The sequence below is a fragment of the Eleutherodactylus coqui genome, chromosome 1 (genome assembly GCF_035609145.1).
Source record: "Eleutherodactylus coqui strain aEleCoq1 chromosome 1, aEleCoq1.hap1, whole genome shotgun sequence".
In the NCBI taxonomy this organism is placed as follows: Eukaryota; Metazoa; Chordata; class Amphibia; order Anura; family Eleutherodactylidae; genus Eleutherodactylus; species Eleutherodactylus coqui.
This window is the reverse complement of record NC_089837.1, coordinates 319,661,411-319,805,589: the sequence shown is the minus strand read 5'-3', so window position 1 is coordinate 319,805,589 and position 144,179 is coordinate 319,661,411. Positions and strand designations below refer to the sequence as shown.

General features: G+C 41.8%; 2 protein-coding genes and 1 long non-coding RNA gene across 3 annotated transcripts in view; 2 read left to right on the top strand and 1 right to left on the bottom strand.

Annotated features, from left to right (window-relative positions):
- The window catches only part of SMAP2 (small ArfGAP2), a 22,051-nt gene extending 12,786 nt beyond the window's left edge, over window positions 1–9,265 (top strand). The window contains exons 8-10 of the mRNA XM_066575052.1: window positions 1–15; window positions 1,318–1,634; window positions 1,786–9,265. The exon at window positions 1–15 is cut by the window's left edge and continues 148 nt beyond it. Of these exons, the coding sequence (XP_066431149.1) occupies window positions 1–15; window positions 1,318–1,634; window positions 1,786–1,902 (449 nt within the window). The 3' untranslated portion in view covers window positions 1,903–9,265. The remainder of the gene's footprint in view (window positions 16–1,317; window positions 1,635–1,785) is intronic.
- Window positions 9,266–28,086: 18,821 nt separating this feature from the next.
- RIMS3 (regulating synaptic membrane exocytosis 3) lies at window positions 28,087–85,858 on the bottom strand. Its single transcript, XM_066592248.1, has 6 exons — window positions 85,645–85,858; window positions 61,152–61,293; window positions 59,297–59,409; window positions 32,346–32,447; window positions 31,234–31,373; window positions 28,087–28,462 (listed from the first exon to the last, which is right to left on the bottom strand). Exons 1-6 carry the CDS (start codon window positions 85,856–85,858, stop codon window positions 28,250–28,252), a joined length of 924 nt encoding a protein of 307 aa, XP_066448345.1. The 3' UTR covers window positions 28,087–28,249.
- LOC136612131 (uncharacterized) lies at window positions 50,322–76,272 on the top strand. Its single transcript, XR_010790359.1, has 3 exons — window positions 50,322–50,397; window positions 61,858–61,910; window positions 76,192–76,272. It is a non-coding gene; the product is annotated as an uncharacterized lncRNA (long non-coding RNA).
- Window positions 85,859–144,179: the final 58,321 nt, after the last annotated feature.

The following is a 144,179-nucleotide window of genomic DNA, read 5'->3' as shown; positions in this document are numbered from 1 at the left end:
AGATTCCAGCTCAAGGTCTGAGTTTGACAATTGATCCATTCATAATAATGTATTTCTAATCGCTGAGAATGCTCTCCAAGCTTGTACCAGAGTTTGAGATCGCTTATTGTCAAGAGAATTGGCACCCCACCTTCTGGATTGGGTTTGTGGGCCCATCAGTTGGACCTCGACCAATCAAACACACACACGGTGTTAGCAGTTCCATCTACCTTAACCCCTTACTGATGGCCGGTATGCCTTTTTACTGACCTCTCTAACGGGCTTTTAACCTGCACATATATCTTTTTAAGGCAGTGGCTTAGCTGACTGACAGCCAAGATCCTTCTCTAACTGCCAGTAGCAGAGAACCCGCAGATCCTGGCAGTTGAACCCCTAACATGCCACAATCAATAGCGACTACAGCATTTAGGCAGATGACGGGGCTCCCTTCTGTCTCCCATCGGCATCCCACCATGTGATTGCAAAGTAACAATAGGTTCCCACGGCAGCTGGAAGCCTGGCAAAGGCCTCCATGTCTGCCATGTAACTCTGCATATTAGGCCATGTCTCCATCAGTCTTGTAGGCTGCTGTCATAGGCTTGGTAGAATGCACTCATAGCAAACTATTGCAACTTCAAATTTCCCTTAGGGACAAAATAGCATAAAAAAACAAAACTTCAATTAAGTTTGATTTAAGATATTTAAAAACAAATCTAGTTTTTAAAAGTGTATTTCCCCCTGTCCGCCTCAAACTATTTTAATGGATAACATTTTTTTTTTAAAGCAGCAAATAATGGGTATTACCACATTCATAATGACCCAGACAGCTATAATATTTTAATTATCACAAATGCCTAACGCCGTAAAAGTAATTTTCAAAACTAATGCTAGAATTGCTATTTTTTTGTTTGTTTGCCTCCCAAATGACAGTCACATGTATCTCACAATGGTGCCAATAAAAATGAGCTTTCACAAAGCTCGATCACCAGAAAATGAACAATGTTATTAATCTTAGAATGCAACGATGCAGAATCAATTGTTTTTCCTTAAATACGTGTTTTTGTTTTGTGCAAAAGTAGTGTAAAAAAAAAAATCTACGTTATGGCTCTTGCAATGCAATGATCGCAATCAATTGGGCCTTAAAGCAAAAGATAGGCTTGTCACTAAGCGGTTAATATCTCAGATAGAAGAACCGCTATAATATTGAAGGATTTAGTTACTTAAAACTTGATCATATTTTTTAGATCACGTAGAAGATTTTAAATCCAGCATCGTACATACTCTGCAACATTCTTGTTCCCCTTCACTTACCTAGCCTTTTCTGTATTCCTTTTGCAGGGGCTCTTTTCATGGCACCAGCACAAATGCCATACCCAAGTGCTTACACTGGCTTTCCAGCAGTTCCTTCTCCTAGTGGTGTTATGGGTGGTATGATGGCATCACCATTGGGAATCATGACTCAACCAGCACACCCAGGTGTAGTTGCCCCTATGGGTGTTCCTGCTGGATATGTGGGTGGAATGCAGGCAGCTGTCATGGGTGTCCCAAATGGAATGATGGCGCAGCATGCAGGCTATTTAACAGGCATGGGTGCTGTGGCACAGCCGATGTATGGCATGCAACCAGGACAACAATTACAGTGGAATGTCGCTCAGGTAAAATATACTTAAGACGTATTCCATATAGACCTGTGTGATAAAATCTGTTGTGTGCCATCTTAGAAATAGTTTGTTTGCTCTTCCAGGTCCATACATCTAGATCATTAAAATCAATGTGCTTTTTTTTATTTTTTTTCTTCTTTTATAGGTGTCCCAACAAATGGCAGGGATGACCTTTTTTGGTGTAGGAGGCATGGCAGGATATGGACAGCCTACAGCTAACCAGGGACCTAACCAGACCCTCAGCTCACCAATGTGGAAATAAAAATCAGCAAACTCCCATCCTTTTGAACTCTTGCTCCCCCTCACTTCTCCAGCCAAGCTGGTCCTTCTCTGGTGGTAAATGACCATCTACATTCACCTACGTCTTTCTAAACTTCACTCTACTTATATTCCTGTCAGCCTTTCCCATAACTTTACCGGGGCACACAGGCCCTTTAAAACTACCGCTGCCAGTATATTTTAGTGTAGAATGATGAGCATTTCTAAGAAGTGTCTACAGACACACTCCTAAAAGAGCTTACACACGTAATGTGAAGATCCACACAAGGATATGGTGCGTTCAGATGGCAAGAAACGGGTGCATTCACCAGTTAGGTTCCAGTTATGTGTGCTGCTACCAGCTGAATACAAATGGGCATGTAGCTGGAGACCTGGGTCACAATTCTACACCAGCAAGCCCTTTCAGGTCTGCAGATTAGTCTGTATCTCAACTCTCCCTAATCAGCAACTGGAATTGGATGGCATCTATATCGTGTGTGTGTGTTTTGTTTTTTTCTTATGCAGTGAATTATAGGAAGGTGCTGGGAGAGCTTCTTTGTGTGGAGACGCATGTATTTGTAAACTAGTAGGAAAAAAGTTTATTCCTTTCTTTAGATATAACTTTTCATATTTTGCTATGAGAGGGTTTCTATGAAAGTGGACTAATAGAAGCAGATGAATACAAATGAATATAAAATTAAAGCGACTCTCTGGTATGTTTAGAAATTTCATTACATATGCAAATTGTTTATTTAATATATTTTGGTTCTCACCTGTTCAATATTACTGCCATAGTATATCCCCTCCATGTACGTAGCATGGCCGCCAGACTCCTAAGTGTACATCGGTAGTCTGAGTCGCTCCCACTGCTCTCCGATAAACCAGCACTGGTGACGTCAGGGTGTCTCCTACTACTGATGCACATTGAGATTATTGGGGTCGTGTTGCATACATAAAGGGGGGACTTGGAATAGGGACAGTCCATGGCAGCAACACTGAAGAGGACCAGGTATGTTCTGTATGTATAGTGAAATTTTTACTATGAGCTGAAGGGTAGCTTCAACTTCATTAAAAACCTAATTCTAGCATTCTCTAAAATATTCATACTCATATGCAATGGAAAATCCTTATTAAAACCCAACACTGAAGTGACACGTAAGGCCAATTTACACAGGTGTATCTCCCATCTGTCTGCCGTTTACTTCATCGACCAATCAGGCTCTTCACACGGTGGTGGTTTGTTTTCTTCCCACATGGACCAATGGTCTATATTAAAAAATACAAAGCACCATGTCCTTTCTGGGTGCATATCATGGACCAGAATTACACACGCAGTGTTCACTGGGTGCTGGTATCAGACAGCACATGGATGGGGTGTCCGTGTTCTGTCCAATGCGAGTCCTTCGTTCTTCTGGCTAGATGGAATCCACCGCCTCCATTCTCCAGATTGTTAATCAAACTCCGTTGTTTCCATTGGCAACTTTATTCTCTACTCCTTAGTCGTCTTACAAAGACCAGGTTAGATGGGCACGACGCCTGTAGTGATGTACTGACAATTAGTAGTCACACACAAAGGGTTTTATTCATGTATTCACAAAAGTAAGACCTATAAATGCAGTCACAATGGCCAAAACTCTGGTGTTGGCATCACCACACCTGACACAAGTTTCACTTATAACTTCTTCTCAATTTCCTTTTAGCATCCTTTTAAACACAAGGAACACCACCTCCTCTTATAATCGCTCAGCTTTATAATTAAGCCTAGTTATACAGAATAAAAAGCTAATCACTTAAGCTCCTTTGCTTTTTTTTTTTTTTTTAAATAAAGATATGTAAAAAGTTATTTTACTTGTACAGATGGCTGCATATTGAGACTCCTATTCATAAACACCACTAGGTCTCCTAACTATTTACTCCTGGTAACACAACCACTCATTCATAAAACCTTTTTTCCATTGCATAAATTCAAATGACAATCCGCGCCACCATATAGTAATCAATGAGATTGACTCACCTGGTGCATAGCGGGGTTCCTATGCAGCGCTAGGAACAACCCGCTTGCACCTGTAGTCCAAGTATACCCGTAGTAAATGAAGAAACTTCAGAAATCCTTCAATGAAGGAGAGCCGCTGGAATGAAGGATCCCAGAGAGAGGCACTTCTCTCAATGGGTTAAATACATAGATTTTCAAAATAACAAAAAGTTTCTTTCCGCGCTCGTCCTGTGGATCTTCTTGTGTGGAATAAAAAAATCAAATAAACTGTCACGGAGGACAGTTTTTTATAATAGTATATTAATTCCCAAAATACAAAATAAAAAAAGTTGCATGCAAGAAACAACTTGCTGTAGTAGATGGACAACGCGTTTCGGCGTTCTCAGACGCCTTTCTCAAGTGTACCAATACATTAAAAATACATCTTTTAAATAGTCGGTCTTACCTTTTGAAGGTGGGAGTTACAGGTGCTCGGCATGCGCTCTCGTGGCGTGTCGCTCCGGCGCAATGTATGAGCGTCATGGCTCTGTAGTGAAAAGGTGTATTAGCGCAAGTGTGCGCTACTATTGAACGTAAAATCCGTAATGTGGAACGGTAAATGCGTATCTGTGCAAACCTGCACTAGTCAATTACATAGCATGGGAAACTGCAGGGCTCCCAATATACTATTATAAAAAACTGTCCTCCGTGACCGTTTATTTGATTTTTTTTTTTTTTTTTTTTTTTTTTTTTTTTTATTCCACAGGACGAGCGCGGAAAGAAACTTTTTTCCATTGCATGTGAGAAACGTGAGACATTGTTACCGACTTAGAATATAGGAGTTGAGCTGCTTCTGACTGCCGCTGCAGCTTCCACAAATACACTTCTTAGTAAAATATTGTTACGTCTCACCTCAGAGAGATCCATTAACTAGATGTTATGACGTTGGTTAAAACTGGATTGGTTTCATTTCACTTATTTTGTGTGTCAAATCTAGTTTCTAAAGTTTGCTTCTGTTACATTACATATCCAGCCTGGAATACTTGTTTTACCTGCTTCTGATCTTCCTTAGGGTACCTTCACACAGAGCATCAGGACTTCAGACTATAAGAATCGCCTGGGAACCATTTGGCTCCTAGGCTGAAAAATTAAGGAGCCAAACAAAATGTTTAGTCTCCAGATTTTAAGAATGTATAAACTTGAGGAGTTACAAGAGTGCCGTTAACCCCTGTGGTAATAGGACTAATTGCTAGGCTATACCTGCAAAGTGCAGCCCAACAATTATTGGGAAAATGCATGTGCTAGCGGCAGCCATTAGAGCACAAGTAAGAGCACCATTACTGCTCGATGTGCCCCACATCCTCCCGCAGTATCACTGCATCCAGCCTCCCTCCTTATAATAACATTGAAATGTTCCATAGTAATGACAGACGAACTAGAGGCCACATCACTCCTCTTCCTCCCTTCCTGCTCCCTGTTTATAGACAAGTGGCTTGCCTCCAGCCCTGAACCATTAGCATGTGTCTGATTTCCCCCTGCTCACCCCAACCCCCCCAGTAAGTACCTTTTGAAAGGTGATGCTGGCAGCATAGCTCAGATGTTAGTTCATCACTCACAGCGGCGCTGAGGAGAAAACCAGAAGCCTGGAAGTACTGCAGATATTTCAATTTCTGGTAGGAAGCGTCAGTGGGTGGGCCATAGTTTAACATCTATCACATTACAGCTGTGTACTAGGAGCTGCAGCAGGGCTAGTTGCACATGGTGACAAGATTTGCAGACTTTTAGGCGCATTAGTAACCATTTTAATCACCATCCAGAGCTCCTCGGTGTATCTGCTCTGGGCTCTCTGCAGTGGAAGACCCGCTGCAAGTACCCTGCAAATCCGCAATGCAGATGGTGCAGATTTTTGTTGCATTTCAAGGGTAGACATCCGCAGCAGAAATAGGCATGCTATGCATTTAGAATTCAGGATGTGCTGTGGAAACTTTTTGCTCCAGGTGATGGAAATCTCCACGGCATTTATGGTCTGTGTGAAGGCAGCCTTGGGTTGTAATATTATAAGGACATACACAAGCTTACGCCACTTTTATAGCTACCCCAATTGTGTAATATTTCCTAAAATGATTTTAACTATTCTGCTGCTGAGTGTAACTGTAGTATGTATGTTCAGTCTGGGGACTTTTAACCATTTTCTCTGTCATGTTGGTGTGCAATGTACAAGAATGAATTATATTATGGCAGGGAAAGGTTAAAACGGGAGTTTATAAATCTCATAGTAGAGATAATTGGCATATACATGCCTCGTACCTCTAGGCATTTATAGTGTATCCATTAGTGCATGGGCCGTATTTTATTAGATTATCTAAACACTTGATCCATGACATCTATAGCTCATGCATTATTGGTATACTTATATTAATGTTTTATAATGTTTTCTCAGTAATGTTCTAAAGGAATTTGGTGGTGGTCATATCCATTCCTTTGGGAAGCTTCCAGTAGCTAACCTTATTTGTATTTGCATATTACTCGCCATACTTTTTATTGATGTGTTGACATGGTCATAGTTACGGAGAGAAAGGTCTGCCTTAAGAGTATTCGCACATGATGGATTGGCCTGCTTAGGAAGACTGTACGTCAGCGTGCGAGAAAGCCACTTCTCATTTGGTTGGGAGGGTCATCTTTAAATATGTATACATACTTATCGTGAGAGACTACCTTTTTTGATCACACTGATTCAGTCTTCTCCATATTCAGAACCGTTTATGGCCATATGCACTGAGTTCTTGTTTTTTGGGGTTTTTTTCAACTTTTACATAATTTTTATATACTTTAGTGTTATGTAATTCATTCAAATCTTCCGAGAATACGTTCTGCCATGCACTAGCATAGACTTCATTTTATTCCTTCTTATGATGGAATTAGAGGCAGGTTTTTCCTGTTCTCTGCAAATCAATGCACTTTAGTAGTGCTGATACACTTTTCAGCACCCCGTTTAACTAAAAGGGGGTGAGCATGGGCGGGCTTTATATTTTGCTTTAGAGATCTTCATAGTAGATATGCACAACGTCAGTGAACTTGACTAGTGTGCATACATGCATGCGTTTGCTGACTGGTACACAAGTCTGAACTTTTTCTGTATCTAATGCTCAATGAAGAGTAGTAGTACAAAGTTCAAAAGTTGGCAATAGTGGACAGTCTATCATATGTCACCATACTATATTATCCCATTGAGGGCAAGTCCACTCACCTATTAGCGAAACCGGCAATATTGTGCAATTTGGCTAATATGAGTGCTCAAAAAATATACCAGACACAGTTTGCTTCGAATGTATTCGTGACAGCAGGCATATGCCCATGCTATGCTGCCCTTACATAGGGCAACATGGTATGGTGACAAATTTGCTTTAAGAAATGTGAAAACTGCTATTAATGACTTCTACGTTTGAGTCACTGCTTAGTGCATTAGGCAAGTGGGGAAAATAATTATTACACGACCTTCACATGTGCACTTTTTCAGGTTTTCCTTTTTTTTTTTTTTTTGCCTAAAACATGTGGATATGAAAATTGGACCAAAAATGTGTGAATCCTGACTCAAAGTGAATGTGTTGTCAGAGGATGACCAATTGTATTTTTCAATTTTCCACATTGCTATGTAGTTTTAAAAAGAGAAAAAATTCTTAAGTCCTGCAGTTTTCATACTGACCACTAAGACTGGTCTGAAGCTTCTGTTCTGTAGAGAGAACTTCATATCCATCGCATCACCAGATTACAGTGAAAGGTAATGGTTTTCTATAGATAACACAAGATCCGCTAGGTCAGAGAACATGCCTGGAGCAGAATAAATGTAGCAAGAATGGATGCACCCCTCTAAATCTTTTATTACCCAATCTTACTGCCATACAACTCATTGACTTCTATTGCTAGGAAGTAATAGAAAGTAGGAGGCCGCTTCTGGTGGTGTCAAATCCCAGTCTTTTTATTCCATAAGAGCAGATGTGACGTTTAGGCTCAGGTTTGAGAGAGGCTATGTTCCGATGAAAAACTGCATCTCCATTTATGGGATGAAAACCCTGGGATCTGATGCCACATCTGGGAAGTTGCCTTTTACTTTCTGTGGTGTTTTTTGCATTAGAAGTCAATAAGTCGCTTCTGGTCAGTAACCCATTAAGGTGCTGAACAGCAAGTGTCAGTCTACTAGTGGGCTTAGAGGCCAGACTGAAAACTCTATGATATTGGGATATCTTTTACATTGTGACATTTGAAAATTAAAAAATAAATCCAAAAGTCTTATTTTTTTTTTCTTTTAATATAAAAAGCTGATGTAAGCAATAGGTCATACTCTGATGACACCTTCCCATCGTGAATGACTCCCAAATTATTAAATCAGGGGGGAATTTCCAGTATTTTGCAAATTTCCTTTTTAATAGATGTGCAGCACAAAGAAGCCACTCCTATTCCTACACCTCTACTCAATTTTGAAAAGTAAGTCTATGGCCGCCTGATAAATTTGCCCCATAATGAACATTTAGCATCCTTGATTGTCTATGTGGGTTATTGAATATACAGCTGTTTCTAGTTTTTACTGAACCCTTATGTGCAGAGCTGGTCTGCTTGTACTAAACTAGCAGTGAATGTAACTGTGGCTAGATATCTCACAGGTTGGTATAAGCCATTACATGGCCCAAGTGTCCCTGGAACACAACTGCCTCTGTCCTTGTTCTGTATTTTGTTCTTAGACCATATAGTGCATACATGTAACTTTCCTTTTTTTCCCAAGCAGACTACAAAACTCCTGTGATATTAGGATAGACCGATACTGTTTGCATGATGGTTTCCCAGGAAAAGCAGGGTTTTTAGCATGTCAGGCCTCTAGATGATTACAGTTTTTGTAGTATATTGTTTGCTAATAAGCTGAACCAAATTCCTTCAAACATAAGGACTTCATTTACCATATGTGCTGGGAAATAAATACATATTATGAATGTGAAATATTTGCACTTTCTGTAGCTTTAACATATGTTTATATTATTTTGCTAACCTGTGTTTGTGTTTTTGTTTTTTTTTTTGTCTAAGTTGTCAGTTCTCTTCTGGCAATGAAAAAGTTAAAGGACAGTTTAATTTAACCTATTTTACAAGAAGCATTTAAGTTATAAACACATCTAATGCAGATAATCTTACAGGTATATAGACTATTTTTGTTCTGTCAGTGTCTGAATTTACACTTTACAAATGTTTCTATAATATTTTTTTTGTAACAATGATTGTAAAGAAATAATGGGTTTTGTGTATTTTGATTCTTGTTCATTTGAAGGTGGATATCATATACAGAGGCAGCTACACATCTGTGTATATGTACATTCCGGATTAAAGATATTCATTAAACATTGAAAAGGCAGTTGGCCGTGATTGTTTTTTTTTTTCCAAAGTTCGTTCATTCATTATTAAGGGGCATTCCCATTTTGGTAAACCATGGTTGAGATGGAATTACCTGTCTATGCTGTGGCTGGGATTATAGAAATAACCAAGCTGGCTGTTCTATACGGTTTCCTTAACTCCCACAGAAGTGAATGTGGGTCGCTGAAACAGTCCACCTCTGGCTGCAACATACAGATGTGTATTCCCATATCAGACCGGACTGCCTGAGATGAGAATACCCCTTTAAGTGTCTTGGTAAAAGACTTGTGTTTTATATAAGCAGAGAGCGAATGTAGCTAGCCATACATGGGACTACCAAGTCTCAGTCTGAAAGGCATTTCAGTGTGCTGTGCAATTTCATCATGGCAGTGTTAACCCTTTCCAATACAATTTGTATCCTGGTTTTCCTAGGGGGGGCTTACTCTTTTTCTGCTGTTATACAACGGCGCTATATGCTGGCTAAAGCCAGTACTGCATGAGGTGACACGTGGGATGTGCTCCGACAGCAGAGAGGCTGGCAATATACAGTAAGAGAACCCCCGACGGACGTCTTCCAACATCGAAGCCTTAAATCGTAATGTCTTCAGAGGTCAGACCAGTGGATTGGAAAGGGTTATGTGTAGAGCGAGAGGTCTTCCATGGAACACTTTTTCTGATGCGTAAGTGTTGGTATTATAAGAGGTATCCAACCTATGTATTACTTCTAGATCTATTCTGCTCAGGCAAGCATTGTGCTAAAAACTATAATTTTCACCTCCAACACTTATATAACTTTTTTTTTTTTTTTGCTTTTTGTTTTTTTCCTTGGCCTAAGCTGCGTAGGCCATGATGGGTCAAAACACGCAAAAACATTTCATTTTTATTCAAAAGGAAAAATATCAGCAGAACCTGCTCATCAATAACGAACTGGTAGGAGTCTACTGCTCAGGACCTGTGCTGATTAGCTGTTTGAAGAATCCACACGTTCCCATTCATATAAATGGGAATTATGCCTGCAGTACCTTTTTCTGGGCAGCCGCAGAGTATACAAAGCTGTTTGACACACATCAGCTCCTTCCAGCAGTGCGACGGACCCTCATGTAACTACTGATGACTTATCCTGTAACTAGGCCTTGACTAATTTAAAGCTGGAAAAGCCTTTTTATTCTGACAGGACTTTAAGGTGAGGTAGTGACAATCCTGCTTGCTCTGTCCCCACAGGCTGATTGACAGGTTTCCCTGCACATTTATGTGCACAGAGGTTGTCAGTCACTGAATCGCTGTGGGCAGTGTACTTGGGACTCCCACTGCCTCATCTCAGTCGGGATTTACTTTGCTTTTTACTCATTCTACTCAAAATCGTATAAACCTACAGTATAAGAGAGCTCTGCTTCTCTCTCACCATCCTATGTGGCTCTGAGACAGGAAAGCATAAATTATCTGACTGGTCTACACCTACTTGTGTATAGGGAGATATTTGTCAATCAGGCATGGAGAAGCCAGAGGGAAGCTGCCTCGTCGACACTTCTCATGTCTAGTTTCTGTTTTAAAACTACAGTAGGCCTGCTTTGGGGTTTTATTTTTTTTCTTTAAATGCTATGTGTCTCAGAGTAAAACTTAGTTCCTTTTAATGAGAGGGGAGCCTGTTAGTATTTCATGCTACCTTCATCCCCACAGAGATTTAAGCTTCAGAGCATGGGAGGTCTGTAGAAACTGTTTGGATAAGAATACAAGGAGAGAACAACAGAAAGGACACAATTGTAGACATTTACTGGACAAGCAGAAAATATGGATGAACTCTTTCTACATCAGATAGCCAAGCTCTCCAAAAAGCATGACATAGTGATTGTGGGAGATGTTATCTATCCAGACGTTTGTTGGGAATTTCTCTCAGGTAAAAGTAATGGATCCAACAAATTCTTATCCGCTCTTGCTGACAACTTTATCTTCCAAAAGGTAGAAGAGAAAACAGGGGGATCTGCTATCTTGGACCTAAATTCTTATCAACAGGGAGGAAATGGTTGAGGAAGTAAGGGTGCCTGGGACCTTAGGAGGCAGTGATCATGCTATCCTTGAATTTTGGATCAAAAGGGGAGGAAGATCTGAGAAAACGCAGACCTCAAGGTTGAATTTCAGAAAGGCAGATTTTCATAAACTCAGAAAGAGGGTAGGAAGAATCCAATGGCTGGATGTTCTTACGGACAGAAATGTCCAAGAAGGTTGGGAAATATTGTGAAATGAGATTTTCAAAGCCCAATCGTTTACAATCCCTAAAAGAAGGTTAGAAGGGGAAGCATTTAAAGAAACCAGGATGGATGAATGCAGAACCTACACACGTTAAATAGGAAGAAAAATGTTAAATGGAAAGAGGGGGAATATCTAAAGAAGAATATAATGCTGTCTGCAGAAACTGTAGGACAAGTGTCAGAAAAACTAAAGCTAATAATGAATTGAGGCTTGCAACAGAGGCCAAAAGCAATAAAAAACGATTTTGGGGGTATGTCAAAAATGCTATTGGATGCTTACAAGATGAAAATGGTGAATTGGTTAAGAATGATGTTGAGAAGGCCGAACTTTTAAATTCTTATTTTGTATATGTTTTCTCTCAGAAAGTAGATGTAACATCAATTGATCTTCCCTGTGCTATTGAGGGAATAAAAGAATGCAGGCTATCTGTAAGCAGAGAGATGGTGAGGGAACACTTCGCTAACTTAAATGAATTCAAGTCTCAAGGTCCAGATGAATTACATCCTAGGATGCTAAAAGAAACAGCGGAGGTAATTGCTGAACCACTCGCCATAATTTTTGAAAATTCCTGGAGAACAGGAGAAGTCCCAGAGATTGGAAAAGGACAAATGTCCCTATCTTCAAAAAAGGGAAGAAGGTGGATCCAGGAAACTAGAGGCCTGTGAGCCTGACTTCTATACCGCGAAAGATCTTTGAACAAATTATTAAACAGCATGTATGCAACTACTTGGATGAAAAGGGAGTAATTAACCAGAGGCAACATGGGTTTGTAACAAGTCATGCCACACTAATCTAATTTCCTTCTATGATCGTATCACTGACTGGGTTGATCAGGGAAATGCGGTGGATGTAGTTTATCTTGACTTTAGTTAAGCATTTGACAAACTATCTCATACTATACTTATTGAAAAAATGACCACATATGGGATTGACAAGGCAACTGTTAAGTGGATTCATAACTGGCTGAGTGATCGTACTCAGAGTGGTCATAAATGGCTGCACATCCAAGTGGAATAATGTGTCAAGTGGGGTACCACAGGGCTCTGTTCTAGGCCCAGTGTTGTTCAACATTTTTATAAATGATCTGGAGAAGGGAAACTGATCAAATTTGATGATGACACAAAGCTAGGAGGGATAGCTAACACTAGGGAAGAGAGAGAGTATTCAAAAAGATCTAGAAAAGCTTGCACAGTGGGCAGAGACTAACAGAATGGTATTTAACGAGGAGAAATACAAAGTCCTACATCTGGGCAAGAAAAATGAAAAAGCACATACAGAAAGGAAGGAATTGAGCTAAGCAGCACATGTTAAAAAGACTTGGGTATACTAATAGATCATAGACTGAACATGAGTCAACAATGTGATGCAGCAGCCAAAAAGGCAAACACAATTCTGGGATGTATTAAGCATAGAGTCTAGATCACGTGAGGTGATTATCCCCCTCTACTCTTCCTTAGTCAGATCTCATCTGAAATACTGTGTCCAGTTCTGGGCACCCCACTTTAAAAAAACATAGACAAACTGGAGCAAGTTCGGAGAAGTTACCAAGATGGTGAGTGGTCTGCAAATCATGTCTTATGCAGAACGGTTAAAGGATCTGGAAATGTTTAGCTTGCAAAAAAAGAAGGCTGAGAGGAGACTCAATAGCAGTCTACAAATATCTGAAGGGCTATCACAGTGCAGAGGGATCAGCCCTATTCTCATTTGCACAAGGAAAGACTAGAAGCAATGTGAGGAAACAAAGGGCGGAGATAAAGATTAGATAATAGAAAAAACTTTCTGACAGGGTGATCAATGAGTGGAACAGGTTACCACGGGAGGTGGTGAGTTCTCCTTCAATGGCAGTGTTCAAACAAAGGCTGGACAAATAACTGTCTGGGATGATTTAGTGATCCTGCACTGAGCAGGGGGTTGGACCCGATGACCCTGGAGGTCCCTTCCAACTCTACCATTTTATGATTCTATGGTAAGAACTGAAAGATGGATGCAGCACTGTGGCCTCCTTAACCTGTTAAGTACCACCCACAGTAAATATATGGCAGGCGGTATATGAGCGAGCTTGAGGGCTTGTTCACAGCATAGTTTGCACTAGTCCTGAGAAAAAGTTAAAAACAAAATGGACCAATCACAATCATTATAACCATGAATTATGCAAGCAGAAACGGTGATTGCACAGATTCAAAACACTGCAAATTCAATAAATATAAATGAGATCATTTTTATAATTCAGTCCAAAGAATTTTTTTTTACTTTGGGAATTTTTAAGCTATCAGAAGAATTTATTTTTTGGCATTTAATATCTTCCTGAATTATCATAGGAAAATATTTTACATAAGCTCATAGAGGAAGGAGTCAAATGTGTTGCCAAGAGGGGTAAAACCCTCTTTGTAGATCGCTTTCACTATGTGCCGACACTGCACTGAGCATGTGGGGAATATAAGTTGGGCAGAAGATATTTTTCAGCACTTCAGTGTTAAGTGGATTTTGTTTGAAATTAGGCACTCGGCCATTATAGAAAACTGCTGGAACAGAGATCTATTGGTTTCTGTTTCAACAGTTCTCTATTATGCCTGAGATTTGTTCCTTTCAGTCTCCCTCTAGAGGTTCAGTTTTATGGATTTTAACCATACACCCTGCCGCAACCCCTGTACAGAGCCAATAATAAGATTTGAACAGGCCCTCTGATCATCCAAGAAAGAAATTGCTACAGCTATCAATCAGCAATGGGCAGCAACTGATTAAACAGAGGGGGACAACTTCAGGAGAAACTGCCCCCCAGAGCCCTTATAGCAACTCTTCATACCTACTTTCCAACCTCTCTAAAGCATTGGCAAAACCTGCCATATGTCCTTTCAGGACAACCCAAAATAGGGACCCCTTTGATCAACCTCACTATGTCTTTGCCCACCATGAAAGTTATCAGTGCAACGCTTATCTAATAGTTATCTTACTGATTGGCTAAAAAATTACTTTTAATATTTTCTAAAATGAATAGTGAGTTGAAATAACAGTACACACACACTATGCTGATGAGCAGACTCAGTAACCTTAAGGATGCCTGTCCACGGGCGTAGCAGTATCCCACCCGGGAGCAGGAGCCAGCAGACAGATTTCTGCTGGGCAGCCTATCTGACAGATAGACTGACCGCAGAGAATTGTGGCAAATCGCAGCATGCTGCAATTTGACGGACGCGAGTGGAGAATCGCAATGATTCTCCGCTCGTGGACAGGGCGGCTGCGCTCTCCATAGCAACACTATGAAGAGCTTTTACTGCGTTCCCCATGACCCCCATGGTTCCATACCTTCGTGTAGTGCATCCATGCCTTCCTATTCAAGTACGCTATTGTTATTTCAATATAGGACAGCAATACTGAGATATAGTACTTGATCGGTCTTTTTGACAATGCCCTGTATATCTTTGAATATAATGTTAATGTATCAGATAAATCGAATTGTGTACAGGAAACAAATGATGCCATCCTGTGATGTACTTGGCACAGAGGATGGAAGATCTACTTCTATGGAGTCACACATCTGTAGTGGCCCAGAATGTGTATTCCTGGCCCCTCCATCAATGTCATACATGTCATAACTTTTGTAGATGCGCTATGCAAAGTTGTCTAGTTATCTTGTTATGTATATTGCACAGCTGCAGCAAGTGAGAGGTTAATGTTTGCATGAGACTGGGAGATGCCTGCAAATGTATTAATCTATGTCCTGTCATGTGGTATGTGAGAGATTAAAAGTATGAGTGTCTGAGAGCAGGAGGAGAGTTCTTCTTCTGGTCTTCTATTCTTCTGGGTTCCTGAGTGAGAATGCCAGCCATATGGGGGTGCCTTCAACCCTCATGGGTTGAAGAATAGAAGAAAAAGAGAGGTTTCCTGAGTACCCCAATGCAAGGAAACAAAAGTGAGTGAGGACAAGTAAGAGAGAGATTAAAAGTGAGCAAGAAGAGATGGCCAAAACCACCGTGCAGAGATACTGTTCTGTGAGAATGTCTGTGGAGTGACCCTACCCCTATTCTCCTCTGGAGAGTTCCCCTTCCAGGAGCCGTTTATAGCAGATAACTGCGACTGCAGGATTGGTTTCATCCAGAGTTTTCTCCCTGACTTCTAATCTTCTGTTTACCTGTACCAGTGTATCCTGGATTGTATCCTGAAGTTCCCAAGTAAAGTTTTGCCAGGCTCTGACCGTTCCCAGGGAACTGAGGTACGTTACACAATCTGCGGTTCCTTTCTTTACCGCCAAGGGTGATTCCGGTGGGTAACGGAAAAGTGGCATCACCCGTGACAACCTTACCTCCTGTTCTTATGTTTATTGGCCATCCCTCTCCTAGGAGGCCCAGTGCTGCTCTGGCCGAGGCTACGTGTGTCCCTCTGGGAGGGAGCCTGATAAGTGCCACCGTGACAAGTGACCACTCTACCCTCCCAACTCCTCAACGTATGCCCTGTGTCCGCAGTCACCCTACAGGACGCTGCACATCTCTCCAACTTCAATTTTTAGTGCCAGAAAAAACTCTTGAGTGTAGAATATCTTACCACATGGGTGCTTTTGACATCAGTAAAGTTGAGTCTCTCGCTGATAACTTCCATGATGGAAATGGGGTATTAGAACTATCGGTGTTGGATGACGGCTGGGGAATTAAGAGGTTAGGTGGTATGATTGATCAAAAGGGGCGCACACTTCTAACCTACTAATGTAAACACAGGGAAAACAATTCATAATAAAAGCTCCTGCATATACCTCCACTTTAGCGCATGAAAGAATAGACAACTGGAAGAAACAAAGATGTGCTGATAAGACCACAGAAGGAGTGTGTTGCCTACTCAAGAATCAACATAGAGTTACCTGTTTCCAAGACATCATTATAGAATACCATCCCCATACATTAGTTGCTGCAAAGGCCCCCCATTATTACTATTAGATGCACAGCCAGCAGTACATAGATCAGGCTCATAAATTCACAAGTTAGTACTACAGGAACATGGGGAGTATAATTGCTCCTTGCAGAAACCACCAGAGCTAGAAATTTGGGTTTTATACAGTAGGTCTGACAGTGTTCCCTGGAAGAAAGGTTATACAAATTAGTTCTCTTTCAGAAGAAAGCCGTCTAGTGCTTTCAGTCCTTAAGATTCCCTATGTCAAAGGCCTCTCACCTAACCGACCAGGCAACCTGCTCTGTAGTGATGCGGAGACGAAGAACCCTGAATCAGCTGGGTCTCCTTTCATTGTAGAGTAGACATTTGGTTTGGCGTAATATACTCTGGGTCTGTTAAAAGGTCATATATTGAATTAAGGAGTAGCTGCCCCAAGAAAGTAGCACTAAAGAAACAGCTTTCTTTTTTTATGCAAGAAGGCCAGTCTACATATGCTACAGGAACTGCCATGGATAGATATACCTACAATCCAGTGTCAATAGGCAAGTGGTGTAGGGCACAGGCCCCAGGCGCTGAGTGCAGTTGTATATGGGATTCACTTTTAGAAAAGAATGTAGGATTTCCCAGCATTACTTACATTACATCCTGAGCAGTCCTCTTCTTGATGAGCATCTTGGAACATGAGATGTAGCAGTGGATCTGCTTATCTCCTCTTCTCTGCATTGCAATCAGCAAAAACCAATAACGGAGTTTCCTGCAGGTACCATATTAAGTCACAGAGAAGTGGAGAGGGAGGGAGGAGGCTGACAGTACTTCAGGTCAAGGAAAGAAAGCTCTTTACAGTCTTTCCTGCACTGTGTCCTACTCCTCTATTGATTTCTGCAGTTGGTGGTCAGCTGCACTGTTATCTGTGCTCCTTACCCCCTCCATGACTGTCCTGGGATGGGGGAGTGTAAATAAGATCCGCCAAGTAAGTTGACTGCCTGCATGGGAGATCTAACATTGAAGGTTAGTGTCCCCATACACATTAAACTTTATTCATTTGCACCAGCCAATAACGGCAGAGCTTGGCAACTCCTGATGTGTAAAGAGGCGGCTCAGTTTTCCCCCCTCAAATGATGCTGAGAGAAAGAAGTATTGAGGATTTTGTTCCCCAGGAGATAAGCCACCACCTGGCTCCGACTTACCTCCCTAAATATATGAAAGTTCAGCTGAGCTGAGTGTTCATGTGCATGGGCAGCTGGAGAAACAGCTATTGGTCGAATGATTGTTCGTATGAAAGTTATCGAATGTGTATGGGCAGCTTGTATATTTGTTTTATGCGTACGTATGATACTGTAATTGTAATGATTTTGGAAAAATTACATTGCAGTTACCATTTTTATGTACTTTATAGAGTAGCATTATGCCTTGTTCACATCATCTTAATGGTCTCTGCTTAGCAGATGCACACTAAGTGTGTCCATTAGCCCAATAGAGGCTAAACGAGTATATACAACAGTATGCTAAAAAAAAGGTTTGTAGAATAGCATAGTAGAGTACGCTATTCCATACAATGCTATCCAGTTTGCAGTATACTTTTTGGGACACTATGGGCGATGTATACCACTGCAAAACATTTGGAGTGAAAAATTCATAGTGAATCTGACACCTTAATCACCATGTGAACATGCTTTTAGGTATATTCTCAAGAAATTGATTAAATGCTTCTAAGTTTAGAATTAAACAGGTTATCTGGCTTTTAAAAAATTGATTGCCTATTCCAATGACGGACTATCAATTTTTTATTGGTGGGAGTTTGCTGCCCTTGACTCCTGCTGATGAACAACCTATTGAAGTAAATGAGACAGTTCTGTACTCAGAGTGGCCAATACAAATTACCCCACTCTGAGTACGGACCCTTTTACACAAAATGTACATAGTTTAAAAAGTTGTTGGATTGCGCAAATGTGAATAATCGTTCACTGTAAACACGGCCAATGATTAAACAATGAACAATACTACGTTTGCCCAAGGTTGTTCATTTTATATAGGCATAAAAATCATCGTTTGTTAACAAGTCGTTAGGTGTAAACCGCGATAATTCAGTAGTTCACATTAATTAGTAGGCCAGTCTCACATGGGACGGGTCGGATTCCACATGCAGGAGCCCACAGCAGAGCCGGCGCTGACCGCTACTGACGTCCACATGTAGATGTCTCTTCTGTTCTTCTTCAGTACTGCAGATAGCTGCAGCAATCCGTCGTCAGACATGCGCAGTACAGATTTAAAAAAAAAAAAAAAAATGTTTATTTTTCCCTTCACTGTGACTAGGCAATGACAGGGATACCTGTGACCAATCTGCGGGTCGAACCTCTTCCATTGATGTCAATGGAAGCTGTCTCTGCAGAAACCGCAAGAAAATAGTACATGCTGCAATCTAATTTCCGCGCACGGAAATCGCAAACGCTGTCCACTCATGTGAGCGGTCATAGCAAACATTCTATTTTAGGAATGTATGCGGAATACCGTGGATCATCCGTGCAGGTGACAATCGTGGATTTTGCAATGCAAATCCAGTTGTGCGAGACCGGCCGTACAGCGCCCTGAATGATTGAGCAAACGGAAAATTTTATTGATTTATTTGTATAAACTGGCTGTACGAGCGAACAAGCGAACTCTGTAAATGTTTGCTCATGCAAACAATTTCTTGCTCCATGTAACAACGTAGGATGGGATTGTACTCACATGTAAATGTTAGAGAGGCTGCCGCTAGAGATGAGCGAGCATACTCACTAAGGGTAATTGCTTGAGCTTGCATTGCCCTTAGTGAGTACCTGCCCGCTCGAGAGAAAAGGTTCGGGTGCCGGCGCGGGTGACAGGTGAGTTGCGGCAGTGAGCAGGGGGAGTGGGGGGGGGGGGGAGAGGGAGAGAGAGATCTCCCCTCCGTTCCTCCCCGCTCTCTGCCGCCGCCGGCAGCCGAACATTTTCTCTCGAGCGGGCAGGTACTCGCTAAGGGCAATGCAAGCTCGAGCAATTGCCCTTAGCGAGTATGCTCGCTCATCACTAGCTGCCGCCCCTTCACTCAGCTTATCTGTGGGGTTCCGGACGGTGAACCCCTACCAATCAGATATTGATGGTCTATCCTGAACATAGGCCATTTTTAAAAGCTGGATAATCCCTTTAATACATATATTAATATGCTGTTTTTGACCAAGAAGACACAATCTTACAAAAGAAACAAGCTAGACTATTAGTTTTAATTGGATTTATTAATCTCTGGTTGCCAGAATACATGCGTTACAAGCCGACCATCCAAATGTGCTCACATTTTTATCTCCTTTTTCAAAAAGTGCCAAGAATATTTTACAAAAAGAAGATTCGTGCATTTTTTTTAATAGTCATCAGTCCTGCTGCATGAAAACCACAAAAATACTAAGATTTGACAGTAAAGACCACGTCTATAAAACATTACAGAGCACAGGTAGAAAATGCAGGTTCCCTTTTTATCATAAACATCTGATTTCTCTTTTGCTGTATTATAAACGTTACCCATCACATACTTGGCCTTTAGTGTGAATATATATATACTTATATAATATTTGACTTTTTTTTCTATATTTTTTTATTTTGCCATACACAAAGCTTTACAAATAAAAGCAGGTATCAAACCAAGTGACACCACATTCAGAGCATTAAAGCGTTACAAACATTCAACAGTGAGCCAGAAAGGAGGGCACTTCTGTACGAAGAAGAGGCAGTCTGTTTTAGCCAAAGCTATGCGAACAGTTCTCTATTCTGTATTTGATACCGGGATTGTCACGTGGCCTCGCTGACGGAATGAATCAGCTGGCCAGACTCTTGCTGCTTTGTGGCTATTCCTGCTGTTAAGGCGCTGGTCTATGGAGTGGGTGAGACCATTTTTGGAATTTTTGGCAGCTACGACTGCTTGTGCTCTCTAAAGATATGCTATTGTTCAACATGCTTCTACTGTATACTGCTCTGCTGGTGCATTGTTTGAAAATAGACTGTACCATAGTCTTACCCCAAAGTGTGTTTAATTGTTTCTTATTTAAAGCTGTGTTTCCTATACATTAAATGGTTTCAACATTTTAAATTCCATAAGGCAGCAGGGTGTCGCTGGCAATGTCTGCACTCTCAATGCTAATAGTAAAAGTTTTTGCCCAGTTGTATAAAGAGTAGAATTGCCTGCAGCAAGGACGGTTTCTGAATTGTGTGACTTTTATATTCAGTTCTTCCTAAGTTACAAGGGTAATAGATGCTAGGTGACCACTAATTGCAGCCATAACTGTAACCCTTGGTGGTTGCCATGTAGCTTACCAAATACTCTAAATGGCCTTTAAATTTGCACTCTTATGGAATATATGTAGCGCTGAGAGTGTATTTGCCATTTAGGGTATTAGTACAGCCAATGACATGCTCTACGGCACAGGAATAACTCCCGTTGCTTTTCATCTATTACTTATGTCGGAGACCAAGAAAGAGCTGAATGTAAAATTAAAGAGGTGGTCTAATATCGTAGGTATATGGATATCATATAGGAGGGTCCCCCACTCATGTCCAGTTTTATAACCAAAGATAGAAAGCCACAGCCAAGAACACTCACTCTGGCAGGACCCAGTATATTCATGTATGGCCAGTTAGAGCCTCCAGGGTTTCCTAAGGCTGGACACACCGCCACCAACCGTTGACTGGGTTGGGTTTAACATAAACAGTGCTTGTTAAGATCACTTGTTAACTCGGGGTCTTTTTTTTTCCTGGTGTTTGTTTTTAGGGGAAAAAAACCCTCATATACTAGATGACAGGAATAAATGTAAAAATCTGTGTGTATGTAAATTCTTAACTTTTTAAATATTTCATTTTGTGTTCTGATAAGACTAATTTTGTCTATTTTAGGACAGAAAATTGACTAAAACAAACTTTGAACAGCACTTCTATTAGTTGTTGAGGTTGCTACGCGATAAAGAACAGTAAATTATGCCTGATCTTAGAAAGCTCACATTCCTCTGTCGCACCCACCCTCGCCAAGTTTTCATGCCGTTTCTCTATCTTTTGCTGACAAGGTGAAAAAACATACTGTTTAACTAGCCTTTTTTGCTGAATAATTGAGATTTTACTAGGCACCTGTGAAAAGTGATGGTCTTTGTTACTTTTTCTATTCCCCGGATTCAATTTAATTGCAAAGCATTAGTTATCAAGCCTGTACGGCGGCCCTAATGAGGATCTAAAACAATATGTGCTTGTAAATTCAACTGCGCTCCTGCTGTTATAGTGGCTGACCTTCACAGATGCACCTGTAATGCCTTAATCTTACTTTACTTGGTCCCGCTACAATAGGCAACAAATAACATTAAGAACAGTCGGGCTCGACCCTTTAAAAAAATGTCACATAAGGCCACATGTTGCCGCAACACAAATATGGTCAAAACCTAATCTGTCCACAATCCGTTTAGACTTGAATAAGCAAAGGCGCTATGGGGAAGAATGACTAATGTGGCTAAATTATTAATACAACTTTTCTTTTGCTACTTCCAACAAAAAACATTAGGGATTGATGTTCTGAGGCACAAAATACCTCATGCTCAAATAAGGTGACTAAGGTGCAAGTGAATTAATTAGTGAGTTGCTTTGGTTTTACCTGTAGAGTCACAAAGAATGTAGTTTTATAAGTTTTCTTTCTAAGGAGTCTCTTTATTGAGAAAAATGTGGGGTTTAAATGAATGGGCAACCCTATATACATGGTGGCGCCGAGTCCTCTACCTGAAGAAATAGAGGAAGGTGCAAGCACTGGAAGCCCTCAATGACATCCATATGCTGTAATAGGGCTTATGGACAGAGGGTGATCTAATCTAATTGCAGGTTTTCTAATTCACCATTCAGTTTGTACTTTGGATGCAAATTGTCATTGCAGAATCTTCCATGTGCGAGCATGGCACAACACAGAAGGACAGCACAATTACAGGCCGACATCAGCTTGTCCTAGAATGTCAACAGAAGAGAGCTATAAGCAAGTATTACTATATTATCTGTGTGCTCTGGTTGACATTTATGTCTATCATGCAAACAGTATGAACCATTAATTCTATTTATTAAAGGTCCATATAAACTGTTTGTATTCTCACAGCTGCAGATTGAGAAAGTCTTTATAGTCTCTGCACAAACTCAGAGGGGGTCCTTATATGAGCCTTAGATATATAACACAGTACTGCTGGCACCAGTAATGCTAAATTAAAAGGGTTGCAAAATATTGATCGAATACTTGTGTGTGAATGAAGCCTTACTTATACCTGGCATGTAAGCACAAGCTTTATAGAAATATGATAAACAGAAGAAAGGTGGCTTTTTTTTAAATGGTTAGGTCAATATGAACTAAAGAAATAAATTAAAGAGGTTTTCTGAGATTTTTTTTCTCTGCCATAAAACAACAAAAAGGCATGTACTTACCTCCCCCTACAGTGTTTCACTTTGCCTCTTGTCCTTGCTCCGGTAGGTAATTTACAGGCTGCAGATCTGCCTATTTATGGAATATCACAGGCTGTTGCAGCCAGCTCAGCACTGATCGCTGAGCTCTGTCATTGGCTGCAACAGCCTGTAAATGTGATATTATGGCGGAGACCCACAGCGGTGGCATGGGACACAGAGAGGAGAGGTGAGTATATGCCTATTTGTTGTTTTATGGCAGGGGGAGCTGTGATTATATGGAAAAAGAAAAAATCTCGAACAACTCCTTTAATGAAGACCAAATTATTGGTTAGAGATATAGAAAATATGAATATTTTGCTTCCAATTAGATTGTATATCTGCTATTCTTCTATGTAGTATCTGTAGCTTAAAGGCTATGGACACATCTGGCATGTAAAAATAATTTTTTTCATGTTAGTGGTTACCTTGAGTTAAAAAAAACTGTACTAAATTTCAGGCCACTGTTGTCATTGTTTTATTTTATTTGCAACTCACTCCTAGTTTTCGGCTCATACATGTGAAATGCCCTCCCTAAAGATTGGGATGCTCTCTCTCCACACTCTGATCCTCACCCCTCACTACTGCTATGGTTTACAGTTCACGCACACGGGTGTTATGTCGCCTGCATATTACACACTGCTAAAAGCCCATTGATTTCGGTTGGGCCACTCACACCTGCGTTTTTTTCACACAAGTATTACGTGCATGAAAACAAATGCAACCTGTCCTATTACGCGTCAATATAGCTATGGGGATTTAACATACACAGCAAATACACTTGTATATGTGTATTTATTGTGTTCTGCTTATTTTACTTGCAATATAGGCAGGACACATTCGCCTGTGTGAGTGAGACCTAACACTGAGAGGGAGAGCAGAGAGAACTACACAGTCCTTAGCAGTGCACTGTTGGATCTTTTTCAGAAGTAGCAGAACAGCCAGCTATGGGAAGGAGATACACAGACTCTACCACAGCAAAATGGTACAAAGTGTTTAATAAAGACCCAATAATCCCTACTCTTGGACCCCTAGGTTGTAAATCTATTGTACCATGACCATTCTCATAGTGCACAAAAATAGAGGTCAATTACTGTACTTTTTAGACAAAGCATAAAGCAGCAAACGTCAGGTCTGCTCCTTTTATGGAAACTGAAAGACAGTTCTATATGTTGGTGCCTTGTAGTATTTAAAAATAACTTAAAAGAACTAAATGATTAATCTACTACTCTGATCCTAACTACCCAAGGAAATATGCCAGACTACAAAGTTTCCCATGCCTTGTACATTATATGATACTGGGGTCCCTATATAATGTTAGATCTGGTACAAAGAATAAAGTGTAAGTGCATCAAGGATGAAGTTGCAGTATTTATAACTACAAGTATGTGCTAATGTTGCAAATGCTATTTTTGCTATATAAGTAATAGTGGCTTATTTTAGCTTATTACTATTTTCCATCTACATTGAGAAAAGCAGGGTCATAACATAAAGAGATTTATTTACTATCAAAGTGCTGTTGCAACTTTCTCTACCCATCCAACAATTATCCTTGATCTAATAGATTTTAGTACAGTGCACATGAAATAATGCTCCTGCCAATTCATAATGACTTCACCTGTGGATGAAGACCACAACATATACTGGAGTCTATTAATATGAAGGTCATGTCCTCTTACCTCACCACAACTGCATTATAAGTCCCGTCTCCATTTGTCTTATCAAAGCTTTCCTTTGTGTGCTGATAAAGTACATTTTTTCATGTTCCTCTCCCTCTTCCCCTTGTTCTTATTAAGCTTCCTGTCATCTAGTGGAATGGTTCTACTAAAACAGCGCTGAGTAGCAGAGTTGGGAGTCTTTGGTGTAACAGATAGAGCTTTCTGTGAGCATTTAAATGGTCTTCCCCAAATGGACTGGATAGGTGACAAATGTCTAATTGCTGGGGATTCTATCATTGCGTTTGAGCATGCACGGTTCTGCTCCATTCAAAGTCGATGGGGCCCATATAGACAACCTAGTACAGCTTTCGACTTTTTCCATCAACCCCATACTGGTAGATAGTGAATAGAGCTAAAGGACACATTCACAACCACAACTCCATTCAAACTCTTCTTCACTTTGGTAATAAAGAGGAACTGAGGGGTCTGGACCCCCATTGTAGTGACTAGTAGGGTCCACAGTGATTATGAAATTTATCACCTATTCTGTCCATTGTGCGAAAAGCCCTTTGAGTATTAAAGGAGTTGTCCCATTTGCTTTACTGCAGGAAGCAGGCAGTACCATACATTGTGCAGTGGCCCAGGTTGGTACTGCAGTCTGAGTTCTATTCAAGTTCATAGGACTCAGCCTGCAGTATCAACCAGGCCCCCTGTGTAATGTATGGGGCAGACTGCAGCCAAACCGCTGGAAATGGGCCCACTTCTTAAGGTGCATGTATTAACATGGTAGTCAGCTTTACAGGAAGTCTTGTAGTTGAATACAAAAAGGGTGATCAAAAAAGAGAATTAAACTTAGATTTTGTAATTAAACTAGGTGTATGCAGATAATGTAGTGGCATTGGGCTTTATTATGATCTGCAATTCCTTAAACAGTGTACATACATACATGTGTGTGTACATACCATTGGACATATAAACTGAAGTACTAATACTTAATATTTTTACTGTTAATTAGTAAAACTCACAGACGAAACTGAACACTGATCAATGCTGACGATACCAGCACAAGGACATATCTTCACAGGTTCTTTTCATGCAACAGATTGGCTGCACTAAAGTATGACAGAGTATCTCTAGACAATAGGAAGGACATAGCCATAAAACTGTTGGCCCGATCTACAAATGCTTCAATATATATTCATTATCAGAATAGGTCACAATTAAGCAGCATACACATATAGATATTTTGTTGAAACTTGGCAAATTTCTTACTGAGGAGATTCAATTCTAGTCCAAATGTTGTTAAAAAGAACCTGTCACCTTCCATTTTTGAATTATATATGTACAGTGGCCGATATTAATTTTTTGACATGCTTTTTATTTCCAGCATCAACTGCAAATATGCAATAGCAGCTAGCGTTTTGAGTACATTGACACTGGGAAAGCTCTATAGAAGCACTACGTGTATACATATACTGCCCAGCGTCTTCTCTAGTGCTTTTCTGGTCAGGAAATAATACAAAATAGTCCAAATCTGGATTCAAAAACTTATAAAAATGTTTAAGGGAGGTAAAAAAAACTTGCTGCCCAGATCTCTTAATTTTTAGAAACACCTTTTGGGTTTATTCTTGGTTATTTTATTAATTGTAAATGACAAAGATTCTTAAACACAGTTCTTCCCATGTATATCAAAAGCAGAAAGGTGACAGGTGCTCTGTAAACTCTTAAGCTAGTCAGGACAAGTGGAAGTTTTCAGACCATGTTGATTAATGTCTAAGAGTGTCTATGCCCAGTTTCATTGTAGTCTTTGGCATTGAAAAAAAACAAAACAACTTTTTATTCTTTTTGAAATCTGAAAATAGATATTTCTGCATAATTTTTTGGCATAAATAAAACTGCTATCCAGGAGTCAGTGGTCATTTTTAGAGATCATGGCTGTGGTCTTCTCTAAAGTTAGGTATTGATGATATCCCTAAAATTCTGTCAAAGTGGTTCAAATTGTGAACAGTTGTTTTCCTTGCTAATCATACCTGTCCACTGCATGTCAAGAGATACTTACTGTGTTATGATGCGTATATCGCAACACAAAGAAGAATCTTGTCTTTCCTTGCACTACAGTGTGGCTACCTTGACGACTCCATCCAGCACGTCTGTATTTCCCTTACCCGTCCATGTATTGCTTTTGGAAGGAATACGTGGGACCTTTATCCGTTATCCTGCTGAAAAGAGCATGCTGCAGACTTTGTGTTGCAATGGTAATAATTGGATGAAGTCTAGTTCCGAGAAAGCTCACAGTTCCATAGAAGACTCATGTCTTTGTCAGCCCTGAGTTGTTACAGTAGACATCCTTTAAGAAAGTAGTCGTCCTTATATCGGTTGCTACATGAGATCACATGCTACATATTTGCTTTTCATTCCGGTATCCATGATGCTTGCATCCCCGTTTCTTTCTTTGATTCGTATTTGGTGGAAACTGTCCAATGCTTATCATGGATGAAAGCGAACGTTTAGTAGAAGAGTATGCGATACTGTAATTCTGCACATAAAAGATAAATGCAAACAGCGCTCATGTCTTTTGGAAACAGATAATGCCATAAAGATGACCTTTTTGTATCAGCAGGCTAGCACTATTTATCTAGCAGTTTCCTACCAAACGTATTGGCACATCAATGTGTACTTCTAGACCATCCGATGTTGTTTGCAAGGAGCATCCTCGTTATGGTAAAGAAGCACATAACAGTTCTTCCTGGCACTAAAGTGTTTTAAGAGTTCAGTGCAGCGCAAAAGAATTAAAGCACTTCAAAGAAAACGATTAAGTTAGAGAAATTGTGCAATTACACAAAAAGCTACATGCAGTAATATGTATACATATGTATAAAAAAAATTGCTTATCTGTGCCACAAAAAGAATATGCCAGCAAGAAGTAGCAAGTCTCCTTTCGCAATTCTTTTTGTAAAACCTCAGAACTAAAATTGCACGTTTTAATGCTACATTCCGTTTTGAACGCAAAAATGTAAGAAAAAATATTTTACCTGAAAAAATATCATTTGCAGTATAGATAGATGTAAATGCATTCATACTTATGAGTGTATAGAGCTTTGTATGAAATATACATGATATCACAGTTGCCAACTTTAGAACATCCAGCTCTCTTGCCGCCTGAGGAGGGTAGGTAGTAGGAAATGACAGCTTGGTATGGTTGGGGCATTGCCTTCAAGAACAAAGAGCAGTAAAACATCTGCAATGCCAAGGACTCATATAATTTGGGGTATTTACTATAACTTGAGATCTATGTGCTGTCTACTGTGAATGTGCTTTTTTTGTATAACATACCATAGCGCTGGAGAAATACATTGCCATTTATTCCAGCAGAGTAAATATTGCCAAGGCAGCTAATCAGTCCCCCTTAGGTGACAAGGGTGACATAGGGCTGTTTTACTGATTTTATTCTGCATGTAGTGTCCTTGTTTGGTTCCCCTGTAATATGCTATGTATTAAATATAACAGTCTCTTAAGTGTTTCTTTATAATATAGATATATATCTTTATAATTTTTTGCAGTAGCATTTAATTGGCAGCTTTATCTTGTTTTGTTGCACTGGGTCCTCAGCCACAGTTGCGTCCCTCCTTTTCCAGAGCCCGAATTAACCAGTCTATGGTGTAGGTCTGGTGCTATAAAGAGGAAGGTGGTTAGGCTTCAGGAAAAGGAGGGGAAATTGGAACAAACGCTTCTTCTTCGGCAGGTTAGGTGCAGGATGGACTGGTGGAGCTTTCCAGTGAAGACTGTGATAGCCGTCGGGTGAGAGGAGCAATGCTGGAGTCTGCCAGTGACGAAGTGGGAAATAGTTTGTACCAGCCTGTGATACAGGAACTTAGATCAAGCTCTTCAAGTAGAATCTGGGCCATCCCCATAAAGCATTTGTGGTCCATCCGGCCATAGTCTCCCCATACAATTACCTACAGAAGGTACACAAAGGGGCTTCTTTTAGAAATATTCACAAAAGAAGTCTTGGTCATTTGTAAAGAGCGGTGAAATTGCATAAAATATACGGCATTTACCTTGCTAATACGATTTGAAGTATGAATTCTAAAGTAAGAATAGTTACAAATTTATTCATGCCCAAGGAGATATTGCAATTTGATACTTGACATCAGCAAGATTGAGCTGACTAGTGAATTCAACATTTCATCTTAGGCAGCTGAAAATATTGCCTTACAGCAGATGATAAAATGGTGGAGGGCGCACGTACATCTTGCTCATTGGAATAAGTACTTACACTGGTAGAAGGGTTTACTGAAAGGGCAACAACAATTGGGACTTTCTAACATATAATGAAATTTGTTGCAAAAATTTTATATTATCTTTCATATTTAGAAATGTTTTGTAAAGTTTCAAAAAGTATAAAATTGACCCTTAATTACGTTTTTCACTTAAAACACGATGCCCACAATAGTAAATGTGATGTTTAAGTGATTGGTAAAGTTTGATAAATTATGCTTCTTTTACTTACAGAGTAGAGCTGAGCGAGTGTACTCGCTAAAGGCAATTACTCGAGCGAGTATTGCCTTTTGCGAGTACCTGCCCGCTCGTCTCATGCCGGCGGGGGGCGGGGGAGAGCGGGGAGGAACAGGTGGGGGAGATCACTCTTTCTCTCTCTCTCCCCCGCTCCCCCCTGCTCACTCCCGCAACTCACCGCTCACCCCCCACCGGCACCCGAATCTTTTGAGACGAGCGGGCAGGTACTCGCAAAAGGCAATACTCTCTCGAGTATTTGCCCTTAGCGAGTACGCTCGCTCATCTCTATTACAGAAATATCGACATTTTTCTTTTCCGTTTACCAGCCTGATGACAGAAAGAGCAGCCATATTGCTTGTAAATGGATGGCAGTAAATGAGACTTGAATAACAGGTAAAATCCAGCACCAGCAATATTAAACATAACCTTTTATTCATTCCATTTAAAAACTGATGGCATCAAAAACACCCTATGCGTCTTGAGTATTTGTACTCTTACTCATGGCATTTAAGCTGTCAAGGTGCGCTGCCGCCACCCCTCCCCTGCTGCCTGGTCCGCAGTCGGGCAACGTCATCTTGCACTTGCTGCACACTATGTCTGCTCCATTGCTGGCACTTTGATGTATACACATAGGGTGTGTGCATGTTCCTGACTCTTCACTTAAAGGGCCAGTGCGTTTCCTCCTAACAGGTCCCCCACCAACTACCATCCACATCCTGCTATGTTAGGCATCCTCCCTTCATGAAGCAGTTAGTCCCATCAGCCATTGTGACAAAGCAGCCATTCGTTTGTATATTCCAGGTTCCAGACAATTCTGATTTCTGTGCTCCCTGATCTCGGCTCTGTATTCTGAATTTCATGATCTTTTTATTCAAATATCGTCACCATATGAATTAACTCTTGTTCACTTTCTCTACAGATTTCTTCAGGTTGCTGTTGCATTCCCTATGTTTCACAAATAATATTAGAGGAACAGTTCATTGCATGGGAAATATTATATTCTGAATGGTTTTGCAAGGTCCTTGCTATACGTACAAAGTAAATGTAATTTCTTGAGGTTCTAGTTTTTGTTAGAAGGTGATTGTTTCTCAGATTTTCATTGGCCATCCTGTGCTTTAAACATTACGGCATTCGTTTGTATATACATGCTATGAGTAAGAGTAGTAATTCTCAAAACACATAGGATGTTTTTGATGTTGGCAGTTTTCAAATGGAATAAATAATACATATTTTTCAAGGATGTGTTACGCTTGGAGGTCCATAAGCATCTACGTACACCGCTACATTTTCTGCATGGAACTCGATATACCAAAGGTGAAACCTCTGATCCAGTGAGTTACATTTTCTTTTTTATATATTGACTTGATGGTAAATGAGAGTCTACCACTCAGATAAGTGGAGCACTTCTTGTTATCACGTTTTACATACAACAGATGAAAATATCTCAATATCTCTTTAAATGAATACAACACAATTACCTAACCTTAAATATCTCTCTAATTTCTGATTGACTAATATTTGGCGATTTTTTTTTTACACTTTGGGAAAATATCCTTTTTAATGTTTAACTCTTTCCATGATGTATCCACATTTCTTTACGACTTAGATAGAGAAGTTGATACTTTATGTATTTACAGTTCAGATTCATGGCTTGCTGCAACACTGTATGTAATGCCATAAGTATCAACATAAAGTTTACTACATCTGTACATAGTCATGAAATAGCTGAGATGATGCTGTGTTGGTGAACACAAATTTACCTTCTCGCTTATGTATGGATCTAATAGTAGCGACCACATGGTTAACTGGAATTTCTGTAAATCTCTAATCAGTGAGCTATATAGGAGTAAATTACATCAGGTCTGCATAAACCTATGATATGCATATATTTCATTCAGAAAATATATTACCCTAAAGCCACAAAACAATTATTCCCCCCCCCCCCCACACTAGCTCTATGTGTAGATTACTGCATTTTTGATGAAATATTGGCACATTTATGATTAAAATAAGTTTTATTTCTTACCAGACCTTGGACAAAATTCACGTTAGCTAAATCACTAGAAAATCCAAGGTTTAAATAGTTGGAAAATTAAGCATTGTTTTTTTCGGTAAAATCCTAACTAAACCTCATCTCTTGTTTAGCAAAAATACATTTGTATAGCCATTCACTAATAAACCGGCATAATGTTTCAGGTGAGCAATACCTTACCTGTAGTACCTTCCCCTGAGGTCCTTCATCAAACTGGAGAACTTGCTGATATACTGGGTCCCAGGTTTTCTTGGTGGTTCTAGTCTTTTTTTTAGACAAGCATGCTCCATTCTCTATCAGGTAGACCTTGATATACGGGGCTGTACGCATGAGATAGAGAAAATTGTGAGAAACGACCACAAAATCTGAGTATGAGTCAGTGCGGGACAGTGATATAACATGGGAACAAAAATTGGACACAAACAGCTACAGAATGCCATATTCCAGGCACAAAAAAATGTTCACAGATCAATATATACATTCAAAGTATTGCTGTATTTCATTGAACTCTTCTGTGAAATACTCATCTCAGTCACCCCTGTCTGGATGTCCTGTAGTAGCTAATTTCCCTTGGTGTATCATTCCCAGGGTGCCTGAAGTTAGAAGAATTCTCCCCACTCCCCTCTGGGGTGTTACATAAAATTTGGCTGAATGCTCCTTCGCTTTGGGTCATGTCCACAGTCGCATGACCAGAGGTCCCGAGTGGGTGAATGCAAATGTGACTCCAGATGTGACCCCACAAGGTGTGTTCAGTTACATATGGCATAATGTCCCAGAAGGTTGAAGAGCAAACTCATTTTACTGCATGGAATAATAGCATTAGTCACTCCTCCAGCGACGTACAAGAGGATACAGACGCCTCTTGTACATGGGGGAGGAGTGAGTAATGCTATAGTGTCGGACAACCAATAAGAATCAGTTCACTGGAAGCAGCTTCCTTTTACCAGCAATGAACACATTAGGTGGACATATTGAGGCAGAATCAAAAGAACACCGAGTGGCACCAAATATGTAAGCAATATCTAGTGAAATATCTAGACAGTAACTTTTTTAAATGATTCCAGTTGAAGAATTGTTATGTTTTGTGTGATTTAAAAGAGTAAAGCAAAACTAAATTACTGGTATGTGACAATCACTTTAAAGCTTTTAACTGTTACCAAAGCCCTTTAAATCAGCTGATCAGTATGTTGAAACCCTGAAAGGCTGATTGGAGGGAAAATGAAAGCCATATATGCAACGTAAAGATGGATATTCACTGGTGATCATTTAGTTTAAGGGGAAATCCTCTTTACCTGGTATTGTCTTAGAACCTGGTTTGGGCGTTAGACCTCTGGCCTGGATTACTTCCACCTCAAGCTGGCCATTCCGATCTACCATTGCAATGTTTACATCTCCTTTAAAAAGAAAAAAAAGAAAAGGATTTTGTTGTTTCACAGCACAATTATAAGAGTTTGAGGTTTACAAGACGTTGGCAGTGGTTCATTTCTCATGGTAACAAAGGATTGGACATTTTGAAATTGACATCAGGATGGGCTCTATGCACATTAGATCATCAGATAACCCTGCCAAAATCTGGGGTTTCCAATGAGTTCTTTCTAGGGGTAATTTAAGTTGCAGAGTTACTTTTACTTAGAAGCCTACGACCTAAAGGTTGCAAGTTCAATCCCCGCATGGTTCAGATAGCCGGCTAAAGGTCAACTCAGCCTTCCATCCTTCCGAGGTCGGTAAAATGAGTACCCAGCTTGGTGGGGGCTAATAAATAAAAATTACCTGAAAGCGCTGTGGAATAAGTTGGCGCTATACAAATAACAAGATTTTAACAAGACGTTTTCAGCCCCATTAAGCATGAAGTAGTATGTTTCTTGAAGCCTTTTAGTTTTCATAGACTCATATTGTGACCAATTTTCTGCTCTTTGGAAAGATCATTTTGTTACAAAGATGGACAGAACAAAATGGTTGTTTCTAACAAAAAAGTAGAACACTGGTCCGTTATATCTTTTTATCAGACATTTTGGCAAAACTTTATGATTAAAATCCTGAACAGGTAATGCTTAAGCAAAACATATCTGCATGCATATTACTCTGGCGATCATACCAGTAATGTCAAGCATAGGATCATTATAGGAACAGTGACTGCAAGATTGAATTCTTCTAAAAATTATTTTTTAACAAATGGAAAACGTAGTTATTTATTACGGGTCTGTTCACATTGCATTAAAGGGGTTGTCCAACATAAATATTTACTGGTAAATCAGATTCCTCATGCTGGATAATGACAAACGAATAATGCTCATCTCTCCTGCTCCCAATTGTCCCCAACAAACCAACTCCTGGTTTCTGCTATGAAGTATTGTTTACAGGCTGCAGCAGCCTGCGTATGCGATGCCACCAGCTGCTGCAGCCAATCAAAGAGTTCAGCAATCAAGCGCTGGCCACTGTGATTGGCTGCAGCAGCTGAAATATCCCATACACAGACTGCTGCAGTCTGTAAACACCACATCACAGTAGACACCCTCAGCTGTCATCTGGGAACAAGCGAGGAACAGGGAGAGTATAGTATTATATTGTTTGTTATTTTTCAGCATGCTGAACCTGTTTTTATAATAAAAATCTATGGCAGGCAATCCTTCCTTTAAGGAGCTACATTGAGAACATACGTCGAAAAAAATCTGGCATCTAAGCTTCATGATCCATATGCCCCATGCAGGTACAAGTCTGTTTTCTCTCACTATCCCAAATGGCATAAAAGTATTGTGCCATTTAGCTAATAGGAGCGATCAAAGAATACAGAAGTCTTAGGACTCATTCACACAGTCATATTTATGAAAAACAAATCGCAGCATGTCTTATTTCCGTCCATATTATGGACCGAAATAGGCCACTAAAGTGAATGGGATTGTGTAAATAGGCAGTGAATACACGATCAATGCGCATTCTCGGCGTATTTATGCATAAAATCAAGGGGTATTACAGGTATTTTCTTGTGTACCTGAAATATGCAAGGTATATGTGTGCAAAAAAAGTGACCAGGTTCAGATGCACAGGGGATACACAACTAAATATGCCTGTGTGAGTGAGCCCTTATAGTTATGGTTCTGTTGTACTGAGATCTCCTTGTATCCTACTGACACCGAGTGATGGCCATCAATCATTTTTGACAGGGTGCAGGAGTTTCATGAATAGGGCAGGTATCAGGTAATCAAGTGACAAGTTAGCTTTAAACTATTTCTAGGAACCTGGAAACATGAAAATCACAGAATGGGCCATACTTGCAAATATATTGATATAAAATATAACACCACATCCCTCAGCATGCAGACAGGCAGATTGCTATATGAAATAGCATTATGCTGAGTGCCCATGGGTGGGACAGAATATCATGAGTGATATTTCCTTTGCGGGGGAGCACTAATGTCACTGCGATTTTTCACGCATTTTTCAACGATGAACCTATCTTAGTGACAGGTTCATCACGGAGAATCGCAGCATGTCCATTTGGCTGCGCTTTTCATAGTTGCACCATTGCTGATCGCAGCTGTTAACATTTCAATTCTGAGGGCAGCACTTAAATGCCCTGATCAGAGCTCGGTGATCCCGAACAGCCCCTGTGATGAGATCACGGGGTGCCATTCGATAGCTATGGCAGCTGTGGGCCTTCTGACAGCCTCCAGGGCTGCCATTGCAGATTGCCTATCAAGCCATGCCTGTGGCTTGATAGATTGCCAGTCAGATGGCGGTATAATGTAATACTCTGGTATTACATCACACTGCATGAGCGATCAATCCATTGCAAGTTCTGGTCCCCTATGGAGACTAAAAAGTAATGTAAAAAATAGTTTTTAAAAGTTTTATTAAATATTTTAAAAAAAGGTAATAAAAGTTAAAAAAAAACCTTTTGACATATTTTGAATTTAAAAAAATAAAAAAAAAAACATTTGGTATCGCTACATCCAATCTATTAAAGTGACGCATTATTTACCCCGCATAGTGATCGTCATAAAGATTAAAGAAAAACAAAACGCCAGAATTGCACTTTTTTGTGCACGCCGTCTCCAAGAAAAAAGCAACTAAAAAGTCATATGCTCTCAAAAACGGTACCAATAGAAACTACAGGATGTCCCACAGAAAATGAGCCCTGCACAACTATGTTATGGCTGTCATAAGATGGTGGCAGAAAAATAATATATCTTTGGAAAAAATAAATTTAAATGGTACAGCAAAAAGAAAAAAAAAATATAAATTTGGTATCGTAGTAATCGTACCCATAGAATAAAGTTATCGGGTCATTTTTGCTGCAGTGTGTACATTGTAGAAAGAAGCCGAAGATGGCGGAATTTCATTTTTTTCCAATTCACTCCATTTAGAATTTTTAAAAAGTTTTTCAGTACATTATATGGTACATTAAATAGTAGCATTGGAAAATGCAACTCGTCCTGCAAAAAACAAGCCCTCATACATCTGCATTGATGGATAAATAAAAGTTATAATTTTTTTAAAGTGGGGAGAACAAAAACAAAAATGAAGAAAAAAAAAGTCTGATGTTACTCTTGTTGGAATCAGGGGTGTACGCTATGACGGGCTTGGGGGTTGAAATCTCCTCCTTTTTAGTTTCAAATAATTTTATTACTTTTTTTCAAAATCTAGCAGTATATTAGCTAGAAATATACCCCACGCAGGGGGATCCCAATATGAAACAGTTTATAAAACAAAACATAACATAGTAAATATTGAAGAAAAATCTAGGCTATAGCTTCCACATTTATTATATCACATATTTCTTCAGGTGAACTCTGCTACCCCCTATTCTGTCCATAGGGCTTCTGTAGTCTTCCCCTCCTTCCCCAAGCTACCGCCGCCCTCCAACTCACCCCTGTAGGGCTTCTGTCAGCCCCAGAGCTCCAAAAAAGTCAGACTACGGCTGCCACGTTTTCTGGAATATTCCTGATAGCGGAAAGCTTCTTGTACACCATCATTCGTGAGATTCTAGCCTTAACCGGACCAATCTGCAGTACTGGCGATAACCATTGTGATGCTATATAGACTCTGGTCGCCATGCATATATTTTGCGCCAATTTATGCTGCTAGTTGTTGAAGCCTGAATGTTTATCCGCTAGCAAACATGTCGCAGGGGCCCAGTCAAAAGGCTTGCCAATCACCAAGGAAACAAAGCGAGCGACCTGCCCCCAGAGCGGTCTCACCTTTGGGCAGGTCTACTAGGTGTGCACAAAAGAGCCCAGTTCAGAGCATCCCTGGAAACAGGACAGTGAGCGGTCCTGGATACATTTGCTGATAATTTCGTGAACGGTATTGGACCTATGTAGGACCTTAATCAATGTCTCCACCAATGTCACCTGGTGGCTGCCCTTAGATGTGAATGTGCAGCGAAATCTCCTCCTTTTGCCCTCTTTTCTGCCCTGGCTGCTCCTTTCGGTTTTCCTCCTCTGGCTGTTTACAAAGTGAATATGGTCCAATTTAACAACGTAACTCTTCCCGTTAGCCCCCATCCATCAAAACCCCAATAATGATCACTATGGTACACACTGGTTAAGTGTTATTTTATGTTTCAGATGTTACTAATAAAACAATCCGCACATTCCGAACAGATTACAGATAAACTTCTGCAACAAATCTGTCTATACGGACCATTTGCTGTATAAGAATGTAGTCTATTCTTCGTAATTAATACTGATGACCACAACTACAAATATACTTGTATGTTATGTTATTGAAACTACCAATAAAAATCATTGAAAAAGACAACGCGTATGGTCTGCAATCTGCTGATGTCAGGGAAACATTACCTGGGAGATGTTTGTGCTTCACCAGCAGATGGCAGACAGCAAGAGCAGAGAATAATAACTATCGGATGAATGATGGTCATCATTATAAGCTCCTGTAGCCTACAGGGAACACTTTATTTTAGTGACAACTAGCAGAGATCTTGACCATGGTGAGAGATTGAAACACAAATTTATTATACAGTCATTATAGCGGTCGTCCAACTTTTTTAGCAGATTAAATCCCATTTACTCTAGAGAATAATTCTGTGAATTTACCTTTAAGAACAGCAACAGTTCACGGCTTCAGTGGCACATCACATGATCTGTAATGTCACTGGTTTGTGGCTCCAGTGACATCCAATACAGAAGTCACAAGGGCTTGGGGGCGATAGGCCCAGTAGATTATACCAGATGGCACTGGCGTAACTATAGAGGATGCAGGGGATGTGATTGCACCCGGGCCCTGGAGCCTTTGGGGGCCCATAAGGCCTCTCTTCTCCATATAGGGAGCTCAGTACTATGTATAAAGTATTATAGTTGGGGTCCAGGAGCTTCAAGTTATCCCTCTGCATTAAGGGGTTAAGAGAATTTGGGGGGCCCCAAGATAAACTTTTGCACCCGGGCCCATGAGCCCTTAGCTACGCCCCTGCCAGATGGCACTGATGATGTTTCATTTCAGGGCATGAAGTTGGCAGGAGATTGGTCATGTGAGTATACAGGCATGTAAAGCAACGTAATGGCCGACGGGGAGGACCAGGGTAGCAGAACTACAGCACAAGTGATTTACTGGGTAAGTAGTGTTTTTTTTTATTTTAAGATTCCCTCCCACTGCCATCATTTATAAAGGTAATTGCACAACCCCTTTAAAGGGAATTTATCACATTGAATATGCTGTCCAAACTGCAGGCATCATGTTATAGTGCAAAAGCAGCTGAATAGACTGATATACAGTTTTAGGGCTCAGTCAGACGGGTGTTTTCTCGCGCGATTTGCGCATGCGCATGCATCCGGCGATTTTATAAAACCATTGCTTTGCAATGGTATCGGACACATGAGCACTTTTTATGCGCTCGTCCGATAAATTACAGAACAGAAATCGCAGATCGTACCTATCTGCGATCTGCGATTCCTATTCTGTTCTCTATATGAGCTCAATGGGGCCGGCGGCAGCAGCGCCGACCCCATTGAGAACATATAGAAGACAAATCATTCTTCTCTGCCACAGCTGTAACAGCTGTGGCAGAGAAGAACGATGTTTGCCCATTGAATTCAATGGAGCTGGCAATACAGCCGGCTCCATTGAAAGCAATGGGCTGCCGGCGAGCGCGGGATGAATTGTCGGGAAGGGCTTAAATATATAAGCCCTTCCCTGCAATTCATCCAGAAATGTGTAAAAATAAAAAAAATATATATACTCACCTTGTCTCGGCAGATGGAGTTCAGCGCGGCCGGCCGGCAGTTCTCCTGAACTGCTCAGAGTAGTATTCAGCAGCCGGGGATTTAAAAGCCCCGCCTGCTGAATGAGCTGCCTCTGATTGGTCACAGCCTGACCAATCAGAGGCAGCTCTCACTCACACCCATTCATGAATTCATGAATGGGTGAGTGAGTGCTGCTTCTGATTGGCTCAGCGCAGGGACCAATTAGGGGCAGCTCTCACTCACACCCATTCATGAATTCATGAATGGGTGTGAATGAGAGCTGCCTCTGATTGGTCAGGCTGTGACCAATCAGAGGCAGCTTATTCTCTGAGCAGTTCAGGAGAACTGCCGCAGGCCGCAGCTGAACTCCGTCTGCCGGGACAAGGTGAGTATTTTTTTTTTTTGTTTTTACACATTTCTGGATGAATTTCAGGGAAGGGCTTATATATTTAAGCCCTTCCCGAAAATTCATCCCGCGATCGCCTGCAGCGCATTGCTTTCAATGGAGCCGGCTGTATTGCCGGCTCCATTGAATTCAATGCGCTGGAGAGCTCCGGCCCGTTTCTATTGAAACGCGGCTAGGAGCAGTATTTTCGGGCGATTTTTTGACCCCGGTCACGCGATTTGCGGATGTGCATCCGTCATGCTATCCGCAAATCGCGGGAAAAAACGCCCGTGTGACTAAGGCCTTATGGGGAAAGAGACCGCATAACTCCTACTTTTCATCCAAACCTTTTGCTCATTCTAAGCTGAACAGTCTGATGGGCGGTCCTATCAGTGATTGACAGCTATCTGTGTATAGGACCGCCCATTGGACTGTTCAGAATGTGCAGAGGTTTAAAATGTTTTTTTCATGCAGCACCAGAAATCAATGGGAGCTGTGCTTGTGTTGGCATGCTGGGGTCCCATTGATTTGAATGAGAGCTGCACTTGCAATTACCAGAAGTGACCGCTACACAGGGGTCAGAGCAGTGGCTTCCGCCCCAAATCCAGTGCAGCCCGGCACTGACAGCCAGTGCTGCCTGGAAAACCCTGTAAATAAATAAGCTACAAGTTCTATTGAATCTCTTCTGATAAAACTATATATCAATCTGCTCAGCTCATCCTGCTCTATAACATACTGCCAGATTCCCTTTAAGCTTTAGTGATTAGATTTTGAAGGTTCTCATTACAAGGATGCCTTTGAATGTGAGGACTACGTGAGCATAGTGCTCTGTTCTGTGAACATTTTAGAGTTTCTTTAGAAAGTTAGGAAAGAAGTGTAAATAGTCTTTTAATAAACTGTATATAGAAGAATTAGCTCTCGCAGCAAGTCCGCATTTACATTGTCATACAAATGACATAAAACGTTAACTAAGCACAAAATGACAAAACCGTATTTATGACTGTGGAAGACCAGAAAATCTGCTCTAAAAATAATCAATATAGTCTAGCAATGCAAATGAACATATCTCTTTTTCAAGGTACAGTCACAACAAAAGTGGATGTTGGCATACCATCCAGATCTTTAATACAGACAAATATACCAAGCTTGGCCTCTGGTATTCACCATTAACCCTTTGCAATCCAATTTTGGATTCAGGGTTTCCTAGGGGGCTTTCTCTTTCTGCTATTATACAGTGGCGCCGTATGGGACATGCTGGAGAGGCCCCCAACAACAGAGCGGCCAGTAATATACAGTAAGAATACCCTGATGGACGTCTTCCGACATCAGAGCTGTACAGTCTTTAATCAGAATGTAGGAAGACGTCACACCTTGGATTGGAAAGGGTTAATAAACAAATTGATGGTATACGGACGTCTACTTGTGTTGTTACTCTACTGACTATACCTTCATGTCTGATGAATGATCCATCCAAGATGGCCTGGTGCAACCAGTAACATTGTAAGGCAATGTGTGTTGCTCTCAACTCTATCCTCCCATTTCGCTCCCAAAACACATTATTATCATATTTCTACCATTTTTAGGGTCTAAACAGACTTGTAGACCAGCACAGAAGATGGTGAAACACATTACTACTGCATAAAAACATAGCAAAAGTTTTTTCTCGCCTGCAATGGAGGCTGCCTTCACACGGACGAGAAAATCGCACGATTTTTGAGCAATGCAAGAGTGCGAGAAAATGCAGAATTATGAAATCCATGATTCCCATGTGCGATGTTTCCTGTCATACGACGTTGTGAGATTTGGAAATCAAGGCATGCCCTATCTTTCTGTGTTTTACTATTTTTTCTCACTCGTGTTACCCTATAAAGCCTCCGAATGATCAAATCGCAATGCGCGATGTTCGTGCGATGCAATACAGTTTTAACATTAGCAAATTCTGTTGTCGCCTATCGTGCGAGAAAAACGCAGATGTTGCGATGTGCAATGATTTTCAAGGAGAAACTATAGGTGATGTTCAAACATCGCATGAGCGAATATGCGTTACTGCCACAATTTTTGGGGCGTGATATCGTGCTCGCCCATGTGTAGTAAGCCAGAGGGTCACCACATAAATGTGACACCTAGAGAATGCTGTAATTCTAGGTTATGGATTAGTGACTTTTGATAATTTGCTGCTTCTTCTGTGGTTCAGCAGTTAACACTGTTGCCTTGCAGTGCGGGGTCCTAGGTTCAAATCTGACAACATTTACATGCAGCATGTTCTCCCCATATTTCATAATAATTACTTTTATTTAACTCCATACTGATGTTGCTCTTGGTCAGATTTGAGCCTAGGACTGCAGTGCTACAAGGCAACAGTACTAACCACTGAGCCACCATGTTTCTTCCTCCTTCTTTTTCTCTATATAAGTCAGGGGTGCGAAACTCATTTTCATTGAGGACCACATCATCCTTATGGGTGTCTTCAAAGGGCTGAATGTATAATAAGACTGTATAGTAATAGTGGCCCCAGTAATACAGTTCCCCTATAGTGGCCCAAGTAGTAATAGTGACCTCCATTGTGACTTCGGTAATAATGGTGTTCCTCACAGTGGCCCCAGTAGTAATAGAGTTTGCCATAGTGACCCCAGTAGTAATAGGGTCCCCCATAGTGGCCCTTGAGGTAAGTGTCCTCTATATTGGTGTCCCCAGTAGTAATAGTGACACCCCCATAGTCGTCACAGAAATAATAGTGTCCCAGGAGTCATAGTGACCCCATAGTGGTCCCAGTAATAATAAGATCCCCCATAGTGGCCTCAGTAGCAAAAAGGGATCCCCATTTTGGCCTCAGTAGTAATACGGTCCCTCATTGTGGCCCCAGTACTGATAGTGCTACTCCATAGTGGCCCCAGTAGTAATAGTGACTCCCATGGTGGCCACAGTAGTAAGTGTCCCCTATGTTGGTGGCCCCAGTTGTAATAGTGACTCCCCCACATGGTGACCATAATAGTAATAGGGCTCCCAAAGTGACCCCAGTAATAATAGTGCCCCTCATAGTGGTCCCAGTAGTAATAAGGTCCCTCATAGTGGCCTCAGTAGCAAAAAGTGACCGCCATTGTGACCCCAGTAGTAATAGGGTCTCCCATAGTGGCCCCAGTAGTGATAGTGTTCCTCCATAGTGAGCCTAGCAGTAATAGTGACCCCCATAGTGGCCCCAGTAGTAAGTGTCCCTTATATTGGTAGCCCCAGTAGTAATAGTGCCAGATATATTGGCCGCAGTAGTAAGTAACCCCCATATAGTCCCAGTTGTCATAGTGACCCCACTATTGGCCTCTGGTCTGGCAGCATCCTTACCGTCATTCTACTCAACCAGCCTGCAGCTTCAGTCTGGCAGCAGCAGCTGAGTCTGTGACCATCTACCTTTCCCTCAGTATCTGCACTGCGTACAGGTCAGCGCACGTAGACCCCAGGCAGAAGAGGTCAGCAGTCACAAGTTCAGGATTGTCACCGCCAAGGCTGTAAGCTGAGTGTGTGGAATGCCTGTTAAGTAGCTACATCGCGGCAGGCCACATAAAATCAGATGACAGACCGCAGGCCTTGTGTCTGACATGTGTTATAAGTACATGTACTATATAAGTAAAGGTGATAATTATGAATTGCTTAATTCTGATGCTCATGAGGAGAGGGTTTGACTGGTTCAATTTGCTCAACACTATGCAGGGTATAGAGAACGCAGCTACTATCTAATGACCACACTTCATTTTCCGCATTAGGGCGCCTACCCACTTGCGTTGCCGATTTTTGCGCGTGAAAAACGCGGCGTTTCCGCGCGTTTTTTGCGGCGTTTTTTGCAGCTCTCCATTGACAATCATGGGTGCATTAAGAGAAAAATAAGGAGACATATGCAACTGACAGTTCCTATGTGAAAAAACCCCTTGAAATGGAAAAAAAACCCCAGATGGACAAGAACACATTCTATACTAATTGCTCTTGAGAAAAAACGCAAAACATCACAGGAAAAAAAATCGCAAGTGGGTAGGCACCCTTAGAAGGATGCAACAGTTTTCGACAAATACATCTTTCTGAACTCAGAGAAGCATGTCTGTGTCCTAATGGTTGGGAGTCACACAGACTGGCATTGTGGCTGCATGGAACCCTTGAACTCCAGATTCTAGACTCCTGAGACTGTGGCTAAGGGCTAGCATTTACTTACTTCACATTCATACAAATACACAATGAATCCAGTCTTTTGTTATATCCCTAGTGGCCCCAGTAGTACTAGTGCCCCCTATATTGGCCCCAGTGGTAATAAGGGACCCCCACAGTAGTCCCAGTTATCATAGCAACCCCCCTATTGGCCTTGGGCTGGGCATCATCCCTACAGGCATTTAATTTAGTATGACCTAGATCAGGGCTGCCCACATGTGGATCCTTTGGCACCACAGTCATTGTATCTAAAGCTACGTAAAAGATAATAATACTTTCTCCAGTCACAAAAAGCAATATCTGCCGTAGACTAATAATGTTCCAAAGCCATATGCCTGACTGTGGGTGATTTCAGTAACATAACCGTGCCACTGGTAAACACTCATCTAACTAAGGTCATAAACTCAACAGCATGGAAGACAGCTGGATTTCTGTGTAAAGCCATCTTGGCATGCAGGAAGAAGCTGAAGGCGGCATATTTGTTTCAATTCTCTTAAAGCCGTTTTCTTTAGTAAATGTCAGTGATTAATACACGTGGGCTACTTGCTCCATCACACAGAACTGCGGAGTCCAACGCAATGGCTGAATAGCAGTTTATCATTTTTTGGCTGTCATTTTAAGAAAAGCACTTTAACAGAATGATATAATCCAAGGAAATATGAAGAAGAGCAGTGCACTAGTTTCTAGATGGGAATGATATCATTCCTCTGGGCTAGAGCCTCCACTGTAAAACACTAACAAGGTAATTAGAGATGGCAATTGGTCCCAAAGGAGGGGGGCAATTTGCAGCAGGAAGATTGTCTTACCAGAAATTACTCTCTAGAGAAAAGCCATCTAGGCTTGGGGAAATATCAGGGAAGAAGTGTTCAGATCAGCCCCCTACAGCACCAGCTTTATAGCAAAAATTGCAGCGTACCAGGATTGTCTCTAGCTCTCTTTAATAACCCCATGTTGCTAATCCCAGCTATTCTATTTAACATAAAGCATTTAGGTTCTAATGTTCCCAAATGACCATTAGATACCCAAAGCAGTAATGTAGTCTAAGCTCCAAACTCTATAAACTCCAAAAATCCTTTGTTTCTATTGGCTCCTTTGTTTAATAAAACCAAGGTGGGCTCGGATCTAACAGATACCTTGCTTCAGCTATGTAAAGCTATAGAAGCATGGTGATAGGATCAATTGGGCCACTGGACACATTGCCAAATTTTGTGCTGCAGGTTTTTATTGTTTATTCACTTGGACACTATGGATCATATCTTTTTGGGTTTATAGGTAAGTTTGCCCACACAACAAAAGTTCTGGTAAAGGAAATTATGTAACTTACATTAAAGGAGTTGTCCAAATTTAAAACAATTGTGCTTGCCCTGTATAGAGGTAATAAACAACCCGATACTCGTTTTCCTGGCTCCCCTGCTGTGTTCAGTGCTGCATCCTTGGGTCTCCTCTATGATGCTGCATTGACATCCAGCAGCAGCCTGTATACAGGATGTCACAGGCTGCTGCAGCCAATCAAAAACCTCAGTGTTGCAGTTAACTGTACTGCACCATCGCCAGCTTTTGGTTAGATGGCACCCAATGCAGAAATTATTTAGCTCGCCCCACTCCTGCACAGCTGTCACCAAAGGAAAACAATAACCCCTTAACACTGCAGGTTGTACATTTATGACCTGGGTGTGCGAGGTTTATATGGAGTGGGATCGTGAGCCAATCCTGCTCAATACTAGGCGAGTGTCAACTGTTAATGGTCTGAATGCTGCTGAAAGCGGCACTTAAATGCTCCAATCGTTGTTGGGTGGTAACAAATATCCCTCCTATGATGCGATTACAGGATGCGATTCGGTCGCCATGAATAAATGCTTATGAAGACATGCCTAAATGTGGTATGATGTAATACTGTGGTATTACATTATACTTTATGAGTGGTCAAACAATTGCTAGTTTAGGTTCCCGATGGGAACTTTGGTTTTTTAAAAGTAGTACAGCGCAAGCAAAACTACCCTGCTTACCCTGAAAATAAGACCTACCTTGATTTTTCAGGATTTTCAAGGGAGGTTTGAAACATAAGCCCTACCCTGAAAAAAAGACCTAGCTGCAATACATAAAAAAAGCAATACATTACCTAGCATGCTCGGTCCGGGTTCTCCCGCTACTCTCTGGAGCTCAAGTGCGCTTACTACAGTCCTTGGCCACCCACAGAAGATCGCTTCCTGGTTGCAGGATTCATAAATCTCACCTCCAGAAAGTGATGACTGTGATTGGTTCTCGAGCACTGCTCAGCAAATCAATGCAGCGCTTGATGAACCAATGCAATGACTAACACTGGTTCATCGAGCGCTGTCAATCAATGCAGAGCTTGAGAACCAATTACAGACATCGCGTTGTGGAGACGGGACTTATGAATTGGCAAATCAATGCCATTGCTCAGCCAATTCATAAGTGAACTCAGCCTAAGAGCGGTGAGGATGTGGTGATTGCACACTCACTAGAAGAGTCTAAGAGGATCCTGGCTGTATTTCCTGAGTGTAACAATATTACGGCTGGGTTCACACAGGGCAGATTTGCAGCGGTTTTGCCGCGGTTTGCCGTTGCATATCCGCACTGCGGCAAAACCGCTGCGTTTGCAGTGCAATGCAGCACAAATGAGATTTGCCAAAAAGCTGTTCTCACAGGACGGATTTTTTCCGCACAGCCGCAGTGCGGAAATGCAACTGCGTTGCGGTTTTAAAAGATGCAGCATGTTCATTCTTTGGTCTTTTCCGCAGCGCTTTTTTGTCCATAGACCTCTATGGACGCAGACAAAACCGCCCCAAATACGCAACAAAAAGTAAAAAAGCGCTGCGGAAAAAAACGCAAAAATCCGCCGCAAAATCCGCAAGCCCAAATTAACCTTTGAAGCGGTTTTGCCACAGAAGCAGTTCTTCTGTCGCAAAACCGCAATGGAAAAACCGCGGCAAATCTGCCCTGTGTGAACCCAGCCTACATGTTACAGTCACTGCTTACTTCAAGAGGGTCGGTGATCCAGGGATTATTCTGACTGCCAGATTGGAATTTTTTCCCCATAAATGATGAAAATTGTCTTCTACCTCATTGGGTTATTTGCCTTCCTCTGGAAATCTCCTCAATATTATCTCTCCATTCCTGGATATTCCCTTCTTCCAGTATCATCCACCCAGTATCATCTGACACTCTCAGCATTCACATGGGTGGAATTTTCCACATGTAGCATAGCAAGCCGCCAAAAATCCTGCACCAAAATCCCTTAACAAATAACAAGTCCATAAAACTAGATGTGATGCTGGACTGACACTTGCATCTGAGGTGATGAGTATGATATCCTGCTTTTATCCTAAAGATTTACTTGCATCTTGTAATCTTAAAAAGGGAAGCCTTTGATTATTAAAATCCCCAAAACATATAGAAATTGTAAAAAGGAAAAACATTCATGCAACATTATTCTGACATTAGTCATACAAACTAGAGATATGATAAGAGCTGTACAGCTCTCTGCTACCGTGCTCTGTGTGCATTGTATTACATAAGTATGAATTGCAGTCCTATAATTTATCTCCAGGAATACGCATGCAGATAATGCATTCCCAGAATAACCACAAGGGGGCAGTACTGCATTGCAAGTTGTAATTTTACGAGTGCTTAAGTCAGCACCGCTAGGAAAGAGAAGCGCTTACTCAGAACATAGTTGTGTTAACCCAGAATATAGATATAATGCAGTATTCCTATTGCAGTGACATTAATAATATTCTACATACGTTATGGGGATATTTAGTTGATAATTCACATTTCACGGATATTAAAATACATTTTTGATACTTTTTACAGACTTTGAAAAAGGCTGAAACCATTTGCATTCTGTATCCCAAATCTGCTGGTACCATTATTGTCACAATTGCTTAATGGCCCCTGGACTCCGACCATAACTCTGAAGAGTTTATTCACATAGATGTGCTGCATCCACAAAAGTCGAAGAAAGATCCAGCAGCACAGAGATGCCACCATGTGCTGTCTGAATGACATGGTTCTGCGGACTTTGAATCGGCCACTCATCCAAAAAGTGGACTATATTAATGTATGATGAGATTTCTCTCACATGGACCATCAGTTTGTGGGTAAAAAAAATGCATGGGTTGTGTATAGAGATGAGCGAACGTGCTCGTTTAGGACAATTACTCTATCGAGCATCACTTTTTTCGAGTAACTGCCTACTCGGGCGAAAAGATTCGGGGGGCTCCGGGGGAACGGGGGGTAGCTCTCTCTTCCCCCCCCCCCACTTCCCCCCGCAACCCCTCGTTCACCCCCGATTAGGCAGTTACTCGAAAAAAGCGATGCTCGATCGAGTAATTGCTCTAAACGAGCACGTTCGCTCATCTCTGGTTGTGAATGAATAGCCTAATTGTCTATTATAGGTTGTGCGCTGTCCGTATGAAATCCGTTAAACACACGGATAGTAGTGCATGCACAGCAAATGTTACTGCTTTTAAAATTGTTTTTAATTTTTTAAGTATTTATTGAATTAAGACAAGACATTTTACAATTGATAGTACGTACATAATACATACTACGCTCGAGTGTGGTTTTAACACTAAGGTGCTTTTAGATAAAACAATTCAGAAAATCGTTTGAAAGGATAATTGTTCAGTCTAAATGCGAGCCAGTGACTGAACGATGAACAAGAATCATTCGTTTCTCACTCATAGTTCATTCTGTGCATCCATAAAAATCATCGTTGGCTCGTTCACTAATGTGAAGGACTGAACGATTCTCGTTTAATGAGTCAAAAATGAATCTGCCTGTCTAAACAGGTTGCACAAGAGCGAACGAGCTAGCGGTGATGTCACCTGCTTGTTTGCTTGTGCAAGCAAGAATCGGCTCGTCTAAAAGCAGCCGCAGGCCTGCTGCTCTACACGGGCGGATTTGCATTGCGAAATCCGGAGCGGGATTCCGGCTCCATATTCTGCAGCAAATCCAGCCCATAGCATGCTATGACAAAAAGCGATTTCCTGCCCACGAGCGGAAATCGATTGTGATTTTCCAGTTGAAGGGGAGAAATCGCAGCATGCTATTTGTGTGGGTTACGCGTGGCCGGCTCCCATTGAAGCCAATGGAAGCTGTCCATCTTGCGGCCATTGGGCAATCATCATTTCAGAATGGTCGCAGGAGAAGCGTCATCACCATAGCAATGGCGCAGTATCCTCTGTACTTCGCATGTGCGCTGGCGCATCTGCCGGCACATCATCAGCAGAGGAGAGGACACTGGAGTGATACGCTGGGGTCACCGGCCAGGCACCGGGTGGAACGCCACTGCGGGAATCTCGCATCCGGGGTCCGAGCCGACCGTGTGCAGGCGGCCCAAGTCTTGTCCGTTGGTCTCAGGATGATAAGCAGAAGAGAAGGACAATTCTATGCCTATGCAGACCCAGAATGCCCTCCAGAATTTAGACACAGGTTAGGTACCATGTTCAAGATCAATATTTTCAGGCCCACCATGCAATCTGTGTGCTGATTAAACCGATTAGCTAGGGTTTGTCAATCTGGATGTTTATGGAAAGACACAAAATTGCACACTTTACTGAAACAATCAATCACAGCTCAAACAACAGTCTTGTCTTCAGGAATAAGAAGGTCACTGATCCAATCCATAGAAATTTGTATTCCAGGCTTTTTGGGGCACTGGAAGGGGTTGAAGTAGACCTAAAGGCAAAGTATGAGGTTGCTCTAAATGGATGTAGAGGCCGTAGTATCCTGACAATAGATCAGCCACCAACACTGAAGTGACAATCAACGACAAGTGTCAGAACTACCTGGATATATGAATTTAGAACTACGTTACTGCAATATTTAATATAGAAATTTCAGGTTATTTGTGCACATTTTGATCAAATTATAAGAGCTTTTCTGCCAGCAAAAGGCAACCTCTTTAGATGAGACTGTACACTAACAAACTCCCTTGTCCTTGGGCCTAAGGCCTAAAGTCCACGGGCGGATTTTATTTGTGGAACCCGCACGGGAGACCCGCAAATCAGGCCACCCATAGGGATGCATTAGCATCTGCAAAACAATTTAAAGCATGCGGATGTGATTTTTTTCCTGGCATGCGAATCGCACGTGGGATGAAATCGCAGCGTGCTCCATTTTTTGTGGACCCCGCAGGACGGCTTCTATACAAGTCAATGGCAGCCATCCGAGCCGCGGCACGTCCACAGTGACAGCTGTGGCTGTGCTGTCCGATCCGCAGGAAAGCAGGAGATTTAAAAGAAAAACAATTGCTCTGCGCATGCGTCTGACACTTTGCTGACGTGTCCGGATGCATCTGCCGTGCTGAAGAAAGAAGATCCGACCGGCACAGAGGAGACCCGCACTGGATCTGGACAGGTAAGAAAGTGCAGTCCTTCCTATTTGTCCAAGGCTGATTTAAATTAGAAGTTAGAGTTTTATGGCCGAGGAACCAAAAATATGTGTATCTCTTAGTAGAATGTCCTATCTATAGAAGTTGTCTTGTTGCTGGCAGATGTGCTCTCACAGACTGATCAAAATGTTCGCCAAGAACTTCACGTCTTTTATGCACAGTAAATATTGCAATAATGCTGTGATAAATGTATGTATGCAATATTGTCATATTTCTAGGCACTTGCAGAGTGTTGTTACATCATGTCTATATGTCTAACTTGTATTTTATTCCCGCACTTGGATAGCCTGCGACACAATTTTTTCCCCAGCTGGAATAGAAACAGGGGCCAGACTTTGACAACTTTCAATTTCCTTAGTAAGACCCACAGAAACTACAGAAAGCACAACACCTTCCGAAAGAGTAGGGACTGGCTGACTATTATCTGACTAATCAAGGTAAAAGCTTCTGGATTTTATGTTGTTACTTCCTGGTGAAAGGAAAAGAACGACCCATCTAGCCTCTCTAGGCTGATTCCAAATAGGACAAATTCTTGTGATCAGTAAAGGCCCATTTACACGGGCCGATGATCACTCAAAGATCGCTCAGACGACAGTTTGAGTGACAGCTTTGAGCGATCATTTTGCATAAACTTTTAAGTAGCTACTCAGCTACTTAAATACCAATTAGGTGTGCAAATGAAGCCTTCTCTGAATGAAGTCAGTAGCCCTGGGCTAATATCTGCGCTCAGATCTTTGTTCTCCAAGGGGAAACAAAGCTATCAGCACCCCCCCCCCCCCTTCGTGGAGAACTAGTGGTAAAAGTGAAGGACGATTTTTAGGTTAGCTTGAATTTAACGATCAGCTAGCAGTGCCCGAAAAGCGGATGATGGGCGCACATTTACACGCACTGATTATCGCTAAAACGATCGCCGATTAGCGATTTTTTTTTTAGCCTTCATCGGCTGATGTAAATGGGCATTAAGAACAATCCCCTGATGCTTCACACATTCTAGAAAATGTCTTCATTCTTTAAAGGCTCATTTGATGGCCAACAACTCTTGATTACCAATTTCATAATTTCTTTCAGGGGAAGAAAATTTTGTGGAAAAAAACAGCCCATTGTTAAATTGGAGACACCCTGGGAAGCTGACCAGGAATGCATGGATCCAGGTGATAAATTCTACAATTCCAATATATAAACTGATGTATATGGCCAGGGGATGCCTGGAGAAGTTTGACAAGATCTGAGGTGCTTGGGTGAACTACCCTGCAATGATAATGGAGATGTCTGTCTGGGCATTATGAGGAGATATGGTAGGGAATACCTGCTTGACCTAAACTTTGTTGGTTATTTTTTCCTTCTTTTATTATTGGGGGGTAGGGATGGTAGTGTTACTATAGTTCTCCTTTGTTCTGTTACTTTTGGATTTCAGGTTTGGGAGCCCTTTTCTGTGGTTCTCTCCATTAATAATAACTGATAAAGTAAAAATAAAATTGCATAGCCAAATGTTATGATTTATGAAGAATGTAGCAAATGTGTTCCTTTCATTTCACTGGGAGAGTCTGAAGTTGCTGCATACAAGCAATGTTCGGCTTTCCATTTGAAATGAATAGAGCAACAGCGTGCATGTGCATCCAGCGCTCCATTCTCGTGGAAACCTTTGGGACCCACATTTTAGAAATAGTTGGGTTCCCAGTGGTCGGGATACACACGGCCGGCTTCCCTATATGTCATGGGAAAAAATGCAGCAAAAATAATTTTGATAGCTAAAAGAAACAAAATAGAGCAGTAAAATTGCTACTTGGGTAAATCCCTAAATAGTGTTTGGCCCCAAAGGTACAAAACAGCCTGGTCCTTAAGGGGTTAAATAAAAGTGTTGGATTTTCCTCCAGGAAAGTTATGCAAAGTAGAGAATGCCAAGTGAAGGACAATATATATATATATATATATATATATACACACACACATGTGGTAACCTCCGATTTTCTATGTTCCCACATAAATCAAGTGGGCTAACAAGTAGGGCTTGCTTACCAAAGGAGCAAGGATGAGCAGCATAAAGAGGAGCTCTGGCCAGCACGTCCATTCACGACCTCGAATCTGACAGCTAAGGCAGCTCAAACCATCCTTCGCGTTTCAGAGCTAATGTGTTCCTTCCTCGAGATGAGCAGTACTGTATATGGCTCAGGAAACCTTTTTATGGGCCTCTGCAATCCCCACGCCCCCTCTTTTATTTAAACTACATGAGATTTAATCTCCATCTCTCTTTATACTAACAGTATTTTCACAGATATAAACAGCCATATCAATATTCCCACAGATATTCCCCAAAAAAGAAGATAAGGGAAGTTAATAAAGCTAAAGTTAGTATACAGTAGCTACATTTGATAACAGAGAAACAATAGCTTACAAATCCTCGTACTACAAAACGATGCACCACCTACTAAAATACATAAGATATTAAATACTCCTGTCTATGCAAGAAAAAGGCCTAATTTGATGGAGCTGTATCAATTGTTACTAACTCCCAACAATAAATAACACTGCCCTGTGTAGGTAACATACCTCTAGGCCACCAAATGTAGGTAATCAATCAAGATGACAAAACATGCCTATGAATCCAAGTTCAACAGCAGCCGTGTTCAGATTAATGACCCAAAAGGACACTACATGTAGACAAAAGCAGCAAAATACCAAGCTAAGCCCAGCCAGCGGCTACTTAAAGGATGTGGAGGAAAGGACCAACACTACAAGATATGATGTTTATAAGCAATTATGCAATTAAAGCGGAATTTGGAGGTATTTTAGTACGTTGTTAATATATCCTATGAAATGCACCATGAACTTCGTAAATAATGTACTGTGCCACAGATGCCCCATTTTGCCATGTTGTTGATGCATCACTTGACATGTAACATTACCAAATCAACTTGCCCAGTGACCTCCCGTAAACATGTCCCTACCCGCATGTCCCTGTTTTTTATGGACGTGTTTTCTGGCCACAGGTAAGCGGGCAAGCACGGTGTTGTCTGCACTGTCTGAATATATCTGCAGAGTGCAGAGAACTGGCATACCGCAATATAAATATACTGGATATACACACTACATTTTTATATATATATATATATATATATATATATATATATATATATATATATGACTAAGGCCACCTGCACACAGGCATGCACGGATTCCACCCATGCCCCCTGCCGGTGACCCTATGTACTTGTCTTTTCTTCTGTACTGCAAATAGACCACAGACGCACATGTGCAGTACAGATTTCCCTGTGCCATCGCTAGGTGATGGCGCGGATCCCGTGGCCTTTCCACAATGATGATTGACTTCAATGGAAGCTGTAAGCGCAGGAAACGCACTGAAATAGAGCATGCTGGGATTTTTGATCCGCGAGCGGAAACTGCAACTGGTTTCTGCTCGTGTGCATGAAAAATCACTTTTCCATTGTATGCTATGTCGCGGATTCCACAGCAAAAATCCGCTCGTATACATGAGCCCTAAGTTTGAAAAAGCACATTTTCAGATTTTCTCATGTATGAATGATTTCTTTGTAATGCCATTTTCAGACTGGTGGAGTTATTCTGTCAGGATGCACTGCAAGGTGCCGTTTAGGCTGCTGCTGTGGAATCCTATGCCACAATCTGCAGATTTTGTTTTAGAATTGTAGTCAGAGTAAGCCATTTTCAAATATATATTTGTGTGTGTGTGTAACATATATTAGGGGACTGAGTATTTCGAATTTATGATTTCCAAGTCCTCCCACAAATTCACCATCTACATTAAGAAAAACTTTGTTGTTTTACATTTTGCTAATTTTCAATTATTATCATAAATAAGAAAAAGTATTGATATCATTTCTTCATGAGGAAGACACATGAGCTCATCCAAAGATGGATCTGCTGTAATCTTTGCTTTGCTTTCTGTTGAGAATTTCTGGAATGAAAAATCCGCCCCAAAGGTTTGGACAAAACATGGACCCTTTTTTTTTTTTTAACACATACTACCGAGTTTTAAACGCAGTCACAATTTATGGACGAAACTTGCCCATTCAAGTCAACAGAGCTAGAAAAAAAACCAGACAGCACATGGATGGCATCCGTGTGCGGTCTTAAAAAAAAAAAAGATGTTAAAAAAGAAGAATTGGGCTTGTTTCAGTTTTTTTTTTGCGGACTTCAAAAAACAGATGGCACACGGAGTAAAGAAAGGACGTACAGACGGAGGCCACGTGGAGCTGCATACAGATGAAAAAATGTATACATTTTTAACACAAGTGTGTACTTATCCTAATAGCCAGTTCACCGAGTTTCCGATATCAAATCAAATCAAGAATTCTTTACTTCTTATTAAAAGCAAATAGTTCAAGTTAAAAATCTACTTCGATTCTGCGTGACATTTTGCTAATATAATCACCAAATCTTATACTTTGATGTATCTTTTCAATATCAAAAATACAAGTGCCTTCCACATTTCCTCCAAATATTGTAAAAATGTCTCCCACTCTTATTTGAAAGAAACGTTTATTGTGACCCATATGAAGTTTCTTGCATTGACACCATATCCCATGAATCACTCCCCTAGTTGCGCAGTTCAGTGATCCTTTAATTAATTATAAACAAAGGATTCAAGTTAGAATTTCCACGTGTCGTTACGGTTTGTAATACGCAATTTTTGACACATATTGTAGATCTTACATGGAGTGAATTCTGCTGCCATATTTTTCCTAAACCTTTAACCCCACTGTTTGTGTTTATAAGGTACCTTATATCCTGAGCTTTATGCTAAATAAAACAAGGACTGTATAACAACAAGGCCCCAATGATTTTATCCTGTTTCAGAAGCAGGCGATATTTTTGAACTGTTTTTCTTCATAAACCAGTTTGTTCATTATACATGGATATTATGGGGGTCCTAAATTCCTCCTGTATCATCCCACTAATCTAAATGCCTCTTTCAAATATACTATTGCATCAGAACAATTTTGACGAGCCTCAATGAACTGGCTTTTTAGGATGTTTAAAGAGTACCTTCACTTTTCCTTTCATAGAGCTGCTGCTCCGTCAGCTGTTTTTGGCTGCTTCGGGAGGCTGAAGATGGCCCATATAGCGCTTATATAGTGCTATATGGGGCTGTTTTTAGTGCTCCAAAGTAGAAAGTGCAGGTACTCTTCAATAGCCATATTCCTTATGACAACTTTTTTGTCAAAATCTTTTTTGTCGACCATTACCTTAACTATCCACATACATATAGCAATATTCTGGAAATTAATACCCTCCCTTCTCTACATGGGAATACATTGTAAAGAGAAGTCATTATCATTAATTGCTTTAGAAAAGTTTTTCACTGATTCTGCACCATCTCTTCATACAAATATATCGTCAATGAATCTCTTCCAGAGGACCAGGCCCACTCCCAGGTTGCCAACCAAGGAGAAAATTTTTTCTCCCACTCACCCATACATAAGATGGCATAACTGGGAGCAAGCCTGGTCCTCATCACGGTACCCCATGTCTATAAATAAAAAGTGCCTTCATATACAAAGTAGTTGTGGCTCAGAATAAACTCAATATATTCAACAATAAAACTTCACAATAATACCCTTGATTTTATAAAAACAATGTTTAACGGCCTTACTCTTGCCAATGACCACACACAAAGATACTGCGTTCAAAGTCCCCATTTTATAGTCCTTCCTCCGTTCGATTTCTTCCAATATATGTAAAATCTGTGCAGTATTCTGCAAATAGGCCGAAATCTCTAAATCTACTCAACCTTGTAAATGTTTATTCACAAATTCTGATAAATTGTCAGTTACACAATCAATTCCGAATATTATCAGTTTTACAGATTTATGTATTTTCCTATTAGGCCTCGTTCAGACAAGCGTGTTTTTAGCGCAGAATAGATGTGCAAAAAGATTGCTTCTATAAGAACCAATGGTTTCCTATTGAAGTGTTCACATGAACCATTTTTAGACACGCAAAATACTCGCACCTGCCAAAGATAGGACATGCGAGTGAAATGCACATCTAAAGGTCCGTGCTGTGTGAAAAGATAGGACCTGACTAGAGGTGATCGAGCATACTCGGTAAGGCGATATACTCAAGAGAGCATCGCCTTCTTCAAGTACCTGCGGGCTCGTCCTTGAAGATTCGGGGGGGCCGCGGGGGTCAAGGCAGCGAGGGGGAGCGGGGAGGAGAGTGAGAGACATCCCCCTCTCTCTCTCCCTCCCTCCCCCCTCTGGAACCCCCGCTTACCCCCCCCCCCCCCCGAATCTTCAGGGACGAGCCAGCAGGTACTCAAAAAAAGCAATGCTCTCTCGAGTATATTGCCTTACCGAGTATGCTCGCTTATCTCTAGACCTTGCCTATCTTTGGGGTGTGTTTTCCATGGATTCCTATAGCAGCTGGAAAACATGCACCACTCGCCTCCGATCGTGTGAACAGGCTACTTCACGGAGCTTAAATTCACCCATACACGCGATCTTTAGAGCAGTATAGAAGCGATCTTTTTGCATGCCTAATCTGCGTAAAAAGCACGCTTGTCTGATCGAGGCCTTGAAAATAAACATTTGTTCTTTCTTCAATACATTTTTTTTTATCCTAGCCTGTTCTTAACAATAACTCTAATTCTCTCAGAAACTGACTAGAGGGATTACTCTTTCATTTTTTATATCTTTTGCTATCATTTAATAGTCGAAAAGCTTCTGCATAGAAATCTTCTTGTTGATTTAAAATAACAATAGCACCCCCCCCCCCTTTGTCAATTGGTATTTTTCTGTAATGATAGAATAGCTTCACGCTCGCTGCGAGTGAGATATTGTCTCATGCTCCTAGGTCTCTTTTATGGATATCAGCAATCACCAAGCTGTGAAATAAATTAAAGGCTTCTGAATATTCATTAAGGGGATTTAAAACTGATGTGATATTGACTTCAGTATGTTTATATCTTCCTTCCTTGTCTTGTGCAGGATTTTTGGAGGGATTATTTTGTTTCTGCTTTTTTTAAAAATTTCTTTAGGGCTAATTGGCGCATAAATTGGTTAATGCAAATAAATAAATCAAAATGATTATTTAGAACAAATGAAAAAAGTTAAGATAAATAAAAATAATAGATTCACTTTGTTTCACCAAATTAAATCTAGATTTTTGACAGTTCAAAGTAGCCCCTCTAGCTGATATAACAGCTTTACACAATCAAGGGATTCTTCCTACAATTGTATTCAGAAATTTCTTTCTAACATTGTCGCAGATGTTCCCACAAACGTGCTGCACATATAGGCTGCTTTGCTTTCATCCTTCTGTCCAGTTCATCCTAAACAAGCTCAATGGGGCTTAAGTCTGGAGACTGTACAGGCCATCCCATTCTTTAAAGCTGTTTCTTATCCTCTTAACGTGATCCTGCAGGCCTGGACAAACAATGATGGTTGCAACAGCTACTCTCACTACCTTAGGGCTCTTTCACACGGCACGTTTTTACAGCCGACTGATATACGTGACCATCTGAGGCATTGGTTTCCAATGTATCAGTTCATACAGGTGAATATACGGCACGTAAATACGTCAGGATATGAAAAATGGAACATATACAACGAAAATATGTGCCGACACATTTATATGGCAGACAAAAAGATAGTTCTGGAACTATCTTTTGCCCAATATACGGTGGCAGCTCCCATAGGGGCTGGACAAAGAAAGGGAGGGAGAGGCATTTTAGCCATGTACAACGCTGCAAAAAACTTAGAGGTGCCTCTTTATAGGCATTGGAATGCACCCCGAGGATTTTGGCAGAGCAAGGGTTTTTGGGGTGCGATGTATTTGTTCACTAAAAAACGACACACCCGGTCGTGTGAATGGGCGAGAAAATGCTGGCTGTGAGCACAGAAAACCGTCCGTTCATGCAATTTTACAGCGCGACCAAGAAAACGTAAAAACGCATATGGCCATGGGAAAGAGCCCTTATGTACATTGTGCTTTAGTATGTATTGTTAGTCTAAGACACTACACCTGCTTTGATTAACCAGTGCTGTCCATATGAGTAGTGCTGGCCAATCAGAGCAGCTTGTAGTGTCTTAGACTACCAAGATATGCTATGCACAGTGTACATCTGGTAGTCAGAGAAGTGGTTTGGCCATCTTTGTTTCTCCAGGTCCAGAGGGTAGCTTCAAGTAGTGCTGACATAACCTAGAAGTATGTTTTTGATAATTGCCTCTTTTAGCCATTATGATAGCAATGTGCTCTTTCTTGAAGAGCAAAACTATCTAAATCCTGCTCTAGAAAGTTTTGTATTGCAGTCTGCTTCTACACAGGTTATATAGAATCAGAGGGTTTGAAAGTAATCTACAAAAGTTGAGGCACCCATAAGAATAGTTTGCATCCAATTTCAAACCATAATTTGCTTTCTGTACTGCAGAGCAGTTGACCTTGATGTGTTTTTGCCAGGTTTGCTTTGGTTAACGGAAGAACTTGCCCTGCCCATGACCCAGGAAACAGCAGGAAGGGGTGTAGTTGGGCATTCCAGTTACCGAGGATGTACAAGTAAAGTGCAGACAGTGCAATCCCTAATATGTTATTATACGCACCTCCATGCTGGAGGGTAACTTTATATAATGTGGCTTGAATCCCATTCAGTTGTACTTGCAAGTGGTTTAATTCAACTACAATATTCTTGTCAGCTTTAGGCTGTCTGTCCACGGGCAAGTTTGAATTGCGTTCCCCGCGGCGATAATCCGGCCACGGGGAACGCAGTTAAAGCTCTCCATAGCAATGCTATGGAGAGCACTTCCCCCGTCCAAGAGCAGAGAATCAGTGCGATTCACCGCTCTTCTCTATCAGATAAGGCTGACCGTGTAGATCCATCTGACGGCTTCTGCTCTCGGGCGGCGGCTCCGCGACGGAGATCCATCGCGGAATACCGCTACGCCCGTGGACAGGCAGCCTTACTGTCTTCAAAATCTAGCAGCTAAATAAGGATTGAGAAGAGTGGTGGAAAGTGAAAATTCATTAACTAGAATCAGGATATGACAATAGACTATAAACTGACCTCTGCTCACATTTGGTAAACCGTTAATATCTTTCTTGGCCCTGCATTATCTTTCCAGCAAAATGCTAATTGCTTTATTTACCTATTTCCTTCTCAAAACACCAGTTTTTTTAAACATTTCTTCTAAATTCTTCCCTGGCTGCCTTGTACAGCCAGTTTGGGAATGACGAGGACCAAAACTAGAGATAGTTATTAGTCTTTGATATTGGACCTGCACCTTTCTGACCTTATGGTATATCCTGTAGCTATGCCAAAAGTGTCTAAGATAAGAATACCTATTTAAACTCTTTAGGACATGGCCTATATTGTGCTTAAAGCAACCTTCCAGTCTCAAGACAAAATTCTGTCCCATTACCTGTAGTTGTTCTTTTCTGTTTCTCCTCCAATATAGGTCCTATTTTCAGCCATCCAAGATGTGCAATGCTCTCTGATTGCCCAGTATTGGTCACATGAGCAGTACTTTTTATTGGTAGCATTTTGGGGGAGATACGGTTTTCTTGATCAAATTTTTATTTATTTATTTATTGCATTTTGTGGAAGGCAAAATTAACAAAATAAACATTTCGGCTTAGTTTTTTAGGGGGTTTTGTAAAAAATGTTGCCGTTCAGGATAAAACAGTGTGTTCAATTTGTTGTATGGGTTGTTTTGCATGCAGCAATACCAATATGTGCATTTATTTTATTTTTTTTTAAGTGTGAAAATTGGCAAAAAATTGTTTGTTTTCTACTGATAATTTTTTACACATTTTTTCACAACTTTTATTTCCTTTACACATTTCTCAGATCTCACACATTCAGAAGCAAGAAAACTTTAGTGTATATTCAATTTTTGGAAAAAAACACATTAATTAGATAAAAGTGACAAGATATGTCACATTGTTGGTGCCTGATGTGCAGGTCCATACTCTTGGACTTTCAGATGAGGGTTCAGGGACTTAAGTTTGCTAATTCATGGATGCTTCACTTGCCATACAGTTTAATGGAAAGATAACATATAAGTAGTTTTAACTCACCCATGGGAGGTGTAGCAAGAGTTTGTCTTCCCACAATTTGTGCTGGTCCAAGTCCATCAAGAAAATTGCTGAACTGGCTCTCTGCTCCTAATCGTGTGGTAGGAAAGATAAATCTGCAAATGGGGAAAGAATGATCTTGCTGAATATTAAAGTCATAAAAGTCATGGAATGATTGATAGTATGGTAACACGTACGTACTGTATGTTCAAGTGAACACTATGGAAAACATCTCTGAGGAAGTATGTGTCATGGAAACATATTCATTTCATTTTAAAGGTCTCCATTAGAGATGAGCGAGCGTACTCGGAAAAGCACTACTCGCTCGAGTAATTTGCTTTATCCGAGTATCGCTGTGCTCGTTCCTGAAGATTCGGGTGCCGGCACGGAGCGGGGAGCTGCAGGGGAGAGCGGGGAGGAACGGAGGTAAGATCTTTCTCTCCCTCTCTCCCGCCCGCTCTCCCCTGCTCCCCGCTGTGACTCACCTGTCAGCCGCAGCGAATCTTCAGACCCGAGCACAGCGATACTCGGATAAAGCACATTACTCGAGCGAGTAGTGCTTTTCCGAGTACGCTCGCTCATCTCTAGTCTCCATTAAAACAACAACAAGGCAGGATCTAATAGGCTGCCTGTAACAGCCATGATACACTGCAGCACATAAATATGCAGTGTATTATGTAAGCAATCAATCATATGTACAAATCTCTTTGGGAAAAATGGTGGAAAGAGAAGTTAGATGAAGTTTCATTAAAAAAAAAAACAAAAAAAAAACATTTTTCCTCTAAAATATTTTTAGTTGAATAAAAAAAAAAGAACTACACATAACTGGTATTGCCAATGTTCGCTATGAACGAGGTTGATTTGCACCTGTCTGTTTCACAACACAAGTGAAGGGTTCCTTTTTTTCTGTTTGGGGATTCCGTCACAGCGTTGTTTTCAGCAGCTGTCAAAGAACCCTCGAACAAAGTCACGCAGTGTGAATGCTCTCTTATGTGTTGTTTATCAGTTAGGGCTCAGTCAGATGACAGCTTCTTTGTTAGAACCATTGCTTCCCTATGGCACCGGTCAGATGTCCATCTTTTACAGGTGAAAATATGTGCAGCTGCAATAGATAGAACATCTGTGCCCCTATGCGGAGCACGGACCTAACTGATGCGCATAAAGATTCCCCACAGGGAGTCCCCTCATCACTAAACACTGTAGCAGCACTGTCACAGTGTTCAATAATGACAGGACACCCCACGGGGGTTAAAGAATCCCCTGCCACAGCTGTCACCAGCTGTGGCCTAGGACTGCAATGATATCGCATTGAATTAACAGCCGGCTCCACTGAAAGCAGTGAGATGCTGGCAACCCCAGCAGTGATTTTCGGGACGAGCTTGAAATACAAGCCCTTCCTGAAAATAAGCCCTAGGTGAAAGAAAAAATAATAATTAATTCATCACCTATCAGCGCGGTCCGGGGTGCGGCGCATCTTCTCTCTGTGAAGCCGGTACTGTACTAAAGCATTCTACTGGTAGAGGATTTAAAAATCCCTGCCAAAAAAAACTCTGCCTCTGATTGGCTAAGCGCTGTGACGAATCAGAGGGCAGCATTCAGCCACTGAATGACAGAATAGTGGAGTGTGAGGCATACTTATGGGATAGCAGAGTAAAACACAGTGTTTGATTGGTAAGGTCTGATGACCTCCTTGATCCCGCTGATCAGGAACAGCCCATAAGCACCATGGCTCATTGATAGTTTATATGCTACAGCAATTCATACATATGGACAGTAGTGACTGGTACTGCAGCTCATGCCATTCAAGGGGGAAAACCACATGAAATCGAATTGTGAAAGAGAAAGCAATCAGACTTACGTGCCATCAGAACTATTACTATTTGTGCTGCCATCTGTGGATTCCCGACTGCTTTGTCTAGTCACCCGATTTCTCATCTCCACAGCTATACCCGTCTCTGTGCTGCGCCGAATATTACTGCGCAGTTTCTTTGTTGTTCCATCTGTGAAGATAAACAAGACAGAATTACAATATAGCTGTAGATGAATGTGTAAAGGACCTCCTAGTTTAACAATATATAGTAAAATGTACTGCAACAGTTTCTGGTTATCCTACACATCTAGTCTTATAGTCGCGTGTAACAAAATTGGATTTTCGTTATTTTTTGAAACCTTTCCTGATCAAATTCAAAGGAGACTTGAGCGTGACATCTCCTATAGGAGAGGTAGTATTTTGTGATATTCTTGTTTTTCAAACATAATTTTTTACATTGTGGCATGTGAAAGTATAATCTTATTCAATTTTATATGTGAACAAAAAAAACTGCCATTTTGGTAAACCAAAAAGAGTAAACAAATATATTTAATAAAACTTTTGGCTATAGTATAATTATCTTAGTATAGTCTTCTTTGAAGATTGCCTGCAAATACAAAATAGTAAAACAAAGTACAACAAACTTGCAGCGATCACCATATATGCAGATTTGCTATAAAGCCTTATTCCAGTAACATTCAGTCAAAAGTCATCCTGTTTTCCTGACACTATTTATTTTGTGCATTTGATACAGAACAGGCAGCAGCAAGATGATGGCCAATCGTTCCAAAGATAAAAAATATTCAGGTATGTAACTTACGGCATAATCAGTGGTTCCAAACCATTTTCAACCTGGGAACCCTTAACAATTCAGGCCAGATTCAGCCAAGGCAGAAAGTTTATGATGTGGATATTTCATGAATCCATGGCTAAGCTATGATGCTTTTGCTGCAAAATTCACATGTATTACATGCTAATTTTGTTGTGAATCTTGCCAGTGATTTCACCTTTTGCACATTTTTAGTTTTTTATGTATTTTTTTAAAGGATAAAAACCAGTAATACAAAATACACAGCAATATAAAGATCCCACACATCAAAATAAAGGGTCTGTCCGCAACTTTTCAAAATTGGGCAGGTCACCACTTATCTGCTGTCTGGTCAATTTTGAAAAATCTTGGACAACCCCTTTAACAGTGAACCCATACAGCAAAAGTAATTTAGACCCCAAATGTCAGCCCTCACATTAAAGCTCTAGATACTAGACCGGAAAATTGACTCAGACCCTATACAGAACAATTAATTCTGCTGTCAGACCCCACATACAATTCAAATATCAAACACCGCAATAAATTCAGATGTCAGATCGCACAGTAAATTTAGGCTCATTTCACACTAGTGTTTATCCTCCATTCAGGCTTTGTTTCTGTCCTATTTCAGGAGCAGAGAGATAGAATTAAAATGGAATCATAAGTTTCTGTTTTTACCACCATTGATTTCAATGCTTTCCGTTTGCTTCTGTTCCGTTCGGTTTTCATTTTTAAATGGAACAAAACTAATAAGGCGAAAGCAAATGAAAAGCTTTCCGTTTGCTTTCATTTTTTAAAATCTCCATTGGTAAAAACAGAACCTTTTGATTCCATTTTAATTTTGTATATCTGCTCCAAAAATAGAGCAGACAGATGGAAAGCCTGAACGTTGGATAATGACTAGTGTGAATGGGCTCTTATACTCCACATTCCTAAATTAATGTAACCCCTACACCAGTAAATGTAATCTCATCCAGAGCTTCACAATTTCCCTCCCCTCATCCCACAGTAATCCCATCCAGAGCTCAACATTAGAGTTTAGGTAATCACATCCAGAGAGTCAATCATACCTATGCAGATCACAGCAAAATGACGACAGCAGTGTTAGACTCACTGAGTAATATCTACTCTCCCCCAATTGTATCTAGTGAACGCTTTTCTGGCAGGCAATTGTCAGGGAGTTACTTCTAGGAGCTGTATGCACATCTTCTAGATGCAGATAGATTTTTTTCCTGCTTCTCAAAAAAAAAAAACACTGTAGTGTTACGGCACCCCTGGTGAGTTATCATGGGATCACAAGGGTGCCTCAGCATTTCAGTTGGGAATCTTTGGCTTAAGTAAATATCCATTGTTACATCCAAAATACTATGCTGATAAATTTCAAAATATGCTACTCAAGAATAAACAAATATGATAGGGAAAATAGCCCCAAGATAGAATTTTTCCATTAATAAACTAAGAGACTAGATCAAGCTACGTGTTTCAACCATGGAATGGGGTCTTCCTCAGGTAACATTATTATTTCATTTGCCTTCTTTGTAGTTGTGTACACTCTAGCACAACTGAACCAGGTAAGAGTCATTTGTACTATTTAGGTTTATTTAATTCAGTATGCTACACGCCTTTTCTTTTTTTCCCCGAGAGTTTATACTTAGAAGTTGGAGATCCATTTTCTGTTACAGACCCTTTTGACCCCCTTAGATAGAGCACAAGTAAACAAAGTATTCTCCAGCATCGGCCAGTTTTAAAAGGATAAATCTTTATTAAAACATCAGGTTACAATCCACAGGTTGTACATCCTGATAAAATCATCTGCTTTTCCATTTCAAACCAGAAAGGTTCTTAATCACAGCATGAGAACTGTATAAGACATGTAGCAATTTAAACACTTTGGTAGTGCAGAGTACAATCGTGAAACCTGGAAAATATGTAAACATATGGCAAATAAAGATAATTACATGAATCCGAAAAATTGATAAATAATGCAAAACTGTGCAATGGAGAAACAAATATATAACACAACACAAAACAAATATATAATGAAGCAAAAACAAGAAACAAAATCGCACATCAATAAAAATACATAAGATTAAAATGTAGGGCTAATGCCCATGGCCGGATTTCCACCGCGTGCAACGTTGCAGAAATCCGTGGCGTTTCAACCTCAGCTATTAGGTTCTATTGAACCTAATAGCTGAATGTTCACACTGTGGAATTCCGCAGCGTGAAATTACCCGCAGCATGTCCTATTTGCCACGGGAATACGCACGTAGTCAATGGAAGCCGCCTGTCATGCTATACTTCCGCTGTAGCACAGTGGAAGTATAGCGTGAATACGCGCTCCACCGCCCATGTTATATGACGCAGCTGGTGTGTCATGCGCTATACTGCGCCTGCGCGCCAACGCGTCATGCGGGAGCTACGCAGCAGTTACGGAGATGAGTATGGGGTCTTTGGGTGGGCGCCATGACAGACTCCGTTGCGGTATTCCGCTTGTGGAGCCCCCCACGGCCGTGGGCATGAGCCCTTAAAGTTTAGACCACCTGGAATCTGGGTTCCCAGGTCCAAAAGCTTTCCTGGTGAGTAATTTTTAACCCAATCTTTTAAATTAAAAAAAAAAATTACAGACCAGGAAAGACTTTAGGATCCTAGAACTGGGACCCCAGATTCCAAATGGTTTGAACTTCATATGTATTTCTATTAATGTGCTACTGACAACAACATAAGCTGTCAGTGATTCTTATTATATATTACATTCAATGTTCATTATTTACAAAATAGCTCTATCAATCATGAGTTTTGGACATTTTGTTTTTCTGTGTGTTCATAATCACAGAGTGCTCATCTGTATACACAAGGAATTGTCATCCCATCTATTACCGTTAATTGAGGTGTTTGTGAAGGAGTGGGAAGAGGCGAGGCACGATTCCACCCTTTGTGGTTATCAGTAAGAGTCTGGAGTAGCTGTGTCACTTTTTATTAATTTAATTTCATAAGTTGGAAAGACATTAGTGTAACTGGGATCCATTAGTGTTTAAGTGCTTTCCTTTCAGCACAACCAGTGCTCGGTCTTTTAGGGGAAACTGTCTGGAAATCTATCCTTACATGGATTGCCTATGTATAACAGTCAATATGAAATAGTACCTTATTAGTAATTTAAATAATTATACAGTACCTATACCTGCTATAGAGTAGTTATGTTTAGCTATTTTCTATATTATTTTAGTTGAGAAGTTAGTTGCATGAGATCATGAAATATTAGAAAATCTTACACATACAGCCGTCCCTAGTCAGGAGCACATGACATCATGAGTGGACACAGGCAGCAGGTACACCTTGTGCAAGAGCACCCACTTATGTATCTCTAAAAAAAAACACACTGGTAATTGTGAGCTATGAAATTCATTAGCTCAGTCCTTTATATGCCTCCGACCTACTGAGCCCCTGTGCAGCTGCACAGGTTGTACATATAGTATGGCCACTCCTGCTCCACATAATTGCGCAGTAAGGTTAAGGTTCAAAGATGTCTCTTAGTCTAAGTATTTTTTTACTGTGTCAGAGGTAAGCAAATAAGGAAGGCGGAACAAACTATTGTTCCATCTTCCTTATTTGCATATATTTCCCAGAAGAGAATGCATGGCCTTATAAGCCTCCTCACTCATCTCGTAGGTGCTCTCCTTAAGGAGAGATGTTACCACTCTCGACAAACGGCTGGTCGTGAAAACATGGTGACATAGACGCGTATATGCGCTCATGTGAATAAAGCCTAAGGCTTCATTTGCCCTTTCGTGGAGCTGCAGGAATATCAAACACATGGGTTTAAGCAGTTGCCTACTGGGGGTCTGAGCAGTGGTACAATCTGTGATCAGTTTACCATTGGGGAATCCTCTAACTGAAAGTGACCATTTGGTCATAATGTGCTGTTACTAGCAAAGTATCAGTTTCTGATCTGTTGCTGAGGCAGTGTTCACACAGTGTTATCTACAATGCAGTGTGATTCCATTTGGGGGTTCCATCACAGCTACTGAAAACAGCACCAATGGAACCCCTGAACAAATCATTAACTTGCATTAATTAAGCAGAAACCACTTTGGAGTTCGTTTTTCAAGGGTTCATTTCTGTTAGATCTGGAGCGTAGAATAACGCAGTCAACTCCATTGTTCTATACTCCAAATATAACAGAAAAAACGGACCCCTTGTAAACGCAAACCAAAGTGGTGTCTGTTTAACTAATGCAAGTGAATGATTCCGTTCGGTTCTCTTCAGGAGTTTGGTCACAGTGCTGATTCTTTAACCGTGACGGAACAGCCAGACGTAAGTAACACTGTGTGCGCACTGCGAAGGGGATCAGTAACATTAGCGCAAGAAGTTTTCTTTTGATAACGATAAGAGGATAGAATATGTTTAGTTGTAGCTCTCCACATATTTAGCGAGCACACTGCCACCAAACACCTGCTGAACCATAGAATTTGCACTTGTAGACAAGGAGATAAAAGTAGCATATTGGAGTCTGGCTTGAAAATCAGCAAGTTAAAATTCTCAGTTTCATTTTGAAGATTTGACATTTGTCTGACGTTGATCATTTCTCCCTGAATCTAAATGCCAGCAGAGGCATAGATCCATGTTGCTTCTTTCTGTACCTTACAGAGACCAAAGAATTCCGTACCCCCTGCTAACCTGCAGCCTGTGATAAATTATTAACGCGCTTCTTTTTAGCTAATTTAGATGTACCCTGAATGATATGCACAAAGATCATCCAGAGACGCATGATGACGTCAATAGAGTCTATGCATCTGTGACAGACGTAGAAATCTTAAGCTACGTGTGACCAATCCGTAAATATAAAACCGCGGCCTCAGAAATCATATAAAGCAGACCAATCTGGTATTAAAAATAAACATTCTATTTATATATCGAGCTTCTGAAGCCTTCCAAGCATCTTCACTTGGTCTGTCAGCCAATGCAAGCTTGGAGAGCCTGTCTCCATGGAGACGCCGTCCTCTCGATCATATCCACTAAAGGTAATTATATCTTCCTACAGATGGGGACAGTGGTACACAAGTGATGCTGCCTGGGCCATCAGCGGCAAGGCATACACCATTACTGCTTCCTAGTTGCCGGCATGATGAGTTACAATGAAGTACACTATCACTGAACTCAACTTTTAACTCGTAGGTTTCCACAACAGTAAGACATTCTCATATTCTTAGTGACTGTATTAATAACATCAATTGATAGATAGATAGATATTAGATGATTAGATAGATAGATAGATAGATAGATAGATAGATAGATAGATAGATATTAGATGATTAGATAGATATTAGATATTAGATAGATAGATAGATATTAGATTGATAGATAGATATTAGATTGATAGATAGATATTAGATAGATAGATATGAGATAGATAGATATTAGATAGATAGTTTGATAGATAGATATTAGATAAATAGATATTAGATGGATAAATATTAGATAAATAGATATTAGATGGATAGATATTAGATAGATAGATAGATAGATAGATAGATAGATAGATAGATAGATAGATAGGTATGAGATAGATATGAGATAGATAGATAGATAGATAGATAGATAGATAGATAGGAGACAGATAAATATGTGATAGATATGAGATAGATAGATAATTTGATAGATAGATCTTATATCGCTTCCTTTTGGTACATACCCAGATGCATACAGATCCATAAATCAATGCAAAGCACACAAATAAGCAGATTACTTGTGCACTGAAACTGCTATCTGAAATGCACATTATGCAAAGTCTTCAACTGCTGACAAACCAGACACTAGTCATGCTGTGCCCTATAGAAGCCCCCGGCTCTCTGCAGGTTACCTGGCAACCCTCTGATGATCCAGGTCACCAGAAGATAGTCCTAGTTACTTTTATCAAATTCACATCTGTTTGATGCTTCCTGTTGCCATAGCAACAGCTGTCTGTATCTCAAGCTATCTTATCTCCTGACATGAAGAGAGAGTATCACAGTTTAGCAGGGATGAGATGGAGAAAAGCAGATGCCCTATTCAGTCTGTTCAAAATAAAATGTAAGCAGAAGAAAAGCTCATACAATATGTTTATTTTCCTCAGTTTCTTAATGGAATCTGTCAATTTCTCTGGGTTTCTCATTATGTATAAATATTTCTTCATGAAGCAAAGTAAACAAGCAAGGGAAGAAAATGGAAAGCTGGGCCGATACCAGAACACTTCAGTCTAGTCCCAATAACCCCTGAGTAATACTCCCTTCCTGCCTGTTTATTACGGCAGCCATACACATTCCATTATTAGCCCAACCTGTTGATTTTGGTGTGATCAGCTGACCATGAAGGAAGAACTGGCTGTTGCATTTCAACCTTCCCAATCCTTTTCTCTCAGATTAGCCACCACCAGAGGTGACTAGCAGCAGCTTTTCAGAACAGATTTGTATAGCCAACAGTTATCTGATATGTATGGCAAGCATATGGCTCCGTTCACATACGAGAAGCTCATGCAATGTTTATAACTGGGTTTAATATGGATTGCTCTGGATCATCCATTGCACAACAGGTGCCCCACTAACCTATAAAAGAGACAATCTGGTTCAGCAAGGTGTTTGTTGCTTTGACAGGGAAAATAGAGCTGCATGCAGCACTATTTTTCCTGTTAAAATAACAGAGCCCAAAGGAAGCCTCTCACATAGATGGGAACAGAGACTTACACTGATAGAACCAGAAAGTAAAACTTTGTGATCATTTCCTCCACTTCAGTTTCTCCACATTCCTCAAATAAGACTTTTGAGCTTAACTTTTGTACCAGACTCATATTTCTAGCCCTTACATTCTAGTCTCATCAAGTCTCCAATCAATCCTGAATGTGGCAGCCAGGCTCATCTTCCTGTCCAGCCACTACTCGGACGCCTCTGCCCTGTGCCAGTCACTGCACTAACTGCCCGTCAAATACCTACCCTCATCCATTAAGCTCTCCACAGCACCACACCGCCCTACATTGCTACCCTCATCTTAATTCACTACCCAGCCCTTGCCCTCAGCTCCACCAACAAAATTAGATTAAATGCCCCTCTAACTTGAACCTTTCGTTCACACCTCCAAGATTTCTCCAAAGCAGCACCAGTCCTCTGGAACGCGCTACCCAAAACTATCCGGGCAATACCTGACACACAAAACTTCAGGCGTGCTCTAAAAACCCACCTCTTCAGGGAGGCATACCACATCTCCTAAACCAAACCCATCTGTACTCCACCTGATAACATGCCCCCTGTGCTTCTGACTGCAATCCCTGCCAGCCACAATCAACCACCCCCTGCAGTTATACTGATTCAGCCACTATACAGCTCAATTTTGACCATTGTCTGTGTGTAGCATCCCACACTCTCCACCTCACCATACCTCCAGCCCCTTTACCTTCTGTTTCACCCCATTCTTTGTAGTATGTAAGGTAGTTGGAGCAGGCCTCTCTACCCTACTGTTTCCTTCAGTTGATTGGAAAACATGGTTTTGTTTCTGTTCCCCCTGCTTTCTAAGTGCTGTGGAATATGTTGGCGCTATATAAGTAAAGATTATTAATATATGTCCTTGGCAGTGATAGGGTTAAAGGGGTTGTTCATTTTGGATAATATCTTTTTTGTTTGAAGGGTTACCAGCAGATTACATCTGTAAACCAACTGTCATATGTAGTACTTGGTCGAAGCTGACAACAAGTGATCATGGTTTCCTGCAGCACCACCATCGGGGGGCATGTCTTCCCCAGGCCGGTCCTTCAGTCTGATTTACCTGTGTAGAGGACAGGTAAAAGAGCACTGATCTCATTGATCAGTGCTCATGTATCGCCATGATCAGTGGCACCCTAAGGGCCCTAAAGGTCCTTTTACATGTAATCTGCCCATGCTAACGACCACTGACCGACAATGAGAATGTTAGTCAGTGCTCATTCCCTTTTTGTACATGGGCAGATTTTCTGCTCAATGGCAATGGTCGATCGTTAACATGATTATTCATCCTCATACAGCTGCAATTGATCAGCTGCTTATCTCCTCATTTAAATGGGGAGATAAGCAGTCGACCAGTGAAGATTTGTATGCTCATTTAAACAAGACAATCAGTCGATGAGCAAGAGTTTGCTCATTTGTCAGCATATCGTTTGTCCTTTACACAGACCAATTGTTCGACGAACAGGCATTTGTGGGAACATTTAGGCCTCATAATTGATTCTTTCTGACCTCTGAAGATATTATGGTTTCAGGCTGTACAGCTCCGATGTTGGTTCTCTTACTGTATATTGCCAGCCTCTCTGCTGTCAGAACCTATTTAACGTATCACCTCATGCAGTACTGGCTTTAGCCAGCAGATAGCGCCATTGTATAATGGCAGAAAAAGAGTAAGCCCCCTAGGAAAACCAGGATACAAATTGGATTGGAAAAGGTTAAGTCTTCAGAAGTTTGTATTTTAAAACTGTAATAAGTAACTGTTTATTAAGACAATAAAGTGGTAATTTTATGTAAGCATAGTGGTTTCCATTCTTTAAGAGATAGGTTTAAACCTTAGATTTACATGATGCTGTCTGCAGGTCATAGCGAATTCACTTGAATGATGAAATTCCAGTCATAGACAAAAGTGGTGCTATTTCTGGGCCCCAAATCCTTTTTTTTTACAATCACAGATAATTGGCATTTAATTTGATTGTATCTAATTGTTTTGAAACTTTGAACATACCTGCCTGTAAAATTACTGATTAAACAAAATTAGCACAGAAAAGAAGTGAAGCTAAAATGCTGATAATTCTTGCAAATCACTGACAAAATAATTAACTTATTTTTAGATTGTCAAAACTCTTATATCATTTCTTGATTATAACTTTTTGTGTGGGAGGCTGCAGAAGGTATCACTCTGCAGTGAAGTAATGTCACTTTATATCCAAGTGTTCTCCTTTCTAGAATGCCCCTTCCCATTTGTATTATTAATCAATAATATTTAGTGACGGATATATGTTTGGGTACATACCCTAGGATTTTGCATAGTGAATTTTCACTTCTTGCTACTCACAAAAAAATGTTTACGTTTTTTTTCTAATAGTAGATTTTGTATCTTCAACACATTTAATTTAAAATGAGCCCCAAAGTTTTTTCAATGTATGAAGTACACAAAGCAAATGTATTGTTTTACATTCATGGCATGTGTTTATGTATTGAGCTTTTTGACAGCAAGGCCACTTTCACACATAGCATCGGCAAAACACCATGATTTTAACTGCCATTTTCTGACCCAGATCACTGCATCCAACAGCAGTTTTTTTTTTGCACCCCATCATTGTGATGGGTGATGAGGTGCATTAACCCTTTCCAATCCACCGTCTGACGTCTAAAGACATTCTGACTGAAGGCTGTACAGCTCTGATATCTGAAGACGTCAGCAGAGTATTCTTACTGTATATTGCTGCCAGCTCTGTTGTTGGGGGCCTCTCCAGCATGTCTCATACCGCAGTACTGGCGTTAGCCAGCAGATGGCACTATTGTATAATGGCAGAAAGAGAAAGCCCCCTAGGAAACCCTGAATCCAAAATTGGATTGCAAAGGATTAAAAAGCGGAAAAAAAATAGGATAAGAGAAAAAGAATGTAGAAACTAAGTGAATAACAAAGAGTAAATGGGGAAAAAATATTGGAAGAATTATTATTGACGTTTGTTCATGTAATATGTTATCTTTCGTGCAAGTAGTCCTGCGTGACCAATACATGAAATAATGCAATTCATTTATACTATGCAAATGTTCTTGTATTGGTTGATTTATTACAAAACAAATAAAAATATATATTTTTAAAAAGCATGAAAATGCAGCGAGATAGAGCAGACAGCACTCGAAAAATGTTAAAACACATGTCTACAAGGCCCCACTGAAATCAATAGGAGCATTATAGCGCAATTACCTCGTCGTTCAAAATGCCACGATAATCGCGGTAAAAAGCGCCTGTGTGAGAGGGGCCATAATCAGATTACTAAAAAATAAGATATGTGTAAATTTTCTTATATTTAGATTTATTCCTCCACTGGAGTACAATTGTATATTTGGAAACAAATGTGGGGGAGAATATGGAGATAAACTATTTTTACTAATAATATGATTATTCATGCAAAAAATCCACGTTACCAATAATCCTTAAGAAGTTTCAGGCACAAAAAAGGGGCACATTATTACAATAAGTCAAGAAGAAAACATTCTGGTTTGTGTGATGTCTTAGTTTTGAATGCTGTCCATGGTGCTGAATGTTTAAAAAGCCTTTTTGACTCCTCCAAACCTTACCAGAAGCACTGTGAGCTATTAATTCTCACAAACACTTTCTTGCTTAAAGGTTTATTCAGCAGTTTTACTAACTATACAATAATTGTTTAGATTCAGATTGTAAAGAGAACTTGTCATCAACTTTCAGTACAACTCATTCTGTGGGATTCATGGGAGCCCCCAAACATTCCAATATGTATGTTATTTATCCATTTCTGTCAGAGCGCAGTCAGACATACATGACAAATACACTCAGTGTCCAAAAAAATCAAGACCCTAGAAGGAGTTGTCAGAATTGAATAACATTTTCTCTGTGTGATTGTAACGTAGATATAAGTAAGTGATTACAATATCAGAGCAAAACGATACTTTATTGGGGAAAACCGAAGACTTGTTGGTAGGCTCTAGTACCGTGTTGTACTGCCTCTAGCTTGGATACAAAATGATAAGTTCGGGCATGGAGGCTCTAATACCCTATTGTACTGCCTCTAGCTTGGATACAAGATGTGATATGGGGGGCATGGAGGCTCTAGTACCCTGTTGTACCACCTCTAGCTAGAATAGAAGATGTAATACAGAAGGGCATGGAGGCTCTAGTACTCTGTTGTACCGCCTCTAGCTAGAATAGAAGATGTGATATGGGCAGGCATGGAGGCTCTAGTACCCTGTTGGGCCACCTCTAGCTTGAATAGAAGATGTGATAAGGGCCGGCATGGAGGCTCGAGTACCTTGCTGTACATCCTCTAGCTTGGATACATGATGTGATGCAAGTGGACATGGAGGCTCTAGTACCCTGTTGTACCACCTCTAGCTTGGATACAAGATGTGGTACAGGCGGGCATGGAGGCTTTAGTACCCTGTTGTACCACCTCTAGCTTGGATACAAGATGTGGTACAGGCGGGCATGGAGGCTTTAGTACCCTGTTGTACCACCTCTAGCTTGGATACAAGATGTGATATGGGCAGGCATGGAGGCTCTAGTACCCTGTTGGGCCACCTCTAGCTTGAATAGAAGATGTGATAAGGGCGGGCATGGAGGCTCTAGTACCTTGTTGTACTTCCTTTAGCTTGGATACATGATGTGATGCAAGTGGACATGGAGGCTCTAGTACCCTATTGTGCCACCTCTAGCTTGGATAGAAGATGTGGTACAGGCGGGCATGGAGGCTCTAGTACTCTGTTGTACCACCTCTAGCTTAGATACAAGATGTGATATGGGCAGGCATGGAGGCTCTAGTACCCTGTTGTACCGCTTCTAGCTTGGATGTACTATGTGATACGGACAGGCATGGAGGCTCTAGTACTCTATTAAGCCACTTCTAGCTTGGATACAAAATGTGATACAGGTGGGCAGGGAAGCTCTAGTACCCTGTTGTACTACCTCTAGCTTGGACAATCAGACAATCCTCACTACTGGTTGTCCGTCGAAAGGCGTCCTGAGCCTGGTCACCGTGTGTGCATGCCCTCATGCAACCACTAATCCCAACACCTCCTAACAGTCTGGTCAGAGCGGACTATGTGGCAGCAATTTGTTGATATGACCATCCGGCTTCTCGCATTTAAGTAATACACCTTCTCTAAAATTCTGTTAACTGTGTGAAATCTCTTTGATTGCATTGTAGAGGCATGTCTAGTGGCCAGCAAGCTCTATACAAGCGGCAAAACAGGTCATTACACACAAGTAATCTTTGGGAGCCTTTTCATAGGCCTAGAGTGGAACCACTTTTAGGACTTCAGATGACAAGACCGCTAATCTAATCACACCACAACTCATATGATCATTTACATATCTGCCCAAGATGTAACTGCATGCCGAGTTTTGCAGCAAAAAGACAACTCCTTCTAGGGAGCTGCAATACCACACACAACCTGCAGACAGATGTGGCACAGTTTTTGAAAAGACAGCAGCCATGTTTTTCAAATCCCGTGAATGACCACTCTGCCAGAGACACCTGGTAATTTATTCAGTTGATACAGTAATGCAATCTTTAATTAGTTTGTATGTAAAAATATCTGACATCTATTTTTGAGTTTAGCAGCAGTAATAATTAAAATAAGCTTCTGTCGATCATAGTCTGACTGTGTTCTGTTCGGCCCAACAGCTAGCCAACGGCTCTGACAACTGAATGTGTAAATACTAAAACACAGTAGTCTATTAATTTCCAGGGAGAGGGGAAAACGCTGGATGTTCTCATCAGACTAGTTACCTGGAGGAGTGAGTCTCTCCATGGACCATGACAGTAATTAATGCCTTCTCTATTCTGTTCATTGTTCTGTTTCTCATCGTATAATTAAAATCTTTTAATAATCCTGGAGAATTCATGATCTGCCCAAGAGTCCTACTAATTCACGGTTTTATCAGGAAAAGATACTTTATGTAAGGCTTACATTAGCGTACACTGTGGCATACTCCCGTTTGTCACTTTGAGACTATTGCTCGGAGCAGAGGCGTAACTTGAAGCTTCTTGGCCCCAATGCAAAATCTGTAAGAGGGCCCCCAACTATAATGCTTTTTTCATAGTACTGGGCTCCCAATATGGAGAAGAGAGGCCTTAGGGGCCCCCTAAGGCTCCTGGGCCCGGGTGCAACCGCTTCCCCTGCACCCCCTATAGTTACGCCCCTGGCTCGGAGCAATGGACTGACTTTCCTTCTTTCGAAGTTGCAGTATGTTGTTAGTTGTACTCAATTTTAATCTTCCATCTGACAGCACATTGACACTCCAAGAGTTTGTGCTAAAATGAAGAAGCTCACAATGTGTTTGAATGTTGGCTTGTTAATTACAATCATGGTGCTTGAAAATATGGGGTTAGATTAACGGTTTGCTATGAAGCCAACAGAGTTCTTGCTAAATCTATAGATTATCAACGCAGTCAAAGGGTAGTGCCGAACTGATGAACGCTTGCAGACTATTAGTTAGGCCCTATAATATCAGTTATGATGGTTAGTTGATGCTGAAATGGACATAAAAACACCCTTTCTTCTAGTAGCTTAAAGTGACTGCTCTTTGCACATGTTGTCAGAGATACATTCAGCTTTGACATGCTTTCAATAGGATTATGATTGCAGCTTTTGGCTGCTATTACTTTCTTGGCAGTAGTCATGGCACCATAGCAGCTTAACACTTCCCCACATTGGCAATATAGGGCAGTCTGAGGTGCTAAACGGGGAACAGATCTGTAAATGCACATCAGTACAGTTTACATGTGCGGAGTAAACGAGACATCACTCAAAGGGGTCAACCCGCCCGGCAACTTCCGAAGCTGGTAGCCAGAAGAGGAGCAGTGAGGGAATGGAGGAGAGGTAATTCTTTATTCTTTTCTATTGTTATGTTACTACTTAAAATAACCCATGGGGGCCCAGAAATACTGCCTAGTCCTTGAATTGGATAGCCACTATAATCTATACGAGTAGTTTGGAAGTAAACATATAGAAAAGTAACTTCATTTAGGACTAGCTAATTTAAAAAGGTTCCCAGCCTTCACACAAAACATATTTGCGTGCGCCATATGCAGAGAATAGAACCTATTGCTTTCAATGGGCTCATTCTCATTACTCTATTTTGCACGCACAAAAAAAAATATAGCATGCTCTATTTTTGTGTGCATTTATGCACCAAAGACCCCATAGAAGTCTATGGGTGTTGCACACTCAATTCCTACGCAATTGCACAATATGCTTTATTATCCTTTAAAATCATGACAGGGGTGTGTCCCGTGCCCATGTGAACTGGTCCTGCGAGTTAAAAAAAAGTACAGTGATTAACACATAAATGTGCGTAAAAGCATATTGTTTATGGTGTAAATGTGCTGCGCTTGTGTGAGCGTATTTAGCATATATGCGCATTTGAAGGATCCCTTAGCAAATCAAGCGTATTTAATATACAGCGTGACGTTTTTTAATTTTCTTATATACTGTCTGTACTAATTCTTCAGTTCTCAAGACCTCTGCTTGCAGTCATTGAATGGGAGCCTTCTTTGTTTACTTCCAGAAATTGAAAATCTGTCCTATTCATGTGATGGGCACTCAAGTACACAGTCTGTTACAAAGGATTCATCAGTTCTCTTCTGCAACCAACTATTCACCTGTGTGATCATCACATGCCCGGGGCGGCTTGTCATCCTTTGAAGGTAACAAGGTACCATTCAATAACTATCTGCAAAGATCTTGACAGGCATAAGGAACTGATACAGAAAGGATATACAAAAATTGCACACTTCATCATGCAAGGAAAAAGCTTTTGTCTTCTTAAGCTATAATCATATTTAAATGAGTTAATCCTACAAGAAATCTCGTCCAAATACTGTACGTTTTGCCTTTAGTTCATTCTTTTATACTGCTGTAATTCTCCTTTAACAGTATTAATAATATTGCTACTTTTTTATTTATACTTTGCTATACCTAATTACTTTATGACAATATTATTTTTAATTGTACATTTCTTTCTGTTGTCCAAAATAAACCGTTTACTGTAACTCTGTTGTTATTTCATGTATTAATTGTAAAACCTTTATGATCAATACGTAACCCAGAATCGTAGAATCATGGCAGGAACTAGGGATGAGCGAGTATACTCGCTAAGGCACTACTCGCTCGAGTAATGTGCCTTAGCCGAGTATCTCCCCGCTCATCCCGAAAGATTCGGGGGCCGGCGCGGGGCGGGGAGCTGCGGGGGAGAGCTGGGAGGAACGGAGGGGAGATCTCTCTCTCCCTCTCTCCCGCCCGCTCTCCCCTGCTCCCCGCCGCAACTCACCTGTCAGCTGCGGCAGCCCCCGAATCTTTAGGGACGAGCAGGGAGATACTCGGCTAAGGCACATTACTCGAGCGAGTAGTGCCTTAGCAAATATACTCGCTCATCCCTAGTAGGAACCAGAAATATGCAAGAATCAGATCAGCACCGCAGATCCGCAGCAAATGCCGTTCATAGCATGGTATGGGAAATCGATTCTTCCTGCACATTTGCAGAAACTAACTGGTTTCCGTGAGCGGAGGAGAAATTCCAGCACGTTCTATTTTCGTGCAGATTCCGCACGGACGGCTTCTATTGAAATCAATGGAAGCAGTCTGACCCGCGTCTCGTCTGAAAGCGCGGGAAAGATAAACATTTTAGTTTTAAATCTGTACTGTGCATGTCCAATGGTGGCTCGTCACAATCATCTGCAGAGAAAAGAAGAAAAGGACAGGTACGTGCGGACACCGGCTGCTCTCAGGATCGGATTCTGTTGCGGGCTTCTACATGCGGAACCCAGTTCGCTCGTGTGCAGGCGGCTTAAGTTTAAAACTGTTTTCACTTTTTATTGGAAGTACCCTAAGGGTCTTATTAAACGTGCTGATTTATCATTTGGACGTGCAAACAAGCGAGTGCCATCATCGGTAGCCTGTTAGCTCGTGCAGCCTGTTTAGACAGACAGATACATTGTTGGCCGATTCAAACAAGAAATCATGCAGAATCGTTCAGTCTTTCAGACTGGCTGTATAAGTGATGAGAAGGACTGAACAAATGATGTTTAAACCAAATCATAAGTGAACGAGCCAACAATGATTTTTATGCCTGCATAAAATGGACAAACGAAAAGTGAACGAATTGCATTTGTCATTCGCTCGAGTTTAGACTGAACAATTATTATTCACTTTCACTCATTTAAACGATTTTTTTTACGATAAACGTTTCGACTAAATATGCCTTATAGGTGTCCATCCAACAGCAACAATATCACAGCATGCAGCATTGTTCGAGCCATGAAAACAATAGAACCCTCAACATGCTATTGGATGATTTTGCCCCTTTAGGCAACCTTCACATGGCCGGGTCGGGTTTCTCATGTGGGATTCCGGGCGGGAACCCCGCATATCTGTCCGTCGTCTTCTAATCTGTGCTGCAGATGTGCCGGCTGGCGTGCTTATGCACATGTACAGAACAGATTATGTTCAGATCCCGCAACCTTTCCGCAATGATGATTGCGGAAGGGTCGCAGGGCAGACAGCTTCCATTGACTTCAATAGAAGCCGTTCGCACAGAAGTCGCACAGAATCACAGCAATCATTTTCCACTCATGTAGAGGAAATCGTGTTTTGCCATAGCCTCCAGATTTCGCAATGCAAATCTGCCCATGTGCAGACGGTCTCAGGCAACATCTGGATATGTCCTATGATGCTGTTGTTCATATTTGAACAGAACCTCGCCATATTCTATATCTTCATTGTATGCCCAAATAGGATCTTCTGAGGAAGGGATGGAAAACCCAGATAATACAGATGCATTTAGTCCCGGAACAGTCTGATTTAGACATTTTTCTATAATGTCTATTATTAATGTCTCCTAATGGCCATTAAATCCCAAACCAATTAGCGAATGGGAGAACTTGAATTGGGCAAGGAGATTAACATTTTGCTGTCTTCTATATTGCAGTAACTATTTAAGAATTATGTCATCTGGTACTTTTACATTTTAATTTATGGAGCAGACCTGCTGTCTGTGGATAACAGAATAGTCCTGTAGATAGCTGTATGCATTGTAAAATACTCTACAATCCTATTTCAATGCATTCTGCTCTGCTGTACCTTATGTGGCAGAAAGCATTGCCTTGAAGCTTGAATCTCATTAGGAAAAATCCAACTGTGATGATGGGTTCTGCAAGATGCAGTACAGTACAATAGTATTGTGAGTGCAGATGAATACTTGTATAGTCTGCTTCTGTATCATGCAGGATTAGGCTGTGTGCTTCTATCTTGGGCTTCTATGCACTAATCACATTTTTGTGAGGTTTCTTTACAAGGCAAGAGCATATGGAAAATAACCACTGTCCAATATAGATTCAGTTTGTTTCTTCTGCGCCAGTGATCGCAGTATTTATGCAAATAACAGGTCTGTGAAGTAGAACAATATAAAGTTCTCCACTTGCGCTTCTCTAATCCTTTTGTTGGAATTATCCAAGCATGTATTGAGCCTGAGTTGATGAAGCTGCCTATGAAAAAGCCATATCAACTAGCGAGGAGATATCTGCACTGTCAATCTAATGACAGCTTTGCACAGATGTAAGTGACAACAGAAGTAGTTTGCTCTGTATTAAGTGTGGCCATCCAGAGAGGAAAATCACAATAAAAGAGAAATGAGATAACATACTGGACCCCCGTCCCCTACACACACAACTACAGAGACAAGATGGGACAAGTTTGGGAATCCATGAACTAATGGCAAATCTATTCAGAGTACAATGCAATTAACATGTGTTAATCAGTTAAAGGGGTTGTTCAAGTTATTTATGTTATATAGTATTGGGCCTCCGTGATATCTAAATATATCTGATAAATATACACACTGCGGCACTGTGGGATATGACCAGAAAGCTTGGTGACGTCCCGTAAAAAACTTTCATGTGGGCATGTAATGTAGCAGCTTTATGGGACTTGTCGGGCCTTCTATTAGCTGCAGTGGTCTAGTGGATAAACAACCCATGTGACCACTGTAGTACTTGTAAATAGAAGGCCGGAGGGAGCAATGAAGCAGTAAGAGGGGAGTATTGTGTTTTTGTACACTGCATCCCCCACTGCCGCCAATAACTTGGACAACTAACCCCCTTAATGCTTTGCAATCCAATTTTGGATTCAGGGTTTCCTAGGGGGCTTCTTTTTTCTGCCATTATACAATGGTGCCATCTGCTGGCTAGAGCCAGTACTACAGTATGTGACATGTTGGAGAGGCCCCCGACAACAGAGCAGCCAGTAATATACAGTAAGAATACCCTGCTGGACATCTTCTGATATTGGGGCTGTACAGCCTTCAATAAGAATGTCTGAAGACATCAGACAGTGGATTGGAAAGGGTTAAAGTACATTTGTCATCAGCAGCATCTTGAAGGAATACTAAAAATTCTAAATTTACAGAAACTTTTCTTTGATGCTATTTTGTCTATTTTTGCTATTTAAACTGAGAAATATATAAAGGAGATCAGCCATTTCCCCAACCTCTTCCTCACTATCCTGTGTGTGTCGTCCTCCTCCACCCTGTCTGCAGTAGGACACAAAGATTGCTAAGGAGCCCATACACATTCAGTAACTGTCAGCCAAATCATTGCCCTATGGCCGAAAGCTGAGAAGCTGTTTCCCCTGACTCAGGGGTGTAGTTATAGAGGTGCAGGGGTAGCAGTTGCTACCGGGCCCTGGAGCCTTAAGGGGCCTAAAGGCCCCTCCATCACATAAGAAGACACCTATATTGTAAACAGCACATGATAGATAGGGAGCCCTCTTACAGATTTTGCATGAGGGCCCAAGAGCTTCTAGTTAGGCCCTATGCAGAGCATTTGGGTAGGCCAAGTGTACTGGTGCTGGCTTATCTATCTCCCAGGGAATAAAAGGATCAAGCGCTGAAATTCAACATCCCTGATCCATCTTTTCTCTAACACAATCTTTCAGGGGGAAGTTGAGCGACTCCCATGCACATTACTAGTTGGAAACACTATTTCATCAGAAAAATTTCATGCAGCATGCTGGAAGCTGAACAGACCCCACTGTAGTCAATGGGATCCATCTGGCATTATTCTGGTGTGGCACGTGCCAAATCCGCTACTTCCAGGATTTTTGGTGTTCCTAAATCAGAGGTGTAGTACCCAAGAGTTGGGGTCCCACAGCACTGCTATTGCTACTTCATGTAAAATGTGTATATATATTTGTAAATGCGTGAAATTATGTGTATATTACTTTAAATGGTCAGTAATGGGTTAAGTTTTGATGTTCCTACCACCTAACACTGAATGACTGTACATAAAACACCCTAACCTGCTAAAATACCTGTCAGTCACCCCTATCAAGCCTGGGACTGGATAGTCAGTTTTCCCCTAGCTCAGAATTGGTGGACAGGATAGGTATAAAAGGTAGAGAATGGGCAGGGTTAGTCAATCTAGTCCAGACCGGGAGGAGCAAGGCAAATATCCATGATAGCCAGTACGGTGGGGAGCTAAACATCCAAAGTGTGAGTACAAAATCAAGTTTATGCTAGAGTGTGAGTAGGAGAGAGAAACAGAAACAACCAGTCTTAAGCCAGCAAGCAAGTCACCAGTTAACCTTTTACAGTCCAAGTCAGCTAACTAAATCTATAGCGAATGATGCACGTGGATTCTGTGATCTAAATAATATCAACGTAATGGGAATGGTGTAACTGTGAGAAAGCACTATCCTAATAAAGTTTGGAATTGTTTTTCATCTAAATTCTGCTTCCTGAAGTGCTTCCCACCACCTACAACAACTGCACTGAGGTACCACACAACACTACAGGAAAGCCAAGACTACTACCCCCATTTTTGGTTTAGTTCTCCACTTTCTGTATTTATTATTTTTGTCCGGAATTAGTCTCTAACCATATATGGACTGGTGTCACAACAAACTAACATCTTCCACTAACCCGACTCCGCGGGTAGCAGGCCATAACAGCTGCCTATCGTTTTATTTTATTTTATTATTTTTACCATTGGTATAGATTGGCCCAATAGACCACCATTTTTGCCTTCTGCTAGGAGGAGCAGTAGAACCAGCATTGACAACCATCTTATTCCCCGCAGCTAGATGCCTCCTAGGTCTGGGTCGCTACAGAGGCAAACAATAGACATTATACCAGAGGCTTGAAAGTAGGTGTGAATGTGGCCTAAGTGTTAACACATGATATAGATGTTGTGTGCAAGTAATATACAAAATCTTATATTGAACATTACAGGACTTCCTCGGTGGAGGGAACACCAAAGTACCACAATGAACATCAGGGAATCTGTGTTTATTTTCTTCTAATGCAGGTACAAGAAGCTTCACTGTATAGTTACAGAATGTGCAGAGACTTTGATGTATATATCTTGCCAATAAAGAGAAGCTGCCTGGATGAGTGTGCCTGCAGCAGAACTAAATAACTAACCCCACATGCTCCAATCCCCAAGATTAGCTCTCACCTTGTCTAAATTGTCATGTCTTTAATGTTTGTTCTTGGTATCAGTCTATACTTGTTGCACCTCTGCAGACTGCATGTTGATAATTAGATTAAGCTGAATGAACATGGACAGGTTGTGTTGCAACTAGTCATGTTGAATGTAACACTATATTTTGAATCTTAAAAGCCACTACAGGGAAATATTTTTTTCATTCATTATGTTACTAGTCCCCCAGTATATATATGTCAGCTATTTCTATCTGAAACGTCCTAGAGTTCCTCTCTTCAGGTGAGTCATGTGATCTCATTCTGACCACTTGAGACTTACTTAGCTTTATGCTCTCTCAAAAAGTCAGTTTTCAGTTAGCATAGCTCCTGTGTGATGGACCCTACCACACAAGCTCTTTAGAGTGGGAAACATAAACTTCTATCATAGTTACTGCTACTGATGATTAAAGGCTCCTGTCATACAGGGGAGATAGTTCAGTCTCCTGACTGTATACCTATAGTCTGTAGCTCATTAGGTGAATACAGAATACAGAAAGTAACGAGACTGTCCTCCAAGCAGGCAGAGATGGTATAGTCTCTAGTTGCTAATGTGATGTGGTGCTGATGCATCAAGTGATTACAAGCACAGAATAGTGCAAGAGAAAGGAGCAAGAAATCTCAGCATCAAGATACTGCCTGATAAGTATCAGACAGGAGGCTCTACTGCATGGAAGTAACTGTAATATACATAGGAGATGTTCAGAGTGTGACAGGCAATCAGGTGAGGGGTGCAGGGATGAAAAAAACGTGTTTTCACTGGAGTAGCCCTTATACATGCCAGTGAAATAGTGTATCTACATTGTTGTGTTATAATTATAAGTAATGAAAAGAAAAAAAATTGATATAAAATGTTAGTCTGATCATAAGGCAGCAGCTATCTTCCACAATTCTACCATTAACAGGCCCATTCATCTCACTCATAATAGCTTTATGGTGAAAATGTTTTAGTAAAAGTCAGAAAGAAGGGGGCATGGCTTGCAACTGTATGGAGCGTACAATACAGAGGCCATATGACCATGTCAGGTGGCCGTATCTATCAACAGTTCTGTAGGGCCAGATCTATATGTACAGCAGAGATACATCACTACCAGGACTGCAGATGACAAAAATGGTGATGCTGTGAATGCATGCTCTGGCAACAGCTTATCACCTGTAAGAACTAAAGAACTGCCAAGATGGAAAGGTTACAACACCTCCATACACATTAGTACTTGGAGGGTTCAGCCAACTATCAGCTAATGCCCATAAGAATAGTCAACTGGACCAGAGATTTGTATCTATCCAATGTTTTGGTTTTTTTTAGGCCAAGGTGAATAGTCAGGACTTCAAAAGCCATCTGCACAAATAGAGTAAAAGCTCCTGACAAAAATAGCTGGCACATCAACTGGAAAGTTCATAGGCAGAACATTATGTGATGAAGACTTGAGTACCTGGGATACATTATTCACTTACATGGTTAGAACAACACGTGACAAAGGAAAAGAATGGGGACATAAAGAGTGACTACATAATCCTCGTCGATCTCTGCACCAATCTCCTTCACCCCTTCCTGACTATTTAGACAGCTATTGGCTATTACATCCAAGTGAGGGATGAATGGAGAGGTGGCCTTGCATGTGCACATCTGTGTATATTAAGGCAACCCTCCAATCCCAGGGACACAATTCGTCCAGGTACCAGAGCGGGCGTTGTATTACCTGCCACCATCCTTTCTTCTCATACTGCTGCCAATCCACTTCTTCCTGGGGCATCTCTTCATTCTTACAACATGGCTCCTGTTACTACTTGATGTGCACTGTGCATCTGTAGTCGGAAACGGCATATTGCTTTCTAATTGGCTAGTGATGCTTATGTGAGCAATACTGGCCAATCTAAACAGTGTGCAATGACTACTAATGCACTACTAGTACTCAGTGTGACCAGTTAATCCAAAAATCACCCTGGCCATTTTGGAAGTATGAAGAAGGACCCAAGGAATAAGAGAATTGGTGGTCAAACCAGGAGAAAGGATGCTACCAGATAATATACCCCCCCCCCCCCCCCCAGCTTCTTACTAAATTTTGTTTCAGGACTGAACGGTTGTTTTAATTCCTCTGGGAGTTACAGAAACAGCCAAGCAAGCATGCAGGCATTTATGGCATATCCTGTGGGTATGATTTAGATGTCTAGAATGGGAATAACCCTTTAAATAAACTCCTTTCATGCATCTTCTTTTAAAATCTGTTGTACCTGACATAAGTCTTTCATAAATATAGTGCGTGTCAATTGCTCTATTTAACACACAAGTGTTCCACTTTCCCTGGGCACTTCATTTAACAAGTCCTATTTTTTTTATAATGCACTGTATATTAAATAGGTTAAAAAATGTTGTGAAACTCTATGCAGCACTTTGCAGCACTACGTAAAGACTACCTTATCCAGAATGTAAGTCATCAGAGTAAGGCCCCTTGTCCACGGCCAGGGATATTCCGCCGCGGGGGGGGGGAGGGGGGTGCCGCTGTCAGTTCTCTGCAGTGAGCCTATCTGACAGATAGGCTCACCCCGGAGAATCGCAACAAATCATGGCATGCCGTGATTTAGATCCCGCGAGCGGAGAATCGCTATGATTCTCCACTCGTGGCCACTGCGGCTGCGCTTTCCATAGCAACCCTATGGAAAGCATTCACTGTGTTACCCACGCCGTGGGTAACGCAATGAACAATTGCCAATGGACAGGCAGCCTAAACTGTGCAGACATTGTGCTAGCCAGGAATGATATGAGATTTCATCTTTAAAATTATTTTTAATTTAAAACTTGTAACTTTTGTGAATGCAGCTATGGACTACAAACAGTCTGTAAATTAGGATCAGTAGATGATAGAGCCTCGTGTGGTGCAGGGTGTAAAGGTAGCAGAATGCAGTCCTAAACTCTAAGTTCAATCTGCTTGTTTCAGGTAGCCGGCTCAAGGTGGACTCAGCCTTCCATCCTTCAGAAAACTGTAAAATGAGTACCCAGCTTGCTGGGGGGTAAAGATAACTGGGGAAGGCAATGGCAAACCACCCTGCAAAAACAGTCTCCCAAGATGTTGTCACCCTAGGAGTCGGTCGTGACTTGGTGGTTGCACCAGGGAACTTTACATTTACCTAGATAATAGACATAGGTAATTTAATGTAGATAATATATTTATAAAGACCCTCAACATTATATGAAAACTTTAAAAGAGAACCTGTCATCAATTTTCTCCAAGGGCAACATCTAGATGGAGTTTTTGTAAAGTCATACAGATGTTGAGCTTGATGATATTTGAACTTAGGATCCCAGCACCTATAAAAAGGACACGCACCTGCACACAAGCACTTTTTTATTTGTAAAACAATTTTTTGTTGATTTTTTTGTAAAAAAAAAATCAGGTTTTGCCAAATCTGCTCAATTTTATTACCTCGCCGATCACAACGAACAACACTATAATTCATATCATAACTGTAATACATTTAAATGGGACTCACCAGGCTGGTTTAATTGCATGGTGCTCTTACTCCACTGGGATAGCCCTACAATTGCCACCATCTTCGCTCCGAGACTGGACCTCCTCTTCTTTGTTGTACCACCAGCTGCATCTGTAGATACTGACGTGCTCTTCTCTAAATTGTACATCTCTCCGCTGATGCTAGAACTGCGGATTACATTTCTTGATGAGGAGCTGGCCTCCCCGTTGAACATTTTGGGGAGGAAAGATCTTCACATATGGAAGAAAGCAAAAAGGAAAGATTAGAAGGGAAATGACATCTCCTATTTACATAGCACAAATTAATATTTGGCCCCGTAACATGGAGAATTGCAATTACATTACATCATAATGCAAAACATAATGTATCGCAATCAAGTGTGGTTTTGCATCATAAGATCAATGTGTTGCAATCTCTGCCCCTTGAATAACAACAACAGCATATCTAAGGGCTAATTACTGAGCTATCCATGGAGAAGGAAAGAGAGCTGATAGATGCATACTTCCAAACAGAGGAAACTGTAACGGCTTCTGTCAATGTTACTGTATTTGTGTGATGTCATGCATTATTTATAGCTGACTGATTTTGGCAGTAGTTTGAATTATCTGTTCTATGCTCTGAAACGGATTATCTTATCTCGAGACGTGTTAAATAAAGTGTGTTATGATGATTTATTGTACGTCTTATCTTTTCTGCAAGAATAAACAGAAGCAAATGAGCAAGGAGCATTCACAATGGAGAACATTTAGAGGAATTGGTGCAGACAACTTACAATGGTGCATGTATGGATACAACATTCATATAGACTGGGCTTCACACCTGTCATACTTGCTGTAATATTTATTTGAAAGCATTGTATATTATTGCTGCAGTTGTTTACACTGCTGCGTGTGTTGCACCTTATTTGTTGAATGACAGTTTTGATACATAACACTTGTTTTATATATTGGGCTGTCATGCAATAATACACTAGCACAGCTATAGGTCTGCATATTCTGTAATGTAGTATAGCTATAGGTGCAATAGTGACTCATAAGCCCCCATGCTACGTTACAGAATAGCAGAATTATATGCATATAGTATGGAGGTATATCATGCTATTTGCACAATCACACTAAACAGCCATACATGACGATAAGGGCTTAGACAGACGAACGGGATATGTCGCAATAATGCAAAAAATTGGACTTGCCGTATCTTGTGCCTGTTTGCGCACCAAAGAGCCCCATAGAGGTCTATGGGAGTTGTGCAAATACACACATCTGCCCACACAGGTATGCCCTGAACTCAGCAAAACCAGCGATTACCAGCAACTCGTTAGTCTAATTAGCCATTTAAATCTGGGTGGGGTAATTTCCCTACCCATGTGAACGTTAAATAAACTCGTTCAATGCACTAAAAAATTGCGCATTATGTTACATACTCATATGTCGAAGCTCTAAAATTCTAAAGTATGAATAGATCCTACACATGCGCTGGAATCTCACATTATCTGTTAGGGCTCATTCAGATGAGTGTAGGCGCAACTGCGCTCGCTTTCCCTACGCCAGCAGTTCAAACTCCATGCCAGAGCGGAGGAGATTGAAAATACCCACAGGAAGATAGGTGCCACCCGATCTTATCCACACATAGTATTCACTTACGTACGGGAAAGATAGGGCAGGTCCCATTTTTTCTCGGCCGTACAATTTCTTGGCCCAAGAAAAGAGCTAGTGAAAACAAAACCACTCAAATCCCAGTGAAATCAGTGGTTTAGTTTTGTCCCGTTATACGGCCACATAAGGAGAGAAAACAACGCTCGTCTGAATCCGCCCCCCAGGTTGTGAGAACTGGTACTGCAAAATTTTTTGCAACAGGATCTAAGACCTTTAAACTAGACCTCACTTGTCCCTTGCCTTTCCCTGCACAGTATGACATAGGGAAGGAAGGAAATTTGGTGCTTTGCCGAATTTAAGAAAATAAGAAATAGCATTTAATGGGATGTTCTTATATGTTGTATAATTCAAGAAGCAAAGTACTAAAAAATTGACTATAAAAGCTAGAATGAATTAAATATTTATGTTATTAATATACTTTTACTTTTTTAACCCTCTATATTTATGTTTTTCTTTTTCCAGGCAGGGGCGTAACTATAGAGGATGCAGGGGATGGGGTTGCACCCGGACCCATGAGCCTGAGGGGGCCCATAAGGCCTCTCTTCTCCATATAGGGAGCCCAGTACTATGAATAAAGCATTATAGTTGGGGGCCCCGTTTTGCATTGGGACCCAGGAGCTCAAGTTACGCCTCTGATTCCAGGCATAACAGATAAACTCAATCCCAGGAAATAAACCGCACTGTCTCTCGACTGGTATCATGGAGCTCTTACTGCACTGAAGTCTGACTCTTCTCATTGCATTTGTGGCACCTCATTTGCTCACACCGAAGCATTCATTTGCTAAGCAGCAGGGATGTCAGTGCAGTCTTACCATTTTCAAAGGAATCATGCAAAAAAAAAAAAAGTTTGTGTGTTGTATCTACAAGTTTAGCTTTCTGACACTAAGATGTTTACCTGTTTTTTTTTGCTTGATGTCCTATAATCATAGGACTCTTGCTAATTCCAAATTACTTTTTGACCCTACTATTTAGTCAATTGTGACCTTGACTGGAGTATTCATAAAATTTGTGATTGTTTTCTAAAATTGTTGTTTATAATAATCCCATGTATTGCCCAATAATCAGCTTTTGTTAATGTTTCGGGTTTTTTCTTCTTTGGTAGAATTAGGCCTCATGTCCACGGGACATGAGGGCTGAAAATAAGAATTACACACCTCTCCGCACGATCCGGATCTTCCCTTCTTCACGGCCTGATCTTCTCTCCGCCGCGGCCGGATCTTCTTTCTTTGGCCCGGCGGATGTGTTCAGCACGCCGGCTGCGTGCCGCGCGCACGCGCCGGGCACATCCACCGGGCCGAAGAAAGAAGATCCGGCCGCAAAGAAGGGAAGAACCGCATTGTCCAGAGCAGGTGAGTTTAATTCTGGTACGGGTGTTCCGCGGATCCGGACGGCTTCCATAGGCTTCAATAGAAGCCTGCGGGAGCCGTCCCCTCGGGAGACCCGCACTAAGGCCTCATGTCCACGGGGAAAATCAGGCTCACTACGGTTTCTCCATGGAGAATCCATAGCGGGTCCCTCCTGCCCCGCGGACATGAGTGCTGAAAATAAGAATAAACCAGGCAGGTCTTCTCTTCTTCACGGCGGGATCTTCTTTCTTCGGCCGACGGATGTCCTCGTCACGCCGGCAGCGTGCCGCACGCATGCGCCGGGCACATCCGCCGGGCCAAAGAAAGAAGATTGGGCGTGAAGAAGAAAAGACCTGCCAGGTCAGCTGCGGGTAAGTTATTCTTATTTTAGGTCTCCCGCGGATCCGGACGGCTTCCATAGGCTTCAATAGAAGCTTGCAGGAGCCGTCCCCGTGGGAGACCTGCAAGAAAATGGAGCATGTCACTTTTTTTTCATGCTCCATTTTTTTAATTCACTTTTATTGACCATCCGCGGGTATTTGTCTACCCGCGGGTGGTCAATGCATCCCTATGGGATGCGGATCCGCATGCGGGTGATCCGCTGCGGATTTAAAATCATATTTTGCCCGTGGACATGAGGCCTTAAATGGAGCATGTCCGGATTTTTTCCTGCACGCGGGACCCGCGCCTGCAGGGAAAAATGACATCCGCAGGTATTTAACTACCTGCGGGTGTCTAATGCATCCCTATGCGGCGAGGATCCGCGTGCAGGAAAAACGATGCGGATTGTAATTCTGAATTTGCCCGTGGACATGAGGCCTTACGCCTCATATCCACGGGGGAAAAAAGAATTAAAATCCGCAGCGCTTTTCCCGCAAGCAGATCCGCGCCCCATAGGAATGCACTGACCACCCGCGGGTAGATAAATACCTGCAGATGGTATTTAAAAGTGAATTAAAAAATTTCTGGAGCATGAAAAAAAATGGACATGCTCTATTTTAGTGCGGATCACGCGTGCGGGAGCTCATAGAGCACATAGCTCAATTGATCTCCCGCATGAAAAATAAAAGACAATTACAGTGCATCCGCACCCCAAATCCGCGTTACAAATCCGCAGCGGATCTGATTTTCCCCCTGGACATGAGGCCTTACTCTGCCAGGACACAACACAAGATGCAGAACTATAGAATTCCACATCAAAATCTTCCGGTCCAACTGCAGATTTTGTTACAGAATTGCAGACAGATTTAGGGCAAAAACACATGGGCATGTTTTCTTCCTTTATATGGCCATGATAATCACGACTGTATCACGGGACCAAATGAAACCACTGATCTCAATGGAGTTCTGTGGTTTCGTTTTCACTAATTCTTTTCTCAGCCGTGAATACTACAGCCGAGAAAAGATTGGACAAGTGTGCATTTTCGTCCTTGAAGCAATTTTCAATTCCACATCAAAATCTGCAGGTAGCCTTGCAGTGCGTTCTGTAGGCTAATTCCCTCCAAGTGAAGGGCCTCTTACAGGAAAGAAATGCAGTATCATCAGACCATCAGAAAGTGACATCTAATGTAATGGGAACTATTACTAGTGTGAACAGAGCCTTAAGTTTCCCACGAGCGTATTCACAAAATACATGTGACAGCGCAACGTTTTTGCACCGTAAACATCACATTATTGTGTTCGTATCTGCGCATGTCACTGTACTTTTTGTGTTGACTGGGACCATTCACATGGGATACAGTTGGATCCCAAAATAAAAGGCTATTTAGCCTAATTAGTCCTCGCTGTGTTCTTTTATGGCAAAATCCCACAGGATTTTGTGCAAGCACGTGGGTCTCAAGAGCGCATTTGCACCCCACCCCATACACTCCTATGGGGCCTTTGGTGCACTAATGCACACTAAAAACATGTGTTTTTCAAAAACACACATGCATTTTTCATTTTACATCACTAAGAATAATTAATAGAGTTGAGCGAACATGCTCGTCTGAGCTTGATGCTCGTTCGAGTATTAGCATACTCGATGGTGCTCGTTACTCGAGCGAGTACCATGCCGTGTTTGACCTTTCCCCGTTTGACCCCTCGCCGCATTACCACTTCCTGCTGTGACGTGCCAGCGAGCGCACTTCCACAGCAGTATGTGGCTGGGGGGGAGGGGGTGGGAGGAGAGAGAGGGAAAAAAAGGTCGGCACCCGGCAGGTCCAATACAAAAATGCTCGGGTCTCCCATTGACTTCAATGGGGTTCGTTACTCGAGTAGAGCTCTCGAATATTACGAAAAGCTTGACTCGAATAACGAGCACCCGAGCATAAATTATTTTTACAGGAGCATAAATTATTTTTACAGGAGCAAACAATAGCAAGGACAATGATTTTTGACATCTCTCATTTGCACTTTCAGTGCAATTCCTGCTTTTTCCACCTTGGTTGTATGTATGTGCCCTATACGTCATTACTCGTGTGGATGTGAGATATTTCCATACCACCTTCCTCATAATCTCTTAACAGTTTTCTCTCCTCAACCCACTGTACCAACGCCTTGCACATTTGAACTGTGTGGGAGCCTCAGCCTCAGCCCTTCCAACTGCACTCCTTGTCTGCCAGCTGCATACTGCAGTCCGCAACGTTGTAGAGATTGGTCAAGGATAGAAATCAGAAATTGCATTTAATGTGCTGTGAATGTTAAGTATCACTGCTACAACTTTAAAAACATTCCATCAATGATAAATAGAACACAACATAAACAACACAAACCAGTGGTGGCGAACCTATGGCATGCGTGCCAGAGGCCCCACGCAGAGCCCTCCCTGCTGGCACGCGTCACCATCGGCCGCTCACCACATTAGTGAATGCCTGCAGGGGCCGCGGCTCCCCTGTCAGCATTCACTCATCAGCGCGCTGCCATCAGCGCTGCTATCTGCGCTGATCCCGGCGCACACTGTGATGTCAGTGTGCAGCCGGGATCCTCCTCCCCCATCCCCATCACCGTCTCCTACTTGGTTCCGTGAGAGCAGGGGGAGGAGGCATCTGGCAGCACACTGACGTCAGTGTGCACCACGATCGGGCAGAAGAGGAGCGGCACTTCCACGAGGAGGAGGGGTAAATATGTGGGTCCCACGGGTGGGCATTATCACCGCTGGGGGACTGCTTGGGCGGGCATTATCACTGCTGGGGGACCACTGGGGGGGGGGGCAATAGCACTGCTGGTGGACCGCTGGGGGAGGGGGGGCATTATTACTGCTGGGGGACCGCTGGGGGAAGGGAGGCATTATCACTGCTGGGGGACCACTGTGAGGGCATTATCACTGTTGGGGGACCGCTGGGGGAGGCGGGGCATTATCACTGCTGGGGGACCACTGGGGGGGGCATTATCACTGCTGGGGCACTGCTGGGGGGGGATTATCATTGCTGGGGGACCGCTGGGGGGGGGGGGGCATTATGACTGCTGGGGGACCGCTGGGGCGGGGGTTGGCATTATTACTGCTGGGGGGACCGCTGGGGGGCATTATTACTGCTGGGGGTATTGCTGGAGGGACATTATTACTGGTGGGGGAATTTTTACTGCTGGGGGAGTGTGGGGGGGGGGGCATTATTACTGCTGGGGGCTGTCACTATTATTACTGCTGTGGGGGGTGTCACTATTATTACTGCTGGGGGGCCACTGGGGGGTGTCACTATTTTTACTGCTGGGGGCTGCTGGGGGGTGTCACTATTATTACTGCTGGGGGGGGTGTCACTATTATTACTGCTGGAGAGGGGTCTCACTATTATTACTGCTGGGGGGCCACTGGGGGGTGTCACTATTTTTACTGCTGGGGGCTGCTGGGGGGTGTCACTATTATTACTGCTGGGGGGTGTCACTATTATTACTACTGGGGGGCCGCTCTGGGGGGTGTCACTATTATTACTGCTGGGGGAGGGTCACTATTATACTGGGGGCCGCTGTGGGATGTCAATATTATTGCTGGGGTGTCACTATTATGGCTGGGGTGTCGCTGTTATTGCTGGGGTATGTTTACATGTGGCGGAAATGGGCAGGGCTGTTTCAAAATAGACAGCGTGCAGATTTTAACTGCTTTTTGGATGTAGAAATGCTGCAGAATTTTCCACAGAAATTTCCACTGAGGACATTCTGCAGTATTTCCGCATCCAAAAAGCAGTTAAAATCTGCACCCTGTCTATCTTGAAGCCGCCCTGTCCTTTTTAGAACGACACGGGTAAAATCATCCATCGTGATAAGCCCTGCTCCCTGATGTGTTGGCACTTTGCGATAAATAAGTGGGTTTTGGGTTGCAGTTTGGGCACTCGGTCTGTAAAAGGTTCGCCATCACTGTGCTATGATTCTCAGGGCTTAGATACCAGAAATGTATATTAGCATAAAAACAAAAATTGGGACCCTGCCCAATGGCTTAAAGAAAAGAACCAATTTTTAGGTCTTGACACCATTCCCCTTTAAAGTGAGCCTCCAATCCCAGGGCAAAATTTGACTTGAGATCAGTGTGACATGTAATATTACCTCCCACCCTCAATTTGTGCAAGTGTGCCATGGATCCACCGATTCCTGGTGCTCCTCTTTGGTCTTCCAAGATGACCAGAAAATTCCTCTCACTACCAATACATTTCTTGAAAAACTGAATGAGGCCCCAGGGACCAGCAGACCAGCAACCATGAAGGAAGGCAGGTAATATCACTCCTTTGTTCTGGTACAGGATACATTTTGTCCCCTTTACTGGGACTATAAAGTATTGTAATATAGTTAGCAAGTATCCTAAAAGGAAACAGCTAGAATTCTCATAAAGTAGAAAGAGCAAGTGTAACTACAACTATATGCTGTGCGCAGGTACTATTCACCATAAAGAGGTGAAGAGGGATGAGAGAGCTCAGATTGTTACACATATTTTCATTTTTTTGCATTGTTTATTTTATCATATCTGGTTGGGTAGTAGGGTTATGAAATGCTGAGGGCACAGGTGGTAATTTAGAGCTTTGGCTATCATCAACGGTGAACGAATTCTAGTATGCAGTAACCTAAAGTCTCAGCAGCCTGTCAGACCGTAAGCTAACCCCAGAGATAAGCGGCATCACAGTGTCTCCATGCACTGCTGAAATAACATGCATTATATTTAATCTGTGCAGCAAAGGACATAAGTGACAAATGACACTGAAGAATTGCCACAGTCCTATGGACATCTGGCAGGGATGTACTCAATGGACACAAGGTGGTGCATTTCATGTGTCTTATCACCACTTCCAGTACAGGCTTTCAAGAAAGATAGCACTTTGGACCAGCAATAGATCATGTATGGAGTTTTCGTCCTTCTTTCAGTTTATCTGTTTGACAAACAGTAATGGGCAACAACCTTACAGGACCCATGAGTAGTTTTGTTTGTTCCTTGGTGATATATTTAATGCATAGCATTATTATTCACTGTTGATAAGACATAAGGAGAAAGAAATCACTTATGTTTTTCTGATGTATTGCTTTATACCATGTCACAGCTTTTAGTGAATATGACAGGGTAACCAAAAAAACAGGAATGTTCTTCTGATGGACCGGGCATTACTAGTACAGGCTTCCGTTACTGGGTGGATGTCTGCGGAACACTTCTGAGGCGGTATGCCAGACGACATTGTTAGGGAAGGTTGCATTCGGCTTAAGTGATTTTTTTCAACAAGTTGTTCAGTTTTTCACCTGTTTTCTGATGGCCGATTCATACAAAAACTTGCAGCTGTAAAAAATTTTTCTTTCCTTTTCCACTGCTTAAAGTTGCGCAGAGCGAAATCGGGTGAATACGGAGGGTGAGGCAAGGGTGTCATGCCATTTTTCGTTAATTACGTAACACTCAGCACTATGAGGGCAAACAGGGGACTGGTTCTTCTATCATGACAGCACAGCTTTGACGAAAAACTGCATGACATACTTGCCTGACCTTCCGTATTCACCCAATCTCGCTTTGTGCAACTGTTTTTTACAAGTCTTATGAAGAATTGTAAAGGAAACAATATTTCACAGCTGAACACTGTTCATATGAATCAGCCATCACAAAATAGGCAAAAAAATGACCGTGTTCAAAAAAAAAAATCACTGGAGCCGAACGCAACCTTTCCCAAAAATATTAACCGGCATACCGCCTCAGAAGGAGTGCGCGGGCATTCAACTGGTAACAGAAGCCTGTACTAGTAATGCCCCATCCATCAGAAGAAGATTCCTGTTTCTTTTGGGTACCCTGTCACATTGTAACAGAAACATATGTTATAGGAAGCCCATTTAGACTGTCACAGCAAAAACCAACATATGTCACAATGTGTTACTACTGACCAATGGTTGTTGTTAGGATGTTGGGAAACACATAGGCACAACAGGAAAAAGATGTTAGGATGAACCTTCAGGTACTATGTATTATGCAGCTGGAGACACTTGTCACCTTTCATGTAGATCACCTATATATTATATGTGACTACCCAATTTAGAAGGAGAAGTTGCACATGTACTTTTCACCTGTCTGTCAGATGATTGAGGTAGCATCTGCAAATTAACACCCAATGTCCCTGTCAGATCTACGGACCTGCTATTCCACCAATAAATCACATGTATCCATGAGTTGTCAGGGTCTCAGGCAGGATCACCAGTGAGTAATGGTGGCATTGATAAGATGCAATCTGTCATGATCACACACAAAAAGAGAGCAAATTACAGACACACAATGGATCGATAAACATTAGGATGAGATTGATCTGTCTGACCGTAGGTGCTCATTACAGCTCAAGTCTCGGAGGTTGGATGTATTTTGGGGAGGCTGGATGTGACAGTCTACCACCTCCTGTCCTCCCGTATATACTGTGTCATGTGATCCAGGCACTGCTGCAGTTTACATATCAGTATTCAGTATGCAGCGCTCATGTACTTTCTGAGCCCACCTGCTTCTAGATGAAAGTGTGAACATGATGCAGAAGTAGTTACAGAATGCATTATAAAGCGATCCCATGCTGACCTGTAGATTCTCACCATTAGGCTATTTTGGCAGGAATGACTCAAGATGCAACATATTATACAGCAGGTTAATGGATTACTCTGGGATATGGCGCAGAAGGTATTGAATAAGGTGTATTAGGCACACTGAATAAGACTGCCATTTAAAAAGCCTCCTATTTCTAAAAGGGCAACGGTATCCCTTATTTTTAGAGTAGACATGACATTAGCATCCTCACATTGATGTGAGACACAGCTGGATACAATGGTGTGCCTTAAAGAAAAGGGTCATTGTATTAGAAGGGCCCTGCAAAAAATGAGAAGTGATTAATTTCTGTAGCTCTGTGCAAGGGATCGATGAAATTGAGCAACTTTGTGCTCTATTGATAGGAGCCTACTGTGAGACCAATTATACAGGCGTCTTAGGAGGAAGGTGGCAAGGGGGCATTCCTTATTAAAGTGGCCACAGGTAGTTATAATTCAACACATACTCTATGCTATTTTGCCCATATCGAAAAAGGCAGAATCTGTGCATAAAACTTTCACATTTGCTATGTATTCCTCTCCTTTGCGATGATCTAATGGTATGCCTATAAGATAACATAATGAGTATGCCAGGATGCATTTACATAGGGTGGCATGAATATGCCAGGATGCATTTACATAGGGTGGCATGAATATGCCAGGATGCATTTACAGTATAGTCAGAAGCACAATGCTATCAGCCATTGTAAGAATACAACATGGATATCTGCAGTAATACAGGGAGCTGCATATAGTAGTAGGAGCAGTGTGAGCAGCTGGCAGACAGCCCTACAGACAGGTGCATACATACATACATACATACATACACAGCATACAGGACAGACATGGCATTTCCCAGCCACGCTCCTTACCAGCTGGCAGGCAGAGTCTTGGTGCCAGGGAGGCGTGGAGAAGAACTGGCTGAAGAAAAAGGCAAAGAGATCGCCCAACTTTGCCTGCTTCCCTCCCTTTCCCCAGCGACCAGACGGCAGGCTGCTGTGGGCATGGAAGGAGGGCTGCAGCATGGAGCAGGGCCGGCCGATGGCAAGTGAGAGACGGAAGCACAAGGAGCTCTTAATCTTCAAGGGTTTCTGGAGAGATACTGAGGGAGCGCCTGCAAGATTGGTTGCTAAAGCGTCTCCATGGCAACCGCACTGACCCACTTCTGCGGTAGCCAAAAGCTGGAATGGAGATGCCTCATTAACCGCCTCATTGCTGTACGAGCCTTCAGTACATGATGCTGCTGCAGTCCAGGGAGAGAGGGGTTAAGGAAGTCAACCATCAGAATTTATAAAGTGCATTGCCCTAAATTCCATAGGGGCCACCATGATGACATCCATTGCTTTACTAGAAATGAGTTCAGTAAGTGTGGAGAACAGTAGTAAGGAAGCAGCCTGGATTCAGAGAAAATGGGCAGCCGACAGTCTGCGGGCTGTGAGGATGTGGCTTCACCCCATAGTCACATAGTCATACGCATAACTCACTTTCCAGCGCAACAGATGGCCATTTTTCATTTTTCCCAAAAAGTTACCACTATTTCTAATGTATTAAATGACTTCAGGCCATTGATGTCCCACTGCCAGTAAACAGGGATGCCACCACGTACCCTCCTCGCTCACTTTCAAAAACTTACTATGAGCGGCAGAAATTTGAATAAAGTTGCTTTTTTTGTGTAAAATAGTTTTGCAGACCACTTTTTTAGACCACTTGTTTGCATGTGTTATAACCTGGGGTGCATGCATGGGAAGTACATAGACCAGCCATTACATTAACCCCTTAGTGATGGCCAATATATCTTTTGACTAAGGCAGTGGCTTTAACAGACTACTGACAGCCAGGCTCCTGCTCTAACTGCCAAGAGAAGAGAAACCTCAGATTCTAGTAGTTTAACCCCTTACATGCCACAATCAATAGCAACTGCAGCATGTAGGCAGATGATAGTGGGAGAAACTCTTTTTGTCTATCATTGGTATTCTGAAATGCAATCGCAAGGTACCAATGGGTTCCCATGACAGGTGGAAGCCTGACAAAAGCCTCCATGCCTGCTATGTAACTTAGCCTATTACAGGCAGCGTCTAATATGCTAATGTCATAGGCTTAGAAAAATGCACTACATAAGTATTGCAGTGTACAATCCTTAAGATTGAATGACTACATCTTCAAGGAACCTTCAAGGACTACAAAATACTGTCAAAGAAAGTTCAAGAAAGTTTGATTTAAGGGAAAAAAATTGGTTTAAAAAAATGTGTATTTTTCTCCACAAAAACCCACATTAAATGGATAAAATACCAAAAACACTGTTTTTAAAAACCAACACATTACCACAATCATAACAACACAGACAATGAAAATATTTTGGTAGTTATCACGCATGGTGAATGCCGTAAAAATCATTTAATAGACTAACGCCAGAATTGATATTTTTCTTTTATTTGTCTTCCAAAAAATGTAATAAAAAGCAATCCAAAAGTTACATGTATCTCAACAATGGTACCAACAAAAATTACAACTGTTCCTGCAAAAAACAACACCTCATATAGCTCTACTGCTAGAAAAATATAAATGTTATGGGCCTTAGAATAGGATGATGCAGATTCAATTGCTTTTCTTTAAAAACATATATTTTGTGTGCAAAAGCAGCAGATTCATCGATGATGTGCTTATCATATGGGATGGAGATAGGGCACTTTCTGAGGAGTTTGTATCCACTTTGACTAACAATCTCATTGGTATGTTATTTACCTGTGATTTCCATGAAAAGCATATTCACTTTTAAGAATTGGACATCTCACTGGACGAGAATAAATGGTTTCAAACCAACATCCATATAAAGCCCACAGCAACAATCAACCTGTTCACTGGGATAGTTGGTTTCCCCCCTCACTCAGGAGGGGCATTCCAGTGGGGCAATATTCATGAGCAAGAAGAAACTGCTCAGATGAAACATTCTTCCAAAGGGAATGTTTTGTTCATGAGGTTTTGCAGGAGGGGCAAATTTTTTAGGTAAGCATATAAAAGAGCTAAAACTGAGACTCATTCAAGCTTACTTATGACTAGGACTAACACAGCAAGAAGTGATATATATTCCTATATAGGAACCTATGTCAGCTATACTCATCACAATATCATGATGAAATATTAACATCCGATTGTGTACTGATATGAGAAGGAAAAAAAATACTGACCATAATACTGCCATGTGAAAATAGTCCAAGGGCTTATCCAGATGAGCGTATTTTACATCAGTAAACCAGGAGTGCGTCCAAAATACGGAAGACATGCAAATCTTTCCATTATACTTTCTCTCCACCCCTGGTTTTGGCTCATATAATACTGATGTAAAGTACGCTAGTCTGAATAAGTTTTAAATATGTACTTACTGATAGTGCCAATGACATAATTATTTGTAAATGCATCACTGCAAGTGCCTGATTGAAAACTGGTGCTGTACTGTGAAAAGAGTGCCAGTGATGGGAATACTGATCCAGTAGCCATAGCTTCATCTGCACGGCTAGGGGGCTTGTATACATGTATGAAATGGCAATAATGAATTTCTAAGGGTTTTCTGGGACTATAATATTGATAGCCTATCCCCAGTATTTCGACGGAAAAATAAAAAAGCAGCTAACAGCTCTGAAAAGGACTTCTTAGAAACAGTGGCTCAGCTCTAGTAACCTCTAAATAGTGCAGCCATCATGTCATTGTGGTAACTGCAATAGGACATGTGTAAAAAGATAAAAATACAAATTTTGGTTTACTGCATCATGGCCAATCTACCATGTTTCCCCGATAGTAAGACCTACACCAATTTTCGGGAGAGGCTTGAAATATAAGCCCTCCCCTGAAAATAAGCCCTAGCTAAGCTACATGTTTAAAAACCCCAAACAATACTCGCCTACCGCCGGCGTTACGGTCCTTGTGCTGGTCTTCGTCGCTGCTGCAGGATGCTGCATCCTCCTTCAAGCCGACAGAGCAGTACTTCCTGGAAACAGGGTTTGAATACCCCGCCTCTAGGAAGCTAATGCTCTTACTGGTTAATCGAGCGCTGCATCAGCCAATGAAGATTTCTTATATCTACTACTCATCTCTGCACACTTTCCATCCTGCCATTACCCCAATGCCCCTGACTATGTCTGAAAGTGCCCCATAAAGTAATACTACTTGCATGCAGTAATAATTCACCCATATTGACCCTTTTAACGCTATTGTCTTTTACCCCCCTCCTCTTGCTGCTGCTTGTATCTTAGGCTGGGTGTACTACCACATACAGCAGTTATAAACACTGTCTTAGGAGACTGAGGGTGGATTCAAACAAGCGTGTGCGCAACTATGCTTGGCGACATGGAGTGTAGTTGCGCTTGAACAAGGGGAATCCCTTCCCCTTTGACGGCTTTTCAAACTCTGCGCCAGAGTGAAGGAGTTTGAAAATAACCGTGGGAAGATAGATGCCGCCCGATCTTTCCCACACATAGTATTCACTACGTGCGGGAAGATGGGACAGGTTGTATCTTTTCTCACCTGTACAATTAATGGGCAAGAATCCCAATAGTGATAGCGAAACCACTGAAATTCTATTGAAATCAGTGGTTTCGTTTTGTCCCATTAAGCGTCCGTGATTATCATGGCCACATAAGGGGAATAATACACGTTCATCCGAATAAGCTCTCATATCTGCTTTGTAAATGTTTGTGTGTTTTACTAAGTTTGGAGATTAATGCACACAGCCTATGGTATTTGGGTCATGGTCCCAGCTACACATAGATAGATGTGTGCACCCATCTTCAAGGACTTTAAATCACCTTCCCACATGCAGGACCCGCTGCGGAATTTCTCTTTGCGGAATCGCAGTGGAAATTCCGCAACATATACAGGGCAAGCCATGTGGAGGGAATTTGAAAAAAATCTCCTTCACATGGAGTGGATATGTTCTGCAACAAATCTGCAGCATTTTCGTAAAACGCTGTGGATTCTGAATCAACAGCATATCTATTTATGCTGCGGAATCACACAGATGAATTCAACTCTTAAAATGCAAGGGTTGAATTCCATAGCTGTTCCACAAGTGAAAATGAGGTCAAATCCGCACCATTTGATGAACTGCTATGAGTACCCACAGCGATTCCACTATGTAAGAAGGTAGCCTTAGAGCACCTTAGTGCCTTCCAGCAGATCCATCAATTAGCAGTCCACACAAAAATCTAAGTATTCAGCTTGTAGGCAGGGTCAGTAGAGGGAAAAAATGATTTTTTTCTTCACAAACACAGTTGTTCTTTATATTAAATTTTAACATGACCAGCTAAAGTAATTCATACAAAGTCAAAAGCCTTGGAAGTGGAATGTGTTCAATCTATTTTATATTTTTTACACTATAGATAAAACAAAAAAAAAAGGTCAGCCAGCAATATATTAAAATAAATGTTATTTCTTAGTGTTTATTTATGTGTTTCTTATTAAGTTCTGTAAAAAAGATAAACCTGAAAGCACATACTGAGACTAAAGCTAATTCTAAACTCTTGAGGCAAGTATTGGTCAAAGTAATTATGTAAATCCTATTATGTAAACATACTTGTCTGATCAGTTAAATTTGTTCTGGCTTTTCATCTGCATATCTACTTATTTTATGTTCACATTGTTTATTAGAAGTCACAAAGTCCTGGCATTTGACCTTTTACTTTTCTCCCATTGGGCCTGTCTACATTCGTCTTGGCTGCTTTTCATTTGATCTCATGTGCTGTCAGAAGTTAAACACAGAAACACAGAATGAGATTTAAGGAGAGAAAATAGCTAAGACTCAATCATAAAGCATGATTGTAATCTAAAATAAAATCCATGGGGAGCTCCATTACAAATTAGAGGTTCATGTAGTTAATAAATAAACTCCTGTAGATACTATAATTAATACAAATTGAAAGTTTTACATTTATATCACTGGGCTACAGTATGAGGTACAGGGGTGGCTGGCTAACCTTACTTTAGCAGCTACAGTTATGTGATTTAAGAGCCATAGTCATAGCAGTATAGTGACAAATTTGTCAGTTGTGTTTATTGTTATAAAGCTATCCACACCTCTAATACCACCACAGGTCATAAATAAAAGACAGTTGAGCGCCAAGACTTATTAGTGACACAACTTGTATTCTATAAAGGCCCATTTAGACACAACGATTATCACTCAAAATTCGCTCAAAAGCCGTCTTTTGAGTGATAATCGCTGTGTCTAACTGCACTTCAGCGCACTTAAGCCGTTCAGCGTGCTGAAAGACAAGATGAGCCTTATCAGGGATTCACAGCAGGATACAGCTGATACTATTGTTTCAGCTGTATTCAACTCTTTGATGACAGGCTGGGCATGAAGAACACAGCGGTCCAGCTCTGTTCTCCATACCCTGCTCGGAGAGCTCAGCTGTATAACAGCCAGGCGCTTCAAGCGGGGAACAGCTGGATGCAGAAGACAAGCGGGGACACACCACTTGTCTTCTGCATCCTCTGCTCGGAGCACAAGGTGATCGCTTAACGTTTGAGCGATCATCTTGCGCTGTAAATGACACAATGATTATCGCTCAAAAGTCGCTCAAAAGACATCTGTTGAGCGATAATCATTGTGTCTAAATGGGCCTTTAAAATGGTACATAGAAACAAAGTACTCCAGCTGACCAATACACAATTCCACTACAGTGCACCGACATCATCTCACCATCCCTTGCAAATTTGCCCTTTGCAATTTTTATACCAATGTCATCCAATAGAAATTCATTTTTCGACTTTGTCTCTTACAAGAGTGGGTGATCAGTTCATACACACCTCTACTTTCCACACACATAATGCGGGTATTACCATCTTGCATGCCCAGAGTGCCAACTCACCACGTACCATAAAAGAGGTCCCTGTGTGGGAATGTGTAGTGGCCCAGAGCAATGGGACCCTTCCATAACCGTATGTATACATTTGTCTATGTAATGTCAGTGTCTTCTGTGTTGCATGATTGATGTGTATTGCATAGCTGCTGCACTGAAAGGGTTAACTGTCTGGTATGTGAGCTGACTGTCTGGAAAATGTATCTGTTTGTTTGTCATGTGACCTTGTGATATATATATATGTGGATGCAAGGTACATGAGTGGAAAGTTCTGTTCTGAGCTTGCAAGAGAGAGGAGTCCTGTTCTGAGGAGTTCTGCAAGAGGACCATGCAGGCACCTTCAGCCTGTGTGGCCCAGAATGGAAGAGGCTAAAAGGATTCCACAGTCTGCCCTGGGCTTGCTGTACCCAGCAGATGTGAAAGTACCCCCTCAATGCTAAGAGAGTGAGAGAATGAGGAGCCGCCATGCAGCACACCCCTTTTCCAAATGTGAGTGTTGGCCGGTAGAGAGTGTAAGAGAAGAGAGAGTGTTGCCGGGATGAGGACCCACACATAACAGGACTGTGGTTTCTAATGTTCACCCGTGAATAGAGATGAGCGAGTATACTCGCTAAAGGCAATTGTTCGAGCGAGCATTGCCTTTAGCGAGTATCTCCCCCGCTTGAGACTGCAGGTTCGGGTGCCGGCGCGGGGGAGCGGTGAGTAGTGTCTGTCAGCAGGAGGGAGCAGGGGGGAGAGAGGGAGAGAGAGATCTCCCCTCCGTTCCACCCCGCTCTCCCCCGCAGCTCCGTGCCCGCTGCCGGCACCCGAACCTGCAGTCTCGAGCGGGGGAGATACTCGCTAAAGGCAATGCTCGCTCGAGCAATTGACTTTAGTAAGTATTCTCGCTCATCTATACCCGTGAATCCTCCCTGTCACACCACTTTGAAGTTTTCACTGTGTTTTCCTGCTGGTGTGTATTTGCAAGTTGTGCCAAGTAAACAAGCTTCACCGACCGTGGCTCAGAAAGTTACCTCCCTGTGTGTTGACTCTTTATTACCAACAACCGGATTCACCGCAGAGGATGGTACGGTGGCGTCACGCGTGAAAAAAGGACTAAGGTAATCCATCCTAAGTTCCCCTGTTTTAATAGCCTGCCCTAGGCCCCTTGGACGTGTCACCGGTTACCCTCCGGGTCGGAGACGGTGGAACCACTGTGACAAGGCCCAAACTCTACCCCGCTGTCTCCTAGGCTGGGACCCGCTCCTCAAACGCTGCAAATGCATGGGGGGTAGAAGAAATCACACTAGTGATGTTGCTTTTAAAAAGTAATGCAAAAGGGCACATTTTAGACAAACACATTATGGGCATTTATAATACAGAAATGTCTCCCAGCCTGAATACAGGGTATACTGCCCCGAACTCGGAGCACCATAGGTCCCTATGGTGCTCTGAGTTTGAGTCAGTGAAACCCGTGGTCAGGTCAGGATATACACCCGGATTATGGATGCAGAAATGTACCCATGATTCAGTCGTCTGAAATCAAGCCAAAATATTTTCAAATACTTAAGATCCAAAGGTTATTCCAACTGTATCCTCATAATATCGCATCCAATAGCTCTAGAGTTGACTTATTAAAGAATAAAACCACCACAAAGATAGGGAACACAAACCAACCACTAATAATACAATGTAGTAGACAATTTAATCAAGTAAAAATATATAGTACTCTGATATTTACCAATACTATATGTTGACTCTACCAAGCTTGGCAACTGCAGTAGGAAAGGAGCTGTCTGCTTCCTGTGGAAATCAGCCTAGTGCACGAGTGCATCGGGCTTGGTAAACAGCTGATCAGCGAGGTTCCCATGCGGCAGACACCAACCAATCTACTATTGATGGTCAATCCTGAGGATAGAGCATCAATAGTTTACAACTGGATAAGGCATCTCTCCGCATTATTTACATGGGTTATAAACAACACTGACTTTACCATCTCATCACTGAATGCTTACTATATTCCTAGCTGTCACAGACTGAATGTTCACTGTACTTCTAACCATGTGGTACCTGAATGTTTAATGTACCACTGACAGGCCGAATATAGAAAGTTTTTCTTGGTTTTGGAGGAGTGTCCAGAGCAATGAACCCTTCATTTATAAGTACATAAGCTTATATATTAAAGATGTTTTGTCATTTAAAAGAAAAAAAACCTATAAGTACCTATTCCGCCCCAGGCAGACTTTTTACCGCATCTTCTCCTCGCTGATCTTCTCCAATCCCCCGAGTCACCTCACCTCCATCTGGCCGATTCCCCTTCTTCTCGTTTTGATCCATTCATTCTCTGCATTCTTCTTCTGGCAGGTCAGTGTAGGTTATGTCGCTAGTGACATAGCGTTCACTACCTAGAAAGGAATGCCAATCTATTACTGGGACTGCGCTTACACACTGTCTCGCTGCGAGTATTCATATACTATTGCAGAGAGACAGCGTACATGTGTAGTCTCGGCAATAGCTCGGCACTCCCTGCTAGGCTATGAACGCTACGTCACTAGTGACTGGGTACATTGCACTGCAGGAAGAAGACTGACGAGAATGGACGCTTCTTCACCGGAAGAAGAATTGGCCGGCCTCCCGTGGGGTGACCCGGGGGTCTGCAGGAGACAAAAGAAGATCATCGGGGAGAATAAGCGGTAAGAAGACTGACGGGGGAGAAATAGGTGAGTATAGAATTTTTGTTTTCTAATGACAGAACCTCTTTAAGGGATTCAATGATTTGTAATTCCTTAGGAAACTATAATTTGCTGAATCACTGCTCCTTTTTATCTCCAGCCAGGAAAGAGCAGCCATGGGGAAATCAAACTCCCCAAGGTCTCCCTGGTGCCTGCTGACAGACTATAGAGCTTCACTTTATAGTTTGTCTATGAAATGCTGGCCACAGACTGCAGAAAACAATCTGTAGTCTAGTAAATAGGAAAGTCTGTAAATGTATATATAAAGTAGTCATTTTATCATAATTAAGCATTTTAGTAGTGGGGTGCTACAACAGTATACTCACAGACGTCCTCAACCGCACCCAAATAGGTTTAACTGCATGCCTAAAAAAAAATTATGTTTCATATAAAAAGCCTGATAGCATAAGTGCTACCAAATAGTAGGATCTGTGCAATGTAGGGTCTCTCAACCTTCTTAAACCTCATTCACACATCAACGTAAGCCAACAAAATGTGTCACCACTGGGAACGGAATAGCTGTAGCATATGTTCATGTTTGTATTAAATATAACACTTTACATGAATTCATGCAAGACATGGAAGAACATTCATATATAGTATTACGCATGCAAATTTGAGTTCAATGGGTTGGTTCCCATGAGTATATTTTGTGTGCACAAAAATATATGCAGCATGTTCTATTTTCGTGTGTATTGTGCATGACAATAGCACATACTGGGATTGTGCACAGTTCAGGCCCTCTCCTCTTCTAGTCTCTGGCCCTCTCTCTGTCTATATTTTCCACTCTTTTGACTCCACGCATTCTCTGTCTCTTTTTTCCCCCTTCACAGTCTCTTTTTTTTTGCTGTCTCTTTTTTTACACTTTCTGTTTTTATTTTTTGCATTCTCTGTCTCTGTCCATTTTCCTAGCTCTCATTTTTATTATTTTTAAAGTTTATAGAATTTTTATTATTAACCCCTTCCCGCTCCAGGACGTACATCTACCTCCTGGAGCGTCGGGGTATGTATGAAGAGAGGTCGCGGGGCAACCTCTCTTCATACAGCGTGGGTGTCAGCCGATCGCGGCTATTAACCCTTTAAATGCCGCTGTCAGTTCTGACAGCGGCATTTAAATCCCCCGAACATCGTCCCCCGTGGGGTGGCTTGATAGGCTGCCTGTGAAATTGCAATATGACGTAATGCTGTAGCATTACGTCATACTGCAGGAGCGATCAAAGCATCGTATATTGTAGTCCCCCAGGGGGAGTTGAATGTAAAGTCAAAAATAAAGATCAATAAAGTTTTTTTAGTTGTAAAAAAAAAAGTAATAAAAGTTTAAATCACCCCCCTTTTGCCATATCTATAATTAAAAAAATCGACATAATAAAATAAAAATACATATCTGGTATCACCGCGTCCGTAAAAGTCTGCTCTATCAAAGTAGCACATTATTTACCACGCATGGTGAACGTCGTCGGAAAAAAAAAAATAAAGAACACCAGAAATGCACTTTTTCAGTCACCCTGTCTCCCAGAAAAAACGCAATAAAAAGCGATCAAAAAGTCGTATGTATTCCAAATTAGTATTAACGGAAACTTCAGGACATCCTGCAAAAAATGAGCCCTGGCTCAACTACGTCGACGAAAAAATTAAAAAAGTTATTGCGCGCACAAGATGACCGCAGAAAATAATTGAAAAAAATTAAATGTCTAAGAAAAAAAAAAGTAGTATAGTAAAAAAAAAACTATACAAGTTTGGTATTGTAGCAATCGTACTGACCCATAGAATAAAGTTGTCATGTCGTTTTTGTTGCGGTTTGTGCACCATAGACACAAGACGCACTGAAAGATGGAGAAATGTCTTGTTTTTTCTCATTTTACTCCACTTAGAATTTTTTTTAAGTTTTTCAGTACATTATATGGTACATTAAATAGCACCATTGAAAAATAAAACTAGTCCCACAAAAAACAAGCCCTCATACAGCGACGTCGATGGATAAATAAAGGGGGGAGGAAAAAACGAAAATGGGAAAAAAAAGGGGCCACATCAGGAAGGGGTTAAATTGTTTCTTTCACTGGGCACAGTGTATTATAATTTATTTCTGGGGGCTCAGTTCTCTTATCATTTATTTTTGGGGGCACAGTTTATTATGATTTATTTCTGGGGCACAGTGTAGATTACTATTTATTTTTTTGGGCATAGTAAGTGGCACTATTTTCAGGTGGCATAGTATGTGGTGCTATTATCTTAAGAGGAGCCAAAGACATCTGAGCTGCAAACTGCTCCTTGACAAGAATTAGTTGGAAAAATCATGAAAGTCTGGACCAAACTGATAAAAAAGGAAGGAGACCAGAGGACATAACCTGTGAGTCACTCAATGTCTGTTATGTGTTGCTCCTAGGACCTGTAGTTCTATGAGTTACCAGGAGCACACTTCCACAGGTGTGGGATGATTGAGCTTGGCTGGGTGTATGGATTGCTCCATCCAGCCGATCACCACTGATCTTTGTAGATAAGTTCCAGATCCTTTTTGCTAGAGGGTGCTGAACATTTATCCATTATTCCTTTCTCTGTCAGTTCTTGGTGCCATGCATGCTGCTTGTTTGAAGTTGTTTCCCCCACTTTCTCTGAAGATGATCTGCACACCTGATCTCCCTGTTTGCATGTTCTGCTGGTTTCTTCTCCTTTCTTCACCTTTTATCAGGTGCGGCCTCCAGACATCCAATGTCTTGTATGTTGTCAGAAGGGTGATATCTGACACTATATTCCTTTTATGTCAAATTGGTGTCTGATGCTCTTGTACTTTTCTTGGTGTGTGGACTTTGAACTAGCTCCTATTTATCTATGCAAGAATAAAGTTCTGAGTGGGGTTTCCTTCTGTCTGTAAGGTGAGCAGACTTTAGGTGTGAACAATTTCTTGTTCAATGTATGTCTGAAGGTTTGGACTGCACTTGGTGTGAACAAGATCCTGCTCAGTGTATGTCTGAAGGTGTGGACTACACTTGGTGTGAACAAGGTCTTGCTCTGTGTGATGTTCCTTTTATGTTGCAGTCACTTGGTGTGAACAGGGTCATGTCCTGTGTATGTCTATAGGCATTCATTACACTAGGTGTGAACTGTTCTGTTCAGTGTGTCTTATGTTGTATTTCCCTTGTCTCATGCTCCTGCTTATTACCATCTAGGGCAAGACAGTTGGCCCCGAAGGTTCCAGCGTGGGGTTGTTCCTATAGGGACGATCACCCTGCTTATAGGCAGAGTTCCCCTTTCCTGTGTTGTAGTTGTCTTGTTAGTGTAGGTACTCACAAAACAATGAGAACCCTTGACGTGGGCTTGTGAGCTTACATGTTTTAGCCAAAATACAAACCAATACCTTGTACCTACTTATCAATATTTCCATCTGTCTGGTTGTTTGGTACATTGGTAAGTATGAGGCCATCCTGTGTGTGTTGGGTCTGATGTCTATGTTTTACCTGTGGGTGTTCATATGCAAGTCCCAATTCCCCTTTCTTCCAACCATCATTAATTTAAGTTGCATTCATGTAAGTCTTTGTTCCCACTTTTGTATTGTTTTTCTCTCTCCCTCTTTCTCATTCTCTTTCTTTTATTCTCTCTCCTACTACTAGGTAACCGTACCCTCTAGGTTAGCCACGCCCTCAAAAGGCCACTTACATCACCCTGTGAAAGGCTCTCCCAGAGTTGACCTCTCTGCAGCCCAAGTAGATCAGATGGAAAGATGAGTGTATATAAGTCATACTGCCTACAGTTGTACTGCATATGAGATCCACAAACAGGAATTATAGGCTTGTGCCAACAAGAGGGAACGTGTTCAATATTTCATGTATACATACTGTAAATAAAAGAATACATTCTAGAGCTGAATCTAAATCTTCTACTTTTGTTGGCCTTCCATAAATTATATAATTTGTTTTTAGAGTTTTTATTTAGTTTTTTTTTATCATTAGTTCAGATATGTTGTGTCTTTGGATTGTTTCAGCTAGATATTATAGATACTCAATATGCCAGCTATGGAATATGCAAACTGACCATGAGATGTCCCACTACTGTGACCCCCAACCAAGGCCGCCAACTTCTTCTTTTTTTTCTGGACAACCAGACCAAAAATTAGAGACAACCAAAATTTCTATGGACATACACTCAATCCCTTTTTTGAAACCATACCCTCATGTCATGCCCTTAAAACACTAACATAATGCTCTTGAATCACAAAGTCCCCAAAATGAAAGGCGTTTGTCCAGTATGGAAAAAAAAATCTGTTAGAATTCTTCATGTTTTTTTTCAATTGGGAGGGAGTATAAGTCACTATCACACAAATAACAATTAGATTGCTTTTGCTTGTAAGTGCAGGGTTGGCTAGATACTAGCGAGGGCAGCACTGGGGACTGCATGGCTGATGTCATGCCACTAATGGTGCTTGCTCCAGCCACCCATACTTACAGACAGTGGGCTACAGCAGGAAACATACAGTACAAGGAAAGCAGGGATTTGCGGAGTGAAACACTCTCTCTGTTGTGTTAAGTCTTCATAGAAAACAGAACTCCATCAGCACCACAGTGAGCCATCATGACTACATCACAGCAGCCACAGGTAACCAAAGGATAACCTCTCATCACTAAAGGCCCATTTAGACTCAACGATTATCACCGAAAATTCAGTCAAAAGCCATCTTTGAGCGATATCGTTGTGTGTCAATGTGCCCATCTTTCACTTTTCTGCCGAACAATAAATTTCAGTTCGGCATGAAATCTATCATTCAGCAGAACAGCTGATAAGAAGGACCATAGGCTGTGTTCTGCCCGGGAAGCGCTGATTACATTGTCCCAGCTGTCAGCACTGCGGCAGAACAAAGGGAATGTATTCAGTGAACCGCGGGTGGTCTGTTCCCTAAATACAGCTCCCAGACGCTCACACGCTACTAATTGGTACTAATAGGCATTAATACCAAGTAGTAGTTTATGAAAAATGATTGCTCAAAAGCCATCGTTTGAGCGATCATTTTTGTGTGTCAATGCACCTTTAGTCCATGAATAAGCCCCAGCTGCTTGTTCGGTAGTAGTATAGATGGGGGTGTCTGGAGAGATGCCCAGAACTTGCTGAAGTGCCATGTGAGCTCTGTAAGGGAGAGCGTCCACTGTCAGAAGGCTGCACCAAAGCATGGACATTGATCATGGTAAAATGGCTGAATAAGTACCTCAACCCAGGCAACAATAATTACTTGACCAAGTGCCCCTCGAGGCCAGACTATAAGATGACTGGGAACACTGAGCACCCCTTCCACCTACAGAAATCCCAGCAGCAGCAGTCCTTTCCCCAGTACTGCCACCAGATATTCCTGCTTCTTCTCTGGGAGAAGAGCAACCTCATCTGAGCCTACTGGGCACAAAAGAAGCGTGACATAGAGAATCCATGCAACGATCCCGGCTCTTCCTTCTGTAAATTGTAGGGCGTGTATGACAGAGGAGCATTTGGATGGCAGAATAGACAAAGCTCTAGGTTGCGGCAGCAGCAAAAGCCTCTTCCAGGAATCTTATCAGGCTCCAGCACCAACACCATGTCCTCCTCCTTGTCCTCCTTTCATGCCTACACAGTTGTGTCGCTGTGTAGTATTGCTGGGCTGGTGGCATGATGAGGGGGAAAACCTAGAAAGACTCACTGGTCTCAGCTCCATCCTATCCTTAGTCTCCAGGTCTCCTACTGGCCACCAGCTGGGGCATTTGTACAGAATCAGAATTGCCCTGCGCATGCTGTTACTTCTGGAACATGCACAGTACAAGGTTTGTAAAAAAAATATTCTGCTTTTGGAGACGGTTCATGAAATTGCGGATGGTTAGAAACTCTCCCTCAGCAATCACCAGTAATCTGTAGTGCAATCTGGCAATAAGTGTTAAATTCCCTGCCATGCCACCACAGGGGAAATTATGAATTACAGTGTTCCTATGGAAATCAATGTTTGTGTAATTCATGAATGTGTCTTGCCTTCCAGATACACAAAAGCGATATATAGCTGATTTTCACTATGGCTAATATATGAGGGCATGAAAGGGGGCCACTCTCTATTAAATACAAATTCCTTAATAGGATATTTGAAAATGCATGTACTAAACTAGACAAGCCTGATAATGATCTACAATACAGGATAGTGGGTATAGGTTGATGGCTATACTGATACCGGAGTAAACAGTAGACTGTCAGGAAACTTCACTTGGAAACAGCACACATATGGTGACTTCTGTTTATGCTAACCCCTAGTCTGACAGCAAGGGTCTACGTTACATCCCCCCTAGCGATTTTAATGCTCATTAGATGTCAAATGACAGACGGAGCATTGGTGGACCTGTAAATCAATCGGATTACACAGGGGCCATCTTCAAGCTGCAGTTTTACTAATCTCTTTAGTATGACCCCAACTACAGGAAGCTAATCTATGTATTCAATAGCAGACCTTGGATTAGGTGATATGAATATCTTATCCCCCTGGGGTGCTTTCACACAAGCAGAATATTTCCATAATACGCAGCGCATAATGCAGAAAATTGTGCACCAAAATCTACAGCCTCCGTACAGATTTTGATGCAGAATTGAAAATTGATTAATTCTGACGAGAAGTCCACATTTAAATCCGCATGGAGACATTCAGCAGCGGCAGATTATGTCATGTTTTGTGCTGCATATTGTGAAAATATTCCTCTTCCGTAAAAGCACCCTTGAACAGCCACATTAAATGACTGCAGAGTAGCGATTTTGTGACTTTTTTAATACTAAAACCAGTGAAATGATAAACCGTGTATGTATGGGGATCTATAAATTTTATCATATAACCTTTATGAGAAACTGGTTGATTTTTCTATTATAGCAACAATTTTTATATCCTTACTATAAGGTAGTGACATCCTTTGAAAGAGACATCTTGTAAGAGTTCAGAAAATAATTGACATTGCTTCTAGTGTCCCAAATATATGGATAAGGGGTAGAAGAATTGATAATCTGCAAACAAGGTCCTAATTTCATCTGGACAATATATATTGCTTTTAATGCATAAGGCTTCTGTGAGGTTTTTAGCCAATGAAATGGTGCATTTTGAGATTTTTCTCATATATCATTGACTATAACACTACACACTGTTACAGAGTTACAGATTGTGGAGCCACTGGACCAACCAACCAAGTCTAGACAGGTCCTGGTGTGGTTAGCAGCTGACTCCTCAGGTAGAGGGAATATAGCCAGAAATTCAGAACAAACTACGATTAAGGAATACCGACAGAACTCAGAGACAGGAAAAAAGACAGAACTCAGAACAAAGAGACAGATACACACTAGCGGACAGACAGAAGCAAGACAGGCAGCCAAACTCACAAAACACTCACCAGCATACTCACATAAACAGATGGAATTACTATAATAAGTATGAGGAATTAGTTCATGGATTGGCCAAGTCACTTAAGCCGCGAGCCCACTTCAAGGGTCCTCGTTGTCTTGCAGTCCCTACTTTAACAAAACAACTAACCCCAGGATACCTGCCTGCAAGCAGGGCGATTGCCCCGTTAAGGGTGGCCCTGTGCCTCGGGTCTGACTATTCCTGATGGAGTAGCAAACACAGGGACTGGCAGCAGACGGAGGAGCACACAAATGCAGGACAGAGCAGGACACACCAATTCTGAGGCCCAGAGGAAGTGCCACAGCTCACCTTAAATAGGGGAGTTACATCTATTTAACCCCACAGGAGAGTTGAGAGCTGGTTAACCCTCTCACTGCTGGACGAAAGCAGACAGGGAGAGCAAAGCGGCGTTTGCAGCTGCCTGGAGCGGCGTAAAGGCGGCAGATACGAGTAGCAACCTTACACACACATTATGCAAGAGTGACCAAGTGGGAGGCACATCATTTATCAAGAAACTGCCAACTTCCACATGCCTTGAATAGGCTCAAAAATCTAAAATGTGCTTCTAAGATATCACTGAGTATGTTTGTATACTTTATAGCATATGTAAAATGAAAAAAATGGTAATCACACCCTGCAATACAAGTTTCTGTTCCGGTAATACAGGAAGGCTGTTTCCGAGGATAACAAGATTTGTAATTATCAAAGCCCCCGATGAGAGGAGGATATGGTGCTGAAGCAGGATCAGCAGCATATGCTAGAGTCTAAACAGACAGTTCGGAAGAAACAGATGGACTGATGGGATCCTGTATCCGGTATTCACCAGACAACAGTCTGTCCGGGCAGAAATCCAGGGATCTGCAGTGCAGGCAGAGGGAGAACATAGAATAAATTTGTCAAAAGGCATGGGAATAACAGGTGTGGCAAAAGCATCAAAACACAACATCCAAACTACATCCAGTAAGCAGAATCCTCTTACATATGGCTTTGTAATGAGAACGTCAAGACAACTGATTAGTACATTATGCAAATATATGAATAAAAAGGTGAAAAATGAAGAAATGACACCTTTTGTTTTTTAATACAACATTTAAGAACCACACCTGATTAAAGTGCCAGTTGCAAATGTGTTTCTATGTCTTTTACACTTCCCTTTAGCTTTAATAGGATTCAGACTACTAAATAATTAACCTAGATATTGATTCAAAGCTGTATCGTTTGGTGTCATGGCCAAGTCTTCTACATAAAACTGGACGGTCTCAGTGGGACTCAGTGCTTTATTGCTGCATTGTGCCAGCCGGGCTGGTATGTTCAGGAGGAGGGAGACTTGTGCAGCATATAACAACTTATATATCATACTGTATATAAGCTAGCTGCTGTCACAGCTACAAAGGGAATAAACTAAATAGTAAAAGGGAGGCAAAAAAAAGTCAACAAGAAGCTGAATATTCCATTGTTTACGTAATTCAACTTTGTGGAATTATTCTTTTACTACGGTAGTTAATAAATTGTTTATTGGATATCCACATTGTTTTCTTTCACTCGTTAATAGAACTGCACATTATACTTGCTTACTTATTTTCTACCTTCCAGTGCTGAAATCCTGGAAACACCCTTGTTTAGGCCCATTTTAGTCACGCATATTATAACATGTCTATAACTCAGATCTGTATTACGGATCTATTACAATGCTATCAGTATTTACCTCCATATTTGCTGTCATTGGTTTTATTGTCTACTGAAGAAAGACTATTCAGTATTTGCCCAATTGCAAATATTACCAATACAGAAGCAAAAATGGACAACAATAGGTCATGCTGCATTTAAAAAAAAATCTGTGAAAAATGTGTATATGTGATATTTACATAAGCTTCGTATAACGGTCCGCAAAACATTGACCAAATACAGGTAAATTATGATAATCCACCACAGCTAAAAAAATGTTAAAACATCCTAGTTGCTACAAAAGCTAAATGCAAAGCTGGTTTTACATGAAACGAATGTCACACATATACACTCCTGATAACCGTCCAATGGGCTACCACCCGACCATCGCTCCTGTGCTTTACAGGGGAGCCATAGTTGATCAAGTGAATAGAGGCAGAGCGGACGGGGGTCATTCGGGCCACTCAGCTCTATTTACAGTAAATAGGAGTCGCTCAAGCATTGAGCGGTTCCTGTTTACACGGCCCGATAGTCGCTTGCTTTTTACTTCTGCTAAAAAACAAGTGACTCCTACAAGTGAGCGATTTCTTGCTGAGTGCTCTGTCGGTGACTTCATGTACATAGGATGATTATAGCCCAAATTTGCTGTTTTGCAGCAAGAATGCACACAGTAATTGCCCCGTGTAAAGGTACCTTTAAAGACCCAAAATTTTTTAAATCAAAGTATTAGTCTATTACAAGATTAATGAGGCACACACAGATTATTAGATGAGCGCAAGTTGTCTGAAACGTTAGTGTCCTTTTAAGATAATGATACCACCATACTGACTGAATACATAACGGTCAGCTATAGTATCACACTGCAGACTGCACAAATTAATAAAACCCTGATCTTGCAGGTTATATCCTCTCTGATTGGAACTGTTAGCTCGACTACCACAACAGCTTCTTCCAGCTACAACTCCTCTGATATTTGCTGCACAGACTTCTTTGGTTCCCTGCTTTCCCATCACATCCGCAAGCACTACTCAAACTCTGACAGTCATGTGAACCATTAGCCTTATGCTGCTTCAGTATGATGTCATTCACTTTACAACGTCTACATATGTAATAAATTTTCATTAAAGAGGTTTTACCGCAATTGACTTTTATCACCAATCCATAGAAGAGATGTTAATAGTCTGATCAGTGGAAGTCTCAGCACTTAGCCCCCAATGATTCTGAGAATGGGGGTCCTATGACCCCCTCTTTTCGTCATTGCGGGCTCACTGGAGACCTTCCGCAGTGTGAATCCACAGAAAATAGAACATGCAGCAATCTTTTTCCTGCTGCGAAAATCCGCAGTAGAATTCTGCATGTGAGCATTTGCAGGCAGAAAGCTATTAGGTTCAATAGAACTTATTAGCCGCGGAATTCACGCACATTTTTTCGCAGCGGGAAATGTGTAGCGATTCCGTCTGTGGGCATTCACCCATACTTCTATTGTGGGTACAATGTTTGAAGGGTTTCTAAGAGATGCTATCCTGGAGTACCTCAAAGAAAATACTATATATATCAGCATGGGTTTATGAGAGATCGCTCCTATCCAACCAATCTGATCAGCTTCTACAAGGAGGTAAGTTCTAGACTGGACCAGGGTAAGTCATTAGATCTTGTGTATCTGGACTTTTCCAAAGTGTTTGATACTGTGCCACATAACAGGTTGGTATATAAAATGATAATGCTTGGTCTGTGCAAGAATGTGTGTAAGCAAATGGCTCTGTGATAGAAAGCAGAGGGAGGTTATAAATGGTACATTCCCTGGGTCACCGTTACTAGTGGGGTACAGCAGGGGTCAGTACTGGGCCTTTTTAAAATATTTATTAACCCTTTCCAATCTAATGTCGGGCCTGCCCCGACATCATAATTTCCCTCCACAGCTCCGATGTCGGGGCAGGCCCGACACTGCAGTGCAGGAGTGCATCTGCACCCGATCATCAGACACATCGGGTGCAGATACACTTCTGCACTGGTCCTCATCGAGGACCCCCGAGGAGAAGGCAGAAAGGGTTTTTAACCCTTTCTGCCTTCTCCTTTACACATTACATAGCGCTCAATTAGCGCTATGTAATGCAGGAGATTCCGGCCGGTGATCATGTGACCGCCAGTGTCACCTGACCCCCAGCGGTCACATGAACGCCGAGCCGGGAGCCTGCACCATGAGGGGGCCTGCTTACCTGTCTTCCGCATTCTCCCGGCTCGGCGATCATGTGACCGCTGGGTGCCACCTGACCCCAGCGGTCACATGATCATCGAGCCGGGAGGCAGAGGGAGAATGCTGAAGACGCCGGACAGGTAAGCAGGCCCCCCAAGGTGCAGTGAGCATCTGCACCCTCCTGAACTCTGTCAGTTCAGGAGGGTGCAGGGAAATGTATTTTTTCTCATCCATTCTCACCAGCTCCAATTTATTTGGAGCTGGAGAGAATGAATGAGAAAAAATAATTGGATTGGAAAGGGTTAAAGACCTTGTGGAGGGGTTGTAAAATATCAATATTTATGACACAAAACTATGTAAAGAAATTAACACAATAGAGGACACAAGGTGGTTGCAAGAGGATCTGGTTAAGTTGGGGGCAGAAAAGTGGCAAATGAGGTTTAACACTGATAAATGTAAGGTTATGCACATGGGCAGGGGAAATACATGTCATCATTAAACACTAAATGGGAAATCACTGGGGAACACTGATATGGAAGAGGACTTGGAGATTTTAGTTAACTGTAAACTTAACTGGAGCAACCAGTATCAGGCAGCTGCTGCCAAGGTCAAATAGGATCATGGGATGCCTCAAAAGAGGTCTAGGTGTACATGATGAGAACATTGTTCTTCTTCTTTACAAGTCACTGGTCAGACCACACATGGAATATAGTGTACAGCTTTGGGTACCGGTACTCAAGTAGGACATATCAGAGCTTGAGCGGATACAATGGCGGGCAATTAAAGTAATAAATGTAATGGGTGGACTACAATACCCAGAGAAGTTAGCAAAATTAGCGTTATTTAGTTTAGAAAAAAGATGGCTGACAGGCAACCTAATAGCTATTACAAATATATCAGGGGACAATACAGAGATCTCTCCCATCATCTGTTTGTACCCAGGACTGTGACTGTAACAAGGGGGCATCCTCTACGTCTAGATGAAAGAAGGATGGTATACCAACATAGAAGGGGGTCTTTACTGTAAGAGCAGTGAGACTATGGAACTCTCTGCCTGAGGACGTGGTGATAGCAAACTTGATGAAAGTGTTTAAGAGTTATAATCGCTAAATACCTCAGAAGGGTTGGTGATCCGGGGATTATTCTGATTTCCAGATTAGAGTCAGGAATGAATTTTTTCCCTTACATGGGGAAAATTAGCTTCTACCTCATTTGGCCTTCCTCTGGATCAACACTGAGGAGGGAGGGTATTAGGTTGAACTAGATGGACATATGTCTTTTTTCGAACTAACATGCTATATTACTATTTCATGGGTTATGTACCAGGGCACCACTTGCATGGCATGGACTATGCAATCACCCTGTAACATGTGGTTACCTAGAGATAGCAAAAACTCTTATTGTTTTTTAATTCTCGTCATGACTACAGTAGCTTACTACTAATTGGTCTTCCACTCATTAAACTTTCCACTCTCCAATCCATCCTGACCAGGCTCATCTTTTTATCCAATCGCTGTATCATTACCTCCACCTTACGCTAGTCACTGCACTGGTTGCCTGTCCACTATACATCACAATTTAAAGGGGTTGTGTAGGACTTTGGGTGTTTTTTCCACTGATGATCTATATCCTCAGTAATCTGGTTTTCTACAGCATATTGTAAATATTAGAATTGTGTTAAGAATTATGTTATGCCTTGTCTCATAATCTGTGTCACCATAGCATAGTGGTGTGCAGATGCTGTGACAGGACATGCTGGGAGTTGTAGTGGAGATCATCAGTAGGTGACCCTCAAAGTAAACCTACAAAACGCATTCATTACAGTGTGCAATTATGTCTCCAGATATCACCCATCACTGATGTCAGCTTTCTCATGGTCACATTTCTCTCCTCCCTGAGCTAGAGATACATTCACTGGAAAACCAGAGCTCTGGTGCCCAGAAACAGAACAAATAACAATTAGTTCTGACAAATGGTTTTTTAGGTTGAAAGGTCAGGTCTGGTATATCAACCAAAATACCGTCATCCTGAGAAGCTCAGCTCATTACATAAGCTAAATTCAAACACAATGAGCTCTTCTGCATCATTCAAACTAAGCTGCTGCACATCTGACAAACTCAATAGCTGCATTACAAAAAGTCAGCTACTCAACTTATTATCACTTGTGGCTAGTCCTGCTCCCTGCAGGGGAAAGATGTGCCCTAGGCACTGCACCTCCAGTGCCCAGTGGCAAATGCGAACCAGCTCCTACCTGTTACAATCGTGTGGGCAAACTAAGCACAGGGGCCCACACGATCGTACCATAATGCACCCCCTTTTGTAAGTGGGGGAATATTATGTTACGATCGTGTGGGCCCCCTTCCTTAGTTTGTCCACACGATCGTAACACTACCTCTCTGAACATTTGTTCAGTGTATTATTTTCCGGCTCTACTTCTTTTCATTTTGCCCTTGCTGTTGGCTCCTCAAGATTCAGTCCTAAGTCCTCTCCTTAGTCCCATCGACATAGCCCCTATTGGACAAACTACCCGCAAATTTGGCTTTCAGTAACACTTCTACATTGATTGCACCCAATTATGTCAGGATCAACTTCATGGCCCTGCTGAGTCACCAACTTGTTTGGCTTTGGTTCACATCCTGATCTCTAATCACATCTTCGATCTTTCATTGACCAGTTAGAATGTGGGCTTCCATATGGTGTAGCCAGGCTATTACTCAGGAGGTAGTCCCAGTACTGTGGCAGCTGACTCTACTTAAGGCCTAGGCATGGTACCTGAGGGTGTGAACAGGAGCGTAGTCAGGAGGCACACTTCAGCACAAGGAACAAAGCCAGAGGTCAGGTCAAGGAGCACATGTCTGGTAATTCAGGCCAGAGGCCAGGGCAAGCAGTGGACAAAAGTATAGTTGATATCACAAGCCAGAGTCATGCCCTTTCTCTACCTGAAACTGAATCTTTCAAAAATTAAACTTCTTGTGTTTCCACCGTCATTAGCTGACTTAATCCTGATATTTCCATTTTAGAGTGCAGCTACCATAATGCCTAGGCAGCACGCCTGTTTTGTGGTCACATCCATCTCTGATCTTTTCTTTATGTTCAATCACTTGCTTGCTCAAGTCACCTGCACCTCAAGAACATCTCCAAAATCCATCTTTTTCTTACCCTAGAGATAGCAAAAACTCTTATTGTTTTTTAATTCTCGTCATGACTACAGTAGCTTACTACTAATTGGTCTTCCACTCATTAAACTTTCCACTCTCCAATCCATCCCGACCAGGCTCATCTTTTTATCCAATCGCTGTATCATTACCTCCACCTTACGCTAGTCACTGCACTGGTTGCCTGTCCACTATACATCACAATTTAAAGGGGTTGTGTAGGACTTTGGGTGTTTTTTCCACTGATGATCTATATCCTCAAGATGGTTTATCAATGCACAATCGGTGGGGCTCTGCCAGTCAGATTATGAAACAGCTGATTCCCAGGTACCACTGTCAGCACAGACAGCGCAGGAAGCAGACTGCGCTCTCCATAGTGCAGCAGCCCAGATTGGTATTGCAGGCACAACTCCCATTGAATGCAATAGGAGCTGTACCTGTAGTACCATATCAGGCTGCTGCAGTGTTGTCAGATCACATTGGCAGCAGAGCTGGGAATCAGCTGATTGGCACATAGACCAGGCAGTGAGTCCCCACTGATTATAATCCCCATGCCCAAAATCCCAGACAACACTTTAAACTCATCACTCATCCATAAAGCTCTCCACAGTGCTGCACCACCCCATATCTCCTCTCTCATCGCTGTCTACCCACCCTACCCATGCTATTTGTTCTGTTAATGACCTTAGACTAAATTGCACCATAGTCTGAACTGCCTACACAAATCTCCAAGACTTTTCCCAAGCTGCACCAGTTCTCTGGAATGTGCTATCCTGGACAATCAGGTTAATTCCCAATGCCCTCAATTTTAAGGGTGCCCTATAACTCATCTCTTTAGGGAGTCATAGCACATCCCCTAATCTAACTCTTCCCCATTATCCCATTTCTATACTTTCCCTCAGAACCTAATCCTAGTATCACCCACACCCCATACACCCTAATGCACTTCATTTTTGTATATACAGTATGTGGATAGTGGCTTGTGAGTGGCTCATACAGCTTTATGTATACTACCCTACTTATTAAAAGATAAGTAGGGTAGTATACATAAAGCTGTACAGAACAAGCATTGTACAGAACAAACACTGCTACCTTTTGTATCCACCCTGTTTCCCCAATAAATTATAAACCCTGGCAAGCAGGGCCATCACTGCTATTGTTCAAATTGTTTATTAGTTTAGTACTGTATGTAATGTCTGATCCTGTCTATACATGTACCCTCTGATTTGTTAAGTGCTGCGGAATATGTTGGTGCTATAGAAATAAAGATGATTATTATCTGCAATGCCATATCTAGTAATTGACATTCATCTGAATTTTTGGATTAGTGGGGAACATGGTCTTACCTTGTTTGAAAGATGGCAAGAGGTTATCCAGTTGTTGGCATCTAGGGTCAGGCGCAGTCAACTGAATACAGTATTATGTTCCACTAAGCAGGAAGATCCTCGGATGTACAATTGATATCCTATTAAGCAAAACCCATATATGAATATTAGTTATAATGCAGCCTGGCGATATTACGTCCTAGACTCTTTAGCAATTTGAATAATATAAAACAATATGGGTTGTGTTTGTGAGAAGATTGCTTTGTCTCTGTGATTAGATGTTGTTCTGGTTTGTGTCTCTGGATATTAGGACTTGGAGAAGCTTGCTTTACCTTAGAACTGCTACTAAAGTACTGCAGCCTGCATTTTATCCTCACCAGTTTGAAGCAGTGCCTTCTAGTAATCTCTAGTAGAAGCTGCAGAGTAAAGGGAGGGGAGACAGTCTACCGAAGCCATGAATTGAGCACCTAAGCAGTCATTGCAAAATCCTTCTCTTATTTTACCTTTTTGCTTTTTTTTTTTCCCCTTTGATTGGCACTGCCTGTTCTTTCAGTGTGTTTATCACTGCTTTAAATATATACAGTATCAGCAAGTTAATCCTTGCAATAACATGGCTTGTCCCCCCTGTGACCAAGACTTCAGTGTTTTGGCAGTCAGCTGCCACCTAGCCTCTAGGGCCTTCAGCAATACTGTACTACAAATTAAACATGCCCGGTACATCTGCTCTCTCCGCATCACTACACAAGAAACACCCAACAGACACCATGTGCAAATATCTGCATCTCAATACTCCTGGCATGGAAAACTACCAACAGAGTGTTGATATTTCAGTTTTAGGCCAGATTTACATCTTAGCGGTTTTACTAAATTGACGTTGTATATCTGAGCGTGCAAGTGTGTTTTTTTACTATACTTTTTGCACACAAAAATCATGCAACGATGCTCTCAGCCATTGAAATACCCACTTTATTTAATGAGTTTAATGTGTTCTTTCCCTGCGCGAATGTGCAAATAGAGCATGCTGTGACAGAAATAAGCACACAAAATACGCTCATGAGAACTAATGGCCCATTTAGACACAACGGGAATCAATCAAAAATTGCTCAAAGCCGTCTTTTGAGCGATTCTCATTCTGTCTTAATGCAGGGACATTGTGCAGTTTTTGTGCACAAGTGGTTGGATGCTGAATTTTAGTTTACTAGAACTGAGCGATCAGCTGTTATCAGCGGAGCAGCATGTTATCAGCCGGCTGCGCTGATAAGATTCTCTCTGCTTGTTTCTCACTATGAATTCACAGCAAGGACACTGGCAGTCAGAGTGGAGGAGAATACAGCTGTTTGCTTATGCAAAACAGCTGTATTGTTCTATTAGGGGCCATGGCTGTGTCCCACTCTGGCTGCATATTCTATAGTAGGTGCAAAGATGATCGCTCAAAACTGTCACTCAAACTATCATGTGAGCGAGTTTTGAGGGATTATCTTTAAGTGTAAATGGGGTTTAGCCACCTGAAATCAATGGGTTCTGTTTTCTGCGTATTGCACGCGCAAATACGCTCGTGTGAATACAGTCTTATGGTTATTACATGAGTGTATTTGCAAGCAATACACAATAAATAGAACCCATTGATTTCAATAGGTTCGTTCGCATAAGCGCATTCATGTACAGTAATACAGAGCATCTATTTTCCTGCATATTTATGCATTATAAGAGCACATTGAATTAAACTAATTACACTATTTGCCCAATTCAAGGAATGGGAGCATCGCTGCATGTTATTCTTGCGTGCGCAATTTTGCACTTCTTGCACGTGCAAAAGGTTTGGTAAAATGAAATGCGCAATTTCACTGGGAAATCAAGAACACTGGAGATTAATGAAGCTGCACAGCCTTTTACGTAAAGCATGGCACGAATGTGTCCCTTACCGATCTATCGAGAGCGTTTTTGAGCATAAGCCCATTAACCATGGAGATGTCCTTAGGGCTTATTCTCACGAGCATATATTGGCTGGCGCTTATATGCCGGCGCCGGCAGCTGCATAGATTCCTATGGGAATCTATTCTTGCATTGCATGGATTGCCATTAGAGATAAGCGAGCGTACTCGGTAAGGCAAATTGCTTGAGCGAGTATTGCCATTTTCGAGTACCTGCCTGCTCGTGCCAAAAGATTTGAGGGCCGGCGGGGGTGAGCGGTGATTTATGGGAGTGAGCATGGGGGAGCGGGGGGGAGAGAGAGATCTCCCCTCCCCCCCCCCCCGTTCCTCCCCGCTCTTCCCCGAATCTTTTGGCATGAGCAGGCATGTACTCGAAAATGGCAATACTCGCTCGAGTAATTTGCCTTAGAGAGTACGATCGCTCATCTCTAATCGCCATTCATCTGTGTAACTGGAGAGGGCTTCAGCTGATTTTGCCACAGATGCCAGGAATGGGACGCAGCTGATTGCTGTGACAGCTGAATTCTGAAAGGGTTGTCTGCGGTTTCTGATGAGACAACTTCTTTAGCACATGCAGATTTGCTGTGGATTTGCATCTCAACATAGCCTAAAACTTTACGGTTTTCATAATATATCCATAGTGTTTCAATGCCGTCTTCCATGGGTTTTATAAGCAACAATATTTGGCCAACTGCAGCTTCCTCTGGAAATAACTGCTGATGAATGGGTGTGAGAGCAGCCGGACCCACAATGATCGGGCAGTTTCTTTGTAAGAATAGTTTCACTTGTAGAAGAAATGCAGCGTTTTTTCCGCAGCGGAAAATTCCACAGCAAAATCTGCATAATTTCCGCAAAAGAAACAGCATCAAAATCCTCACTATCGGTGCAGAAGTGCCATCACCTGACTAGCGGCACTGCACCCACTACAGGGTGCCGAGTGAAGCGAAAACTTCTGAGCTGAGGTGCAGCGCTGTGACTGCTGAAATCAGCTGTGGTTACGCTTCTTTTGTGAAAATGCTGCAGATTTTGCTGCAGAATTTTCCGCTGCAGAGGATCCACAGCATTTCCGCTGCATGTGAACGTACTTTTAAACAGGAAATGTGTGGTTCTGTTCTTGGCCTATTTCAGGGTATGTCTACATGTTTTGGATTGTGGTGTGGATTTGCAATTCGTGTTCTTTTACGTGATGAGAAATTTGTCAAGAAGATGAATAGGAAGGAACAGGCAGCATGGATGTTTTTTGTAGAAGTTACTAAAAATTTTCTTGGTAACAAAAAAGCTGAGAATTATGAGGAAGTTGTTGAAAAAATGTTAGTGGCCTTTTGTGAACTTGGATGCAACATGAGTGTTAAGCTGCATGTCCTTAACAGTTATCTCGATCAGTTCCCAGAAAACCTTGGGGATGTTGGTGATGAGCAGGGAGAACGCTTCCATCAGGACTTGCGTACAATGGAGGAAAGATATCAGGGACGATGGGATAAGAACATAATGGCAGACTACTGCTGGTCCATAAAACGCGATTGCCCAAAGCAAGTACATAAACGCAAAAGCTATAAACCTGAACTTCTGCTGGACTAGAACTGGTGCTGACTGTAATGGCCTATCAGAAAGTTGTTGTTCATTACCCTACACGTTTTGTAAATATTAAATACATTTGCATCAAATAAACTAGAGTTTTTATTTTCCTATGTACCATGTAATTAATTGTGTCCAAAATGCCTTAAAGTGAAATATTTAAATGCTAAATTGCAAAAAAACTAGAGCTTACAGTAAAAAACTAAGATTTGAAATCAGCATACTCAAATTATACTAAAAGAAGTCTTCAGATAAATGCAACAAAACATTTGTTGGCCAGTGTAATCATAGAATGCAAGACTTCTATCTTGGTGGAACTCACTGGGTATTGGAACAATCCACAGTCCAAGTTGTCTGCAGGTCCTTTCACTCCCAGCAATGACTTCTTCCACCGGTAAAGCGCTCACACTTGTTCCTTTCTCTTCTCGCTAGCAAGTGGTTCCGTTCGCTCAGTACTCGGCAGTAGTACAAAGGATTCCTGAGTTGAGCGGGCCCAGGCTGAGCATCAGGCAATCGTTCGGCCTCCTTTATACTCAGCACACTCACCGATCTGACAACCTTCTCTGTAATGCCTGACTAGCTGACTGACTTACTTACTGACTGACCTGCATTGCATCCTTTGCAAACACATAAATATAACACCATCACATGACCATAAATGATACATTTTCCAGACAAGGCAGAACTTGCCAGACATTAACTCTTTCAGTCCTGCAAACATCCAATACACATACTTCAATACCGTGAAAAATGTCAGTACAAGCAGCACTCACTTGTTCTCAATAGGGCAGGATCTAATGGTGCAGAGCCAGCGGCAAGCAGAGCCCGGACCTCAGTTCCACAAGGTACACACAGAAGAATGAAAAATCCGCGGCAGCACAATGATGCAAAAAAATAATAAAATACTTTATTTCTCGGTCCAAAACATGGCTGTAACTCTTCGACCTCTTTTGTTATCAGGTCTCTGCTTGATAAAGACCTGGTAACAATAGAGGTCATAACGTTGCAGCCATGTTTTGGGTTGAGGAATAAAGGATTTTAATATTTTTTTGCATCATTGTGCTGCACAGATTCTTCAGTCTTCAATACACATACTTCAAATGCACTCTACAAAGAAGACAAGACAGTCACACAAGACAGAAATAGAGCATTCTGGAGGGGCCTTAGTAATTCTGGGCCACTACAGTTGGCACCGCTCTCAGATAGACGCTGAACAAACTGGATTATTTCAAACTCTGAGTTCTGCCAGTTTTATTGCATACAGCAAACTTATCATAGTATCAACACACTGTATATGCACTGGAACACATAACAACTTCAGGGTTCACAACCCGCATTGTCCTAGTCACTTTACCCACCAAGGGCATCTAGGGGGCATCCTTCCCTGTTAGACTTATGACTCTGGGTTTACAACCCGCAGTGTTCTTATTACTTTACCCAGCAAGGACGTCTAGGTGGCGTCCTCCCCTGTCAGATTTGTGACGGACACAGTCTGGTCCATGCCAGACCTCAGGCTTTGCGCCTTCTGTAGCTGTCTCAGCCGCCTCTCTCCCTGGCCTCAGCTGGTTTACAGGAGTGTGTCTGCAGGTTTTATCTCCTCCATACACACCCAAAGAGCTGTCCCTGCTGATTAGCACACATTGTGCCTGATTTAACACCACCTCATGCCATCCTGTGTACTACCTTACCACAATATATGTGCAAAAGTACGTATTTTTGCATGCACTGTTTTGAAGGTGGAGCACTGCAATACCTAGTTGTATGTAAAAGTAAATATAATAACATTTCTTAAGAGAACATCTTCTATATGCAGCTATCATGAGGGGCAGAAATAATATAGAATCAAAGCTTTCCAGTTTTCCGACTAATTTGTAAAGTAGCATTCTGAATACCTTTGGGAAGTCAGGAATGTCCTTGTGTTCAGGATCAGATGGGGCTTTGCTTCATACTAAAGGTGAGAAGTTTAAATCCTGCTTTAACCGGATTATAAAAGTGAATCAACTTTCTGAGCTATCTTATGTAGTTTGTTACTTTATGAAATATTTGGTTAAATACAGCTTCATTTAGAACTGATATTGGCATCAATTTCCTTTAATTGGTAAATAAAAAAACATAAAACTTTTGCTTAAGGCTACGATTTTGTTATTTTCATTTTTTTAGAAAACTGCCTATATGGTAAAAGCCACATACGGTTTTTGAAAATGTGTTCTTTTAATGTGTTTTTTAATTGCAGAAGAAGTACAATTAAAAACCACAACAAAACACCATGTGTGAAAGCAGCTCAAGGGTGCCATTCCAGGAGTGCTATTACATAACACTAATTGCCGGGCTGCACTTGTGTTGTCGGGGCAATGTGAGCACAAGTATCAGTCGCTAGCTCTCGTGTAGCAGCTTAATACTTTGAGTCTCACTCCAATCCCTTGTGATGGAGCACAGATTTCAAATTCATTCAACTGTATGACATATTTGAATATACTCATCAATCTTGTCTGCAGCACTATATATACTGTAAATCACTTGAATAGAAAGTGGGGGGAGAAATGTAAAAATATTGGCCACAACTGCTGCTATCAAAAATATATAGCTCTTGATCTACCTGTTGTTAGGTATAGCAGGACCTAAGAGGCCCGGAAGTGGACCCCACTGCTGTCTTTAATGGTTCACTATCAACTCTTATTGATGCTCAGTCATCAGACTCTTGTATGAAACATTGCCCCAAAGGAAGTAGCACCACTGTGCAGGTCACCAGACCTACTATAACTTCCTTTGAAAATAGAGGAATTTAGACCATAGTCCCATAGGTGCAAGCAGACTGTAATTGAATAATTTAGGTGATCTGGCACATGACAACTCGCTCAATAAGGGCTATATGATCCCAGGCCTACCTGAAATACATATGTCTAAAGTTTTGTTCACATCTGTGTAGTAGCTTTTATCTATATATATAAAATTGAATGTATGCGTGTGTGTCTGTCTGCATGCGTGTCTGTCTGTCTGTCTGTTTGTCCTTTATGCGCTACTACACCATTCATCCGATCGCCATGAAACTTTGGGAAGTTGTTGAGTACACTCCTGGGAAGATTATAGGCATAGTACATTTATGCTACGATAAATGGCGCGCGTGCGAGCGTCGTAGACAGTTACGACCCCCCCCCCCACGTAGATCATTCGATTTCCATCATTGCCACTAATTCTCTCACTTCCCGATGTTGTAGAAACATGAAATTTCGCACGAGCATTGATTATGTCATAAATAGGAAAAGGTAATGGGTCCCAACTCGATTATTCAATTCTAAGCGCCAAAGAATTAGCGTCCAAATTTTACGTACGGAATCTAATTTTCTCGCTTCCCAATGTCATAGAAACCTGAAATTTGGCACAAGCATTGATTATGTCATAAATAGGAAAAGTTAATGGGTCCCACCTCGATTATTCAATTGTAAGCACCAAAGAATTAGCGTCCAAATTTTATGTACGGAATCTAATTTTCTCGCTTCCCAATGTTATAGAAACTTGAAATTTGGCACAAGCATTGATTATGTCATAAATAGGAAAAGCTAATGGGTCCCAACTCGATTATTTAATTCTATACGCCAAAGAATTAGCGTCCAAATTTTACGTACGGAATGTAATTTTCTCACATAGAAACATGAAATTTGACACGGGCATTGAATATGTCATAAATAGGAAACGCTAATGGGTCCCAACTCGATTATTCCATTCTATGCGCCAAAGAATTAGCCTCCAACTTTTACGTACGGAATGTAATTTTCTCACATAGAAACATGAAATTTGGCACGGGCATTGATTATGTCATAAATAGGAAAAGCTAATGGGTTCCAAGTCGATTATTCAATTCTAAGCGCAAAACAATTAGCGTCCAAATTTTACGTACGGAATCTAATTCTCTCACTTCCTGATATATATAAATGAATGTATGTCTGTCTGTCTGTCCTTTATGCATTACTACACCATTCATCCAATTGCCATGAGACTTTGGGAAGTTGTTGAGTACACTCCTGGGAAGATTATAGGCATAGTACAACTATCCTACGATAGGTGGCGCGCGTGCGAGCATCGTCGACAGTTATGCCCCCCAGACAAAGATCGTTTGATTTCCATCTCAAGCACGAAAGCAAAAGGCATTACGAGCAACGGGATGAGTGTTCAACCACAAAATGATGCATCCGCCGAACGTTTCGCAAGACAATTGCTGGATATTGAGAATCCTGAGGTAAAATGAAAGCTGTGCTGTGATTGGTTGCTATTTCTTATACTGCTGAGGTAACATGAAAGCTGTGCTGTGATTGGTGGCTACTTCTTATACTACTGAGGTTGCATGAAAGCTGTGGTGCGATTCCTTGTTATATATTATACCACTGAGGTAACATGAAAGCTGCGCTGTGATTGGTTGCTATATATAATACCACAGAGGTAACATGAAAGCTGCGCTGTGATTGGTTGCTATTTTTTATATTGCTGAGGCAGAATAAAAGTTGCGCTGTGATTGGTTGTTATTTCTCTTACTGCTGAGGTAACATGAAAGCTGCGCTGTGATTGGTTGTTATATATTATACCACTGAGATAACATGAAAGCTGCGCTGTGATTGGTTGTTATCTAGATATATAAAAACGAATGAATGTATGTCTGTCTGTCTTCGCAGCAACGCGCGACGGGTAAGCTAGTTAATAATATAACCAACAACACTGTTGGATTTATCACAGATCACAATGGACCACATTGATTTATAATGGGATCTATTGGGTTTCACTGGAGAGGTACATCATTCTGTCCACTGACACCTCGAATACCTACATGCAGCACTATATTTCCCTTCCAAAACAACACAGAGTGTTTGATTCAGATGTAAGCAGAACCAAAAGGCTCCCAAGGATTAAAACATGCAAAAAAAATAAGACTCGTTTTTAAGAGTATTCATTATATGCCATATATAGGTCATATTGGGAAATATTTTAATAACTTGAAGTTATATATAAAATGTATATTGATTTTCCTCTCTATGGTAGGAGCACATACCCTGGTCATGGTTGTTTTAGAATTATGACAGGTAAGGCCAAAACAAATTCCTGTGATTGGTCAGCACAGGCTTTGTATACGCTAATGCTCATTTCTTTTTCCATTGGGTCTCCTTGACTTGCTTTGCCAGGGAGGAAGTTGCTTTAGTTAATCAGATTGTCCTCCTCAGTGAAGATAAGAGGATTTCCTGAGATAGCGCTGCTCTCCTTCACTAAGCTGTTTGAAACCCGTCAAATAATAACCCTTAACAGAGCTGAACGTAGTAAATTACAACTATAACCATGCTGTGATTTTTACATTGAGTAGCAAGAAGGTAATTTCCTCTTTAGCTGAGCTGTGCGGGTTAATCTGACAATACACATGCAAATCTGGCATCTTGGCTTCTGTTTCAAAATCCAGTTTGAGCACACAAATACCCAGACTAGGCAAAGGGGCTCAGGCATTGGGAGACATTGTATTTGTCCTGAGTCTTCAGCAGACTTTTTGTCTTGAATAATCTTTTTTACTTTATATACTACACTTATTTTATTTAAAGGGGTTGTCCCGCGAAAGCAAGTGGGGTTATACACTTCTGTATGGCCATATTAATGCACTTTGTAATGTACATTGTGCATTAATTATGAGCCATACAGAAGTTATCAAAAGTTATTCACTTACCTGTTCCGTTGCTGGCGTCCTCGTCTCCATGGTTGCCGTCTAATTTTCGCCGTCTAATGGCCAAATTAGACGCGCTTGCGCAGTCCGGGTCTTCTCCTTTTCTCAATGGGGCTCCGTGTAGCTCCGTGTAGCTCCGCCCCGTCACATGCCGATTCCAGCCAATCAGGAGGCTGGAATCGGCAATGGACCGCACAGAAGCCCTGCGGTCCACCGAGGGAGAAGATGCCGGCGGCCATCTTCAGCAGGTAAGTAAGAAGTCACCGGAGCGCGGGGATTCAGGTAAGCGCTGTCCGGTGTTCTTTTTTAACCCCTGCATCGGGGTTGTCTCGCGCCAAACGGGGGGGGGGGGGGGGGTTGAAAAAAACAAAAAACCCGTTTCGGCGCGGGACAACCCCTTTAACTACACAGTTTGTGTAATATGTTTTAATCAAATCTTTATTTGTACAGTGCAATAATGTAAAATTACAGATATTCAGAAGAATCTTCAAAGGACAGAAAAAATTTCAAGCGGGTGGCAGACGATAGACATTATGAGAAGACTAATTTCTTGGTGGGGGACTTGGTGCAGTTGTCAACCAAGAACATAAAAATCAAACAACAGTTTTTTTTTAAGTTAGGGCCACGTTTTATCGCTCCTTTCAAAGTTATTGAAAAAATAATCTGGTGTCTTTTCGTTTGGAGATTCCGAATTCGATGAGAATAACTAATGTGTTTCATAAGTCTCTGTTAAAGAAGTTTGTTGATTCAGGAAACGTTTCACCTCCACCAGCCTTAGTGGTGGTTGATGGAGATATTCATTTTGAGATAAGTCGCATTGTGGACTCTCACCTAGTTAGGAGATCACTACAGTATTTAGTGCATTGGCGTGGTTATGGTCCTGAGGAGAGGACATGGGTACCGGCAGCAGATGACTGAATCCGAATCGACCTGGTTCTGAGGCTCTTAGGGCCCCTTCTGAAAGGGGAGGTACTGTTGTAGCGGTTCTGGAATTGCTGCCTTGCTAAAAAGTCTGGTGCTGGTTTTGGATGTGTTTCTACATCTTCTGGCTCAGTGGGTGTGATATTAGGTATGACATGCTTGGTCACCTGTGGGTAATTCTAAGGCTATTTTACCTGGCCTGATACTGAGCTGAACTGCGGTTCATTTTCAGTCTCTGTCTAGCTGAGCTAGCATTCAGAGCTCTGGTCCTGGATCGTTCAGTTACCTGCTGCATCTTAAGCTAAGTATTGTGCTTATCATTTCTAGTTTTGATTTTCTTGTATTTTCCTTTTCCCACATAGGGTCAACTAGGGGCTGAGGTACGCAGTTAGGGCTGTCCTTATTGGGGTGATCACCCTGCGTTCAGGCAGGGCCTTTCCCTGTGTTTGGTTATATAGAGACAGTGTTTCCCATATTATGGTTCTATCCCTGTTTTGTTATTTGTTCATTTGCCTTTGTAGGAGATCTGCGGGTGACAGATCCAGTGTGTCTTGGACATAACAATAGTGATAGAAAATAATGCTAGGTGAGACGTAGGAATTAACATAACCAGCAAGAGTGTTGTTAGGTTGCTGTCATAGTGCAAAGTAGTTATAAGATTATTATTATAAGATAAATAAAATGGTCAGATGGGATCAAAAGCAGGGGGTGGGAGGCTGGCAGTTAAGTTTGCTGACGTATTTGGGAATAGGACTGAAACCAAGACTTCCAAAGAGACCAGATATTGAGAAAGTATTTTTGTTCCCCTGGCCCCAACTGCAGAGTTCTTTTGAGTGAGCAATTTGTGAGACTTTATCCAGCCACATTGCAGTGTCTGGGGGCTTTTACTGAGCCAATGAATGGGATTTAGAAGTTTGGCAGCCATTATAAGGTGTGTAGAAAGATATATTCCCCTAAGGAACAAGCCTCTTGTGTCATATTTTTTAATATTAATTTAAAGTCAACCTGTCATCAGGTTCATGCTGCCTAAACAACCTTCTAGCTCAGCTCCAAGTCAGACTTCAAAGTGTGTTTTTTTTGTGAAACCTTGAAGAATTTCAGAATAAAATATGCATGGGCTGAATGGGCATATCTGTCCTGAGTTCATGCTGCAATGTAATCAATTTCTGTGGCCCATTTTTACAACGGTTATCACCTGTATTTACTTTAGATATATTCACAGTATATGACTTTACTACCTATATCTAATATAATCCTCTTAAATAGGGAGGTTACAGTACAGAGTTACTATAAAATAAATAGACACTTTCAACGTGATATAGAGAAAACCATTCAACAAAAAGACACACAATATGCATAGTAGCGTACCGTTGGGATGAAAGTTTTTTGCAACTACATCTTTTTGTGACATCAGCATCATGTGAGCACCTGTGGATGAAGAAATTTCAGAACAAAGGGAAGAATTCTGGGAGATGACCTGTAGCAAGGGAACAAGTGGATCATTTCCGTCAAAAGGTGCGCATTGACGTGTATTTGCATATCCTAATTGAGATCCATGATATGGACAAGAATCTACATGTAATTTGTTTTTTCTGCGCAAAAATACAGCATTGTGTGCATATCCCCAATGGGTATAATGGGACAATGTCCTGTCAGTGAATGAACACAGACTGCAAATAGACCCAAACACACTAGTGTGGCGGAGGCCTAAGTCATACGTACCTAAAGGCATATACTAAACAAGGAGCAGTGGGAGAAATTTTAAAAGGTTTTATGCCAGAAAACTGGTGTAGAAAAGCTGCTAAATTTTGCAACTTTTCAGCCTTCTGCGCCGGCCTCACCACATTGAGACGGGACGTGACCACCCACGCCGACAGATTTATGTATGATCTACGCCAGAATTGGTGTAAATTATTCCAGAAGCATACACCTGGTCTGTCAAGGTACACAGAGCTGCCAGGAAAGTGCTTAACATATGAAGAGGCGAGCACATGTATTAAGCGCACCATGCGCTGGGGGAAATTATACTAAGCTTGGCGTTGGAAGTGCCAGGCTTAGTAAATTTCCCCCAGTATGTAGACTGGCACTGCTTACTTGATGTTTGATAGTAAAATTGTAGGTCCAGGATAATGGATCTTGGTGGTTCTCAACTTGTGAAGAAGAACCGCAATATAGAGTGGAGAAGAGTAATTCAAAATGTCATCACTATTTTAGGGCATGTGACGTATGCAAAGCTAGAGGAAGCATGGCTACACAGATAACGACTGTTACCTGACTGCTACATCTGTGTTCACCTCTATGTGAAATAAACATTGCCTTTATGGAATAGTGAATTTTTGAAGACATATACTAAAAAAATATACAAGTATTTTGGCTGCATTAATAATAACACTTGGCTTCTATAAAACGTTTAAAGAGTCTATTTCTTTTATAGTAACTCAGTATTTTATTGTCACAGCTGGCAGTGTATTTAGGAATTGGCAATGGAGAGAGATGTCAGTAGAGAGAGAAAAACAGCAGTGACGTTTGACATATGACATTTTTATATTTTATTTCTAACGAATATACAACATATAATGTCAAAGCAGCATACTTTCAATTAGGAGAATGTTTGCAGACTGTTAAGCATTCAAAATGTCATTCTAGTGTATGCATCCATCTTCCTGAATTGATGGAGATCCTGTCAATAGAAGTTATAGACATTTTAACTGGATTATCCATTCTTTAAAAATTCACCGTCAATCCTCAAGATAGGCCATCAATATCTCATCTGTGGTTATCTGCCTCAAGGACCCTCGCTGATTAGCTGATAGAAGGTGCCACATTGCTTGTGTGAGCGTTGCAGCCTCTTCAATGTTTACATCGGACTAAGATCCTGTGAGTGATCAGAACGCCACATTATTTAAAGTGGTCATTCTGAGTACTGCGGGCTTGTCTCATGGAAGTGTACCCTCTGATCTTCTGAGGTCCCGGGTGACGGACCCCTGCCAATAAGGTATTGATGGCCTATCACACTGTAGGCAAGGTTCACACAGTGGCGGGAATTCACAAATTCTTTCATGCCAGTTTTCTGACATAAAAAAGTCCTACTTGCAAAATTTGCTACTTTTGTGACTTTCTGTACCCCGGTTGACAGTTTACTAAAAGCTGGTGGCCGTAACAAAAGGAAGTGTGGCCCAAGAGGCTCATCAGGATTACTATGATTTACACCAGAAACTGGTGTCAATTCCAGCTGAATCTATGCCAGCTGAGAGCTGGCATCAGTTTTAGCCTGGTGCCCGGACTGGCCAGATATGCATCATGTTTATCAAGAGGTGTACACCTCTTAATAAACTTGGTGTACTACATTCTGGAACTGTCTTTATCCTGACCGGCGCATAAAATTACAGTCTGAGTGAATTTACCTCCAGTGTGTTTTATTGCTGTTTTTCACATGCTTTTAAAACTTGTAAAGGAGCCTAAATCAGAAAACATAAAAAAGTAGGAGAGAATTTTCCAAATCTGGTTATTAAAGTCCCTGGCTTTCTAAATACCCATAACAGCAGCACCAAATGCCCAGTTCTTAGGTGTACCTGGCAGCTCTCACCTGATCATGCTTGTTCATGCTTGTCGGACAATCAGCTGATGCTCTCTGCTGGTGTTCTGTTTAGGGCATCCTGAGCCTGGTCGCCTTCTGTGCCCTCACACATCCACTAGTCCCAACACCTCCTAACAGTCTGGTCAGAACGGCCCAGGTGGCGGGCAATTCATCAATACAACCATCCAGCTTCTCACATTTCAATAATGCACCCCTCTCAGACTGTGTTAATGGGCAAAATCTCTTCGATTGTGTCATAGAGGCGTCTAGGGGTCAACAAGTTCTACACAAGCGGAAAAAGAGGTCACTACACACAAATACCCTCTGAGAGCCTTTTTATGGGCCGAGGGTGCAACCACTTTTAGGGCCTCAGGTGACAAGACCGTTCATCTAATCACACCACAACTCTATTTGTATATCTGCCTGAGATGGAACTGCATGCTGAGTTTTATAGTAAAACAACAACTCTTCTTGGTGCTTGATTTTTTTCGGACAATGAGTGTATATTGTATTAAGCAGTAATGTAATGCATTAAGGCAAGAGCCCATATGTTAGTGTGAGATGTCCATAGTACTTTGGCATACAGCCTTAAAAAATTCCTAGACATGACATGACTCATTCTGCAAACGAATATTGTTTTAGGCAGCGGAACTGTCGGTCTTTTCAGTAATGCTGGCACTGGATATTACTAAGTGTTTACTGCAGGGTTGCATTCAAAGTCATTACTATGTATGGTCTGCACAGATACATAATCTACACAAGGACTGGGCATGGTTTTATCTCTTAAGAAGCCATAAAGCAAAAGTAAATGAATATACACTCTTTGTAAAAAAAAATAAAGCACCTGAAGGAGTTATCATTTTGCTGCAGAACTCAGCATGCAGTTACATCTCAGGCAGCTATGCAAAGCATAAGAGAGATTAGATGAAAACAATGGAATCTATTTCAGAGTGAGTTTTGTGCTTCTCACATTGCAGAAAACTCAAACAAGAAACTTGCTTGTGTGAATGCATCCTCAGGCAGATATGTAAATGAACGGTCTTGCCATCTGAGGCCCTAAAAGTGGTTCCACCCCAATAAAAAGGCTCTCAGAGTATGGGTACTTGAACTGAGCAGAGTTGGGAGAAGACTCACACAGGTCACTAGACTTGGGTAACCCTGAGCCTGAATAAGCTTTCAGACTTTGTTATGCAAACCAAGCTTACGTTAAGTGTTGTCTTGGTGACCCATTTTCTGTGGACACTGCTCCTGGGGTTGCCCCCACACATATACCGCTCAAGGCCGATGTAAGGCAACGCATTTTTGAACAAAACATTTCATTGGGTGCTGGTGTGGGGGAAACCTAGGACTAGGAAACTCCATTACCATGCTAGAAATGATCTGCAGGGAACGAGTAGAAATGAGGTCATAACCTATTTGCGAGGAATCCTTAATCCCTTTCCCGGATATATGTAACTAAGCCTCAAAGTTGACATGTGCAAAAGGCCAGTGCGAGTCCGGCCTGGCTGTACAGGTTGTTACACTTAAAATGACTGCCGAACACCCATCACTGGGGAATTTCATCAGTCATTGTCAGTGGGTTTTTAGAACCCACCTTACTGTTCTATGTTACTTGTTTATAATGTACCTGAAGCACAGGTTTTTTTTTATTTCCCCTTAGTAAGGTCGTCAACAGAGTCTACTTTAAAACATTCTCCCAATGATATGCTACCATACCATGGTTTACTAGAAGGTCAACTGCATACCTTACCCATTACTCATAGTGCACATTATCTCCCATAATGTACATGGATTCAACTCCCCTTTAAAAAAAAAGTCCTTTTTTCCTGTATGACACACTGCCCAGATGTTATTTGTATCTAAGAAACCAACTTCTCTCAGTCCTCCTCACCTAGCTACTTCCATCCTCAATACACCAGATTTTATTCCGCTTCCGCTGCTACAAAACATAGGGGGGTATTGACTCTGTTTCACAACTCTTTACCTTTTCATATAAATCAAACAGACATAGATAAGGAGGGTCAGTTCTGTCTAGTCTCGGAATCATTGTATGACCAACAAGTAGTCTTTATTAATGTTTCACTCTCTTGGAGAGCCCTTTGCCCATGCTGCTTCTCCTGAGCCATAAATTAGCAAAATACACATCAGCAAAATTAGTATGGGCAGAAGACTTTAACCTCTCATTTTCCCAGAAATTGGACAGAACAGCTCTTCGACCTGACAAGTTTACCAAAACACAGAGACGGAGATGGTCAGAAGCCCTGGCATCTCTCTCACTGGCAGACTGTTGTAGGGAAGTCCACGGCAACAAACGAGGGTATACATATTATTCCCCAATGGCCCGTCTATATTCTAGACTAGACTACATACTAATTTCAACCTCCCTTTTACCAATGTTAGCCCAAATCAGACACATACCCTGTGCATGGTCTGATCATGATATGGTGGTATTGTCTATTCTATGGTCATCAACATCATTCCTTAAATCCTGATGGCGTTTAAATAAATCACTGTTGTGAGACCCAAGACTGTTGGCTCAAACCACACAACACCTCACAGAGTACTTTGGAGAGGAAACTTTTCCTTTTAGAGACCTTAAACCAGCACAACCCAACGATAGCTACGTCCCCTGGGGGACTACAATATGCGATTCTTTGATCGCTCCTGCAGTATGACGTAATGCTATAGCATTACGTCATACTGCATTCTGACAGGCAGCCTATCAAGCCACCCCACGGGGATGGCTTGATAGGCAGTGTCTCAAGGCAGCCCTGGGGCCTTTCAGAAGGCCCCAGCAGCCGTGACACCTACAGCGGCATTTAAAGGGTTAATAGCCGCGAACGGCCGATCGCGGCTATTGAGCGGGGGTGTCAGCTGTACTAAACAGCTGACGCCCGCACTGTATGCAGAGAGGTCGCCCCGGGACCTCTCTGCATACATACCCTGATGCTCCAGGGCGTAAATGTACGTCCTGGAGCGGGAAGGGGTTAATTATCATCTGAACTACTTAAATGGGATAAACCCTGACTTTCCTGGATAGGTAGAATTAACGCAATAAAAATTACCACTGTGCCACGTATATTGTACCTCTTTAGATGCCTGTCAATATCCATTCCCTTCCCCACTTCACGCAACTTCCAGCGCAATATATTTAGATTTATATGGACCAACAAAAGAGCGAGGGTTAAACACACAGTAATGCACAGTAATCATAAATGATTAAGAGGTCTGTCAGTGCCCAATATAGTCAAATACTATAAGGCTGCCCAAATAGCCCAATGGGTAATGGGGTCTGATGACCCAAAAGGCAGTCTATGGATGGATATAGAGAAAAATCACATTTATCCACACAACATAACATATCTAACTTGGTCTGCAGATCTCCTCCATGCTACCAATACTCCCCAACCCGCAATTTCCACCAAGCCAAGACCTAGTTCCCTTTAAATGATGAACATGTATCCAAATAACCACCCTACGACATTTTTATAATAAATCACAACTTTACACTATACAGCAGTTTATAACCACATTTAAGCCGCCCCCCTCAGGAAAATCTGAGAATTAATCAAATATTCCACTTGATCCACTCCATAGCTCCCCCTCCATGCCACTTATACCCACATCATTTGAAGCTACCTGTGCCAGCAACCCTTATCACAGGGGAATGCTTTCATGTATATATATATAATACGCTAAACCAACCTCTGCTTGGGGAGAAGCTTATGTTTATGAGGAGATGGGAAGCGGACCTACAGCTTGAGATGACTTCTGACAGATGGCAGCATTGCTTTTACACAATCTCCAAAGCTAGCCACCAAGTCTCCCTTATGGAAACTTTAATTAAAATTCTACATAGGCCATATTTAGTTCCACAGAGATTCCATCCTCCTCCCCATTATGCTTTCGGGGATTCCAAGAATGGGGGGCTATGCTTCACACATGGTGGACATGCCTGGAGGTTGAAAGGCTATGGTCACAGGTTCACAATTTTCTCAAATCCCCTAGTGTTCCTGCTGGGGGACTGCCCTCTATGATTGCTCATAAACTGATCCAATATGTGTGTATGGCTACACAAATCCACATCACCATTAAATGTAAGTCACCTACTCTCTCCTTCCAAGAGGTGCTTAATTGAATATCCTCAATGATGTTATATGAAAGGATTCATGCAATTAGAACAGACACTATGACAACTTTCCAGAAAATCTGGCAACTTTGGATTGAATGCCTAGAGATCCCAGGGCTATGCCATAATATATTATCTACTTAAACACCACTCTAGTAACCAAGTACACACATGTCATATAGACATTTCTGGACAATGACGTGGATTTTTTAGTGACCAATTCTTTAAACTCCCATGTTTTTTTTTATTTTTTTTTACGCCTATTTACTTGTGAATTATTAGCCAATGTAGGCATATAACAGCTTCCATGGCAATGTTTGACTCCTGCGAGGGGACTCAAGAATGTTACAAACCTATTTTATGTTTGAATATAAAACACGATAAAATCCTTTGAAATTAAAAAGGCTCTCAGAAGCTACTTGTGTGTCATGGACCTCTTTTTCCGCTTGTGTAGACCTTGTTGACCACTAGATATGCTTCTACAATGCAATCATAGAGATTTCGCCCAGTTAACAGAGTTTGAGAGAGGTGGCATGTTATTGGAATGTGAGAAGCTGGATGGTCATATTGATGAATTGCCCGCCACCTGGGAACTTCTGACCAGCCTGAACAAGTAGCTTCAACTGTTTAATTGTCCGGCATCCAGAGACAGGTAGCACCATCATTACATCCCTGTGTCTGTCAGAAACCATTTCCAGGCGCTTGACTGTAAAATCATAGAATCATAGAATGGTAGAGTTGGAAGGAACCTCCAGGGTCATTGCGTCCATAATGACGGCTCAGCGATATGTTCAGGACATCCTGCAGCCACATGTGTTTCTCTCATGGCGGCTTCCAAGAGGCATTTTCCACATCTTACATCCAAGCTAGAGGTGGTACAACAGGGTACTAGAGCCTCCATGCCCACCTGTATCACATCTTACATCTGAGCTACAGGCGATACAACAGGGTACAAGAGCCTCCATGCCCTGCGTATCCCATCTTATGTCTGAGCTAGAGGTAATACAACAGGGTAGAAGAGCCTCCATGCCCGCCCGTATCACATCTTACATCCAAGCTAGAGGTGGTACAATAGGGTACTAGAGCTTCCATGCCTGTCTGTATCACATCTTACATCCAAGCTAGAGGTGGTACAACAGGGTACTCGAGCCTCCATACCAACCCGTATCACTTCTTGTATCCAAGCTAGAGGCAGTATAACAGGGTATCAGAGCCTCCATGCCCGCCTATATCATATATTGTATCCAAGCTGGAGGCGGTACAACAGGATACTAGAGGCTTCATGCTGTCTGTATCACATCTTACATCCAAGCTTGAGGTGGTACAACAGGATACTAAAACCTCCATGCCCACCCGTATCACATCTTACATCCAAGCTATAGCCGGTAGAACAGGGTACTAGAGCCTCCATGCCCACCCGTATCACATTTTGTATCCAAGCTAGAGGCAGTACAACAGGGTATTAGAGCCTCCATGCCCCCCGTATTACATCTTACATCCAAGCTAGAGGCGGTACAACAGGATACTAGACCCTTCATGCCCACACATATCATATCTTGTAACCAAGCTAAAGGTGGTACAAGAGGGTACTAGAACCTCCATGCTCGCCCGTATCACATCTTTTATCTGAGCTAGAGGCGGTACAACAGGGTACAAGAGCCTCCATGCCCCCCGTATCACATCTTACATCAAAGCTAGAGGTGGTACAACAGGGTACAAGAGCCTTCATGCCCAGCCGTATCACATCTTACATCCAAGCTAGAAGCGGTACAACAGGGTACTAGAGCCTCTCTTTAAGGGGTCAGTTTTCTGCAATAATTTCTCCTTTTGCTCTAATATTGTAATCACTTATATCAACATCAGAATCTTACAGAAAAAGTTTCATTTGATTCCGCCAACTCCTTCTAGGGGAGGGATTTCTTTTGACAATGAGCGTACATTGGTGTTTCTCATGCCTCTTACCTTTAAACACTATTTTACAGTTTGCATACAGAATGAATCAACATGAAAAGTTCTTTATACTTTGCACAGTAGGTGCAGACATTGAGCAAATAAGAAGTGCTGGGCGATTTGAACTTTCCATAATTCTAAACAGAACTCTGAAATAAATTTTAAGTCCAGATAATGTAAAATATTCCCAGTGCTACTTCCCTTTGTATGTAAATGAGCTGTGTATGTAAACTAAGATCATGATGTTCATGGGCAGGTTTCCAGGCTTTTTTAGAAACTATGATTAGATGAAATGAAAAGAATAAAAGCTGTGCTGAAACATTTCCTCACATAAGTGAATAAAGCAATACAGTGATGGCAAATTGCTAGGATCTGTGAGCACTTTATGATTGTGGGGGTCTGACCTCTCGGACCCCACTGATCTCCTTCACTGTTTTTTCTTGCACAGCAGCATCCTAGCTATCTTCTCTTCTGCTCAAGTGAATGGGACCATGCTGCAGTTCCCTGCAGAAACACTGTGCAGAGAAAACTTAAAACACACACAGAGCTATTGCACTGCTGCAGCCTCTTCATTCTCAGGATGGGTGGGGGTCCCGGAGGTCAGACCCTCACCGATCATATATGAATGGTATGTTGTACTGATATGTCTTTCCTTTATAAGATGGGAAAACTAGAAGATATACAAGGCAAGACAAGGCGACATAGCATAGCAACTGAGATGACAGTTCTGCTGTGCAGCACCATCTTGAGGTCATTCTAAATTTTACAAGATAAATAATGGCTTTCCTGTAGGAGTTGCAGATTTATTTTGAGGGGATAAAACACAAATCCTCTGGAACAAATTCTAAAGTCTGCTAGAAATTAGAAATATTTAAAGGCAGCACTCAGTCATAAACACTAGAGATGAGCGAACGTACTCGTCCGAGCTTGATATTCGTGCGCATATTAGGGTGTTCGGGATGCTCGTTACTCGTAACGAGTACCACGTGGTGTTCCGGTTACTTTCAGTTTCCTCTCTGAGACGTTAGCGCGCTTTTCTGGCCAATTGAAAGACAGGGAAGGCATTACAACTTCCCCCTGTGACGTTCAAGCCCTATACCACCCCCCTGCTGTGAGTGGCTGGAAAGATCAGATGTCACCCGAGTATAAAAATCGGCCCCTCCCGCGGCTCGCCACACATGCCTTGTGACTTAGCTGCGGGAAAGTACTATCGTGCTGGAGCTGCTGTAGGGAGAGCGTTAGTAGTTAGTGTAGGCTTCAAGAACCCCAACGGTCCTTCTTAGGGCCACATCTACTAGTGTGCAGTACTGTGTTAGCACAGTATTTATTTTTTTTTCTTCCAAAATTGGATCTGCAGAGCATTGCGCCCTGCAATAGGGACAGAAGTGGGGGTTAGGCAGGGAGAGTGTTAGGAGTTAGTGTAGGCTTCAAGAACCCCAACAGTCCTTTCTAGGGCCACATCTATCCGTGTGCAGTACTGTCCAGGCTGCTGTTAGCAGTGTTGCATATTTTTTTTTTTTTCTCAAAACCGGCTGTGCAGAGCATTGCACCCGGCATTAATACTACAGGGATAGAATTGTGTAGGCAGGGCCAGAAGACATACATTATTCATTGAATACACGCAGTGTGGGTGTTCCTTGTAAAAAGCAGGGAAAAAATTCTATTTGGCCTGCCTCTGACAGTACTCAGGGCTCTGTGTACGTGTGTGCTGTGCGCTGAACGTTCAGAAAAAATCAGACGCAGTCAGCTACGTTTTACCGCAGGCGTGCGGCAATTTTTTTCCTGCATGGGAAATCCCTGATCTGCTGTAGGTAGCGAATTACTTTGCATCACTGCAGTTCTGGGACAAATTGGCAGGGCCACAACACAGTTATTAAACTTAGTATTCATTGAATACACGCAGTGTGGGTGTTCCTTGTAGAAAGCAGGGAAAAAATTCTATTTGGCCTGCCTCTGACAGTACTCAGGGCTCTGTGTACGTGTGTGCTGTGCGCTGAACGTTCAGAAAAAATCAGACGCAGTCAGCTACGTTTTACCGCAGGCGTGCGGCAATTTTTTTCCTGCATGGGAAATCCCTGATCTGCTGTAGGTAGCGAATTACTTTGCATCACTGCAGTTCTGGGACAAATTGGCAGGGCCACAACACAGTTATTAAACTTAGTATTCATTGAATACACGCAGTGTGGGTGTTCCTTGTAAAAAGCAGGGAAAAAATTCTATTTGGCCTGCAGGCTTGCGCCAATTTATTTCCTGGCTGTGAAATCACTGGTAATACAGCATGCTGAGGGGTAGGGGTAGGGGTAGGGCTAGAGGACGTGGACGCGGCCGAGGACGCGTAGGCCCAAGTGAGGGTGTGGGCACAGGCCGAGCTCCTGATCAAGGTGTGTCGCAGCCGACTGCTGCGCGATTAGGAGAGAGGCACGTTTCTGGCGTCCCCACATTCATCGCACAATTAATGGGTCCACGCGGGAGACCTTTATTAGAAAATGAGCAGTGTGAGCAGGTCCTGTCCTGGATGGCAGAAAGTGCTTCCAGCAAGCTATCATCCACCCAGAGTTCTGCGCCGTCCAGTGCTGCAAATCCGAATCCTCTGTCTGCTGCTCCTCCTTCCTCGCAGCCTCCTCACTCCACTACAATGACACATGCTCAGGAGCGGGAAGACTCTCAGGAACTGTTCTCGGGCCCCTGCTCAGATTGGGCAGCAGTGGTTCCTCTCCCACCAGAGGAGTTTATCGTCACTGATGCCCAACCATTGGAAAGTTCCCGGGGTGCGGGGGATGAGGCTGGGGACTTCTGCCAACTGTCTCAAGACCTTTCAGTGGGTGAGGAGGACGATGACGATGAGACACAGTTGTCTTGCAGTGAGGTAGTAGTAAGGGCAGTAAGTGCGAGGGAGGAGCGCACAGAGGATTCGGAGGAAGAGCAGCTGGACGATGAGGTGACTGACCCCACCTGGTGTGCAACGCCTACTCAGGACAGGTCTTCAGAGGGGGAGGCAGCAGCAGGGCAGGTTGCAAGAGGCAGTGCGGTGTCCAGGGGTAGAGGCAGGGCCAGACTGAATAATCCACCAACTGTTTCCCAAAGCGCCCCCTCGCGCCATGCCACCCTGCAGAGGCCGAGGTGCTCAAAGGTCTGGCAGTTTTTCACAGAGACGCCTGAGGACCGACGAACAGTGGTGTGCAACCTTTGTCGCGCCAAGATCAGCCGGGGAGCCACCACCAACAGCCTCACCACCACCAGCATGCGCAGACATATGATGGCCAAGCACCCCACAAGGTGGGACGAAGGCCGTTCACCGCCTCCGGTTTGCACCGCTGGCTCTCCCCCTGTGCCCCAACCTGCCACTGAGATACAAACCCCCTCTCAGGACACAGGCACAACCGTCTCATGGCCTGCACCCACACCCTTACCTCCGCTGTCCTCGGCCCCATCCACCAATGTCTCGCACCGCACAGTCCAGCCGTCGCTAGCGCAAGTGTTGGAGCGC

Coding starts and splice junctions, on each gene's coding strand:
- RIMS3 (XM_066592248.1), bottom strand. CDS start 85,858: ATGTTCAACGGGGAGGCCAGCTCCTCATCAAGAAATGTAATCCGCAGT. Junction 61,294..85,644: donor CATGCAATTAAACCAGCCTG/GTGAGTCCCATT, acceptor TTATCTTCACAG/ATGGAACAACAAAGAAACTG. Junction 28,463..31,233: donor CTCAGGGGAAGGTACTACAG/GTAAGGTATTGC, acceptor TACCTTCTGTAG/GTAATTGTATGGGGAGACTA.